The sequence below is a fragment of the Rhipicephalus microplus genome, chromosome 6, assembly GCF_043290135.1.
Source record: "Rhipicephalus microplus isolate Deutch F79 chromosome 6, USDA_Rmic, whole genome shotgun sequence".
NCBI classification, from domain to species: Eukaryota; Metazoa; Arthropoda; class Arachnida; order Ixodida; family Ixodidae; genus Rhipicephalus; species Rhipicephalus microplus.
The window spans coordinates 163,349,284-163,493,462 of record NC_134705.1 but is presented as its reverse complement, the minus strand read 5'-3'; the positions used below and the strand labels follow the sequence as shown (position 1 = coordinate 163,493,462).

Genomic DNA, 144,179 nt, shown 5'->3' with positions numbered 1-144,179 from the left:
GTATTGCTTTCTTGTTCTTTAAAATTCGACAGTATATATTAAGAAACCGTTACATTGGGCTTAAGGGTAAATGCTGGAGGACTATGCACTTGAATTCAGGTGCATTTTAGAGAAACCACAGGTGGCCAAATTTTTCAAAGCTCTTCAACACGACGTGCCTCGTAATCGTATAACCTTAGTTATACAATTACGAGGTACGTAATTGTATAACTAAGGTTATACAATTACGTACCTCGTAATTGTATAACCTTACGTACCTCGTAATTGTATAACTCACCTTAGTAATCGTATAACTAAGGTTATACGATTACTAAGGTGAGTTATTGTTATATGATGAGGCACACACCACATTCATCTGATGCCGCCAGAGATACTGGAATTGTAAAGCCTAGAACAACTTATTCATTCCAGATAACTCAAGTTTACGATCCGAGCGTTTTTTTTCCTCAAGGAAAGATAGCACACGAATTCAATAAATGCGTGTCCCTTATAAGGCTATAAAATGCAAAATACAATGAGTTCAGCAAAGTCTTATTGAACTCAATTTATTGAATGCTACAACAAACATTGGAAGTCATTTTTGTTCACGCGGTATCAAAACTACTTCACCGTGAACGTTGTGGACGCAGTCCTTCAAGATATCGTCCTCATGGAAGTGGAGGTAGCACACAGCGCAAGGTCTTGATAGTTCCTTATCCAGTCTCTCTATTGCTCGTTTCCACTGTTGAATACCCACCTCATTAGGCAAGGTTCTTTTTGGGGTTGCATAAATGGTTGCCAGACTGAAAGGGCGGTTGTTGCAAACTGCCGCTAAATTTGGCTGAACATTTTTTTTTGTAGTTGTGGCTTCTCCGTAAGAGTTTGGTGCTATCCGCGGTGCTTTTTGCGAGTGCATGAGTGACGCTGGCCCTTTTAATTAACAGAATGAACCGAGCCTAGCAGAAGTCGAGCGCGGCGCTGCCGTGTAATTAAGAGGCCGTTTTAATTAACGGAATGAACCGCGCATTAGAAAATTCATTTTATTTACGGAATGAACCGCGCCTAGCAGAAGTCGAGCGTGGGGCTGCCGTGCAATTAGGAGGCCAATTTAATTAACGGAATAAACCGCGCCTAGCAGAAGTCGAGCGCGGCACTGCTGTGCAATTAAGAGGCCGTTTTAATTAACGGAATGAACCGTCCATTACAGAAGTCGAGGCGCGTTCTCTTGCTGTGTGCGCAGCTGTGCGATTAAGATATCGCGTCTCAGTATTAGGGATGACGGGGAAAACTGAATAGAGTCGCAGGAGGTGATGCGCTGCCCCCCTCCCCCTTACTTTTCTTTTTTTTCCTCTCAGCTGATCGTGTCGCGTCGACCGCGCGCTACGACCGGGGGACGCTACGCTTCCCCTAGCTGTGTCAGCACAAGACATATCGTTCGGACTCGTATATACATGTGATGAATAAGCGTTCGAAGGCTGGTTAATTAGGGTACGTCGGATATGCTACAGCTATGCACGCCTGGACTCGCGAAATGCACCGCGGATAGCACCAAACACTTACAGAAAAGCCACAACTACAAAAAAAAAATTTCAGCCAAATTTAGCGCAGTCTGGCAACAACCACCCCAAAGTCTGGCAACACATTTATGCAACGCCAAAAGGAACCTTGCCCCTCATCAACGGGTGGCTTGAAAAAAAAAAAAAAAGCCTTTTTTCGGTCGCAGATTTCGTTGAGTCGTAGCCGCTTCGGTAACCAGTGACAAATGAGCGAGGCATGTTTTATAACATCGAGAAACCGTCACACGACGCTTGAGAGCTATGCAGCTAACAAATGGCACGATAACGGAACAGAGCTGGTAGCACGTGAGACACCACGTCAATTGTCACCATGATATCGCCGTAAACAGCAGTGGAACACAAACTGCGCGAGTGTCGTCGATCTCGCTGAGACACACAATAATAGCGATTGCCACGGAACACACTTGCACTATACGTGCACGCTTCGAAGAGGCACTTTCTGTTTTCTTCACCGGCATGGTCGGTGGCGTGCGCCTAACCGCCGTGAGCCTCGTCAGACCGTTCGATGGATGGATGGATGGATGTGGCTGTACCCTTTAGATCGGGCGGCGGCTAACGTCACCTATCCAGACAACACTCGATGTCCTGAGATTGTACCTCATATGGTACAATCGTCCTCGCACAGTTCTCATTGACCTTAGTACTTACTGAGGACGACACAAGCTGGTTTGACCCAGAAACGTCTTTTCGAGTGCTTTCTGAGGACAACAATTGGTCTGGAAAAGGTCCTGTCAAGGACCTTTTGGGGATGACAGAACATTGCACTGAGCACTTAGATATAATTCCTCAAGACCTTTGCGCACCAAATAGATGCATTTCATATGTGAAAACTTTCTTTACACGTTCGTTTCATACAGTCATAAAGTTATTGTATATTTTCACCTCGTTTGTTTCTTTTTTGGCAGAAAAATTTTAAATTAGGCGTTTCGCTTAAAGAAACACGCGTAAATAATTGGCTTAGGTATCGAACCTGGTATTGCGAAATGTCCATTTGAAACAGTGTGTTCCCAAATGTCACTGCCTTAAATTAGTCATTAAACGCCACTGTAGCACGTAATAACAAACTAGCAGCTGGCAACCACTGACTATGCGGCGCCATTTTAGATAGTCAAGTAGCCAAGCCATTCCAAGCCAACTGACGTCAAAATGGCAGCGGCGGCCCTGTCAGGGGAGGTGGAGTGTATTGGTGGAAGTTCGTGGCCTTTGTTGTTTGTGTGCATGGTTAAAAGTGAGATATGTGTGAATCGTAGGTGATGACGCCTGGTAAATTGCCGTGTTGATGGGTGCACTGGGCTGCACAACGTTTTGACTGATCATGCATGCATTGTCACCAGTCGACCGCGGCAAGGTGTGGTTCGAAGCTGCCTGGAACACCAGATATCAATTGTGCTTCGAAGCAGCATGGTCCCAACGTGGAGGGATCTACTTCTGCATCTGACACATGGCCTGACCTCGGGCAAGTCAAGTCAACGCCCGTGTCGAGTGTACTGATTGATAGGCTGTCAGAGCGGAGCCTCTAACACTAATGAGTGCATCGGGCGCGATACACGTGGTGATGAAGACACTGTGTCAAACTTTCGAGGAAGATTACAAACGTAGTTGATTGACCTGTGTTGACTGCCTTGATACTGCTTTTCTTTTTTCAGACTATACGCCGACTCGAATGCCTGACAAAACTGTCAGTTGTGATTAATTACTGTTAAATAAATTTCAATCAACAAGCTTTGTTTTGTCACCTGACTGTTGATTAATACAGTATATATACACGAGACCTCGCAGGTGTTTTTCTTTTGATGTATGGAAATATCATGAAAAGAAGTAAATCTTAAGTAGTATCACTGCCCACAGTACCGAACCGGAACACAATCGTTGTTCTGAAAAGATACTGAAAAAGTCCTGAAGTGTTGTATTGAGGATGTGCTGAGGTTGTTATGTGTACGGACAAAGGGACGGGATTAGTGCCATTCTAGTACCATAAGAGGACATTCTGAGGGCGTCATATTGTCCTCACGAAAGCATACTGAGGACGTCCTGAGGTTGTGTTTGTGTTGTCTGGGATAGCCGTAATACTTAGTGAACGAACCATTAGATTTATCTTTCTTTTTCCTTTAAATAGTGAGGTTGAGGATTTGTACTTTGCAGTGAAGGGTTTAATTTTCATTCGTGCCTTGACTTGAGCCCCCAATCAGATAACCTCCTTTTAGTTAAGTCTACCCGCTTAAAGTCTATTTTGCCCTCCCTGTCCCTAAACCCCAGTGCTTTGAAAAACTCTGCGCCATCATCCTGAACTATAGGGTGAAGCCCTTTACAGAACATTATCAAGTGTTCGGCAGTTTCTTCTTCCTCTCCACACGCACTGCATACTGTGTCTACCCCTTTGTATTTGGCCCGATTTGTCTTGGTTTGCAACACTCCCATCCTAGCCTCAACAGTAGAGAACTGACTACCCGAGTATTATCATAGATCCTTTCCTTGGCAATTTCCTGCTTAAAAGTTCGATAGATCTCTAGTGCAGACTTCTTAATCATGCCAATTCTCCACATGTCAGTCTCCATTTCCTCCACTTTCTTCTTAACCAATAGTTCTTTTTGGTTTGACCACCTGCTGTTTTCTAAGTATTTACCAGTCAATTTCCTGGTTCGATTCCTCCATTTTGTATCGACATTCTTCATGTACAAGTAGCTGAAAACCTTCCTAGCCCAACGCTCCTCCCCCATTCCTCTCAATCGCTTCTCAAATTTTATCTTGCTGCTAGCTTCCCTGCCCTCAAATGATGTCCATCCCATATCACCTTGTACTCCCTGATTTGGGGTATTCCCGTGAGCTCCTAAGGCAAGCCTACCTATTCCACGTTGCTTAATTTCTAATCTTGCTTGAACTTCTGATCTCATGCACAAGACCGCATTTTCAAACGTCAGCCCAGGAACCATGACCCCTTTCCATATTCCTCTCACAACATCATACCTATTGTAATTCCACAGTACCCTATTTTCCATCACTGCTGCATTCCTGTTACCTTTATTCGTCACGTATATTTCGTGTTCCCTTAGGTACTCGGTTCAAAAAACGACGTGCGCGCCCCCTCGTGGTGTTGCATAGAAGGGTGACACCTGCGGCGGCACAGTTTGCAAACTGAAAAAAGAATCTAGTAACGTTGATCGAAACAGCGTTCACCGAGCAATATAGGGCCTTGTTCACTTTGCAGGACGTATATTTTGAGCAACTTGAGCGCGACTTTCTGCCTTTCATTCCCCGCATCGATGACAAAAGGAAAGAGTATTTAGAGCGGGTAATAACGGAAGTCGAGGTAGAAGAAGCGATTGAAAAGTTAAATCCTGGAAAATCGCCTGGACCTGATGGGTTAACTGCTGCTTTTTATAAAGAGTTCAAGCACGAAGTGAGCCCGATATTGACAGTTGTTTTCACTGAAGCATACAAATTGAATACATTGCCTCCGTCGTACCGGTCGTCCCATACTGTATTAATACCCAAAACCGAGGACGTCGACAAACTAAGATCTGTCACAGCGTACTGCCCGATAACTCTGACTAACGTAGAATATAAGATATATGTGAAAGTATTAGCACGCAGACTACCGACTGTGATTCAGGGTATCGCCGGGCTTAATCAAGCCGGTGGTACGAAAAGGAGGTCTTTTGTCACCAATATCCATAAAGCACGGAGCATACTGGAATGGTTTGATTATTAACTTGAGCGGGTCGCCATCCTACAAATCAATGTTGAAAAGGTTTTCCACTGCGTAGACCATAGGATTTTGTTTGTGATTTTAAGTTACGTTAATCTTGGTAAAGTTATCTGCGAGGGAGTGGCTCTGGCGTAACGAAACTGCACTACGAGATTGATTGTAAATAACAGACTGGGAGTCCCCATCTGTGTGCAACGTTCAGTTCTCCAAGGCTGCCCCCTCAGCCCCCTTCTTTTTTGTATTTATATTGAAACAATGTGCATGGAAATAATTAAAGACAATAGCATCCTTGGTTTTAACTTACAAGCAGTGGAAATGAAACTGCTGGCTTACGCAGATGATATAGCTACCTTCACGCGGGACCAGCGGGGTATCACACAGGCTGTCCAAAGTGTCCTTGAGTTCAGCCAAGTTACCGGTAGTGGCGTGAACTGGGGCAAGTGTCTTGGGCTCTGGCACGAGTCATGACCAGCGAAACTTGACCACTTTGCAAACATGCCTTGGGTGATGGTTCCGGGCAAGTACTTAGGCGTTCCACTCGACTGTTATCGCGATAGCGATCACTATTGGAAAGGGCAGGCTAATGATACACAAGAGAAAATGGAGAAGTGGAAAGGAGGTGCCCTTTCTATGTTTGCCAGAGCCACAATTTGCAACTTGTATTTCATCTGCAAGCTATGGTATGTTATGCAGGTCATACATTGCTCACGGACTAATGCGTAGAAACTGCACAGAATATCTGCGAGATTTATTTGGGCTTCTGAATGGAAGTGATGCAGTCGTACAAACTTGTTTCCACGGGTGAAACACAGAGGTCTCGGACTAGGCCACCTATTCTTACGCCAACTAGATAACCGGTTTTTGTTTTTTAGAGATGCGACAGACTCGTTCCTACGCACACTATGTCAACACAGACTAGCTAGAGCACTCCCTCAATATTTTGTTTCAACCTAACATTGTGTGGGAGGGATCGGGGTTTTTATAAAGAAAAATTTGTTCAGTGTAAGATTTCTTGCTGTACGTTTTCCACGAGAGATTCTGGCTACTGTCAGCCGAAGAGAACCTTATTTTGCATTATGCTATATGGTTTTTCCAGTACCTATGTACCGATCTTCATTCAGTGGAGGCAATGGTAGCGATGTTTTGAAGAGGGTAAAAAGGATGCAAGTCGCGCCGGGAGAAAAAGATTTTTCTTTAAAATGCATAGTGGGACACTGCCTGTTAAAACGTTTTTGGAGCTTTCTGCCTTGGGGTACGCTCTGTTTTATTTGTAAGCTGTCACAAACTGTAGATCATGTTGTTTTCATAGTTGGTAGGAGGTTTATTTTTGGAAAGTTTTGCAGAGATGAGTGAAAAAAGAATTCCCATTGGACCCGCATGGCATTAGATTTATAAATGTAGACAACGAAGACGGAGCTCCTGTTGATGCAGTTATGCTCATAGGCCTTCATTGCATATGGGGAGCGAGAATTGCAGGTTGCCATTTTGATAAGGATGGACGGCCGGCATGTGTCTATTTCAGAGAAAGCATTCCGTGGTCTCTTGATATTTATAAAGCGACACCGGAGCCATCAAGATGGTTTCCGTGACTGGAGCCTTTGGTGAGCTTTCGTGATATTTAGCTTAGCGAAACTAGCACCATCCTGGGTGACTGTTCAGTCATCATAGATATATTGTACATTTCATACTTTTAGATGCGGAAGCATCTTATACTCGCGCCTTGTAGTGCGCCGTCCGCACCGCTTCTCGAACATTCGACAGCTGACGCGCGCGCATGCGCCGTTGCGCCGTCGCCCACTCTTCCACCATCTGTGCATCCCTTCCTCCTCTACACACCGCGCGCGCTTCACTCCTCCACCATCTGTGCACCCTTCCTCCTCTACACACCGCGTTCGACATCTACAATTCTCCTGATTCTCCAGTGGACGTGCATGTGGCGTCGCGCTTCGAGAACATTCAACAGCTGACAGTGCATGCGCCGTCGTGCTGTATATATACTCAAGGTCGGCGCTCGCTCGCTCAGTTGCCGCTCGTCGGTTGGTTTGTACGGCGCGTCGACGTCCAAAGTCGCGGTGAAATGAATTCCAACGAATCCACAAACACAATGATCGACGTCTCTTCGACCAGCGCCGCCCTTTCGCATACGTGTGTACGTGTTCACTCATTTAACACCCCCTCCTACAACCACGTTAACCAATTTAGCCATCGACCCAAGTAAGTCGCAATTTAACACCCCATTTCACAACCACGTTAACCAATTTAGCCATCGACCCAAGTAAGTCGCACTTTAACACCCCGTTAACCAATTATATGGTCCGCATCCTCCTCAGTGTTCCCCCGAGGGAAGCTGCGGGCAATTTTTTTTACCACTTTCGCTTGTATTATGTGCTTGGTACCAAAGTCAGGTAATAAAGAAAAAAATGTGAAGGTGGCTGAGTGGCTACGTCTTTGTTTCATAACCAGCAGGGCGGCGTTTCGAATCCAGCTGTCCTCAACATTGCCACTTATATTTCGTTAGAGATATTATTTTTCTGAAGTTTTGTAGCAATCCACCTGATGGCGACTTGGTGACTCCCCTGGGTTCCCATTTCATCAAGTCGGCACCAGGTGGAGCGTGAGAGAGCTTGCGCTCAACATGGGGCCGACTTGGCGACTTACCTGGGTCCTCACTTCGCCAAGTCGGCATGAGGTGGAGCGCGACAGAGCTTCAGAACCTAAAATTTTATTGATATAAAAAAAGCCGACAGCGCGATTCGAACTACTTACCTCCCGGTTAAAAAACAGACACGTGACCTCTCAGCTACTGCGTCATACTGAGACAGACGCTACAATCTTAGGTTGAACCTTCGCCTTGTAGATCTTTGGAAACTGATAACCACTTATGACCTTAAAAAACGGTACGATTTAGCCATTCATGTAAAGATTTTTTAAATTTGATTGAAGGTCGTTCGCGGTTATCAATTTCAGACGACCCAAAAGGGGGATCCTCAGCCTAACATTGTAGGTTGACCGCGAGCATGTGGCTGTAGCTGAGAGGCTGCGTCTTCGTTTCATAACGACAGTGTTGGTGGTTCGAATCCAGCTGACGTTCACAAAGCAACTTATATTTCGTTGTTCATTATTTTTCTCAAGTTTTGTTCAGCTCCACCTGGTGATGACTTAGTGACTCACCTATGTTCCCATTTTGCCAAGTCGGCACCAGGGGGAGCGTGAGATAGCTTATGCTTCTGGAATCATCCCTTCTGATCAATGAAAAGATTAGAAGAAAAGGAGCTCAGTGGCTAGCAGAACTACATAAAAAAGATAGAAAGACAACTGTGAAATTTCGGAACCATCTAAACTCTCTAATAAATGAGACGAGCCTAGATCAGAGGTTTATAACTACAGCTCAAGGTGCTAGGCTAGAAGGGGACGAAGCTATTGAATATATAAGAACAAGGGTGACAGAAAAAGTTCAACAACAAAGGGCTTTATGCAACACAATAGACAAGGATGAATCAAGTGGCGCAATGGCTCCACTTTCACAACGAGAGTGGGAAAGGGCTGAGAAAAGGGTTCCTAGTAGTACATCAACAGGCCCAGATGGCATTCCAATTAATATGATAAAGACATTAGGTCCGAAGTCTAAGCAGTCTTTGAGAGAGGTAGTGAGCAAAATAATAATCGATGGTGAAGTTCCCGATGGATGGAAACTTAGCAGGTTGAGCATGATCTATAAAGGAAAGAGGGACAAAGCTGACATAAACAACTACCGTCCTATAACAGTGACATCAGTGGTCTACAGGCTGGCGATGCAGATTATAAAGAAAAGACTGCAGGCATGGATAGAGGACGAGGGGGTGCTGGGGGAACTGCAGAATGTGTTTCGGAAACACAGGAGGTTGGAAGACAATCTGTTCTCACTGACGCAGTGCATCGAAATAGCAGAAAATGAACACAGGCCCCTGTGGCTATCATTTTTGGATATCAAGGGAGCGTACGATAGCGTGGTTCAAGAGGAATTGTGGGGAATGCTGGACACACTAGGCGTGGAATATGTAGTCACTAATCTTTTAAAGGATATCTATAAAGGCAACAAGGTAGTTATAAAGTGGGAAAAACAGGTATCCAAGCCTTCAGAGGTGAAACGGGGGTTTAGGCAGGGGTGTCCCCTGTCACACTTATTATTCATGATGTACCTACAAGGATTAAAAGCCAAATTAGAGGGAAGTGAACTGCACTTCAATGTCTCTTTCGTGAAACAAGGAAAACTCATTGAAAGAACCTACCTGCATTGATGTACGCAGATGATATAGTGCTAATGGCAGACAACAAGGATGATTTGCAGAGATTGGTGAACATCTGCGGTAATGATGGAGATAGGTTAGATTTCAGATTCAGTAAGGAAAAATCAGCAGTCACAATTTTTAATGACAATGAAGGTAGTGAGCTTAGAATACACGAGGTCACGCTAGAGATAACAGATAAATACAATTATCTGGGCGTATGGATAAGCAATGGGGCCGAGTACCTAAGGGAACATGAAATATACGTGATGACTAAAGGTAACAGGAATGCAGCGGTAATGAAAAACAGGACACTGTGGAATTACAATAGGTATAATGTTGTGAGGGGAATAGGGAAACGGGTGATGGTTCCTGGTCTGACGTTCGGCAATGCGGCCTTGTGCATGAGATCAGAAGTTCAAGCAAGATTAGAAATTAAGCAACGTGGAATAGGTAGGCTTGCCTTAGGAGCTCACGGGAATACACCAAATCAGGGAGTAAAAGGTGATATGGGATGGACATCATTTGAGGGCAGGGAAGCCAGCAGCAAGATACAATTTGAGAAGCGATTGAGAGAAATGGGGGAGGAGCGTTGGGCTCGGAAGGTATTCAGCTGCTTGTACATGAAGAATGTCGCTGCCAAATGGAGGAAGCGAACCAGAAAATTGAATAGTAAATACTTAGAAAACAGCAGGGGGCCAAACCAAAAAGAATTATCGGTTAAGAAGAAGGCGAAGGAAGCTGGGACCGATATTTGGAGAACTGGCATGATTAAGAAGTTCGCACTAGAGATCTATCGATCTTTTAAGCAGCAAATTGGCAAGGAAAGGATCTATGATAATAATCGGGGTAGTTCTCTACTGTTTGAGGCCAGGACGGGAGTGTTGCGAACCAAGACATATCGGGCCAAATACGAAGGGGTGGACACGGTGTGCAGTGCGTGTGAAGAGGAAGAAGAAAGTGCCGAACACTTGATAATGTTTTGTAAAGGGCTTCACCCTATAGCTCAGCAAGATGGCGCAGAGTTTTTCAAAGCACTGGGGTCTAGGGACAGGGAGGGCAAAATAGACTTCAAGCGGGTAGAATTAACTAGCAGGAGGTTATCTGATCGGTGGCTAAAGTCAAGGCACGAGTGAAAATTAAACCATTCACTGCAAAGTACGAGTCCTCAACCTCACTATATAAAGGAAAAAAATAAATCTAGCTTTTGGTTCACGAAGTATTACGGCTTGGTGGCGCTAGCCCCAGCCCGATCTGAAGGGTACAGCCATATCAATCCATCCATACACCCATCTGCACCTAGTGGCGGCTTGGCGACTCACCTGGGTTGTAATTTCGCCAAGTCGGCACGAGGGGAAGCGCGACAGCGATTCAGAACATAAAGCTACTGAAAGAAAGTCGTTAGAGAGATTCGAACCACCGACCTCCTGGTTTCGAAACAGACACTCGACCTCTCAGCTACTGCTACATTGTGAGACTGGTGGTACAATCTGAAGCTAAACCTTCGCTTTGTAGATCTTTGGAAACTGATAACCACTTATGACTTTCAAAAATGCTATGATTTACCCATTCATGTAATGATTTTTTAAATTTTATTGAAGGTCATTCACGGTTATCAGTTTCAGAAGATCTAAATGGGGAAGGCTGAGCCTAACATTGTAGGCTGACTGCCAGCATGTGGCTGTGACTGAGAGGCTACGTCTTCGTTTCATAACCCCAAGGTTGGTGGTTCGAATCCAGATGACGTCCAAAAGCAACTTATATTGCGTTATTCACTGTTCTTTTGAAGTTTTGTGGCGCTCCACCTGGGGATGACTTAGTGACTCACCTATATTCCAATTTTGCCAAGTCGGCACCAGGAGGAGCGCGAAGGAGCTTGCGATCCACCTAGTGGAGACTTGACGACTCACCTGGGTTACCATTTCACCAAGTTGGCACGAGGTGTAGCGCGTCAGAGATTCAAAACATAAAACTTCATTGATAAAAAAGCCGACAGCGAGATTCGAACCACCAACTTCACGGTTTTGAAACAAACACTTGACCTCTCAGCTGCTGCCACATACCAAGACTGTTGCTACAATCTTAGGCTGAACCTTTGTCTTGTAGATATTTGGAGACTGATAACCACTTAGGACCTTCAAATAAAAAACGCTACTATTTACCCCTTCGTGTAAAGATTTTTTGAATTTTATAGGAGGTCATTCGCAGTTATCAGTTTCAGATGATCTAAAATGGGAAGGCTCAGCCTAAACTTGTAGGTTCACTGCCAGCATGTGACTGTGGCTGAGAGGTACGTCATTGTTTCATGACCAGGGCGGTGGTTGAATCCAGGTTACGTCCACAAAGCAACTTATATTTCGTTAACCATAAATTTTCTCCAGCTTTGTAGCGCTCCCCCTTGTGAGGAATTAGTGACTCCCCTGGGTTCTCATTTTGCCAAGTCGGCACCAGGTGAGAGAGAATAAAACATTTATTTGCGACCGAGGAAGGAGTGTCGTGAGTCCGGGATCCCATTGGCACGGGCTGCTAGTATCGCTTGTCACACGAGTGCCTCTTGGGTCTTCGGATCCGAGATGGACAGAGCTGTCTCCTACCCTACAGTGTTGTGCTGTGCTCTGGGTTGTATAGGTGGATTGTGTGGGCATTCCTATGCTATGTGGTACAGGGTGGTTGTTTTTGTGACGCTGAACCTGCACTGTGGTGCGTATGTGTCAGGACCTATCTTGGACAATATGTATGGATTGGGGTAAGGCAAGGTCTGCAGGCGACGCTACGCTACCTGAGATTCTTTACTGAGCTTTCGCCCCGGGGGCGATAGTTGCCGTGTTTCGAGTCTTTGATGTTCTAGAATATCTGTGTATGTTTGGAACGGGTCCATGCGTATAGCCGAGGGTGGGTGTGATATGCCGGGGTCGGAGGTTCGAAAGAGTAATTCTCGGGCCGAGGCATAGGTGAGCTCATTGCCTCTAACTCCGCAGTGCCGGTTATCCGTATCAGCTGTTCCCATTTGCCCCCTGAGCGTGAGGACGAGAGTTGTGTAAGAAGTCGATGCGCAATGGGGCCAATGTAACCTTTGCAAAAAATTCGGTAGGCTGCTTTTGAATCGTTTAGAACGAAAGCGGACCTTGGGTTTCGTAGGGCAAGGGCGATTCCTGCTTCTTCCATACTAGTTGTGTATGTGTCCTGTGCTGATATACAATCAACCTGTTTTTCACAATGAATGACGCTTGCTGTATATTTGCCGTTCACTGGTCCAGCTGCATCGACAAAGAAGGCGCCCTCAGTATCTGAGTAGTTGTCGTGAACTTTTGTCCGTGCCCGACGTCGATGTTCGCGGAGCTGAGGATGCATGTGGCGTGGAAGTGGTTTGATGATGAAGTCCTGCCTCCTTTCATGTGGGATACGTTGTTTTCCCCTTCTCTCAATGGGGGCTTCGATGCCAAGTTCTGATAGTGTTCTCCGTCCCGTTTTAGTGATGGTGATGCGCATGACTTGATTCGTGTGGTGTGCATGGAGTAGTTCTGATACGGTATTTTCGAGGCCTATTTGAAGCAGACGTCCTGTGAGGGTCCACGGGGGAAGGTTCAGAGCCTTCTTGAGAGTCACACGTATGACTCTGTCTATTTTGTACTCATCTGCTTTCAAGACCCTCAGGTAAAGAAAGCTATATGTTATGTGGCTGATAACAAATGCCTGAATGATCTTTCATCCCTCGTCGTCGGTTAGCCACCCGACGAATCATGTGAAAGATTTGTAGGCAGGACGTTTTTAGTTTATGTAAAGCTAATGAGTTGTTGCCCTGATTATTGATGTGGGCCCCCAGAATTCGGGTGGTTTCAACCTCTTTTTGCGTTCCATTGAGTTGTACGTTGAAGGATGTATTGTCAGATGCCTTATTTATATATACTAGGATTTCTGATTTGGGGGGGGGGGGAGCACTGCAGACCACTCTTGCGTCCTATCTTTTCTACGATGGAGGTGGCCTGTTGGAAGGCTTCTCTCACCTGATTCAGGTTACCAGACCGGCTCCAGATTGTGACGTCATCAGTATATATGGCGTGGCGTACTTGCGAAATTTTATTTAGGGCCTCCGGGAGGCGCTTGAGGGCGATATTGAAGAGGAGCGGGGAAAGGACAGCCCCTTGGGGAGTACCGAAATCACCCATGGTGTTCTGTTGATATTTAAGGTCCCCTATGCGGATAGTGGCTTGTCTGTTTGTAAGGAAGTCCCGCACATATGCATATAATTTTGAACCGCACCGGAGTTCCCGTAAGTTTGCCAAGATAGTGAAGTGCCGAACATTGTCAAAGGCACCCTTGAAATCAATTGCAAGAATGGCCCTTTCCACTTGAGTGGTACCACTGGGTAGGTTGACAATCTCGTGTTTTAGTTGGAGGAGGATGTCCTGCACTGACAAATGGGGACGAAAGCTGTACATAGTGTCAGGCAAGAAGTTCTCTTCTTCTAGATATTCGTTTAGCCTTATTTGCATGGCCTTCTCCATCACCTTACCAGCGCATCACGTGAGGGATATGGGACGGAGGTTATCAATATTGAGCGCTTTGCCGGCTTTCGGGATGAAAGTGAGCTCGGCCGATTTCCACTCTAGGGGAAGCGTTCCGGCATCCCAGTACTGGTTCATTTTATCTACTAGCAACTGAGTCATGTCATCGCTTACGTTAGAGAGCAGTCATATGTATACCTGATCGGTTCCCGGGGCGGTACCTCTCCTCTTGCTTTATATTGCCACCTTAATTTCGACGACCGTAAACGCTTTTGAAAGTTCTGGATTATCAGAGCCGTCATAAAGGGGTATGGATGCGTGGTCCCGCGCAGTGTTGACATACTTCGGCTCTAGGGCACCGAGTATGTTCGCATTGTTGCCAGGGAAGCCGTGTATAACCCTCTGAAGGCTTCTTCTGTTCGCGCCTCTGGTAGAGTGTGGGTCAATGAGGTGACGCAGGTCACAGGCAGATTTCGTATGGAGAGACCCTGTAAGGAAGTCGCATTTCGAGAAGCAATTTTCTTTAGCGAGTGCTGATGCGTATTTCTCTGCCTTAGCAGCGAGGGCGGCAATGCGTGTCCTGAGTCGGCGATTAAGCCTTTGTCGTTTCCAGCGTCTTGTGAGTTGGCGCCTGGCATCCCTAAAAAATGCAAGAAATGACGGTCGACCACTGGAGCTTCAAGTGTAGGCGCAACAGTTTTGGTAACCTCGTTGTTAAGTTCCAGGAAGGTGCCGGCGCATTCCGAGTAAGATGTGGGAGTTTAATGAAAGGGAAAGTTTTCTGTTTTGCGGAAAGCTGCCTAATTTATTAGCTTGACTGTCTTTTGATGTCTCTTGTGCCTGCCATACGATAAGGAAGTGTGAATGATGAAACGATTGCTCCTGAGGTTCTCTTGTGAGTTCCACCAGCGTGTCTGAGGAAGGTTAATACCCATCGTTAGATCATGGCATGTATCCCTCGAAACACTGTTACCAGGGTGAGTCGGATAGGCTGGTTCGGTGACGAGAGTGATACACTCGAAAAATATGAGGTCGTACAATTTTCTTCCTTTGGTGTCATCTTGCGGATAACCCCAGGAGGCGTGTAGGGCGTAAAGTCGCCTACCATAAAGCGGAGCATTTAGAGCTTCTTTCCTGGCTTTGCGGTCTTGAAAGGTTTGCTTATGAGACTTAGGTCGACTGTATAGGTTAAGCACGTACACAGGCTGCTGAGAGCGCTTGATAGGCAAAAGGTGTATGAAGATGTACTCAAACTGCGTATCACGTGGGTCAAGATCTACCGTGACAGCAGTGCAGGTGTTGTGAACTAAAGCGCAGACCGATGTGTTGTGTTTGCTGGCATGTGTTGTGTACGACGAAAACCTGATATCGGGGACTACAGTATCCTGTAGCACTATGATGTCGGGTTTGTGATCGAGCGTGCCTATGTGTTTTTGCAGCGATGCCACCTTGCGGTGAAAGCTTCTGCAGTTCCACTATATTATGTTTAGGCTTCGAGGGAGCTGCGTCATTATGGGTTCGAAGATGTCTCCTCCGAATTCCCGGTTTTATGCACTGTCGCGGAGATATCATGGCGCCCCGTGAGTAACTTAACAGGTGTTCTACCGTGCCCCTGTTCTAGCTGTGAGACGCTGCACTTGTATTTGCAGGTGAGGGCATCTAATTCAAGTAGCTTGGGCTGCACGGCTTCCTTGATTGAGGCCAAGCTTTGTTCCTTAATTTGTTGTATGGAGACCAAATTTATGTTTGTATGGAATTTATGTATGGTTCCGTATTTGTTGTAGCACCTGGCTGATCTGTAGTTTTAGGAGTGGTGTGAGCACTTTGACAACTGTATTTACAATTTGTTCGATCAGGTCTTGGTGGAATTTTCCGCCTGCGTCAAGCGAGGGAGCCTGAGTATCTGTTTCCATGGGTGTCATGGTAGATTGAAGCTGGGTTGTGCTGGGTGGCGGTTTACAAGATGTTTGTGACTTCACTAGTTGTTCTAACTGCTCTATCTTTTGTTGTTTCATTAGCGTCTGTTGTTGTTTGGCTATGATCTTTTGGAGTTGTTCGATTGACTGTGAGACGTCATCGTTCTTAGATTGGGTGGAAGCAACAACCTCTGCCCAGCTTACCAGTGGTGGCAATGTCTTGTTCATCTGCGTGGGCCCTGACTGCAGCGCCGAGGTTCCTGGGTGGTTCCTTGTCGTAGAGTTCGTTTGGGTCTCGAACTGAACCAAGATTTGGACCGTGGTTTAGACCGAGACTTGGACCGAGATTTAGGTCTGGATGAAGCACGATGAGCCCCTCTAGCTGAGTGCCCTCGGGAGGTGCTGCGTCGTTCTGAGCGTGAGCGGGCCCCGTTGTTGTTTGTGGATGTTTGCTCGCATGTGTCTCCACGTGTCGATGATACTGGTCGGGATGGTGTGTCCAATGAGCTTCGGTAGCGCTTGGGACGTTCCCTTTCTCCAATGATGTGAGTGCCGTTACCGATGTCGGCCCTAATCTGACGACACCATCCGGCTGGTGCCCAACATGAGAGGAGAAAGATGTCGACCTTTCCAATCATGAGTGTCTAGCCTGCTGTCGGCACCAGGTGGAGCAGGAGAGAGCTTGCGCTCCACCTGGTGGCGACTTGGCGTCTCACCTGAGTTCTCATTTTGCCAAGTTAGCACGAGGTGGAGCGTGACAGTGATTCAAAACATAAAACTTCATTGATAAAAAAGCCGACAGCGAGATTCGAACCACCAACCTCCCTGGCTTTGAAACAGACACATGACTTCTCAGCTACTGCCCCACACTGAAACTGACGTTTTAATCTTAGGCTGAATCTTCGCCTTGTAGATCTTAGGAAACTGATAACCACTTATGACCTTCAAAAAACGCTACACTTTACCTATTCATGTAAAGATTTTAAAAATTTTATTGAAGGTCATTCGCGGTTATCAGTTTCAGAACATCTAAAAGGGGAAGGCTCAGCCTAACATTTTAGGCTGAAGGCCAGCATGTGGCTGTGGCTTCGAGGCTGCGTCTTTGTCTCACAACCACAAGGTTGGTGGTTCGAATCCAGCTGACGTCTACAAAGCATCTTATATTTCATTATGCATAATCTTTTTCAAGTTTTGTAGCACTCCGTTTGGTGAGGACTTAATGACTCACCTGGGTTCCCATTTCGCCAAGTGGGCACCAGATGGAGTGCGAGTGAGCTTGTGCTACACCTGGTGGCGAGTTGGTGAATCACCTGGGTTCAAGTTTCGCCAAGTCGGAACGAAGTGGAGTGCGACATAGCTTCAATACATAAAACTATTGATAAAAAAAGCCGATAGGGAGATTCAAACCACTGACCTCCCCGTTTGAAACAGACGCGCGACATCTCAGCTACTGCCACATTCCGAGAGTGACGCTGCACTCTGAGGCTGAACCTTCGCCTTGTAGATCTTTGGAAACTGATAACCACTTATGACCTTCAAAAAATGCTACGATTTACCCATTCATGTACATATTTTTTTATTTTAATAAAAGTCATTTGCACTTATTAGTTTTACAAGATCTAAATGGGGGAAGGATCAGCCTAACATTGTAGGTTGACTGCCAGCATGTGACAGTGGCTGAGGATTCCACGTCCGGCTACTATCGGGTGCGGACGCGGATCGTTGTGCTCCGCCAGGGTGGTTCATGTGGCCCAGCTTGGCCGCTGTATCAGGCTTACGGAAATGTCGAGCAATGATTATCAGCTAGTTTTGCTCCAGCTTCCAACAGGTACAACTGTATGCAATACTGTGTTTTTGCATGGTGATGTAAAGGCTCCCCCTACCGAGTTGGGCATTTTCGTGATGCACTCGATCATCCAAAGCTGATGCTAGATGTACGCCAAGTTACAATTGACGTGACGTCAGACAAAAGTTGAGCCTTATCAGGGGTGATAAGAGCCTCAACTTTTTTCGCTGGTTTTGACCATGCATTGCGGGAAAGCCAACTTCTGAGTGGACACTTTAGCTTGGTACAAACGTACAGTACGCCACGTGACAAGACGTGACGTGAGACAAAAGTGGATACTTATCAGTGGTGATAAAAGTCTCACCCCTTTTTTTTTGATGGTTTTGACGATCCATTGCGGGGAAAACTAACTTCTCAGGGGACAGTTTAGCTCTGTATAAAAGCACAGTATGGCCAAGTAACAAGGTGTGACGTAAGAGAAAAGTTGAACCTTATCAGGGGTGATAAGACCAACTTTTTTCGTTCGTTTTGACCATGCATTGCGGCAAAAGCTCCTTCTCAGGAGAACCTTTAGCTCGTAACAAACGTTCAGTACGCCCACTTGACAAGGCGTGATGTCAAACAAAATTTGAGCCATACCAGGGGTGACAAGGACCTCAAAACTTTTTGCTGGTTTCAACCATGCATTGCGGGGAAGTAAACTGATCAGGGAATCATTTAGCTCGAAACAAATGAACAGTGCGCCCACGTGACAAGGCGTGACGTCAGACAAAAGTGGAGCCTTATGAAGGGTGACAAGGGCCTTAAACTTTTTCAAGGGTTTTGACCATGCATTGCGGGGAAGCCAACTTCTCATGGGACACTTTAGCTCGGTAGAAACGCACAGTATATCCACGTGACAAGGTGTGACGTCAGGCAAAATTTGACCCTTACCAGGGGTGATAAGAGCCTCAACATTTTTTACTAGTTTCGATCATCTATTGCGGGAAAGCCAGCACACCAGGGGAACTCTTGCCTTATGCTTCTACCATTGTAAACATCATCACCCCGATGACCCCAAGCAATGGGGTATAGTCGTATGTTTGTTTTATCAAACGAACTGAGCGCATTGTCGCATTCTTTTGCTACGCTGGGAACCTTGTAGAGTGGCCTATCATTCTGCAGCAATGATGTGTAGGGCGTCAGCCCCCAACGCAATCAACGACTAAAATCATGTGTCTGTGCGTGTTTATGTCACCTAGAACAGATATAAACAACAAAAAACTATGTAACTTACTGTTTGTTGTTTAAGAAAAAATAAACTCTCATATAGTGTTGGGAGTCGAACCTAGTTCCTCCACTCAAAAGGCAAATGTATTAAGCGTTAAGCTATGCGCCAGCATTTGAAGAGCGTGAACGCAAGTAAGCCAGATAACTGCACTATACCGGGGTAATAATAACAGTAATATTAACAATAATAACAGTAATAGTAATAATAATGCTTCGTGCGGGGTCTTTATTGCGTCATGTGTTACTGTATGGGCGACGTGAGTGGGCCAGCTGGGATGAACCATGGTTTCTGAAACTGTTTTTTAATTGTAGTAGAAGTGCTATAGCTTAACTGTGCTACACCTTTACTCATGTTTCGAAATAGAGAGATGCTGAGGGAGAAAGTTTGTGGCCCATTCACAGCGTGGAAGTGGCCGTACACCGAAGCTGTTCATGCATGATGATCGCCTTGCGGCAATCCTTGCGGCGACCCTTGGTTCCCTCAGTATAGTAGCATGAATCCTTTCTTACCGTGTTGCCTCGGCGTCGTGAACTTGCATTTCGTAGCCTCCGCTGCACAAAACACTGCGTCTTTGACATGGTGACATCTATATGGCGTCTGGCGAGCTCTTCTTATGTCCTGAAGACGCCGGTATATATTTAATGAAGGAATAAAAATTTTATTTAATGAGTTCTCCAGTGAATGCACCGGAAGGAAGCGGTCTCCTATTAACGGGAATCCAAATGCGTTTCCCGCCTTTTCGCCTCTCGCAACAAGCAACAGCTGGTCTTTCAGGGCGGAGCTGCAAAGCAACATCTTCAACCGCTCTCTAAGGGGCTGGACAGGGTGGGGGAGCGTGTTAGGGGTGGTGTGAGAGTGGGGCAGTGGCGGGTGATTTTAGTTAAAGCTACATACTCGTTACATTTACACTTGGCTAGCACTCTCAAATCATGACAGGTAGATTGCCACTATCCCTCAAGAGGAAGGTATATAACAGCTGTATCTTGCCGGCACTTAGATACGTAGCAGAAACCTGGAGATTTACAAAGAGGGTTCAGCTTAAATTGAGGACGACGCAGCGAGCAATGGAAAGAAAAATGGTAGGTGGAACCTTAAGAGACAAGAAGAGAGCAGAGTGGATTAGGGAACAAACAGGGGTTAAGGATATAATAGTTGAAATCAAGAAGAAGAAACGCACATGGGCCGGGCATGTAGCGCGTAGACAGGATAACCGCTGGTCATTAAGGGTAACTAACTGAATTCCCAGAGAAGGCAAGCGAGTTAGGGGGAGACAGAAGGTTAGGTGGGCGGATGAGATTAAGAAGTTTGCGGGTATAAATTGGCAGTAGCAAGCACAGGACCGGGTTAACTGGCGGAACACGGGAGAGGCCTTTGTCCTGCAGTGGACGTAGTCAAGCTGATGATGATGATGACATACTCCTATCATGTGTTCTGCTTCACACGGGCCATTCCTGCCCGTTCTGGCTCGGCTGCATTATATAAAATATTCGGAAGAGCAGGATGTATTTGTTTCTATCTCTCAATGGCTGCCTCGTAAACTACGGATCTAAAGTGCACGTGCTTACACTATCTGATCGGTCACACCGAGATCGCATGCCCTGCTGGATCAGCCAGTGTACTTGCTTGGTATATTTGGCTTGGGCCGACTACTACTGCACAGGCTGGCCTCAAGTACACGTTACGAAGCTTTAGCGCGTGCAAGGCATGCACGCTTCCCATGTGCGCTCTGTCGCTTCATATATAAACGCGACGCGACGCGACGCCAAATCGCTCGCCACATACGCTAACACGTTGGAACGCGTACGTGTGATTAGGAATTAAGACCGCTAGGCTTAAAAAAAAAAGATTCGCCTGTGCCTCCAGGGCAATGGAAGAGATAATATGCGCACGTGCTAGGCTGTACCATGCTAACAACAATATTTGGATGTACCAATATTGAATTTTAGTGCAAATACTTACACTTCACGAGTTAGTGAGGTGCCAGAGCGCAGAACATATGTCCGACAAAGTGGACCACTTTTCCATCTTCTTATTTTTTCGTTGTTTACACTCAACTCCATGCAGACGGAATTTCGTTTTTGCGATTTCCTTGAGGGCGGCGTCACAGACTTGATTAGGGGGGGGGGGGGGGGTCGGCTCCACTAAGTATCATTTGCTTGGGACTACACCCAAATCGTCATGTCATGTTACGCGAAGGAACAACTACGGTTAATTGGTTACAGGAGTGACAAGAAGATACTTTTATTGGATGGTTGGGGAACTCACTTCAAGCAAGGTCATTCGAGGGGGGGGGGGGTTAGGGGGCGAGAAATGTAGTTGGGGAACTTATTCTGTTTTTTAGCATTTTCGGGGGGATGGGTGGGGGCAAGGGGAGGCAGGCAGTAATATTAGTGGTGCAGCTACCTCTTCGATGGCGGCGCCCCTGACTGGTAGCTTCCATTAAGTAGGAGAGGCGAAGCTTAACTTTGCTAGGGCTTTTCCGGGACATTCGACAATGGCCTAGAAAAATTCTGGGGCATTTCAGCCAACAGAACATTACTTACAGCACCTTAACTGCTTCTGAACTACTGTAAAACACCATTAACGTTGTATCACTGCAAACTTCAGATCTTTACGAATATATGAATCAACATTAACTCTTCACTCAAACCCAAAGAGCTAAGTTTGATAATATCACAAGGTATAGAAGAGCTGCGTGACATTAAACAAGGCCCGCAAAATCATAGTATTCAGGTACGCCCATTCCCAAAACACGTTTTTTTATACGGCTTGACAAGGAAGCATTGTTGGATACCATACCTCATCACGGCAGAGATTTGAAAAAATGGCGAGATTGCATCTGCATGTTAAGTTCTAAGCTCGCCCACAGAACATATACAACTAGTACTTTGAACAATAGGTGGAGAAATGGACATTTCCACACAAAGGGGTACATAGGACAAAAAATATTGTGCTTAAACCGACATTTTGGCAAGAAGTCTTGTCCGATTCCCCCCCCCCCCCCCCCTCCCTTCTTCATGAAGGTAAGACCATTTGTCGAAACTGCTCAGGCAACATGCAGTGTTGAATATTCATCTCTTGAATCCTTTATATTCTGCTTTATTTGAATTTTCATCTTGTGAACATGTTGCATAAGTTGTTCCAATGTTTAGCAAGCTATTTTATGAACGAGTTGCAGAGTAACGCTGTGTGCGTTATCGGGTTTACCCTACCAGTCAAGGCAGCAGAGAAGCACTCGACCGGCCGAGCACCAGCACACGCTACGTAAAAAATGGAACACACAATCTAATCTACATTTTATTTTGTTATGTACTGCAGTAACCGCAAAATTTAAAATAAAGAATGTAAATTAACACAATTAACAGCTCAAGTCTCTGGACGAAGAATCTGTTCAGGAACCTGCACGTGTAGTCTGGTATGATGTGATGTGGTATGATGTATGAACTCTCACTTTACAAGGCAAAAGCGGCATATGGGGGTACTATGAATTAGAACGAACATATTGCATACTGTTATATGCTCTCAATTGAACAAGCCATATGTAAGCAACCATATGCTTCAGCCAAAGGAAGGAAAAAGTACTGAAATGGTAGATGCTTTAAAGTATATGCACAATGTCTTCTATTGGTTCACATTTATCAAGCACAAATGCCCAGAGCAGCATGTAATAAGAAATAAACAATTCTCAATACTTTTGAAAATCGGAATGTTTCACTAATAATGGCATTAAATATATCTGTCCTCTACTAGGCTGACTGATGCAAGTCAATGGCATTTCTTCCTCAAAGGCACCAATCTGGTCCCGATTCACGAAACAGGTTACCACGCGTGGTCACGAGAATTGGTTACCCACCTTCGTTCGACGGAAACTCAAGTTCAACTCTCATAGGCTACGCCAGGGGTGGACAATCCTTCCCCTCTGGGAGGCGCGGCACAGCCTCGTCCGCAGGTGGCGCCACCGAAAACACAATCGAAAGCTCAAAATTCGCATTGGTGAGCTCACCCAACGAGCGGCTGAGTACGCGGTCCAGCTCGCCGACTCGAATTGGGTGGAACGATGCAACACGGCTGCTAGACAAATGTCCAGCCGGAACACTTGGCGTCTCTTTCGCGCCTTGATTGATCCGACCCAAACCAGAGCCAAGACACAAAAACATCTCCAACGCGCTATCCATGCCTTCGATGGAGACACTTCAAAATTAGCATGCAAACTATATACGCGATCAATATTTCTGTGTCCGACGTGACATACAAGGGCCAGCGTACTCATATGCAGGTTCCGAGAACTCGGAGACGGATCAGCTGTTCCGGCTCCTTGACGTGAAGGCAGCCCTGGCTAAAATGAGGCGAGGAACGGCACCGGGGAGAGACGAAGTAACAGTGAAATTACTTGCCAATCTCCCCGACCAGGTGTACGACGCACTGCTCGCGTACATAAACACTGTCTGGCTTGGTGTGACATCCCTCCCAATCGAATGGAAGGCCGCCTTGGTCACTTTCATTCCAAAAGCCGGCAAAGTCATGAACACGGATAACCTTCGCCCCATCTCTCTCACGTCTTGTACGGGAAAACTGATGGAGACTATGGTACGAGATCGGCTATCAGAGTTTTCAGAGAACCAACACGTATTTGCTGACACCATGTTCGGTTTCCACCCGCACTGGTCCGCACAGGATGTCTTGCTTCAGTTAGACCACGAATTTCTAAATTCCGTTGATTAACCCCTTAATGACAAGGCAGTACTCGCCCTCGACTTGAAAGGAGCTTTCGACAATGTCACACATGACATCTTTCTGACGCACCTTTCCCAACCAACTGTGAACACAACACGTTTCGATACATTAGACAATTTCTCTCTGACCGACAGTCATACATACGAGTACAAAATGAAGAACACGGCCCCCACCAATCGGGACCGAGAGGTACCCCACAGGGCGCGGTCTTCTCACCCCTACTGTTTATTCAGACTATGATGAACCTATAGATCCGCTCAGCTGGAGAGTGTTGAAGGCATTGAATACGCACTTTATGCTGACGACATTACCGTACGGGCTAAACATGGATCGGTAGGAGACATAGAAGCCAACCTGCAGCAAGCAGCGGAGATCGTGAATACCTACGCCCGCCACTGCGGCCTTCAATGCTCCCCGGCGAAATTGGAGTTTGTGCACATTTGCTCCTCGCCAAAGTGCACTACCGAAATTGAACTTTCCTTGCAAAGCGGACCCATCCCCGAACACGATGAAATCAGAGTACTGCGGGTCCGTTTATTCACAAACATCGTCGAGTCAATACAACATTCACAAACCAACAATGACAAACGTGGAGGCCAGGTGGGCCATATGGTCTGGCGGGTTTCCAACAAGCGCGGGGGGTTACGTTAGAGAGATGCCTTGCGGCTGGCGCATGGATTCGTAACCAGTCGAGTCCTCTACTAGGCTCCTTACCTCTGCCTGCGCAAGTTCGATGAGAAAGCCCTTGAGGTGATTCTCGGGAAGATGTACAAGCGTGACCAGGATCTCCCTAATAACCACGTCCAACCAGCGTCTTATGGGCCTGGGGATTGTAAAAACTTTCGCAGAGCTCCGGGAGGCACACTTGACCAATCAATACACGAGACTTTCAAAGACTCCGTCGGGTCACCGTCTATTAGCCCGACTACACATCCACCATCCAACAGAGACGGAGGAGCACGTACGCATTTCAGAAGTCTGGAGATACGCCTTGCATGTGCACCCTCTTCCGCCCAACATGACACGTGACGGTCTCAATGGCTGGTGCCTTGCGCGGGTGGAGGCACTAGCCCACCACTATGGGAACAAACACGGCATATTTTACGTGGACGCCTCTCACCCTCACCATGGGGGTGGTGCACGGCTGAAGTCGTTCACGAAATTGTCGCGGTGAATGGCCTCACATTCAAATCACAGGACATAACATATGTGGAGGAAGTCGCCATCTTACTAGCTGCCGCAGTCCTGGACTCACGTGTCATCACTTTGGTACATGGCTACCGCGTTCTGCAGATGTCCTGAAGGTAGTGGATTTGATCACGGCAGGGACGGTTGCATTACGATGCCTGAGCGCGTGATAAACTAAATTTGTGGAGCAGTAAGTACGGCAACTCATGATTACGGAGTTAGACAAGGAAAGCAGAAAGGTGGGTCTTAAAATTAATCTGCAGAAAACGATAGTAATGTACAACAATCTCGGAAAAGAGCAGCGCTTCGAGATAGGTAGTAGTGCACTTCAAGTTGTAAAAGACTATGTCTACTTAGGGCAGGTAATAACCACGGAGCTGAACCACGAGATTGAAGTAACTAGAAGAATAAGAATAGGGTGGAGCACATTTGGCAAGCACTCTCAAATTATGACAGGTATATTGTCACTATCCCTAAAGAGGAAAATATATAACAGCTGTATCTTGCCGGTACTTAGCTACGGAGCAGAAACTGGGAGACTTACAAAGAGGGTTCAGCTTAAATTGAGGACGACGCAGCGAGCAATGGAAAGAAAAATGGTAGGTGTAACCTTATAAGACAAGAGAGCAGAGTGGATTAGGGAACAAACAGGGGTTAAAGATATCATAGTTGAAATCAAGAAGAGGAAATGGACATGAGCCGGGAATGTAGCGCGTAGACAGGATAACCGCTGGTCATTAAGGGTAACTAACTGGATTTCCAGAGAAGGCAAGCGGGTTAGGGGGAGACAGAAGGTTGGGTGGGCAGATGAGATTAAGAAGTTTGCGGGTATAAATTGGCAGCAACAAGCACAGGACCGGGTTAACTGGCGGAACATGGGAGAGGCCTTTGTCCTGCAGTGGATGATGATGATGATGATGATGATGATGATGAAGTACGGTGTGCCTCAACATCATATAAGGGTTTCGGCTCGTGAAATGTAAGATATGTATGTATTGTAATGTTGACGTAGTGGGGCTCGGGCATGGGTGAGTGTGGGAGTAGAAGGAAAAGAAGAACGAAGGGAGCTAAAGAACAGCCGGTCATTATATATGTCACATTGATGATGTGTACTCCAAGGCAACACGGGCCATGGGGTGGCTACAAAAGCTTGCAAACCGTAAAGCGGGTTTAAGAAGAGATGTGCTAATAATGATATATAAACTTTAGTGCGGCCCATCATGGAATTCGTATGTGTATTATTTTCTGGCAGCGCAGCTTATAAAATGAGACCCCTAATACTGCTGGAAAGAGAAGCGTTGCGTTTGTGTCTGGGTCTACCAAAGTTTGTTGCAAATAACGTGTTGTATATAAAAGCTCGCCTACCTTCTCTGCTAAATAGGTTTAAAATTCTTACTGTGCAAGCATTCTTAAAGATATACAGTTCACACCAAAGACTCTGATTTTACGCTTTTATTCAAAAAACGACTTTATTTTTGGAAACTCATTGGTCGCGACTACACACCCCGCAAATGGTGTTTGCACAAGCGCTACTAAAGCAACTGAATGTAAAAATTAGACATATTGGTCCAATACACAACCTAAAGTCAATGCTTAGCATACAATTCGATTATATATTTCCTCATAACGCGAAACAATTGGCATATAGGTATTTAAATGACCAGTTAGCAGATTATCTAGCTCACCTAGAGATAAGCAATATCATAGCGACTGATGCATCTGTGTCAAAAGAAAAGGCTAGGGTTGACACCTTCTCTCCTTCTTTGGACTGGTCCTTTTCGATTCGACTCCCAGATTATACCCCGGTATTCATTGCAGAATTATTGGCCATTGTTCTTGCCCTACGCAAATTACCCTCAAACCAATCATTAGCAGTTATCATTACAGATTCGTTATCAGTTTGTAATGCACTTTCTGCGGCAATAAATTCAGAGCTGATGAATACGTTTCGGCATTTAGTACCGAAAAACGTAAAAAAACTGCACTTGCTATGGGTACCAGGCCACCGGGGATTATATTTGAACGAAATGGCAGACTCTTTAGCAGCAGTATCCCTGGGTGGGCCCACCATCCCAGTTTTGCCAGATACGGCTTACGTAACCGCGCTAAGGTTCCGAAATGCTTGCCTGCAATGGGGAAAGGTAATTTGGATAAATTCAAAGATTTCGAGCATTTGAGCTATTGCTGGAATAAACAGTGGTGTGTATCTCGCCAGTTAGAGGTCACTTATACCAGATTGCGCTGTGCAGTTCCACAACTAAATTATTACCGTAATAAAGCTCAATTCAAGGCGTCACCGCTATGCATTTGGTGCAACGAAATTGAAACAATTGAACATTTCTTTTTATTCTGTCATTGTTATTCTTATCAGAGAAAAAGATTTTTAGTAGCCACATTACAAAAGCTAGGAATACAAGTAAATCTACCAGTAATTTTATCACTTGGCGGAACTTCATTTCGTTACTGCCGCAGGGATGTATGCTCCGCTGTGTTTGATTACATCAACGCAACTAAAAGATTACCATGCTAGTGAAGATTTTACCTTTTCAGATTTTTAGGTTATAATTCGTAGTTATGTCTTTAAAAAAAAGATGGTTTGACCGCTCACTCAGCAAACATTTTTGCTTTTTGGTAGTATTATTTTAAGCTACTTTTTCAGAGTGGCTTCATTTTCAATTTAGTTTCATTATAGTATCCTGCCGCCCGATTCTCGGCCCATCCCCCTTTTTGGGTAAGCGCCATCCATCAGAGGTCATCAACAGCCGGTATGTTAACACAACTAAGCTTTTCGTTTATTTAAAAAAATTAAGGCAACCCCCCCCCCCCCCCCAAAATACCACCCACTGCCACGCAATTTATGGCCGATCCCCTGTGGTTAGTTGGGCCATTCCTCTTGGGTCCAACCAACGAACCAACCCGCAGAAGAGGCGTTGTCTCAGAGTCTCGTTCATTACGATGGCGCAGTCGACGAAGAAGTCTTACGTCCCGGGTTCGTCGTCCAGGACACCCGCCAACGTGCAGGCGTGGTAAGCGCACCTTGAGGACCGCGTCCAGGCCTCCTCGGCAGCAGTTTGCCTGCCGCCACTGCCACCACCGTTCGGGGACGGCGTCAAGGCCTCCTCGGCGGCCCCAGCACACAAATGACAAGGAACGCTGTCCACGCGTCCTCAGTCCCAGACCCTGCCATGAGCATTGGGACCACCACGTTCTGTGCGAACCCCACCCATGGTGCATCGGACACCTCAACCGACAGCAGCGCTGAGTATTTGCGTGCCCTCACACAATTGGGCCACCAGCTCGTCCACATAGCATAATTTAGCTTCGGATTCTGTCTGGCCGTGTCACCATATAACGCTCTCTTGGAAGTGCCGCAGTTCCGAGGCTTCCACGATGACGCTGATAAATATCAACAGCATCGGCTCTCAGCATGCCTAGCCCAAAAATTAGAAATGGCAGGTGGCCCTCGCCCGCCTTCGCGGTGGTGCCGAGGCGTGGCACAAATACGAGGGCATCAAGCTACTCACCTGGCTGGAATGGGGGGGGGGGAGGGGGGGCTCATCGTCGTTTTCGGCCGGATCCACCATGAAACATGCACGATGCACGCCGACCCAGACAGATACCTTGGATGGAGCAAAGAAGGAGCACGTCCTCGAGGCTGAACTTCAGCTTATTGACAAGTAGTTTTGGCTTTATTCGTAGCAACAACACCTGACTCTGCTGGTTCTCTTATCAAGTCCAGAGAAACGACCTCCCGCCGAGTTTCGGTAACTGGGCCGATAACGTGGCACCAACAGATGCACGACATCGAGCCACCCAATACCCAATGCAGCCTCTTTTTACGGTACAAGTCCGCGTTGACGGAATCAGTAAGCTTGCCCCGCCACGGTGGTCTAGTGACTTAAGTACTCGGCTGCTGACCCGCAGGTCACGGAATCAAATCCTGGCTGCGGCGGCTCCATTTCCGATGGAGGCGGAAATGTTGTAGGCCCGTGTGCTCAGATTTGGGTGCACGTTAACGAACCCCTGGCGGTCAAAATTTGCGGAGCCCTCCACTACGGCGTCTCTCATAATCGTATGGGGGGTTTGGGACGTTGAACCCCACATATTCATCAATCAATGGAATCAGCGAGCTTACGGCAGTTGTACAAACAGAAGCTCCACGTTCTGCGCTACATCGACTTCATGCCCCGGTCGCCCTCCAACCTTGGTCCGATGCACTCTTGTGTGGCCTCGGCAGGGGCGTGTTGCCTGACCATGCACTGGATCTGCAGTAACACCCAAGCTGGGAGCAAGTTTCTTGCTGCCGTTCCTGTCCTCGAGGACTTGCATGTGGGCGTGGTTTTGAGAGCTTATTACCTCTTGTTAAGTGAAGTTAAGCTCACCATAGGTGATGGCAGAGTGAAGCTCCGATGCTTGACACTAAGCATTTCCTCGTCTCGGAAATCCCCAGTTGAACAACCGTAGTCACAGGCGTCCAACTGGATGGAGACCGGCCTGCGTCACGGCAGTCGTTGGTCGAGCGTGCGAGTACTTTTCCCAATAAAACCATGGCTGCTGGCGACACACCGATAAATGACGTGCCTGATTTGACAGAATCTGCCCGCCGCACTTTGACCGAAGCTAGCGATGCGCCACAAGCGGGAGACGCCAGCATCACTACTTCCGGCATTCCGGCGTGTGGCTCTGCTAGCGGTGTCATAAAGTGCGTAATGACTTCCAGCGCTCCAGCTGAGTACCATGCGGATCACCATGAGGCAGTCTCAGTTAACTGGTAACCTTACGTGAAGCGCTCAGACGGCGACCAGCTCGTTCGAAGCAGCGAGATGACGCTTGGCGACTGCCGCGATGTGTACAGCCATGGTGGCTTTAATCCCTATGGACGCTGGCGTGCAAGACCATCAAACAGCACCTAGCTTCCTCGTGGCCGCGGAACACGAGATTGCGGTAATGGCAACGCAGAGGTGCCTGTGTCAAGTCTGCACTTATTTTTCTGATTTGTTGAATTTCTGCAATTATACTTTAAATTAATGTAATTGTTGTATTTTCATAGTGTATTGTTTTTATGCGTTCATACTTTACATGTTTACGTTATATATATATATATATATATATATATAAGTATACGTAATTACTGAGTGTTATGCATTATTGTGACGAGAGCAGGGGTCGGTGCTCTGTCAGGCATTCAGTTGCCTTTTCATCACCCCTTCCAATTCATCCACTTGATAAATCAATGTTTTATGTTTTCGATTGTGAATGAACTTCAAACTTCAAACAACCAAGTTTCCTGCAGCGTGGTGAGATGACCACAACATGGCTCGTGCATAGTGACGGCGTTGATATACGAAGTGAGGCTGCCGATCAACTCATTTGGATTCGAGGTCACGCAACTCTACAAGACGGTGGTGTAAGAGAACGCGGCCGCTCCAGGTACACTCTTGGCTCCAATTTTTCGTGTATAGAACACAGCCCGTAGAAGCTCCCGCCTGCTGTGGGGGCACAAGTCGCGCGCAGATCATTGCCGCGATAGCTCGGCAACCTCCACCCCCGCCCCCTTGGTCGTATATATATATATATATATATATATATATATATATATATATATATATATATATATATATATATATATATATATATATATATATATATATATACATACATATATATATATATATATGTAACGGATGAGACATGGCGTCAGTCAGAACACCAGTTTATTCTGACCCTTCGTCTTCCTCATCTTCCTTCCCCACATTCACCTGTGAAGCGTCACACGTTTCCCCCTCCCCCCGAGAGAGCGTCAACTTATTGGGACAATAGTAGCGACGCAGTTTGTTGACGTGCACAATATCAGTAGTTCTGCTTAATGGAGCTACGCATCGGTCGATCTCATAGTTCACAGGAGAGACTCTGCGAAGAATTGTGTAAGGTTCTTCCATGGCTGAACTGAGCTTTCCTTTGTTCGGGTGCCAAGGTGTTTCGTAGAGGACCAATTCACCAGGTTGGAGATCTTGTGGTAGGAATTTTTTGTCGTAGATTATCTTCTTCTTCTCATGATAGGCAAGCGTGTTCTTGATTGCACTTTTCCTTGCTTCTTGCACACTCTCCATTGGTGCGTCTAAAATTGTGTCGTATGAAGGAATTCCATACATTAGATACGATGGTGGATATCGTGTTACTTCATGTGGGGTTCTGTTGTATTCATCGACAACATCCGAAAGATGTTTGACCCAAGACTCCTGTGGCTGCTCATTCATTTTGCACTTTAGCCGGGTTACAATAGTCTGATTTGTACGTTCGTTCATGCCATTACATTGAGGGTGTTGGGAGGATCTGAACAATTGGTGGACACCATTGCGTTTTAGAAACTGCTTGAATTTTCCAGCTGTGAAAGCTGGTCCACGATCAGATAGGAACTTCTTGGGTTTTCCTGCTGCAAAGATGGCGGTGATGCACGAAATGTATGCGTCACAAGTTACGTTCTTGTGGGGAAACGCCCAGACATACCGCGTAGCGTGGTCGATCGCCAAGTGAATAAACTTCTTTGTCAAGCCATATCCTGAAAAGCCACCTATAGTGTCCATTGCTAAAAGATCGAAGGGTTGTTCTGCAGGTGGTAGTGACTCGAGAGATCCGAATCTCTTGGTTTTCGGCTTCTTGCAACGCTGACATATGTCACAGTGGCGGACGTAGGATGAAACGTCTGGGATGATTTCCGGCCAATAGTAGGATGATGACAACAAGCCCAGAGTTTTCTTTACTCCGACGTGTCCGAACTGACAGTGTGCTTTCTGCAGAAGGCCCAGTCGAAGCTTGAGAGGAACGTACACTTTGCGAATTCCTTTACGTGTCACGATAGTGACCCCTTTTTCCGTTGTGTACTTGCAGCGAGAGTGGTCATCCTGGTAAGTTTGAAGTTCTGGTAATGAAAGGAGTTGAACCATAGGGCTTCGCGAAAATACGTCCGCCTCGATGTTTTCACTGCCTTTTTGATGTCGAATGTTAACGTCATACATCGACCGCTTCAAAGACCATCGAAAGAGCCGGCCATGTGGGTTTTTTATGTTTCTGAGCCATTGTAAAGCAGCATGATCGGTGACAACAGTGAATGGTCGTCCATGTAGGTAGCAGTGCCACTTGTCAACAGCGTCAATCATAGCGAGGCATTCGAGCTCTGTAATGGCATAATTTGATTCGTGCGCGAGAAGTTCACGACGCGAGTGATAGGCAATGGGGTGTTCTTTATTATCATGATCTCTTTGTTTCAGAACTGCACCTACGCCTACGTTAGATGCGTCGCAATAAAGAATGCATGGTTTCTCACAAGAAAAAATTCGTCAAATGGGTTCTTTGGTCAGACAGTATTTCATGTTCTCAAAGGCTTGTTCACATGAGGAATCCCATTCCCATGGTGTGTCCTTCTTCAACAGCTTTGTAAGTGAGAAAACTATGTCACTGAAGCGCGGTATAAACTGGCGGTAAACGTTGGTGGTGCCTAAAAAACGCTGAAGCTCTTTCGTGGATTTCGGTCTTGGGAATCGCAATACAGCTTCTATGTTTCTTTGTATAGGCGACACTGTACCGTGCGACACTCTGTGACCCAGATATTCAATAGAATCTTGGGCAAAATGACATTTCTTCAATTTAAGTTTTATATTCTCAATTTTTAGGGCATGCAATAGAGCTTGGAGGTGCTGTAGGTGCTCAGTAAATGTTTCGGAGAAGACTACGATATCATCAAAATAATTAACGAGATTCTTTAAGTTATGTTTTCTGATAACTGATTTCACAGCTCTTTCGAATGTAGCAGGAGCATTTCTCAAACCGAAAGTCATAACAAGCCACTCATAATGGCCATTCGGCGCGACAAAAGCTGTTTTTGGGATGTCCTCTGGGTTCATTTTGACATGCCAATAGCCTGATGTGCTATCCAATGTCGAAAAATATTTCGATTTTCCCAGGTAGTCTAGAACATCGTCTATACGCGGAATAGGTTGGTAGTCAGGCACAGTGACAGAGTTAAGCTTTTGATAATCAATGCACAAACGTGTGCGTCCTTCACCTTTTTTCTCTGCAAGAATGACTTGAGCCGCGTATGAGGAAAAAGATGGACGCACTACACCTTGCTTGAGAAGTAAGTCCACTTGCTTGACAATTTCCTCTTTGTCTGCCAGGGAGCATCGATACGGTGGTCTGTGGATAGGCACGTTGTTGCTGAGGGCAATGCAGTGTCGTTCCTCCGCGATACATCCGAAGTTCATTTGAGACTTTGAGAAAATGTCTTCGTAATTGTGAAGCACCTCTCTCAAAGCAGCTTGTTGCGATGGTGGAAGGTGTGTGACATCAACGGCTTAGAGAGGGGTTGTATCGGCGCTGAAGACATACTTTTGTGTTTGAAAGGAATTCTGCAAAGCTTTCTTGTCTTGAAACAAAGTCATCGTGTTTAAGTCCAGTGATAGGTTGAAAAAGGAGGCGTTGTCCAGGCTTAGCAAGAATTCAGTCTTCATGCCTGGTAGAACGTGTGCTTGGACTGCCCGCTTTAACTTCCCTATTTCCAACTGTATGTGTACGCGGCCCAAAGTTTTTGTGGTTGAGGTGACTTGTTGGACACTAATGCATGAATCCTTGAGAAACTGCAGTTCGAGTTTTATGAACACAATTTCATTGATACAGGTAACAGTCGCACCTGTATCCAGAGTTGCGTTCACCATGTGTCCGTTCACAAGTGCACCAAAACGTATTAATGAGCCTTTGGGCCGCCCTCTTCGTTTCCCTGGTTGTCAGTTAGAGCAGACACCATTTCACGACGAGGGCACTCATTGTGCCAGTGAAACTGATTCGGCAAATCAGCAGATGCACAATGTTGGCACTCATTGTGAGGGATGCGCATCAATCCTGTAGGGAGCCATGGTCGCGTAGAATGAGGCTCTCGACGCATGAGATGCCGTTTTGACGAGTGTTGGGAAGCATCTCTGTGGTCAGAGTCTTCCGCTTGAAGCGCAGCAGCAAGCCACTTGGGTGGGGTGGTGAGCGTCAATCCAGCGAGGCGCCTTTCGATTTCTTCAGGTACACCATCAGTCAATCCTGATACTATGTGAACGTCTTTTAAGTCTGCGAGGCGACCAAGGTGTGTCTTCTCTTCGTAGTAGTGCCTGATGCGCTGTTCTCTTTTGAGCCTGCAGTGTATGAATTGGCGGAAAGGGTCGCTAACAGGTGCAGAAAATCGTGATATCATGCTTGTTTTGATGCCTTCCCACGTATCTTCTGCGTCGAAAATCTCGGTGAGGTACCAGCGGAATGCCTCACCTTCCAGGTACTCGCTGATGCAGTCGATGCGATCTCGTTCGGACCAGCTGACGTTGCTCGCCTTCGTTTCGAAGAGGTGCAACCACTTGTCAACAGGGACGTCGTCTTCAGCTCCGGTGTATTTCGGCAGGCTGATCATCTTTGGTGGGCTCATGATGTTGCTGCGGTAGATCCTGTCGACTTAGTGTAACGAATAAGACATGGCGTCAGTCAGAACACCAGTTTATTCTGACCCTTCGTCTTCCTCATCTTCCGTCCCCACATTCCCCTGTGAAACGTCACACACACACACACACACACACACACACACACACACACACACACACACACACACACACACACACACACACACACACACACACACACACACACACACACACACACACACACACACACACACACACACACACACACACACACACACACACACACACACACACACACACACACACACACACACACACATATATATATATATATATATATATATATATATATATATGTGCAGGCATGGTGGCGAAAGTGGCCATAGCGTTGTAAATAGTCAAATAGATTCCCCGTCAGAACGGTAACTACGCAAACGTTTCATTTCACAGTTTTGATCAGAATCTGGCCTTCATCAGGGATGAGGGTACATTCTGTTCGCGCTCGCATTTATGGTATTTTGAGTGAAAAATTGAGGAAAAGAGCTGCTAAGAAAAAAGAAAGAAAATAAATGACAACAAAAAAGAGAAAAAAAAGTCTAGAACGTTCCAGGGCTCACCTTGCTATGCGAGTGGCGTCGGTAGTGTGTATCTTTACAGAAGTATTGCGTTCAACCCCGTATTCTAGAACCTCCCTTCACTCAAAGCTTTGCCTTCACTTGAGAAAGCCGATGGGAGCGTCATCTCTAGGTAAGGCAAGTCACTGCATATCAGCGATAGTCTGCTGCGATTCTTCAGTAGCGCAGCGTCATTTTCAGCCGAGTGGAGGCACAGTGCTCAACTCTGTCAAGTGAAGGGTGAAAGTCGAATCGAGGAGCGTGTGTGAATACAAGACTTAGTGTAGTTGGGTGGCGGTCCCTTTATTGTAGATAGTGGCTGGCTAAGGTAAGGTGTTATGGGTCGCAGAAGTTTTTTTTTCTTTTTCATATCGTGGTTTCAGGACGTTAAACCCCGGATACTATGCAAGACTCTGTTTGCGGCTGTGATCCGGCTTGGCCGAAAAGAAGGAAAATAACTTTATTTTGGTTCTGCGGAACGCAACAGAGTGACGCACCCGGCTCAGTCTTACGTAGGGTCAATGAATTTTCACTGGCAGTGCAGGGCTTTGCAAGGAAGAAGGGCTTTCCAATTTAGCGGGACATTCCTATCAGTGATCGCTACGAACGGGTTTATGAGAGGATGAAGAAGAAGACACCACGGTGAGCGAACTCTGTTCTATATGAGGAATCACGAATTCCTTTTTTACCTGTTAGATTCGAATTATTGACAATTCAAACATTCTTAGGAGTCTATGACTTGCCGATAAGACGAGAAGAGTATATATTTGTTAATGATCCAGCTGTGTTTTTTTAATATAACATGGCCTCGCTTTCATACTCCTTAGGTAATCGTTACCCAGAAGTTGTTGGACCCATTGCAGATAAGGCTTAATGATATAGTGCCTATGAGTGGAAGGTTCAGTGAATTAGCCATATCTTATGACGATATATTTCCTAACAATTCGAAATTACTACCTAATAATCTTCTGAATTGCATTTTTAAAAATCACCTATAAATAGAATTGATTCTACGGTTGTGATAGCATCCGATGCTTCGCAGTGTGAAGAAAAGGCCGGGGTGGGAATATTTTCTACACACCTAGACTAGTCATTTTCTGTTGGGCTTCCTGATTACACCCAAATATTTCTCACCGAGTTCTTAGCTGTTTTATTAGCCCTACGTGAAAACCCTTTAACTCTAAATTATGTGGGTATAGTTACAGATTCACTGTCGTTATGTTCGGCACTAACTGCTTCAACAGATTCAGATATTCTAAGATTGTTGGAATTACTTGTTCCTCGTCATCTGCGAAACCTATGATTAATCTGTGAAACCTACGAAACCCACACAGTGGAATTGTACTTAATGAAGTTACGGGCTCTCTGGCGAAGGCTTCTCTGGCGGGTTCAGTTCTCTCTCTCCTTCTTGGTACGGCGTTTGTTGCTGTGGCAAGGTTCAGAAAGTATTCATTATCCGTGTTTACTCCAAGTGTGGATTCGTCACTGGACTTTGTGCACCTACAGTACCCTTGGAGCAAGAAATGGTGTGCAGCAAGACAGGCTGAAATTGTAATAACCAGAATGCATTGTAGAATTCGAAATCTAAATTTTGTCATGCACAGAGCGGGTTTGTCAATCTCCCCTTTTAGCTCCTATTGCAACAAAATATAAATTATCGAACACTTCTTGTTAAGATGTCGATGTTTTTCATACCACAGAAAACGTAGTATCAAAATTATATTGCGGCAATGTGGTCTACCGGTTACGTCGCCCGTTCTGTTATCATTTGGGCCCTGTGCGCTGGGACGCTCGGACAGGAATATTTTCAAAGCAGTCGACGAGTTTATATGTGACTCGAATAGATTTGGTAGGTGTATAAACTACTAACATTTCTTTATTCCGACTTCCTAGTCAAAAGACCTTCAGTCTCTTGGAGACTACACAAAATAGTGCAGCTTAAGAATACAATCGTTCATAATTAACGTTACATTTAAAAAACATTTCAAAACTATTTTACCTTTTACTAAATAATAACCGTAAATCCAGTATAAATCACCATCATCATCATCGTCGTCGTTGTCGTCGATGTCTTCTTGCTGTTCTTTTGTGAATGTGCACGTCCCATAGAGTTGATCCAGTGGCAATGTCGCTTCGGTCAGTAGAATTGGTTCGTTTACAAAGGGTTTCCGATGTGGGTGAACCCTTGAACATTTAGGTTTTTATTCGCTTATGGAACTGCAATGACATCTAGCTGGGGAAGACGTTTTAAAACATGCCTGGTATACCAGATTTCGTGAATTTACCTGTGTTTCGAAAGTGGATGCCCCAAGCACTACGTATATATTCTATGTTCAACGGTCGGCCCCCTGATCTTGACTAGCTCCGTCTTCCGTAAGCTTGATCAGCAAGAGTTGGTAAACTGTTTTAGGCCTTGTGCTGTCGTATTACATTCAAAAGTACGTGTGATAATCTTTTTACTATGCAGTAGTTGTATTAATACAAGCATAGCCTCTCAACAGATATATGGTATAGTATGCGGAGAACAAGAACGGTAACAGTAATAATAAAGGGTCCAATTCTGTGCAATGACTCTTCGGACATTCCGTAGCTAGCTTGTTTTCTCAGCATATAGTGCTCCAAGGTACTAGCTGTACTTCCATAGATTTTCAGCAATTAGGTAACACAAGTGACGTCACGCGTTTCCGTTCCCACCCCCCCCCCCCCAAAAAAAAGCGCGTCAGCATAAATTGGGGTTGTCTTCACATGCGGCAGCGTCGCACGACCCGAGTCGGACCGGTATACTCATGACGTCAAACCACCTCCGTAAAACGTGAGTGAAAGAGAAAGGGTCTGCTTGGCATCGCGTAAGTGTCGGTGTTTTGCCACTGCCAGTGGTCGGCTCTAAAGTGTCTCAATTTCCCCCGCTTTTTTTAAGTATTAACAACAGCGGAACCGCCACCGACGAATTTCATTGGCCAACGCTCATTCACGGTATAGTCTTGTTCTTTCTAATTTGTTAGAGAGGATAGGGGGCGTCGAGAGGCAAAAAATGGGAACTGAAAAAGTGCGACCCATTAGCACATTGTCTGCTGAAAAATGCGGGCATAATATACTTAGTCATACGTGGCTTCGTACATCTTCGAAGTTAGAAAGACAATGGCGGCTAACAGGCAGTTGTCGGTACTTAGGTAAAAGGGAATCTAGCGATTTTAGTCGGCCCGTGTCACCGGCGAGCCGCCATGGTAACCCCCCGTCCGCTTCGTGGTAATATTTCGCCAGCATTGATATTGTTGCGACAAGATCGACAAGAGTCGACAGCACAGGTCGGCATACTAACTGCACCTCACTGAGACTCACTAAATGATTACACATTGCTCTGAGCGCTCGCTTTTCATTTTCATCAACAGATCTCATTTCAAATTTTCATCAAATTTTCATCAACAGATCTCATTCGGACTGACACTCACCAAATATTTTTTTCACCGGAATCATTCGTATTCAAACTCACTAATACATTGCTCTGCTAGACTCACTAAGACCCAGACTCGCAGCTCGACTGGTCTCGGAGCGAGTTAACTCATGAGTTCGCTGGGGTAAAATCTTCTGTTCCCATCGCGGTGTGAATGCTCTTTAACACTAATATCTCAAATAATCGGTGCTCTACGATGTATTTTGGCCTAGCAGCTTAAAAAATGAGTTATGTGTGGTTGCGATGCAATAGGGGCATTTCTATGAAATGTGCGACTCATGCTAGATATTTTTTATCTAGAAATTCCCCGTGGGAGAGCCGGTGGTGGGAGCCCACAGATCGACACGCTAGGCACGCCGATCAGCGACATGCTTAAATGAGTACAGACACAAAATTTAAATATTGTCACACGGTTGATACGGGGACGAAGACAGCATGCAGCGTGCGCTAGCAATGTCACCTAGATATCAGGCCTGCTCACTGCCGTCGTGACGTCACGCGCCTTGACTGAGCGAGCGCGCACAGGAGGCTGTGAACTCATTGCCACCATCGTCTAACGTTAGAAGATAAAACGTTCGCGACGAGTTTTACATGTACACAACAGCTTCATTCAACCCTTTGTGTCTAGATTGGTGCTAGAGTATTGATTGTATTGCGCTTTAAATTCTTTGATGATTTATTTGCAATTCGTCTGGACGTAAGAAAATATTACGCGCTATCGAATACGCGACAGATTTATAAGAGTACAGTTTCGTGACCGAACAAAGAAGTGAAATAAGCAAGGTAAATCTGAATAATTTTGATTGACACACGCAAACACAGAGTTCAGAAGATGCACACAAAGTGTTCTTGTTCCTAGCTAAGCTTTTGCAGTTTTTTTCTGCTGAGTGAGTGTGTTTGTTCTGCTGTGCATGTTCGTGGATCGTTGTACTTGGTAGTTGTTCTCGAGTATTTGACTTGAGATGAAGGTCACACTTATGAAAAAAACATTCAACACAGCAATTCATCGCAGGCTTTCTGCTCTACATGCGCCTTATCGATAAGCTACAAAACAAAAGTTACTGAGGCGTGCAAAGGCATCTAAATTGAGTTGAGGAGCAGCAGAACGTATATCAAGGACAATAATTTAGGTGAAGGTACTAAAGAGACTGGTGCATATTTATAAAATCGCCAAGAAATGATCGGAGTAGCAGTAAGAAATACGTAGTATACATAACAGATGCACCACACCCCGCACTAGCCTTCTTCCTTCACCTAAACAAAAGGACCGGAGGTATCGTAATAAGAACAATGTGCTATGCGCAAATAGCGAAATGTTTACCGACCCTGAACGAATGACGCATGTTATGAGAATACATTGCCATGCGGTGATTATTGCTTTATTTTGAGGCGTTTGCGGTGCGAAAGGCGGAACCTAAAACGTTGCTGGTTGAGCCGTGAAGCTGCGTCTAGTCCGTTTTGTCGTTATTTTCAGCCAAGCAGACCGCGTGTCGGCGAATTCGCTCGTCAGAAACGCAAAAGCTATGCAGTTCGTAGCACTATCTCGGGACGATATACGTTATCGTGGGGTTCAGCGCCAGCACCGCTCAGCTAAATGTGTTCAAGGTCAAGGCTTCCGCTAACAGTTTAGAAGCGTACATGACACCATATTAAAGAAAGAACTTGACGTCCTAAAGGTGGTGCCGTTAAAGCAACTCAAAATCAAGTAGTATAGACTCACACATACCATCGAATCACGAGGAGAACTCTAATAAAAACCCTGGAAATTTCGGCACATTGTGAATATCGATGACAGCTGGGCCCGCATCACTGTCCCATTGCAAAAGCTTGCAGGTGTACACCACGCGAATACTCAGTGAACGAAGCACTTTACATCACCCCGCAGCACTTCAAAGACGTAGAAAAGCACGTTCATCTTCATGCAGTCGCCAAAAGAAACACCAGCACTCAAGGACAGGCTTCGTCAGGCTTAGAAATCCTGCTAACACGAACAGCTGTAGCATGCAAGCACAAGTCTACTCGGCACGAAACGAGTGTCTAAACAAAGTGACGTCAGAGGCCACGCCCGGAGTAGCGAGCAGGCCAGAATTGTTTTTCTAGGTGGCATTGGTTCAAGATGAAACTCCTTATTGGGCTGAACTTGTGGCCACGTAATTAAATGTCTGATTACAGAGGAACATACTGTACAATGATAGTGGTGAACAAAGTGTTGGCCGTCGATAATCTGATGCGTGAAAACACGCATCGGCATATTTACACGCGGCGTCGAACATTGAAGCGTTACAACTTATCAGTGGTCACCGAATTTGTTCCTGACGAAACTCAGCTGTTTGCGTTTGCGCGCTCAAGCCGAGCAGATGATCCGCAAACTATCTGGAATGATCTCGGACATTCTGGCCGGGATTGTGCAATTCAGTATCGAGTACATGCAATACGTTGGAAACATTTAACAGAGAAAGGAGCGTGTGTGGCATTGACCTCCCTCAGAAAAGTGCAACAGGCAACAAATAAAAGTACAAAATTACAATGGAAGTGCACAAATAAAGTGAGAAGTAGAGTCCTCAGATTTGCTAACGCCCGTAATACGGCTTGAGGCGCATGACATGGACGGCTTCAGGTCACGCGCAGTGCAGTGGAGAGTTCGCAATGCCATCAGCAGCAACCTCATAGTCGAGTGCCCCGAAACGTCGTCGTACCCTGCGTGGTCCGAAGTGCCACCGGAGAAGCTTCTCGCCAAGACTCCGTCGGCGTACTGGCGTCCAGTCCCATACACGGTCACCGGGTTCGTATTCCATGTGGCTTGTCGAAAGTTGTGGGGGTGGCTGTCGTTCTGTTACTGGTTCCGGGTGCGCAGACGGGCTAGTTGTCTGGCTTCTTCGGCATGCTGAAGGTATACACTGACGTCGACGTTTTCTTCATCAAAGACATTGGGCAACATGGTGTCGAGTGTCGTTGCCGGCATCCTTCCATAGACAAACATACACGGTGTCATCTGCGCCGTTTATTGCACGGCTGTGCTTTATGTGAAGGTGCCATACAAAAGGAAGGCATCCCACGTGTTTTGCTCGATGTCGGCGTACCTGGCCAGCTTATATAGGCGATGGTTTTATTTAGACGCTCGGTGAAGGCCATGGTCTGTGAGTGGTAGGTGGTGGTCCGGCAGTGTCTTCCCTGGCTGCACTCAGGGTCGCCCGAGTTAGGTCCACTGTAAAGCTAGACCATACCTCCGTCGGTAATGAGGACTTCTAGAGTGCCATGACGCAGGATGATCTTCTCGACACGACAGCTTAATTCCACGGCGGTACTGCCTTTGAGCAGGACCCTTGTCTCTGCGTAGAGGCTGAAGTAATCAGTAGCTATTATGATCTATTTGTTTCCGAATTAGACGTCGGGAATAACCTGGGTATGTCCATGGCGATTTGCAGGAATGACCAGTGACCGGCTCGATCTGACGCACGAGTCCGGCTGGCCTATTCACTGGTGTCTTCCATCGCTGAAAGTCTCGACAGGTTTTTACGTAGCGGGTGACGTTGGCAGTGATGCGAGTACATTAGTGCTGTTCTTGTATCCTCCTGAGCATTTGGGAAAATCTAGGATGCCCAGTTATCGGGTCGTCATGCAAAGCATCCAGAACTTCTGGGAATAACGCTGAAGCTACTACGACGAGGTAGTTGGCCCCAAGTTGAGAAAAGTGTTTTTCCTTAGGAGAACGGCTCTCCGCAAGAAAGACGAAAGCCGCCCTTGTCTGAATACCTTCGGAACAACGGTGGCATTGCCCTCAAGGTATTCCACAAAGTCTTTGAGTTCCGGATTGGCTCGCTCTCGTTCAGTGAAGTCATCGGTCTTTAAGGTTCTCAAGAAGTAGTCACCGGACCTCGTCGTCCTTCGGTGGTAAGTCAACGGGGGTACTGGACAGGCAGTGGGCGTCAGAGTGATTTTGTCGGGGCTTGTAAACGATGGTAATGTCGAAATCTTGAAGTCTCAGGCTCCCTCGTTCTAGACTACTTGAAGGGTCCTTCAAGTTAGTAAGCCAGCAAAAGGCATGGTGGTCGCTCAGAACATTAAAGGGTCTTTCATAGAGGTAGGGGCGAAACTTTTATTTAGCCCAGCTGGTGGCAAGACACTCCTTTTTTGTTTGTTGTGGAACAGTCGGCTTTCGCCTTGAATAGTGACTGGCTAGCATAACTGATAACAATTTTTTCGTTAGTATTCTGCACGATAGATAGATATATATGTGAAGTATAACTTCCCAAAATTACCATATGATTATGAGAGACGCCGTAGTGGAGGGCTCCAGAAATTTTGACCACCTGGGGTTCTTTAACGTGCACCCAAATCTGAGCACACGGGCCTACAACATTTCCGCCTCCATCGGAAAGGCAGCCGCCGCAACCGGGATTTCATACCGTGACCTGCGGGTCAGCAGCCGAGTACCTTAGCCACTGGACCACCACGACGGGGCAGTATTCTGCACGAGAATGGTGCCACGGATTCCAGTGTCGGCGTGTTCGTCGAAACGCGCAAGTGGCGGAGGTGTGTGCAGTCGTCGTTGCAGATCCCGAAATGCTTCACCTTGCGTCGTTTCTTACCTGAATTCGACGTCGGCCTTCGTCAGCTTCGTTAGTTGCTCGGAGATCCATGAAAAGTCCTTCATGATGCGTCTGTCTAATAGGCGCAGAAGCCGAGAAATCGGCGCAAGACCTTCCTCTTGGTGGGTGGCGGGAAAGCAGCGATGACAGCTGTTTTAGCAGGTCCTGGCGCACTCGAGTACTGCTGATCATGTGATCCCCAAAATAGCTGTCATTATTGAAATTCAGATTACAGCAGTACACTGTACAATGACATCATCAAACGAAGCACCGGCCGTTGATAATCTGGTCCGGGGTAACGCGTGTAGGCATTCATGCATGTGGCGTCGATCATTCAGGCGTTATCGCTGGTGGCCGAGTTAGCTCCAGAATAAACTCAGCTATAGCCGTTCACTCTAAATAAGAAGTATTTGGGAATGCGCTGCGCGTTTTATTACGATTACTTTAAAGAAACCATTTCGGTTTCGGTATCGAAGGGGTGGCTTCGCAGTGACGTGTCAACACATCTGGCATCACATGACGACTGCAGCTCACGAAATACTAGCACCAGCTCAGTCAGTTTGCTGTGAGTTGCACGTGGTTCACGTAAACAGCGACAGGCGTGTGTATGGTTCTCCTTCAGGGGGGGGGGGGGGGGACAAAGGTTCCTGGCAGCGCCCGCTCCCTAATACGTCAATTTACGGAACAGACTGTGCGCCCCCCATCTCTAAGTCAGTTAATGTACGAGGCACATTTTGTGCCAACCTTAGGTGACTAGGAGACGGTGGGTCCAAGGGACCCCTTTATACACAAGATAATCCCAAAGTGTGCACACTTTGTGCACCCTCTGAAATACCCTTGGGCACATTTTGTGCACAAAGGGTCCTGCCCCCGTTGTGCACAAAGATGAGTGAGTTGTCGTCCAGCGACTCGAAGAGCAATTTGTGCGATTTAGGCTGGATGCGGAAGGTGGACTTAGCAAACCCAGTGAACTATGTTGACTCGTCGCGATAATTCCCATTGCGGTGGAGCTTGCTTGCAGGTACTATAGGTGACCGACACTTCGAAGTCAAACTAAAGGAGTTTACACGTGTTGTCTGGCTGTGGTGTGAGGAGAGCGCTTGTAGTGCCCATCACGACAGCGAAAAAAGCCCCTTTAGGGGTGTATCAAGGCGGATTCAGTACTTCTTTAAGCTTGTCGCCTGCAGAAATAGAGAGTGGCTTCGCCACATAGCCGTGGTTGCAAGCCAGACTTATGAGCAACTCTGCTATCTAAAGCTACAGCATGTACAATAACTGTAAATGTATCGAGTGAGAAGAAAAATGAGGTGGCTTCCGTGAATTTTCACAGCTTAGTTATGTCGCGTAGACATGCCCTGTAGCAACGATGATTTATGTGACGGTCGTTGCCCAAACAGAACTGGAACGAGCCGTAGCTCCCGATATCCCTCAGCGTGAACCCGTTTCCAGTTAGAGAACGAAACCCCATGATGCGCCGCTATGACCTGCCCCGCTACGGGATCGACCCGGAAGGGTACATCTGCGTGGAACCACTCAGAACCGAAGACCTGCCTGAGGTACGTACGCTCGAACCCGCAAACATAAAATTAAAAGAAAGGAAATTAGTTCCATATGCGTAAACTGGGACATTTATTGAAATTGCATTTTCAGCGTGACTTTTGGTGTGCAATGTTGTCTTGACTACATTGGTGACCATTATATAGGAAAGGTGCCTACTCGTCTAAACGTGGGGCTTCTTTTAACTCGATAGCGTTAGGCATTCTGGTGTCGGTGACGTCGGCGTCTATGGCAGAGTCGTAGGGTGCAGTGCCGCGATGGGCGCCAAGGAAAAGAACGTGTCATCCCGCCGGCTCTGAGAATCTGTAGTCATTCAGTGAATGCCATATACAATGAACGTAGGGCAACATGGACTATGTCTGCCACATACGCATGCTCGTTGCATCACGCATTGGCTACCTAATTGATAACGACTTCCAGTCCAGCTAAGTGAACAAGGAACCCGTACGCGGTTCTGAAACGTCACTGATTTTATCACACTTGCTCAGTGACCATGTTCCACCTCAACTGATTCCTAGCCAGACTATACCATTCGTTGAGCTTTTGAAGACGTAGGAACTGCTCCTGCGTCAACCCGATTCTCCTCCGTGCGCAGCCTCCACCTGATAACGACGCCCGTTCGCACAACAGGCTCATGGCGGCACTCGTGTGCGCCGTGGCACTGGCGTCCGTTACGACAGCCAGCGCGGCCGTCGTCATGACGCTACGAAACAAGATCTTCGCCATCGAGTTCGGCACCGCCAAGGACGACAGCACTCAACAATATTTCGTCAAGTAAGTCTTAGGCTTCGAGAATTCCTTGAAAGAGCTTCTCAAGCACACAGAGGTCGAAATTTCGTCGTGTTGCACTTGTGCACGATGCCGCAATAGAGGAGGTATACGCATGTCATGGTCCGGCTGGAACGCTAGAGTGTGCGGCGAAGATAGACAACGGGACGGCGTGAATGTCAACTCTCAACTGGCTTCTTTATTCTTTGTCCTCGTCCTTCATTTGCCCGCGTGGTGAGAGAACCTAGTAGGTGAGGGGAGAACCGATTAGTGAAGAAGAAAAGCCCATGCTTCACTAAGCGGTGGAACACGACGTGCAAATCACGTGCTCTCCTGGAATGCTGCTTCCGACTAGTAAGTTATCCAGAAAAACTTCGCAGAAGCTGAGGCCGCGTGTAGCTCCATTCATGAACCACCGTTGACCCTACGCGATGTCTTGACTTTCTCTTTTGTATTCGTGTTCGCTCGCCCTGTCTTTCAGAACGAAAGCTTACCAACTAGACCAGCTCTCTGTTTATGCAAAGTTCTCTTCTAGGGGGGGGGGGGGAGGGGCGGGAGAATTTACAGCAACGAATCCCTCTCCCCAGCTGTCTCCCATGGAGGCCATTACGATTATTCCGAGAGAATGTCATTAGTGGGGGGGGATGAGACTGCACCCCTTTGCTTCTGTTACATCCTCGAAGCTCGCCTATGACCTTATGCAACGTCAGGCAACACGTCGCTCTTTCATTCAATCCTTGGAGGTGGTGGTATGATGTCATACGGGACCACGTGAGTCCGACTCGATTTCTACGGCAACCGGACCTTCCGCTAAAGCCCTTTCCATAGAGCACTGTTTTATAAAACTCGCTATAGACGTGTGGCAGCTTGGGCTAGTTGGTACGGCATCACGATAATTATAGCGCGAGAACAAAACGACGACACAGAGACAAGAAGGGCACGAAGGACACGAGCGCTAACTTCCAACTGAGTTTATTGCGCAGAGCACGAAAATATATAGAGGAGACAGTAACCATGTGACAAAAACCATATGGCACAAAGAGCAAAACATGAGTAAGAGAAAAACAAAAAACAATACAAAAGCACAGAAAAAGGCAAATAAAAGTAAATAAGAAAACAAAACACAAAAGTAAAGACAATATAACTACTTGCGCCTGAAACTCTGTCCGTGAAGGAACTAAGGTTCCTCGAAGGTTTCGGTGCATGTAAGTAGTTATATCATCTTTACTTTTCTGTTTCGTGTCCTTAAGTTTTGCTCTTTGTGCCATATGGTTTTTGACACATGGTTACTGTCTCCTCTATATATTTTCGCGCTCTGCGCAATAAACTCAGTTGGAAGTTAGCGCTCGTGTCTTTCGTGTCCTTCTTGTCTCCGTGTCGTCGTTTTGTTCTCGCGCTCTAACTATCGTCGCTATAGACGTCCTAACGAAACGTTGCTATGGAGTACGGAAACACGCTGTTCTCTGTTGTCCTACTTTGTTATACACGTGCGCGGCCGTCAAGCTGTCATTCTTCCTTCGGCGCAGGTCGGACACTGGCGATCCTTCAAACGCTAGTTACGACGTCACGTCGCCGATTTACAGCGTGGAGTTTAACGAGAGCTTCGCTCTATCGCAGACCATGACCGAACCTACCGACTCGGTGCGGGATGAATGACGTTTCTCCCAAAGAACAACGGATCTCCTCGCTTCCTCGAAAACAACTTATTTTCGCTACTTCCGGCGTGCCTTTGAAAGCTACGAACTCATGTTATGGTTATGTTGAACTACTTTGTAATATTACCATTTCATATGCGCCTCCTTTTCGTGTTTGGTTTTCTATATCTTTTCCTGTCTATCGGTCTATTTTTTATATTTTTGTTCCTATATGTTTCTGTTTTAATTTCATCACTTTTTCTCGCACTTCATTTTCCTCTCTCCATCTTTCACAAGTTTGACGTTAGGGCTTGGCAGAGAGACTCTGAAATTGTATTCCGGAATAGCTATCAAAATGTGGGGGTTGGAAGCCTAAAGACAAACATTTGCTTTGGACTTATTTAACGTAAAACTTATTTCAAGGATACTTTTTGAAAAGATACCCTGCAAGAACGTTTCTGATACATATGCTTTGGACAGAACAAAACATTTGAGAGACAGTTTTGCAAAGGATGAAAAATTATTTCAGAATACAGATACAGCAAGCCAATCGATAGAATATTGCAGTGAGTATTCTTCAAAATAAAAAAAAATGCAGTGTATTTATCCCAGTACCCACAGCGCCATCAAGTTATTACAGAAGCGGGGGGGGGGGGTTACAATGTTCATCGTTGGCAATCCTATTTACAAGTATCGCTTGCAATAAAATATAGGCCATGGCAGCGAGAGTAACAAGCGCTGTACAAAAAAAAAACCAGCATACTTGGTGAGGTAAATCACTCAATTGAGAAAAATTGTGCATTCATTATGCACAAGACTTATTTTACTACGGAGGTTGCCGTATTGATAGCACTCAAATGACAGGAGCTTCTCAAAGAAGCAGTCTTCTAGGAAGCATCGGTCCGACCACAGCACAATGCTTGCGAATGAGAAAACACTACCGGTGCAAACCACATATTCGCGTTATAGCGAATAAATACCGCCATCATCCGGGGTAGTCTTGCAGCAGGTCCACATCTTTCTTCAAGGCATCTAGGTTGTGACCGAGGATTTGCCTGCCCACGTAAGCTGACAGTATTTACCTACGCATAATGGAGGGTTTAGGTCCTCCCAAGTCGCTCCTGGCAGACCTCTCAAAATTGACACGCGAGCTGCAAAAGCTGCTGGGAGCGCTCGATTAGAGACTGCACCAAATACTCGTCTAGGCTGAAAGGGTCACAACAGTAAGCCGCGGCAGGAGAAGTCTGCTTTAGTTATGGTTACAGCCGGATACAAGAAATGACGCTTTCTTGGTAGACTTCTTGTGGCGTCCACCACCCCTAGGGGAACTGCTTTTGAAAGTGCCTAGAAGTGAACGGGCGCGAGGCTTTTCAAAACCTGTTTTAAGGCGACATACACGCAGAGAGTCACGAAGTAATTGCTCGACGTCCCAAAAAAAAATATTAGCCATGCTGCCAATTGCTTGAATGACAGCGACTTTCTTCGTAAGAGGCAGAGAACCTTGCCTCCAATATTCTGCTGTCAGCGCCGTCGCACGCTTCACCGCATAAGTGCAGTAGTAAGCGGGTGGAGTAGTAAGTAAGGGGACGTCAAGCAATTACCTCGCGACAATCTGCGTGGATACCACCTTGAAACAGGTTTTGCTATGCTTCTGGCCCGTTCACATCTAGGCACTTATACCTCTCTTTACAATGAAAGGAATGACTTAGCCAAGTAAAAAAAAAAGTTCTTTTTATTGCTAGCAAGACCGTCGCTACGCCAAATCCTGGCGCAACCGCTTGAACGTCCAGGTGGCTCCGTCTTTGCCACGGAACTGCGACAGGTGGCGCACCGTGCGAAGCACGAGCGCCCATTGGCTGCTCGGCTCGGTGCGTCACGCGGCAAGCGCCGCCTTGATGGCCTTCAGCCGGACGAACTTCCCTTTGCCGCAGGCGCCTTTGTGGTCATCCATTTCGACGTTGTACACTGCCAGTCCGGTGAATTTCCGGGGCATCACACTCAGGCGGTTGTTCGTCTGTGTGATAACAGAGTGAAAGCCCGAGTTACTTTCGCATAACTATTGATTGTTACCATATGTATATCATTGACGCCGTAGGGAAGGGCTCCGGAAATTTCGACCACCTGGGCATCTTTAACGGCATGTAAATCTAAACGCACGGTCCTCAAACAAATTGCGACCGCGACAGCCGGGATTCGATCCCACAACCTGTGAGTAAACAGCCGAGTGCTTTAGCCACTAGACCGCACTGGCGGGTACGAGTTACTTTCTTATTTTCCCAGCATATTCAATGGCGAATCAAGGGAAATCGCACGCAGCAGTATTTAAAACTACAAAACTTTAAACATTAAAACATTAGAACTTTAGAACTTTAAAACATTAAAACTTTAAAACTTCGAAAGAGCTCTGCGACATGCCAGCCAGATAGAAGTTGCCTGAACTTCTATTGAGAACCTTATTCAACCAAGCGGCATAACAAAAATACACAGAAGTGTATCATGCGTTCTTGGTACATCTGCATAAAAGCGAAATGGGGGATTGTGAAAAAGATGACAATCGCCACAAAGGAATATTTGAAATTTTACTATAATATAAAAATGATCATTTTTTCTGTTGGTTTCAAGATGAACTGCGTATTCATCGATTCGACCTTCTTTAACATCTTAAGAGAAAGATACCTAAATGCATTGCGTGCTGACCCAGAGCCAAAACGCTAGCTTCATGTTTAATTTCTTGTAATTGTACTGTACAGACCAGCTTAAATTTCTTAGCTAATGTCTAAGGAGGCTCTAACAGCGAGATATTTGAATTCGGTTTCTGTACGACAGGAATGGTGCATGAGGGAACTATGGGATGACGGCGATGGCAGTTCCATCATCCTGCCTTGGCAGACCTAGATGGAATTTCAGACGCATTAACACATTTTGCCATGACGTGTGTAAGTCATAGTCTTCCAATTAGATAATTCACTGCAAACTTTCAATGTCGAAGTGAAAAAAAAACAAAGCGGTCATGGCTTCATTGCACGTGCAGCTGACCTGAAAACAATATTGTTAGCCGAAGTACAGACGCTTGCAAAACGAGCAGCTTGATGAGTACGAGCTCGGGAGTGCGCCACTCGAGCCGCTCACGTGTTTATAAACACGCTCTTTACAAATTAGTTTCTAGAACGAAAAGACTCCAAAACGTCGCAAGCTTGTCTGTGAACACTCATTCCACATAACGCAGAATGTGAGCGATTTTTTAGGCTGTTTTTTGACAAGCATGCGCAATAAACCACGCATATACTCCGTCTGAACACATTTTCAAAGTGTTGAGTGTCCTGGCTTGAATCGCGTCAACTTGAATTGCGGGTGTTTAGCTATACGCTGTTACGCGTTCAAATATTTCGCAGCCCCGATGCCCAACTCACCTTCGTCCTGAAGGTGTTTTCAGAGTCGAAGAGGGCCAGGAACTTTTTGTGTTCATCCGTGGCGTACAGGGTGCCAGTGTCTTCGCTGTCCTTTTCGGTTTTCATTTTGCACACCTGGGAGCAAAGGAGTTTGAGAAAACATTTATCACGTTGTGAATCAGAATATAAACTTACGCACTACGCATTCGCCAAGCAATTCCTTTTGCCTACGTAGGGCGAACCAATGTGTGCTGGTTTGAGTTGTACGATTGATTATTTCGGTTTCTACCATAAGCTTGCGTAGGGTTCCCATTTAAGGAGGGGGGGGGGAAAGGTTCGTTCACAGCATTCCCTTTCCCGATCATGTCAATGTATGGAGCCGATTAATGTATTGAACAGAAACAAATAAAAAAGACAGTACTCGAATTTCAAATGTCGTTGCATCTCCACGCGCACGCCGTGGCATACGAAATGAAACACATGTCACTAGAGTTCTCCGAGTGTAGTTTGTGAATATAAACGAAGTCGTTGCTTCTCTAGGTTATTTCCGAAGACCAAACGGTACCGATTGTTACCTTTGAGGGATGTCACGCTTTGTTCCCTCAAATCGCGGTGAACGCTAGCTAAATCTGAAATGACCGGCAAATAGAGTGGCTTTAAAGGGCGACGACAAACACAGCACCACTTCGCACGGGACACAAAGTATGCGCTCTTTCGCTGGGCCTTCCAGTTTCCCCGGTGTCACAGAACGAGCGCTAAACAAGAGCGCGCCGCCAAATCCTTGCGACAACGGGCGGCAGAAACGCCGCGAGGTAAAAAGAAAAAAAAAAAGAAAGAAAGCAAACATCCAGGGCTCCCGGGCGCGCGCTCTCCCCGCAGAAGCACGGCTTCGCAGACGATCCTCCTCACCCCACATCGGCGGCCCAGCAAGACCGCGATTTTTATCGAACGAACGGGGCGGGGTCAGACCGAGCTGAGTCATCCGACGCGGAGGGCAGACAAACCGTCTCGCCTCTCCCCAGCCTTCGCTGCGTATCGCGCCGACGAAATGACGAGAAAGATCTGGAAAGTCGCGCGCAAGGTATTTAACCGAGCAGCCGAGACGAGAAATCAGGAGGTGACGGAAGTTAACGCCAGAGCGCGTAGGAATTCCGCCGTGGAGTCGGCGGAGGTTCTGCCCGTAGTGACAGAACAGGAGGAGACGGAAGTGAGCGCCAGAGTGCGTAGAGAGTCCGCCGTGTAGCCGGCGAAGTTTGTGGTCCGCAGGGACGGCTCGAGCTACAGGCAAGAGTGTGTGTTTACCGCTAACGAGCGAAGACCCGTGGCAACCGCTGCGAGTGTGAAGCCGACGTGTTCCGGCGAAGAAGTTGAAGTTTGAAGAGTGGCCAATTGAAGACGGGAGGTTTCCTGGGAGAGAACTTCGAGAGCTGCGGAACGACAACAACGCTGGACTTTGAGTGAGTGATTCTCGGAAGAGTATCATTCAGACTTTTGTTCCAAGGACTTTGGACTGAATAGGTTTTATATCTCTTTAGTCTTTAAGTGTCTTGGTTGTTCAATGCATGCGACTGCATTGTAGTGCGTATTGTTGTCTGTGTCCGTTGTTTCAAGTGTGGTTGATTGTACTGTGTAGTACATTGTCTGTTTGGTGACGTATCGTATGTAACTATTGTGGAGTGTGCATACGTGTGTATTGTTTTTGATCTGCCGTTAATGAGAATATAATTTTGTTTGTTTATCAACTCTCGGCTCTGACTTGTTCTTTGGGCCACAGCCGGCGTCCGCTGGCGCACCAATAAGGACCACTTCTAAATTGTCCACGCTTTCGTGGTGCGGTTCGGGGGGCCGATACTTCGGCTCTTGGAATTAGCCCGGCGATCGCCTCCCTAATTAACGGGACAGGTGTGACAATTAATCTGGCGTCCGCGAAACAGGACCTTTTGGTGCACAGTGTGTCCAAAGTAGTGAGAAAGAGCCTCGAGTTGTTGATAGTGCTATCGGAACGATTTTATGTGTTGTTCAGTGTTCTCGTTAACGAGTTCAGGGGAGTGTTCCGATAGACTGATTTAGGCAGATACTTTTTGCACGCGGCAAGGTTTTAGTTGCGAGTTGCGAGACACAATGGATCTCGAAAAGTTAGTTGCTCTTGGTGAAAAGATGGGTCTTTCTGGCGTCGAACTACGGAAGTGGGTCACCCAGAGGGAAAAAGAAGAAAAAGAGAGAGCCAAAGAAGAAAAAGCAGCCGAGCTGGAAAAAGAGAGGTTGGCGGTCGAAAGAGCCAAAGCGGAAAAAGAAGCTGAGGTGGAGAGAGAGAGGTTGGCGGCAGAGAGGGCCAAGGAAGAAAAGGCAGCTGAGTTGGAGAGAGAAAGGCTGGCCGCTGAAAGGGCGAGAGAAGAAAGAGAAGCAAAGGAGCGCCAGCTGAAAGAAGAAGGAGAAGCGGAGATGGCTGAAAGGGAACGGCAGCGGCAGCACGAAATTGAACTCGAGCGGCTCCGTTTGCAACAGCGAAACGAAACTCCCGTCCAAGCTAGAGTTGAAAGCAGCGAACGGGAAGATCACGGCTTCCGCTTGAACCCAAGCAAGCTGCTCGTAGCGTTTGATGAAAGGAAGGACGACCTAGACGCGTACCTCCACAGATTTGAGACGATTGCGAGGAGCCAGAATTGGCCGGAACAGCAATGGGCAACTGCTTTGAGTACCTGCTTGAGTGGTGAAGCGCTCAGTGTGTACGGTAGGCTGACGCCGACCGATGCAGCCAACTACGCAAAGGTGAAAGCTGCTTTGTTGAAGCGATTTAGATTTACCGTGGAAGGATTCCGGGACAGATTTCGGACAGGAAAGCCAGCTGATGGTGAGACAGCTACGCAGTATGCTGCCCGACTTTGCCATTATTTCGACAGATGGATTGAACTTTCAGGGACAGCACAGGAGTACGATGAGCTTAGAGAGCTGCTAATTAAAGAACAATTTCTTACTAGTTGCCACCCAAGCCTGTCGCTGTATTTGAAAGAGAGGAAGGCGGAGTCATTTGAAGGAATGCTTGAATTGGCTGATCAATTCTTGGAAGCGCAAGGTGGAACTAATTTGGCCAAGGTCAAGAAGGAGTGTCCCGATGATTCGAAGAAATTGGTTCCCGAAGAAAGGAAGCGTGCACCAGAGAGCATGCAGCGATGTTTTCTGTGCAACCGAGTAGGTCATCGCGCGAAAAATTGTCGAACGATCTTTACGAGCCCTACGGCAGTAAAATGTTTCAAGTGTGGTCAGACTGGGCACAAAGCAGATGCATGTCGGAACGGAGTGAGTCAAACTCACCAGGTATCCTGTGTGCAAGTGGCACCGAAATCCGATAATAATGCCGTCACCGACGGATTCGTAGAATTGAAAAATGGGGAGAAAATTCCTATTGTCGGTGCTGTAATGTCAAAACAGCCAACCGGTGTTACGAAGGGAATGCCAACGCTTCCTGGAAAGATTGCAGGCAAGAAGATTACGGTTCTAAGAGACATCGGTAGCTCCACGGTTATCGTGAGGAGAAATTTGGTACGGGAAAGAGAGTTGACAGGCAGAACGAAACCGGTTTGCCTAATTGACCGTACGGTCCGTATGCTTCCCGAAGCAGAAATTGAGGTTGAAACCCCGTACTTCAGCGGGAAGGTTACTGCGTTATGCATGACGACCCCCCTGTATGACCTTGTCATCGGAAACATCGACGGGGCGCGAGGGCCAAGTGATCCAGAATGTTTGGGAGAAGACCCGAAGATAGAGCCCTCGCCAACACAGCGGCCGCGAGATACAGTGGAGGAGCATCCCGTGACGGATCTTACTAGAGCCCAAGGTGAAGCTGCGGCGCAAGAGACAGCGAAGGAGAAGACGATCGTGTCGAATAAGTTCACGGGCCGAGCAACCGGACTTACGTCGGCACGACCTCAACCGACCGACAGTGTAAAGGAGACGGGGTTGGCCAGCCGGGCAAAATGTAGAGGCATTATCAAGCGGGTAAATAAACAGACAGGACCCGTCGAATGTAATGACGCGTTAACGGTGTCGGAAGAGACAACGATGGCTGAGACGACGCCCCAGATATCGTCGTTGGAAAGGGCTCGCCGAAAAGGAACGTGGAAGCACAAGAAGAGATCGAGCGAGCACCGCAAAAAGGGGCGCAAGCGCTGTTCGAAGTATTCAGGATAAGTGCTGAGGTCGAATCAGAATGTGTTGGGCAGTGCTGAGTGCCATATGTTGTGTTATTGTTCTTGTTATCCTGTGTCTCAAGTGTATGTCGAGCGAGTCAGTGTTCTGTGCGATGGTGTGATGTATAGTGTTGTATAATTGTTGGATAGACAGAACTTTGTACGTTTGTATTGTTTAGAATGTGTGATGAAGTGTTGTAGGCATGTACCTGTGGCTATATTTCATGTGTTGTGGAATTGAACTACAATGTACGATTGTATTGAGAGATATATTGTGAATGTGAAGTGTCATGAGCGACGGATTGTGTTACAGTCTGTGAGAATGTGTGGTGACTGTTCGCGCTCGTTTGTGTGGGTTTGAATATTATGAGATAATATTCTTAAAGTGGGGGGCAGTGTCACAGAACGAGCGCTAAACAAGAGCGCGCCGCCAAATCCTTGCGACAACGGGCGGCAGAAACGCCGCGAGGTAAAAAGAAAAAAAAAAAGAAAGAAAGCAAACATCCCGGGCGCGCGCTCTCCCCGCAGAAGCACGGCTTCGCAGACGATCCTCCTCACCCCACATCGGCGGCCCAGCAAGACCGCGATTTTTCTCGAACGAACGGGGCGGGGTCAGACCGAGCTGAGTCATCCGACGCGGAGGGCAGACAAACCGTCTCGCCTCTCCCCAGCCTTCGCTGCGTATCGCGCCGACGAAATGACGAGAAAGATCTGGAAAGTCGCGCGCAAGGTATTTAACCGAGCAGCCGAGACGAGAAATCAGTAGGTGACGGAAGTTAACGCCAGAGCGCGTAGGAATTCCGCCGTGGAGTCGGCGGAGGTTCTGCCCGTAGTGACAGAACAGGAGGAGACGGAAGTGAGCCCCAGAGTGCGTAGAGAGTCCGCCGTGTAGCCGGCGAAGTTTGTGGTCCGCAGGGACGGCTCGAGCTACAGGCAAGAGTGTGTGTTTACCGCTAACGAGCGAAGACCCGTGGCAACCGCTGCGAGTGTGAAGCCGACGTGTTCCGGCGAAGAAGTTGAAGTTTGAAGAGTGGCCAATTGAAGACGGGAGGTTTCCTGGGAGAGAACTTCGAGAGCTGCGGAACGACAACAACGCTGGACTTTGAGTGAGTGATTCTCGGAAGAGTATCATTCAGACTTTTGTTCCAAGGACTTTGGACTGAATAGGTTTTATATCTCTTTAGTCTTTAAGTGTCTTGGTTGTTCAATGCATGCGACTGCATTGTAGTGCGTATTGTTGTCTGTGTCCGTTGTTTCAAGTGTGGTTGATTGTACTGTGTAGTACATTGTCTGTTTGGTGACGTATCGTATGTAACTATTGTGGAGTGTGCATACGTGTGTATTGTTTTTGATCTGCCGTTAATGAGAATATAATTTTGTTTGTTTATCAACTCTCGGCTCTGACTTGTTCTTTGGGCCACAGCCGGCGTCCGCTGGCGCACCAATAAGGACCACTTCTAAATTGTCCACGCTTTCGTGGTGCGGTTCGGGGGGCCGATACTTCGGCTCTTGGAATTAGCCCGGCGATCGCCTCCCTAATTAACGGGACAGGTGTGACACCCGGCCTTGGTAGTGACGTCTCCAAGTTGCACAGCGACTCACCGACGAGTAATCCATGTTGAGGCTGCTCTCGGACATCTCGCGTGCCGCCGCGCCACTCCACGTCTTCTTCATGCGGTACGTCCTCGCGAACATGGCGAAGGAGAGCATCACGTACTTGCCCTGCTTCGAGATCTCCTTCAGCGGCTCCTCAAGGTCCTCCTTGATGGCAGCCTGCGGACCAAGTGAAATCTCGTTTGTCGGCACGTTAGCACGTTAAACGCTCGGCGTGTGATGACCTCGTGGTGACTACGAATTAGTGATTTTTTTGAAGTTCTGGCGGTTGATAATTACACAGTAAGTGTGATAGCACGACCGAAGCGTCTCCAATGAAGTTGTGATCAATTTTAAGCATGCTTTGTTTTTTTTTCTTGTACGCTAAATAAAGAAGCTCTAAAAAAATCAGATGTTGTTTGACTGTACAGTGTGACGTTCACAAAGTGTTGAATCAGCGTGTTTTAAATAATTCTCACTATCAAGAAGGATATTGCAGGCCAGTTTATGTTGGTTTATGACAGTGCTACCGAAGCGTAGTGTTGTCGCAAAGCGTACTTTAATTTCTTCTTTGGAACTGGAAGGAGGTAAGAATGCGCTAATACACATTATGAGTGTCGCAACTTAGTCGCCTTATTTCTGTCGAGTTATACATTACCAGTTTTTTTCAGTTTCATTAGGCAAAACTGTATTGCGAAATTCATTACTAAAGAAACGTATTGGAAGCAGATATGTTATCAAAATCACTGACCAGACATGAGTGATTTCTTTTAAATGTTCGTTGCATTAGACATCACACGTGAGCATTCGTAAAATGACACGATAGAGTTGATTTTGCGCAGTAGCTACAAGGCACCCGGTGCAGGTATCAAAAGGGCGGCACAATTATTAAGAGAAACCACAATACAAGAACAAGGACAATGAGTTAGGATAGTAATGCGCTGATATTTTTTCGTTCGCTATAAAATTAGTCTTTAATAAACAGCCCGTAACTGACCGGAGCCGAAATGGGAGATGCCCGTGTTGAATTTGGAGCCTCGTTTACATCGCGATTCTGACGCGTAAAGCACCATAAAATATTTAATCACCAAGGACAGGGCGTTGTGCTCGGAAAGGTCCACATCGTCAGGGTTCGGGGCCAGAGGCCAGTGGTCGCCCTCGGGTCCGTAGTTCTCGGTATGCAGCTTAATGATGACCATGGTCAGCTCGGGAAAGTCACTGGCGAGGAAAACGAGAAAACATCGAATTAGACATCCAGGCCACAAGCTGCGTGAAAAAGATGGAGCTAAAATGCGACGAGGTGGTGCAACAATCATGCATCGCATCAGAGGATAGGCGTGCTAGGACTGCGGAGGGGATTGGGTGCCACTTTCAAGACTGCATCCTCGCTTACTTGGCGCCTCGTTGATACGATCTTCACGGGAATAAATAAACCTGGTATCACTCGAATAGCCACACTACCGGTAAAAACGTCACCGAGGCGTATTCGGTGACACGCAATATCGAAATGATGACACTAATAATAACAACATGAATGGTTGAACGTTCCGAAACCATGATTTGATTATGAGAGATGTTGTAGTGGAGGGCTCCGGAATTTTCGACCACCTGTTGTTCTTTAACGTGCACCTAAATTTGAGCATACGGACATCGGACATTTTCACCCCCATCGAAAATGCAGCAGCCGCAGTCGATATTCGACCTTGACCCCGTTACCTTCGGGTTAGCAGTCGAGTGCCTTAACCACCAGACTACCGTGGTGGGGCAATCACGACACTCTCGGCAGAGCGAGCATTGTCACTCGACTTTGGTACGACTGCGCGAAGCTTCGCTGATACGATCTCCACGGGAACGTAGAAGAAAATATTTATCATCTGAAAAGCTACAAAATCGGTAAAACAGCCTCGTAGGCGTATTCGGTGGCACATGGTAACAAAATCTCGACATTAGGCGGGATGCCTGAGCGACTGCGTGAAGCTTCGTTGATACGATCTCCGTGGGAACCGTGAAACGGATCGTATCATCTGATTAGCCACACAATGAGTAAAACAGTCTCGAAGGCGTATTCAGTGGCACATGCTAACAAAAGAAAGACACAGGCAAAGTATGGTTTCTCGATGCCTGAACCACTGCTCTAAGCCTCCTTGATCTCTACGGGAACCAAGAAACAAATTTAATCGTCCGACATGCCAGAAAATCTAAAATTGGAGAACGCTTGAGCTTCGCCTTCAAGAGCAGATTGCGATAGCCTAATCGGACTTCGTGCCCGGCGCTTTCTGAACTGCTAGCCTGCTTCGGTTGTCGATGCATTGCTCAATTGTGCCGAAAGAAACGGCAGTGCGCGCATGAAATTTTTTTGAATGCTCATGGTAAGCCCCAGTGGTTCAGTGCTCATTATAAGATATTTCTTTGGCGCATCAGCGATGGGTCCACTAGGCGAATGTAGCCTCTTCCACTATATACGATGCCTTTAGGAGACTCCTTGCACTACATACCGTGGCTCTGCGGTAGAACGCTTGCTTTCCACATTGGGCTGGGTGCGATCCTCACTAAGAGAAGAAAATTTGTGTTTCATTTGCGTCTTTATCGGTTTTCGCTCGACACCGACGCCGGAATTTTCGCGAAATTAGCTCTTTAACGCTGTCGCCTTGAAAAATCCGCCGGGGTGGCGGAACATATTATATTAGCGAAGACATTACATTAGGTAAAACATTGTTACTCGCCACCTGAGAGCCTGCGCACGTTCACGGGTCCTTGGAATGCGATAGCACAAATGCACTTCCGCCCTCTTTGGGTAAAACTTGATCGAGAATAAAAATGCTAATCGACTCGTTATCCCGAAAAACGCATCAACTAAACGAACTCGCAATAGATATACGTGGCGAACAACTCGAATATAGTCGGTGTCAAGCTGAGAATAAAAGCTTAGTTTCTTTGATATGAAACGTTATCAAACGTCTTCCAAGTGCACCGACAACCAAAACTTTTGGTAGGCAGAAAGTGCGGCTTGGTGGTTACGCTCGATTGTCGTCTCTTTTAATTATGCAGAAAGCTATGGCACTTCGCTTACACAAAACTTGGTAGACTGGTTAGGATTTTCTTTTATCGTCAACGTGTTTATCCCGACGTATGCATGCTGCTTACTTTTTAAGAGTTAAACGGCTCGGTAGTTAGGTTAGGTTTTCCAATGTGTACTCCTTTCAATGAAGAAGACAAACATCATAGAGTTGACCTTGCTAAGATGATGCTTTTCTCAAATCCTCGAGGCGTTTAATCATACATGTATACCATTGCTCACTTTTTAAGCAGAACGGCTCAGTAAGGTTAGGTTAGGTGAACTGCTTTCATTGAAGCAGAAAATGCTGTAGGCCCGGGTGCTCAGATTTTATGTGCACGTTGAAGAACCCCATGTGGTCGAAATTTCTGGAGCCATTCACTACGCCGTCTCTCAATCATAGGGTGGTTTTGGGATGTTACACCCCACATATACAAAACAATAAAAAAATGCTTTCAATGAAGCAAAAAAAAAATCTCTGGCTGGGTTAGATTAGGTAGCGCGACGTCGAAGTAAAGTGACAAGACCCTCACCTGGAAACCTGTTTAGCGGCGTCAAGGATCTTTGGTCCCTTAGAACCATCCCGGAGCGAAAATCCCAGAGCCCTGTGGCGCGTTAGACTCGATGGCTTTTTCTGTAGGAACTCGTCGGCTACCTGCAGCGTCGACACAGAAAAAGGGCTCAACCACAATTCATCACAGTCATCGACCACATCACCAAGAAGGCGTGCGTTATGCACTACAGCACTACAGAGTAGAACGGGAACCACAGCTTCTCTGCAGAATGATGGCACGTAGAGCGGGTTCCAACACTTCTCTGCAGAATGATGGCATAGAGGGTACTTCCTTGCTTCGCAACTGAAATAATTTTCGCGGGCATAGTCATCGACCACATCATTAGGAAGGCGAGCATTATGTTCTACAGCAGTACAGCGTAGAGTGGGTAGCACCACTTCTCTGCAGAATGATGGCATACCAAATACGTCATTACTTCGCAACAGAAGCATAATTTTCGCGGGCATCTGGCTTGGCAGTTAAAGTGTAAAGATAATTGTGCATGTCTAAGCACTGGCGTAACCAGCGAGGTGTGACGCTGCATATGACCGTGCAATGGTCTACGGACGCCATACTCCGTCACGTGACTGTAGTATTCGACGTGGTCTGTATATAGCCGTTTCGATTGTTGACCCAGTAGATGGCGTAATAGAATCCACACTTCGGCGATCACATTTCGGCACGTGATGCGGACAGCGCTACAGTCACGTGCCGCTTGGAGCTATTGCCTCGATGCACGCATTGGGACACGCGGGCATCTTTTATGTCGTCTGTTTTTTTTTTCACCATTTGGTTGTGGACGTGTGAACAAGATTTGCTTTAAACGTTTTGTTTTAGAGAAGCTTCATTTACGCAGTCGTATTCGTTTTTTGAGCCGAAGCGTCACTCAACACATGCCTCGCAGACACGCATATACCGTCATTCTCAGCGCTACAACATCGCCATTTAAGAAAACCGTAGACGGTGGCGCCACACCTCGCTCTAGGCATTTGTGAGAAACTCTATGCAACCCTGAGCCCCTCGAGCGTCAGCGCACGCGCGACTGCAGCGCCGTCCGTACCACGACGTCATGCGCTCCAAGATTACACCTAAGTGTGATGAAGGACATTACTTTGGGTGCACGCTATCGTAAATTTACGGAGCCCTCTCCTATCTGGTAATCATATCGTGGTTTAGGGACGTCGCACGTTAGCAATTATTATATCACCACGGCTCTCTTTCTGGCACCACGTGCTCACCTTGATGTACTGCAAGTCGGCGTCCTTCAGTTTCTCGTAGTCCTCAATGTTCTCAACGTTCAGCATGCCAAAGTGAGTTAACTTGGAGGCGAAAAGATCTTGCATTGCAGCCATCAGCTCGGATTTCTTGTTCCTGACAGTGCGCGCAATCGCACTGGTGAAAAAAAAAACAACACTTAAGCACGTTCATTCGGTGTGCAAAAGCAAAATCGATTGAGCAATAGTTTAGCGGGGTTTTTACAAATTAGAATGTCATCTGCAAGATTCAACTAAGCCGGTAAACACTCCAAAACGAATGAAGTTGAGCATAACAACTTAGTGCAGTTTTTGTTAACCACTGTCGCCCTGCGGAAAGATAAAAAAAAAGTCCGAATGGCTTGACAGTAAGAATTATTATTCGACTATTGAGCGGTCAATCGTAAAACGCTCTGCATACTGACATGCTACGCAGGTGGCGTCACAGGGCTCAGTTTTCACTGCAGTGGTCTACGGACGCCGTACGCACAAGGTTCGTGTAGGGGCGGGGATACATTCAGGGCTCAACTTAGGCGGCGAATATTTAAACCTACTTGAGGTCCGGCTATATTAAGATTGCACGATACGTAGATACATAGACATTTGTCTATGTATCTACGCCAAACATCATTTCTCGCAACTATCAACGAGACCCTTCAGCAATTTCACCACAATATGCACGGTGAAGCACTAGCGATGACAAGGAAGGGGGTCGAAGGCGCGGTTATTTGTTGCAGCTAATCAACCAGGTCCGTCTTGGCACGGAGCAGAGGTGTTTGTCGACTTCACCACAATATACATGGTGAAGCACTAGCGAAAACCATGGCAAGCGTCGAAAGCGTGATTTTGGTTTTTAGCAGCATCATCCAGGCTCATTTTGACATGGAACGATGACATTCATCGTCTTCACGGCAATATACTCGGTGAAGCTCTAGTGACGACAAGGGCAAGCGTCGAACGTGTGGTTTTCGTTATTTGTTGAAGCTATCAACCACGCCCTAGGCACGGAACGATGGTGTTCGTGGGCATCACCCCAATATACACGGACGAAAAGGATGAACGTAGGACGTGTGGTTTTTGCTATTTGTTGCGACTATCAACCACACCTATCTTGGCACGGGACGATGGCATTCGTCGGCACTATGCTTGCGGACAACTTTTCCTGACAACTGAGGGAACGCTACGGGGGTCGAGCTTCTGCACGTGTACTACAACGTGAAGTAGTCCGGTATGTCATGCGTTCTGTACCGCCATAGGCACCATACACTGACCAGACGGAGCTTCGCAGTAACACTGGCCCAGCCCGAATTCACTGACATTAGATGTTTGGGGGACAAAGAACACAGACGTGCCCACACGTTCTTCGAGTAACCCGGCAAGAATCCACTCATTCACGCAGGGAGGGAAATGCGTACGTCGTGTTCCATTTTGATCAGCCCCGTCTCAATATTGCCGTTTTTATTCGCTAGCTAGGTAGGTAAGCTACTTTATTGATTCACGAAGGAATCATTTGAGGGGGGAGGGTGGCAGGAGAAGTGGATTCAGGATGACGACGAGCTCTCAGGCCGCTCTAGGTGGCCGGACACTGCTGTGCTTCGGCGACCCTTCTGGCCCAGCTCACTGTCCGGAGCTGGAACCCCGGTCGCGAGCTGCGCAGAGCAGCCTCCCTTCGCTCCTGGTGGTGCTCAGATTTTGTTGGTGCCCAAACAAACCCTTGCCACGGGTGCTTGGGTTTGTTTGGACAATTCAGAAATATGTGCTGGAAGTCGGCTCTGGCGCTAGGACATAAGTTGCAATGAGGCGAGGTTTCGCCATGTGTAAAAAGGGAGAGAAGAAAAGGAGTCGTCACTGTGGCCGTTTGAAGTCTGCGCCACAAAGCCTGGTCACTTCTGGGGAAAGATTTATGCGGTGGGGGTTAAGTTAGGCGGGAATTTCGGTAAAATAGCGTGATATTGAGATAGCTGAGAAATCGATCCCTGGCACCTCGAATCGAAGGCAGGTCGCTGTGAGCCCGGCTGGCGAGTGCTAGGCTTCGCTTTCCAGCGCTGCAGTCACGCTGGAAAATTTGCCTATAATACCACCATAAAAAGAAAGGGCTTTGTGAGATCAGCGGTTCATATCGATGCAAACGCTGCTTGGCGTTTTTTGTGCACGTAAAAGGCGCGCCTTTCTCACGCATCCAAAAACGTAAATTGTCAATGAATATATCAAACAAATATTCTAATGGCGTGAGCTACGTCCTGTGTCAAAGAGCTACAAGCAAAAATTGAAGGCTGAGTTTTCCATACCTCATGCTGAAAATAAAGTCCCTATTGTATATGACTCCTACGGCATTAGTGGTAAGATGCGTGCTATTTTGTCTTGTAGCCTTCAATGCTCTGCAAAGGGACAATGGCCGCGACTATGGCCACACCGCGATTGGACAGGCGGCGCTACGAACGTGGTGGTGTTCAGCGCGCGCGTCCCTGGAGGTGTCGTTCCCTCGTGGTGGTGTCTGATTGCGTTCGTCTGCAACTGCAAGCTGGTTTTCAGACTGGATAAGTTGACCTTAGCATTGCCCACGAATACCTTACTGCAACTTCTGCTATTTTTAAATGCGGAGCGTTTCATAGACGCACCTACTGGCAAATCTGGCGTCGGCGGTGTCGTCTACACCCCCGCTGCGCATGCTCGCGTCTCCTCGCATTGAGCCTTCGGGAAGCGGTAAAACTGTTAAACTGAGTCATAGCATGACCGCCAAAAAAAAGAAACAAAAGAAAAACCCAAACGTTTCGCAAAACAGCGGAAGAACGCGAAGAAGCCAGCGGGACAATGTTGCCGGCCGTGGTGTCCGACAGCTTCTATCCCCTATTTGGACGCAAATGAGCGGTGTTTGTTGCTTGTTGCAGCTATCAACCAGGCCTGTCTTCGCACGGAACGAAGGAAGGCGTTCACCGACTATGCGGCGAAGCATTAGTGATGACAAAGACTAGCGTCTAACGCGTGGTTTTATTTGTTGCAGCCATCAAACACGTCTATCTTGTGGTTGGGAACGATGGTGTTTGCCGACTTCACCGCATTATACATGTTTAAGTATTGGCGACGACAAGAGCGAGTGTCGAACGTGCGGTGTTTGCAAGTTGAAGGGTCGAAATTAAAAACATAAAAAGCAAGGCAGTTTTGCTCAAAGGTGCTCAAAGAACCAGGCCTTTTTCGTGTGACCGCGCGTTCATTATGCTACAGTTGGATATTCTGTATGTAGCTTTATCGGCGTTTATAAAATATGCTATAGCTGTCGGCAATATGTTACGGCGTTAACAGTGTATTCTATATTAATCGCACGCGTAGCGTAAATGGGCATGACTGGCAAAGCAATGGGAGACCCTTAAGTCTCGCTTTTAAGAGTTTAAAACTGCTAATATTCTGTTCCTCGTGCGTGCTTCAAGCAGTGTGCGATATCTTTTCGAGCTTGCTACGCACCCACTTCGTGACCTCAAGGGTGCAGTAGCGCGCACGCCTTTCGTAGTGGGGGACTGACTTTATAAGCTACGAAGTACAATCCCATGTTCTGAAGCACGATGGGAATGTACGCTTGCACCACGCATCCTTGCGGCAATATTTCATGTCGTATTGTGAAGCATGTATACAGAACGTGCTTGTAAAGCATGAAAAGTTACTTTCCCTGCATTTACAAGCAATATTCACAAGCAAGAGGCGTGGCTGTGTGCTGTAAAACCCTATTGCCACGCAAACTACCCTTGTTCGATCCCCATTCAGACCATTCAAACGCCAACGTCCGAATTGCTGCGAAACGAGCTTTCAAACGCTATCGCGTTAAAAGGGGTCGTGTATACATATACAGGTCAGGGAGGACCTGGGATAACTATCATGGTTAGCCGGTTCCACCTAAACCACATAACCACACCGAGAATCGCTGCCGCCTACATATCTGGCCCATAATGCAGCTGGTTAACAGTGCGTTAACCAGCTATACCTGGTACCAGTTAACCAAGTATACAGTGCGTGCTCACCCGGTAGCCATGGAAGTACCGAACGACGTCCTCGTGTACTGCTTGGCGACAGACTTGAGCACGTCGAAGGCCGGGCCCCCGTCCCGAGAAACGATGGCCTCCGCGTCGTTGTCGTATGTGACGTCAGTGTAGAAGATGACATCGCACAAGCCGTCAGAGGGCACCATACTTCTCACCACTCCAGATTCTCCGTAGGAGCACACGAGAAGTTTAGGCTTGCCTGTGCGCATAATAAATGCAGGTTAGAAGAGTTATCGTATTAAGGGCTCGAAATATCTAAGTGTTTACGTCGTTCACGTTCGGCTGCGTGAATAGGTGCTTCTGACCAAGTATTGACGGAAAACCAAGCCCCGAGAACATCTACATACGATTTTAAAGTAGCCCCACCAGCTTATTCGAGCTGACAGCCCCCGTGCAACATCGTCATTGCATGAAGCTCTTAACAGCAGTTCAAGCATCTTTTAGTAAAGGCAACTTGAACCGTATAATGACAATTTAATCCCAGCCAACTCAAAAAGCGGTGCAAGAGCTTCTTGAGATGCTGAGCGATTGTGATGATGTCACCTTTGGTACGCGCCAACATCACCTTAATTCGACAGCAGCACCACTTAAGCGCAAGCTCTGCGATTAGTCCCGGCAACGGTATACCCAGTCTGAGGCCACAGCTAAGATTTCGTAATTCAGTCGTAGAACTTTCAGCTTCTTTCCACCGGCTTGAGCCTCCGTTGTACGTAAACAGCGCTGCCGCAGTTCAGAGCAGCGAGCGGATTAGCAACCTCCCGTCGGAGTGCAGCGCGATTCCGCGTAAAGAGCCGATGATGACGTAGGTTTCCACACGCACACTTTTGACCCGCTCGCGTGAGAAAACTTTTCTTCCACTCATTCAAAAGTTGGTGCTGCAATGATTACGGGACAAATTAAAGGGTGCTAAAGTCCCCCCTTCCCCCGAAAACCACTAAAGATACGAATAACGATCGCGAGATTCTGTCCAGTCTTAGAGGCACAATTCGTGACGCCAGCTGTTGGTCACGGCGCGAAGCCTTTCGATTACTACTTGTAGAAGCATTAGAGGGCCTCCCCAATGTCATTACGGCCTCAAGCCCTTTTATTTCTTCGAGGTGTCAAATGACAGCAGCGCACAACTCGCTAACGGCACATCAACGTAGACACTCGGTAACGAAACGAAAACTGCCGTTTCTTCGATGAGCATTGCTTCTATGATCTGCACTGCAATCGACGTCATAAGTGCGGCATTCCAGCGGAGCTGGGAGCCAAAACTCAGAAGAGGCCTGACCGAAGTCTTGTGTGCATCTCCTCACTGTCTCACAGGAGAGGACACCTCAGCAGCGGTGCACAGGGAAGGAGCACGGGAAAATGGAGAGGGGATCATAGGTCACGTGCGTAAAAATATTGAGTGCACCCTCACAGCCCGCTGCCGTCAAGGAAGTCCAGCGGCTGTTAAAGGCTGCTTTCGCAGTCGTTTCAAGGACTTCCACTCGGCTGTGCAAGTTCGTGATTAATTGCAAAACTGTCCTTAATTTTTTTATTTCAAGCAGGATGTTCCGTCGTCACCCTGCACTCTCACAATATAGCTAACTTGGTTAAAATTGAGGCGACAAGAAGCTGGTCGGACAGTAGCCAAGTAGCCGATAGTTTTTTTTTCTGGCTCCGCGTACCTTAAAAAATACCTAAACCTGACGACACTGCTACGGAGCTGTATGAAAATAAAATAAACAATCTCCAGCAAAATGAGAATAATAAAAAAACAGCAGTGAAAAGGTTGAGCAAGGTGAGTTGATGTAGTTAGCCTTACTTGGGGCAACCTTTACAGCCGACATTCCAGCGGTGCGGCGCCCCTTAGAGCGATGGCGACGAGATTTGCCTTTCTTGGTGGGGTGGACGGGAATCACCATGTATTCAGGATTGGGGAGCATGATTGTGGCCTCGACCTTTTTGGTTTTGGCATCGAAGAACGCGATCCACTTCAGATCGGGCCAAGCAAGATCGTCGTCGGTCAGGGTGAGTGTGGCAGTCTTTGCACCCGGCGGAATCATGGAAGGACTGGGCGGGAAATGAAAAAAAAAATGCTTTTGTTCTTGTGGAAACGCAATCATGACATGAAGCAGTTTCGGAACACATGCGCTTTCACACATCACATGTATAGACAGGTCCACTGTTAAAGGAAACACCTACGTGAGCAGCATGTTTAGATTTCGTTATCAAACGGAATCATAGCGGCTTAGATATGCATAACTGGGGGTTGAAAGTTCAGACTCCCCTGACAAACTGCTGACTTGCATGAAGAATGTTTCTTAACCCACTTGCTCTTAAAGGACCAGGAATATTGATGGTGTGCATTCGAGTGTTCCCCTTAACAGTGTACTATACTGTACATGGGTGGTACGAAAAAAAAATGTGCCAGATATATAGAAAAAAATTACAGAATGGTATCCGCTTGCCAACTTCCGCGTTTCCTTGACTGTGGCAAGAGGCACCTTCAGATGCGCACAAAAATCGTGGCAGTAGCAATAGAAATAAACTTCTTAGCCAGTGGAAATGGGCGGTCGAGTTCAATGGGCGCAACTGAGTATACAGTTCGCTCTGAAGAACGCCCTCATCGACGACACTGTTTCCCTCGTTGTTATCAACCTCACTTCGTTTCGTGGAAGCGCTTTCTTGTCGAGTGACCAAGCGATCAACGACCGCTTATCCTCTATCCCCGATGCGAGGGAAAACGCAATAAGTACAAAGTGCTCGAACGGCGAGATAAGCGCGCGCGCACGAGCGCCCACACCATGCGTAGGCGCGCGCATCGCAACGCGTGGGGCGCCAACTTTTTGAGCGCGCTTAACGCACGCCCTTCGCGCCATCTCGTCACTGACCACGTAAACACGCTTCTGCATTATTATGGCTACACTACCTTTTTACTTGCTGTGTTGTATTACAATTACAATAAAACTCGGAGTACCTCCAACTGCATATGGTGTATATAAATTGGTCATAGGTTCGAAGTCCGGAGACAAACTTCTCGTTTATTTGCTATCTTGGTATTGTATGAGTGAGTAACCACACGTCGCCTGTCCGCTCCTTCATATGACGTGAATTAGGGGATAAATTGACAAAGAGATTGCCAATTGCAAAAGCTTTTTCGGCTGTAGCAACGATTTTCTGTAACCTCTACAGGCGCGACTCGCTTTCGCCACTTTCTCGGACTGATGAGAAAGCAAAGACAAGAAATGTGCAGCTGCTAATTTTAGTTAAAGTGCTTCGTTCGACGGGTAGCTCGATGTGCCATGTTCCAGCACTAACTTTATAGGTGTAGCGTTTCTTTGCTGAAAAAGAAGACTGCCAAAAACGAACTGCACAGATTATACGCGCTTTGATTCCGCGGTGTTGCGAGGGTTGACACTGCTTACCTTGAAAACAAAAAAAGCCTCCCTTTTGCTCAATATTCTGTCAATAAATCTTTAAGCGATTGCGTTTACCATCAACGCAAGTTTTGTAAATGACGCTCCTCGAAAGAAAAAAAGAAGCAGATGTCAAAGAGAGGAAAATAATTGACCCCAGATTCTGTTACTCGATTCCTCACTAAAACCTGCTAAAAGTAGTGGAACCGTTGATGAAATGAATATGGAGCCATAAGCTCACATAATGACGCATTTACATCTAGTAGCTATTTTTAGAGCTTGTACTTATTCATCTCGTGTCAACTTTTAGTAAATGGTATGACGCTGTTTATCTACAGAAAACGGGGGTGATTTTCGCGGTATCGAATCCCGGCTGTGGTGGCTGCATTTTCGATGGAGGTGAGGAAGCTGTAGGCCCGTGTGCTCAGATTTCGGTGCACGTTACAAAAAACCCTAGGTGGTTTCCAATTCCGGACCCTTTACAACGGCGTCTCTCATAATCATATGATGGGTATGGGACGTTAAACCCCACAAATCGGTGAGTCAAGCTTATGACCACCATATTTTTCTTTACGAAGTTTAGATCCACAGTGAGTATGCTAGTAGGCCTTTCTGAGGTTGTGGTTGGCCTGCAAGTTTGCCTGTGTTGCCGCTTCGCGCGAACATTGGGCAGCTCGGAGTGCCTTTAGCCGTCAGGGTATATGATATGTATCAAATTGTACACTCGCATACAAGCGAAGTTCGTTGAATAAACTAAATATTTTGTGGCACGCGCGCGCCAGTGTGGGTTTAGATGTTAGCAGAACTTGCGAAAGTTCTATGTAAATGTTACTCTCTGGCTTGACTATAGCTTGGCACACGTACGAAAAGTCACGCTGTTATATGCCTGAATGTGGCCACCAGGCCTTAAAACTGCGTGTGACTTTCAGCATTAAAACGAATCTCTTCCTAGTGAAAATTATCGTAGTGATCGACGCCGGCGAGATCTGTTCCAGCGGCTACACCTGTGGCCACCACTGCTGCATTAATCCCGTCACCGAGCCAACTTACAACGCTCATGGCCGACATTCCTGGCGCCCAAGAATGATATTTGCGATAGTAGCACCTCTTATTTTCTAAATCGGCAATCTACTGTCTCCCTATGCGGCCACATTGATGTATGTTGAGGTAAGGGTATTAAAAAATATCTATGATGCGTTCCAAGGCACCACATCACTTTTTTAGGGCTCTCGACACCACTTCCTCCATTCAGATCAACTGATTAAAAAATACACACCGCATTTCGACATGAGGTGTTACATAGTACGACTTACCTAGACCGTGGCAAAAAAACAACAACAGTAGGGCTACAGCAGCTGGCTAAGAAAAAAAAGTATTCTTGAAGGCCCTGCAACAGCCTCGATAGCGTTGTCTGACCATGCTGGATAAGTTTCGTGGGGCTTCATGAAAAGATATTTCTCAACTTACCTAATGTCAATGGCATCCTGATCGTCTACGGGATGGTCAGACTTGCCAGCCCTGATGACGTAATCTGGAGCGTTGAAAAGTGAACAGCGCAAGTAAAAATGATCGCGAACTTTCAAGCATTGGAAAAGTAAAGTGATCTCAATGCAAGGCTAGCAACCTTGATACTGGGACACACGCTCTGTCGAAAGCCCTTGTCTTCACGTCAGAAGAAATGCGGTCCGGGTTAGACGTTCTCGAATAAAAGGAAGTTAAATGGAGCGTTTTGCAAACACAGCTTGACGATCTACATTAGCGGCGGAATGGATTGTTCGGCAGCAATATACCGTGAATGATAATCGTGAAGATACGGTGAAGGATAATCCGACCAGATCTGGGGAGCAGGAGCTACAATCGTGGTCCCGGAGCAAAATTCATGACGACGGCGGGAGAGCAGTTAGAAATCTATTGAAAATGATCATCCATCTACGCACAAAGCGCAGGCTTTCAACTGAATTTCACTTCTTGAAGGTACAGCACCGGTAAGGCTTGAACAGAAACAATCGCACCGATAATCTTTGTCAATATTTTTTCTTGATAATTCATTTTCTTCATAATGTCAATGAACGTGATCTGACACAAGTGTCACATTGAAGCAGCCACCGATTTGACTATAGAATACGACCGGCCCCATGACAACGCAGCATTACATACACATTCACTGTACTCAGAACGCAAACGTATTATTATTATTATTATTATTATTATTATTATTATTATTACTTTAATTAATAACGTACAGGAAGTGCAAATACTTTCTGCAACATGCCTCGCGAAAAAGCATCGCGTCGCAATTTCGAAGTGACTTTGGGTTCAAAAGTCGTCACTGAATGACGCGTTTTTTTTTTCGACCCAAACAGTAATGCTTGCAGCAGTCGAGAATTGTATTGCCAGGCTTTTGTAAACGTCACTGCCAGCATGCTTTCAGGCGTGATTTGGCGCAAAATCGTGCAAGTAGATGTAGTCGCCGGGGGCACTTGACCCTGCCAAGATTTTGCTGTCTCTGTCCCCGTGCAACACCGTGTAATGGAGTAGTACTGCAAAAATGAAGTTTAACGGAGTTCAGTGATGTAACAGGGGCATTCTCGAAGTTCGTAGGATGAGAGATGAAGATGCGTCGTGAAATGGGCACGTAGACACCAAGTCGATTTGAAATGGATGTATGTGCTGGGTGCTGCGTTGTGCACTCATTTCACTCTGCTTGATTAGCCGAGATTAATTCCTTAACCAACGGGTACACAATTTTATACATGATGTTGTAGTGGGCCGCCAGACTTGTGCCCCCGACCCCCCTATAGCACCAGACTTGTACCCCCCCCCCCCCCCCCCTGCAACACTAAACAAGTGCCCCCCCTTCCCGACAACACCACTTCCTTTGCGAAACTTTTCCGTACAGCTTACCGGTAAACTTTTCGTCCACGTGGGCTCCTTTAATTTTCACTGTGATTGTGTCTACAAGCGTGACCGCGATCGCATCGACCATGTGATCAGGAGATTGCAGATTATTTATGTCCAGGTCCATTGCCTTGGGAATCTCGACATTCGCTGGTATTTCCACATGTCCGAAGCTCGTCTGCGAGTAGAAAATCACACTTTCAGCCGAGAACAACGCGGCATGCGAGTAAAACGCCAATTCAAATGCAGGCCACATGGATGGTGCATTGCCAAACTCGAACGCTTGGCGCGCTCGGCCTGAATTGACATGTCGCCGAGGCAGCGGTACATATCGGCAGCGGAAATCTGGTGCCTCCGCCTGTTCGGGAGGGTGCAGAAACCATATCACGAGATTTATTTTGCCCAAGTGCAAAGAGGGAGTTGGCAAAAAAAACACTATCAAAACAAGAAATTGAAGCATGCATGAAACGCTGTGGTACAAACAGAGGAATGCAAGTATGCCTGCAAGAATACTGATGCTAGGTACAGTAAACGTTTGGGTAATGTGCTTTAAGTGTTCATGGCTGTCGGGAAATACCTGAATGTGTCGTTCGAAGTTCCTATTTCTGGATCATTTTGCCATTGTGAAAACGCGTGCTGTGTGCGGTCGGTACTACGACCGAGTATCAATTAAAGCTAGGCATTAGTGCAGGTTACTGCCCTTAATGGTTGCTTGATTAGCTAAGATTGATAAACTTCTGAAGCTACGGGCAAAAATTATTTCATTTGTGATAGCAAATATATGGACACTCTTGGTTGAATTTTGCCACCGGCGTCCGCGTCGCCGTCACTCACCGTATATGCATACGTTATCTATATATATTATGACGGGGCGAGATCTAGGCTTACAGTATATATAGCGTCCACAGAGAACCGAACAAGATGGCTGAGTTGCCTCTCGCGCAAGCGTTAAACGCACAAGCGTCTTCGTCCTCTTCGCAAAAGTGCTACGCTTGCTCCTGTCAATGATGCACCGTAACATCACTCCCCAGCGGCGGATGTTACGGCGCTTGGTACGGCGGCAGCGAACTAGCAGGGTGATACGGTCCGAGTCTGGAAACGTGGACAACGTCCGTCTGGAGTGAGGGGGTCGAAGAGGCATTGTTTAGGGACGTGATCTCGTAGCTCACGTCACTGAGTTGTCGTAACACTTTGTAGGGGCCATGGTAGTGTGGTAGTAGCTTCCCTGATAAGCCGACTTGGCGGTTTGGCGTCCAGAAAAGTACCAGAGACCCCGTAGGCAAGTGCACGCTTTGGTGGCGACTGTCATAACGGTTTTTTTTTGTACTCTTGCGACAAGTGCAGCCGATCATGGGCAAGCTGACGGGCTGCATGGGCTCGAGAAACGACATCGCTGGCGTACTCAGTTGACAGGGGGCAGTCGAAGGGAGGAGAGTGTCAAATGGTAACGCTAGATGTCGGCCAAATGGCAAATAAAACGGAGAATAACTATATAGCTGTGTCGTGCCGTGAAGGGTTGTACGCAAAGGTGACAAAGGGGAGTGCTTTGTCCCAATCGCGGTGATCTGGTGAAACGTACATAGACAGCATCTGCGTCAGCGTTTGGTTCAGACGCTCGGTCAATCCATTTGTGTGTGGATGATAAGCGGTGGTAAGCTTGTGCTCACAACCTTACCACCGCTTATCAATATGCTTAACAATATGTAAACGCAAGAAAGAAAAAAAAGTTGGCAGATCCCACGTACAGTGGGAATCGATGATATGCGAAGCGCGAATAAGGAAGGCTGATATGTTACTTTAAAATCACCACAACGTACGAGGTGGAGGTAAATTATATTGTACATGACTTCAGTGTCATGATCATCATGTTTGGATGTGTCGTTTACCTTCATCATCTGTTCACGTCATGTGATGCCAAATACAGTATATGTAAAGCTAGCAAAACAACCACGAGCACTCTATGAACGTGTTATATGCTCACACGCGTGTCATGATTGTCATCTTTGCACCAGTCATATACCTTCATCATCTATTGACGTCACGTAACAGCAATTTTGGTATATGTGGAGCTAGCGAAACGGCCGCGAGTGAATCATGAAGGGCCCGATAGACTTCAACGTAACCTTGATGCGCGCGCACGCTGGACACAGCGACGCTATAAGTTAGTGAAATCTTAGAACTGTATAGTCTGCGCCAGGCGCGACCAGCGTCCGTTAGCGTTCGTCGGCAAAGCCCGACGCCAACGGCGCAAAACGTGACATGCTGCATTTCACGCCCACTAGGTTACCCACACAGCACTGCGTCAACCTCTTTACGTGACGGAGGGATGCCGCACGCACTGAAACGCGCATGCGTCAAAGCAACGCAACGCTGCGCCCACCTGCGAGTATATGGCAAGACCGGCGACTGGCGCGGCAACGCGGGCGTGACGCTACGAAATGAACGCCAGTGAGCACGTGCGCTGTGTCAAGTGGAAGTGTATTGGCACCTTGACTGTAGCATGTAGTCATGTTGTCACATTACACGCATCTACGCATCTCATGATTTTCATGTTTGCATCAGTCACATACCTTCGTCATCCATTGACGTCACGTAGTACCAAATTTGACATATGTGAAGCAAGGAAAACGGCTGCGATCGCATCATGAGTCTGGCATGTAGCCATGTTGTTACATGACACGCATGTCCTCACTATCATGTTTGGAGGTGGCATTTACCCATGTCGTCCATTTACGTAACCTAATACCAAATTTGGTATATGTGACGCTAACGAAATGGCATGAAAATCAAGACATCCATGTCATGATTTTCATATGACTAGTCAAATATGCTCGTCATACAGTCATGTTTTGCCATACCAAGTTTGGTAATGATACCATTATCCAAACAGCTAGGAGAGCTAAAATATAGATAGATAAGATAGATAGATAGAGGAGCAACGTCAAACGTGGCAATAATTAACAGCGAAAATGCCGCATATACGAAGTCACGCACTGCGCCCCTCGCAAAAGAGGTGCTACAGTCGCCGCGGCGGCAACAATATCTATCTATCTATCTATCTATCTATCTATCTATCTATCTATCTATCTATCTATCTATCTATCTATCTATCTATCTATCTATCTATCTATCTATCTATCTATCTATCTATCTATCTATCTATCTATCTATCTATCTATCTATCTATCTATCTATCTATCTATCTATCTATCTATCTATCTATCTATCTATCTATCTATCTATCTATCTATCTATCTATCTATCTGATCTCATGATGAGCTGGCGGCCGTTTGGCTAGCTTCGCATATACAAAATTAGGTACTACGGAACGTGAATGCATTACAAACGTATGTGACTGATACAAACATGATAATGATGAAATACGTGTCATGTAAGAACATGACTACATTACACACCCAAGGCGCCAATACACTTCCACGTTACCAGGAGCGCGTATGCGCCGGCGTTCGTTTCTTCGTGTCACGCCAGTGATGCCTCGCCAGGCGCGTGCCGCGATGCGTTGCTTTGACGCATACGCATTTGAGTGCGTTCAGCGTCCTTCCATCACGAAGAGAGGCAGACGCAGCGCTGTCTGGGTAACGTCATCGGCGCCAAATGCAGCGTGTCGGATTTCGCGCTGGTCGCCACCGGTCACGGGAGAAGCGCCTTGCCAGCGGAGGGGACGGACGTGCGTCGCATGAGCTCCATACATCTTGGCCCGTTTCACCGCAACTCTTCGCCCTTTCTTCGTGAAACTTCCCCAGTGCATCTGTGAAGGTGAGCGGATAATTTTAACACCTTCGGAGCGGAATCACTCCCGTTTTTGACACTTCTAAACCACTTTTGTGCTTTGCCACGCCGTCGACGCGACGATGGGTGTATCCCCATTGATGGACGCACGGACGTGTAAAGTGGCTATGTGCCACAGGGTATGCGAGATGGCGGAAATTTGAGTGTTCTCTAGATGGACGCACGGACGGACAGACAGACAGGCTGGCAGACAGACGTGTAAAGTGGCTATGTGCCACAGGGTATGCGAGATGGCGGTACTTTGAGTGTTCTCTAGATGGACGCATGAACGGATGCACGGACGGACAGACAGACAGACTGGCAAACAGATGGACAGGTAGACGGACGTGTAAAGTGGCTATGTGCCACAGGGTATGCGAGATGGCGGTACTTTGAGTGTTCTCTACATGGACGCACAGACGGACGCACGGACGGACAGACAGACAGACTGGCAGACAGACGGACAGGTAGATGGACGTGTAAAGCGGCTATGTGCCACAGGGTATGCGAGATGGCGGTATTTAGAGTGTTCTCTAGATGGACGCACGGACGCACGCACGGACGGACAGACAGACTGGCAGACAGACGGACAGGTAGACGGACGTGTAGAGTGGCTTTTTCCCACAGGGTATGCGAGATGGCGGTACTTTGAGTGTTCTCTAGATGGACGCACGGACGGACAGACAGACAGACTGGCAGACAGACGGACAGGTAGACGGACGCGTAAAGCGGGTATGTGACACAGGGTATACGACGCGCGAGATGGCTTGTAATGCGTGACCACGACCTCCACCACCTGGTTCAGGCCTTTGTTCTCAGCCGCTTTGTTTATTCTCTACCGTATCTCTTCCTTTCTCGCACCGAGGAAGACAAAGTCAACTGCCTTATTCGTCAGGCGCATAAGTCAGCCCTGTCACTTCCCACATCTACCTCAACTGATCGGCGACTTCGATGGGTGTCCACAACTCCCTCACGGAGCTGACGGAGGCCCATCGCACGGCCCAGCTCCTCCGTCTCTCTCGCACACGGTCATGTCGCGCACTTCTCTCCACCCTTACTCTCTTTCCTCTATTGCCTCTTTCCATCTCACTGCCTATCCCTTCCCACGTCTCGTCCCTTCTAGCCATGGATCCCCTCCCAAAGAATATTAATCCCGAACACCACCCCTCCCGCAGAGCAGCGCGAGCCTCCGCGCGCTCTGGCGTAAGTTCGGAAGGCAATTCGACGTGGCCTATGTGGACGCCTCCACGTATCGCCATTACGCAGCCCATGCCCTCGCAGTCACCGACAACTCCCTCCGACCTATCGTTACTGCCTCCGTCTGTACTTCCACCTCTGTTGAGGCTGAAGAGGCAGCTATTTCCCTCGCCATTACACAAACCTCAGCAGAATACATTTCATTTCATTTCAGACTTAGGTAGGACGGGTGGCAATCCCAGACGCACACATCCTGCTGTCTAGCACCATTTCCTCTCGCCCCATTCATATCATCTGGGTACCTGCTCACGCGGATCATCCAGGCAATGAGGTGGCCAATTCTATCGCTCGCGATTTGACCGACCGAGCAAGCCCGCCCCCTCCCGGGATGAATACACGAGACGTGCTTCTCACTTACCACGGCATCACGTTGCACTACCGCCTGTCCCACCTCACCTTCCCCCCACCACACCAATCCCTTTCCCAGCACCAACAACACCTGTGGCGCCAACTTCGGGCCCGCACCTTCCTTACTCCTGCACGTCTTGCCCTATCCCCCCCCCCCCCCTGGACCGTACTCGCCGGCCTGCCGCTGTGGCAGCTCAATCGCCTACTATGAGCACATACTTTACTCCTGTCCGCCACATTTGCCCCCTGCCTCTTGGTACCTCAGAAGTCCACAGCAGTGGGAGGCTACTTTGTCCAGCACCAGACCGGACCTGCAACTTCGGCTGGTGACTTGGGCGGAGGACGTCGCGGCTAGGCACTGCCTGGACGCCACAACCGGCAGCCTGAAGGCCGCCTACTACGCCGCTTTTTATTTTCTTTAAATATTATTTTACTTTCTTGGCCTTCTGACGAATAAAGTTTTTCACCTACGCCGGCCACGGTGACGGACGCTGGTCGCGCCTGGCGTCAGACTATTGTGTGTTCGCGTTTTCCTAGCGTAGCGTCGCTGCGCCGAGCGCGCGCACGCGTCAACGTTACATCGGAGTATATGCACGAAAAGGCTAGCGTTTCCAACGCTTTGCTAAGACGGGGCGGTGGTGGTTCCTACCCGTAGCCTTGCGTTCCACACCTCATCACCTTTTAGACGGGCGCGTACAGACGTCTCAGAGCCACGCGCTTCGTTTTTCAAGATAACTGTCAGGTAGCGCTCATGTCTCACGTTTGACGTTACTTGATGCGCTCGTTCGTCTCCCCTGCGCGCTCGGTCCAGAATACCATTCACCGATTTTTTTGCGCAGAACATCAAATAAATGTTTTGTTCGCTTTCTCCACACGCAAGACTATCCTCTTTCGATGACATTTGCCGACTAACATGCAGATACGGGGCCAATTTTTTAACATCTCGTTCTTTCTAGCACCTTTAGCCATCATTGATTATGCGATAACTCTTCGGTTATTTCGAACACGCGCTATTGCGATTCGAGCGCACATAGAATCGAATAGAACGTTGGTCGATTCGTTATTGTAAAGCTTGCCGAAGCACAACCCAATTTTAGTGGAGTATACCTAATTAGTGTTTAAACCGACACAGAAATAAATGAGGGAAGCTTGCACTACTTTGCGCAAAGCTTGGTGCTATGTAGCAGATTAGCTTCGGCTAGTCGGGCTGTGGATAAGGAACCGCAACGCCCGTGGTGATCGGCGTTGTTGGTCGAAGAAGTGTCAGCCAGGACACGGCTCGGTTGTGGCCTGGCTGCTTTTTATCACAAGTTGGTGCGCAGCTGTGGTGCCTGCTATGGCAACGGTGCAGCAGAGATTTATTGTTAACAGACGTGTGACTGCCAGTAGTGAGCAACGTGAATTCTAGGGAAGGATGGGAAGGGAAGATAAGCGGGGGCGTTATTTCGGAGGCCCCATTGTTGGTTAGCCTCCAGCCGGACGTAGTACCGAAGCACCAGGACGCACGTCCGAGTCCCAAACATATCCATGCATGTCCGATTCCGGTTGCTCTAAAGAATTTCTATACGCATCGCCGTAAGCAAGCTGGAGTTAAATGAGGCAGCCTGTATACTTTCAGGACGTTAGCGTGACACGCTGGTGCGCGGACAGGGCTCGATGGACAAAGCCTTGGTGCTCCTCCTAAAGATACTCCAAAACAAGCGCCCATCGTGTCAGTACAATTGATCACAATGTCACCACGTCATTGTCACCACGTCATTGGTGTTCGGAAATATTATGCGGTACATCAAGTAACAAATGATGTCGTTCACTCATGAGTAGTGGTGGGTAGAGAGCAGCGGTAATCGGAATCCCAGAGGATACTACTAATAATGCGCACGCAGAAACTGAACGCCAAAGAACATTCCATAACGGGTACGCTCCATCCCACAGATTAATACTTACTGTGGCCTGAACGCAGTAAATGTAGAAGTACTTGAACTCTGAAACCTTTTTCCCGTCTTCTAGTTTGATCATGATATCTGCATTGTTGTATGCTTTTAGTTCCTCGGTGCTGAAAATAGAGGGGAAAGAATGGCTTGCATTAAAAATAAAAACATTGAAAAGGTTTCATAATTTGGTTCTGGAGCAGTGGTAATAGAAGATATTTTCAAAGACAGAATCAGGTTGTTCGGAGCTAAAATTATTCAGTGTATTTTTCAAGTCCAATTTTTTAACAAACGCAGCGATCTCGTAAAGGTACACCCACATTTTCTGCGAACGAGTCTCGAAAAAAAAAATGGTTAGGAGATATTTTTGAAACCATGAGTTTGCAAGCAGCATGGAAAAAAAAGTATTGGCAGCGCGCAAGAATGACTCCGCTTGGCCTTTGAGGAACGAGTTTTTTGTATTCGAAATCACAGCATGACCACGAGTGAAGTAAAGCAAGAATGGTGGGAAGCAACGGCAGGCTGCCGCACGCGATCGCTTCATCCTCATTTACCACACCAGCTTCGTCTTCTTTGAAGAAAACGGCACACCACACAGAAACACGTCTACGTCACCTTAAGCAGGTGCACCACCATTCAGGACATTTAACCGACTAACACTGCCAGTGGCCATCGCTTGATACTGGTGACCGCGCTGCCGGTGACCATGACTATAGCACAGATAAACAACTGGTGCCTCAATGCTCACGCGGCCCCGCCGCGGTGGTCTAGTGGCTAAGGTACTCGGCTGCTGACCCGCAGGGCGCGGGTTCGAATCCCGGCTGCGGCGGCTGCATTTCCGATGGAGGCGGAAATGTTGTAGGCCCGTGTGCTCAGATTTGGGTGCACGTTAAAGAACCCCAGGTGGTCTAAATTTCCGGAGCCCTCCACTACGGCGTCTCTCATAATCATATAGTGGTTTTGGGACGTTAAACCCCACATATCAATCAATCAATCAATGCTCACGCGAGAGACATAGAACGTGATCCCGTTCTAACCAAAGCAGACGCACCGAGTCTGACGGAAACGTGCAAGCCCACAGGTTCAGACACTGTTTCATCATGGCACCAAGATCAAAGACGCCGAGGACTGGTTGGTTGACTTCTAGTGCGTAGCTGCCTTGAACGAATGGAACATGAAACGACACGGCCAAACTAGTGTGCCATTGTGAGCAATAAGAGCTCTAACACGCGAGTGCGAGGCAAGTAGCATCAAAACAGATATAACGTGATACGTGGATGGCACTGTTGAAACCAGCCGGGAAATAACGGGTGCTCGATCACTGTCCTTTGGCACTCCCGCTTCGCTATAGCGCAGCGGTCAAACGACAGATGATTCTGTGCGATCTGCCTCTAGCGAAGATAACACGAAGAACATTTCACGAAAAACGAAGTGCAAGACGTACACTAAAATGCGCATATCATATTGCTCACGATAGTACTTCTACTTGGAGGACAGATCAGGTACATGATACCTGAACCAGAGGACGAGATGACGTCGCGGCGCCAATTCTACTGCCAGCTGCTGGATACTTACACCACTGCTGATCGCCAAGAAAGAGCGGAACGAGTAATCCAGGCCCGTATCGGGATGCCAAATGAAGCTGCGACTATTCCTACGGGCTGATCAGAGAATGATAAGACAACTTCTCCTAGGAAAATACGTTGCGTCACCTGATGCAGGGAGCTGAGGAGCAGCTTCTTGCTGGCCTTGTACGGAGCCCTCTGACGATAGCCACCGAATTCGTGTCCGAGACCCTCACGATGAAAAAGATGCTTCAGCCTCGATACACCCATTGCAAGCATCATCAAGGACGAGCTGCACCAGGCCCTTCGTGGCCCTGTGAGTCTCGATAACACCACACCCGCCCCGGCTGACTACCACCATGCGACACACATGCGGAAGCCTTGAAACGCCCTGCTCCCTCTTCCCCGCTAGTTCAGGCACCACCGACGGTTTCGCTTCAGTCGGCGCAGCCGCTCCTGTACTACAAGAATACACGCATACCGCCACCTTTCATTTACACCGATCCTGCACATCTTGCCGAGATACCAGCATGTTTACTCGACGACAGAAGCGCGTCGCCTCGGAAATGTGATGTTTGGCACACTCATGATCACCGACCTCTCTTTCTACCGCGGTGAAGCGGACCATTCGTACCGCCATTGCCCATACCGGCATTTCGGGCAGCGGGGCTTCTAAGCATTATTCAGTGCCTCCTCGGTATTTCCAACGACCTCGGGACATTGACGACTACCTGGCTCTAGCAGCGCATGCCACCGCCTTTCTCGTGTATTCGAAATCACAGGATGACCACGAGTGAAGTAAAACTGCCGCACGCCATCGCTTCATCCTCATTTACCACACCAGCTTCGTCTTTGAAAAAAGCAGCGGGCAGACTGTGAACGGCACGCTCACCGTCGCCGAGGTGCTTTCCAGCTCCACCCTAGTCACATGCTGGCACGCAGTCCTGCAGTGCCCGCCGGGAAGTCTAACGAAAGCAACCTTTGGAGGCGAGGTCGCTGGCAGTCTACGAGCTGAAGACCTCCGATGGGCGGCTTTCTCTGGATATACCGGCGCTGAGAGAAGGCCACGCCGGCAGTCCTTTACTGGATACCGGGGCTGACTAATCGACACTAAACGGGAAAATGACCACACTACGAAAGCAGGTAATCACGCCCTGGCATTGCTCCGTGACAGCTGGTGACCACATCGTCTCTCCGCTTGGAACCTGCACGAGTAGAGTTCGGGTCTGCGGTTGTGTTTTCGTAGCAAATTTTCTTGTGTTGTGTCAGTGTTTCCGTGACGTCCTTCTTCGTGTTGACTTCCTGCAGGAGTATGGAGCTGGTATTGATCTCCAAGAGCATCGCATCAGCTTCTCAGCCGACCGAGCGATCGACGAGCAGCACGACTAACAACGTGTCGACGTTTTTCGTGCTTCTGCTGACGCTCCCTCCAAGAGCCGGTGTTATAGTAGACCGACGTTACATGCTGTGGATTGCGAAATGGTGAAGCAATTGCAGAAAGTAGCTTTGGACACCCACTGGCTCAAGGTGTTTGTGTGGATCGGAGTATCATACATCTCCGGGGTGACCGATCTCCACTGCTGGTTACCAATATCAGTAACGAACCCTTTCCGTGGCACATCGTTAGCGTTCGCAGACGAATTGGGAAACGTTCCCACCTGCTTCACATCGGAAGCAGTGAGGGGCGCGGATGCGTCTCTTGACAATATTAATATTTCTGGCCTACCATGGAATAAATGAACATAACTGCGCAAACCCTTGCTTGGATTCAAGTCGTGCTTCACCACTTCCTCAAAAGTGCGCAAGACTTCAATCGGTAGGCACAGAATCATCACTTACGATGACGCCCGCCCAGTACATCAGCACCCCTACCACGTGTCAACGAAGGAACGCGAAGCCATTCGCACGCAAGTACGAGAAATGCGTCGTCTTCAGTCGTCCTAACTGAAAAATAAAGACGGAACGCTACGCTTTAGCATCGATTACCGGAAGCTAAACAGAGTGATTAAAAAGGACGTGTACCCACTGCCACGCATCGATGACTCAGACAGATTACGCCACGCCCAGTACTGGCCGATTTCAGTTTATGAGCGAGACCACGAGAAAACTGCCTTTGTGACCCCCCAATGGTCTCTATGAAATATGAGTATTTCATATTGGTTTGTGTTCAGTGCCCGCAACTTTCCAGCGAATGATGGACACTATGCTTACTGGTCTGAAGCGGCAGACTTGTCCTGTACAACTTGACACATTCTCTTTTTTTCTGAAACATTCGAGCAGCATCTTCACAGCCTCAGCGGTGTACTAGAGCCTATTCTATTGATAGTGTCACTTTGGCTATGAAGAGCTCAAATTCCTCGGCCATGTAGTGAGCGGAGTCCCACCCGATTCCGAGAAGCTTGCCGCTGTAGCCGCTTCCCGCCTCCTACCAATAAGAAGGCTGTTGGGCGATTTCTGGGCTTGTGCTCCTGTTATTGATGATTTCTTAGAGGGTTTTTGAAGACAGCGGAACCCTAGACCCGCATTACACGAGACGACACACTGTTTGTATGGGCTACCGAGCAACAGGCTGCTTTTGCCGAACTACGACTGCGGATGCAGTCAGCACCCGTTCTTGCTCATTTCGACGAAGATGCCGACATCAACATGGCTAAGAACGAGTAATAGCCTATGCCAGCTGCTCAATGTCCCGTACCAATGTAAATTACACGACTCCAGAAGAAGGGCGTCTCGCAGTAGCATGGGCGATCACCAAGTTTCGCGCGCACCTATATGATCATCCGTTAGAAATGGTGAGGGACCACCATGCCCTCTGCTGGTTGGTGAACATACGTGATCCGTCAGGGCGATTGGCCCCGTTGGAGCTTGCGTCCACTGGGATTTGAGGTGAACATCGTTTATAAATCTGGATGGAAGCACGAAAACGCTGATACACTATCGCGTGCAGTCGTGCATTTAATCAGTCAGGAAGAAGAGAACTATTATGGTTTACTAGGCGTCCTTAGCTCATCGGACTTGAGCAGACGGCAGCGAGAGGATGAAGAGATTCGACAGCTCATCGACTATTTGAAGGGTCATAGTGCCGTTATTCTGCACCATCCATATCGCGTCGTGACGTTTTTCTGCTTCCGGGATAGTGTCCTGTACAAGAAAAACACCCGTTCTACGAGCTACGCTTACCTCCTTGTCGTTCCGAAGGACACGCGGGACGACGTCCTCTTCGCGTGTCATGACGAGCCCACATTTGGTCATCTAGGCTACTCGAGAACACTCGGCAAGCGTGAAGCAGCACGTTAAAGCTGTCGTGAATGCCAGCGTCGAAATTCGGCTCAAGCAAGCCGGCTGGATTACTTCAACCAATGGACCCATATCACAAGTCATTTGACCAAGCCGGCATGGATATTCTCGGCTCATTTCCTTTATCGACCGAAGGCAACAAATGGGTGATTGTAGCAGCTTACTATCTGACAAGCTATGCCGAGACAGAGGCGATACCCCTAGCCACGGCTTCTGAGGTAGCGCAGTTCTTCATGTGACACATTCTCCTGTGTACTAATTGGTAACATACCCCTTGCTCATTGTATTGCCTACCCTCTCCTTAAAGCGCACCAGTGGGGGCGACGAACGCGGTGCTAGCAGAGATCAAATAAGCCGGCCCAACTCTGTCGCTTGATGGGCGCATAGAACGGTATCACTGGGTTCGAGTTCTTTCGTCGATTGCTGCTCAAGCAGAGAGGAAATGCCCCAGACGTTTTAAAAGAGCATCACGAATGAAGGATCCCGTAGTGACGTCACTAAAACTGCGATGTTGGTAAACCGCATGGCACGCGCACTGTCACGTTTCGCTTTAATGTTAATAAGTCACTCGCTAGTTATTTTGTTGCTGACGGGCAAAGACCAATAACATTCTGGACGCATCGCAATCATACTGAAGCATGTCCAACGCGATGTGATCACGGTGCCTCCACGTCCTTTAGGGCACTGCAGGTGTTGATGAACCAGTGCACTGTGGATCTGCGACGATCTGGTACATTGAATAAACGCCGGAGAAGGGAAACGGCTCTTACTCGAGCAGCAATTGTGAAGTGATTCCCAAAAACGTGGTCGCGATCAATGGCGCGCGTGCTATCTCGGCAGGTAGGAGTGGACAGCCTGTGTATCCCTCTACGTGCGTTCGAAATCATTTTTCCTTAAAGCGGCCGTATTCTTTTACACAGGCGTTTCGTAGAGATTGAACCGTACTTCACTTTGTATTACACACCATTGTTGCTATCACATTCATTGCTTCGCCCTCGCACTGAAAATTCAAGTCATTCGGTAAGAAAGTAAAAGCACTCACTTGCCATTCTCGTCTTTAAGCCGAACGCCATTTTCATCAATCTTATCATTCGAGACGTAGAAGAAGGTCTCTATAACGAAATAAACAACAGTTTTGTGAGCAACAAAGAAATGTCAGCCGCGTCACAAAATTGACAATATGCTCTCATGCGCGCATGTACCAACAATTTCGTACATGAATGAGCCCGACATCTGCAGTATACTCGTGTGCAAAAGTACACGGACCACGGGAGCGCGTACCTAAATCACTGTCTGCGCCATCTAGTGGCAAACTGTTCGCTCTCGGATAAGTGTTCTGCATGACGAGACCGCTGCCCAGAGCATAGCTATGACGCAATTCGTCAGAGAAACGCTCTCGACAACCGAAGACTCGCCACAGACGGCGCAGATTGTAAAAGTACACGGATGGCATTGATTGATGAACTTTTGCTCACGAGTGCACATGCATGACGTGGCAGACGTTCAAACCAGTGCCCTCACTTGAGGTTTGCTGTGTGTCGTACATATATCGCAAACCAGCCCCTCATCTTTATCTTTTCTTTTGTTGACCTCATCAGCTTTGCAATGAAAACTCCTATACTGCTGCAGGATTTCCACCGGCTATCCAGTGAAATTCGTCAAACGGCGAGTGAAAAGTCGCCAAAACTAACCATATTTCTTAAAATTCTACCAAACCGCTCAACATATGTGTGGCCTGACTGGTAATAAAAATTCCTAATTACGCACAGCCGCCCAAATATTTAGCTGTCTTGCGCAAGCGCCTACATTTTTCTGCATCAGCGCCGTACGACGGAGCCAAGTAGTGAACAGAGAGAGATAGTAAGAGCATGGCCTCAAAGCGCGCTCAGCTGGGCCCATCGTCGGCTTGGCTGTGCCTTCGTGAGAATCTCGCCTCGCATTAACTCACCTCAGAAGGAAAAACAACTATTGCCCGTATTTTATGTACCGAAGATCAGCAACTAAACAAGAAAATGAAATCAGCGGATATGTCACGCGCCCCCACGCATGAGAAGCTAACAAAGGTGGTAAGAGGGCCGATAGCTACGCCAAACGTGCTGCAATGCTTCAAACATATCGAAATGCCATCGCTAAGGGAAGCTGGCAAACAAAAAACGTTGGCTCAATTCACACGCGAATTCTCACTCATAAGAAATAATCTTCGTTAACTTCGTAAATTGTAGAGAAATTTCGTTGCATCTGAATAAAACGAAACGTAATGCATTCGCGATGAATTTTATGCATGATGTTCGTTCCAAAGTGCGGAAACTTCCACACTTCGGGAGTACGAGTGCTATAACAAGATAAGTTGCCAGATAGCTTCGCAAGTTCTTCCAGTAAGAAAGTGTAGTGTTTAGCACTAAAATAATATTCCCGCAAGAGTAATTTTGTAAACGCCCAGTGGGATCCTTCCAAGACGACCGACAGCCAGCAGAGTGCGCGGTGGTTGCGGCGGTGAAAACTATATTTTAGTGCGTGGTGGTCTGTTATGATGGTGAAATGACATGTGAATAGGGCCACAATTTTCCTACGGATCAAACGAGAGCGAGGCATTTTGTTTCGGTGATTGAGTAGTTCCCTTCGGCGGCGGATAGGAGATGGCTCGATAAAATGGGCGCACCCGATGGTTGAACGGTGGGCCATAACTGCACCGGTTTCGTGGCCACTGGCGTCGATGCGGACTTTGCAGGGGCGACAATGCCCAAATTGGCCACAATAGGTGGTATTAGCAACGGGATCAGTGTAGAGGATACTGTAACCGCATGCACGCAATTTCTTCGCGACAGCGACAAACGACAGCGACGAGGGACAAGATTTGCTATCGCAGAGGCCCATTCGTCGCCGGTGCTTGTTGCGTCGTGCTTTTATGGAAAACTAGAAAATGTCGCTTGTCGCCCGGAAGCCAGCGTGGCGATTTCCGAAAACATGGCTGCGCCTTGGTCCCTCGCTTCAGTTGCGATTCGCTCTCGATGTTTGTTATCCGCGGGTACTTCAAGAAAATCAAGGTGTCGGCTACCTATTTTACATTCTCACCTCAGGCGGGGAGTGATAGAGCGGCCGTATTTTGTCCTAAATCTTCTTATTGAAGATTTGTTTTGATGTCTTGACGCTTTGTAGCAAGCGGCAATCGGGTTGCTTGCTACAATGCGAAATCATCGTGCGAAGGGCGTCGTTGCCGTCGTGGCGTACGCTTCTGGGCAGCCTGTCGTGGTTAAACGCGAGATTGCAAAATAAGACGGCCGTGAAGAGCTTTTCACTGCCGTCTTACAAGACGGCCGTGAAGACAAGACAGTAATAACACAAGACAGTAATAAATTTGGCATTTGAACATGTGGTTGCAGCCATCGCGCCGCGACGGAGCAAGTTTGTCGCGGCCGCTTTTCTCTGTCGCTAGGAAATCGCATGCAATGGGTTAGGACTTAAGGTTGTCAAGGTAAGACAGACATATTGGCCACCCACGCAAGGAAGTACCACACCCGCTCGGAAGAGGCCGGAGCAGTGCATAACCGTAAGGGCGTGACCTTAAACTGGAAACAATCGTCTGGAGTCACAAAAGCGATCTTTTCGTTCTCCATTTCGTTGACAGCAATTTCCCAGTAATTCAGAGCATTGTCAATACACGGTAGTGGATAAAGGTCTGTTTTAGCTTTTTTTTAGTGATCTTGTTCAGATGTCGGTAAAGAACACCGAATTGCCACTTTGTTGACAAGAACTACGGGATAAGCCAGTATGACCGTCGATGCACCGGAGAGGCATCGCTGGTGTTAATGCGGTGCTTTGCAGCATACGTTTGCCCTAGAGGATGAGTAGAGAGGGAAGGGTAACATAGGGAGGGAAGGCAGGCGTGATACGGCAAAACGTCTAGTTCATTCATTTGTTTCACATTAAGAGAGCGGCTTGCTAGTGAAGACTGGAAAAGTCAATGTTGTGGTAAAGCCAAGTGACTCTACTGGGTCGGGGTTGTAGTGGGCTGATGAGTGGACTTTAAAATATGGCTGGACATGTGTGCGAGTTGAAGGCCACGTGCTTTAGCAGTGACCCAACATGTGTCGAATTCGTTCGCATTGAAAGCAAGTCAGGCTGGGCATGTCCGCGAGTTGAAGGCCACGTGCTTTAGCAGTGACCCAACATGGGTCGAACTCGTTCGCATTGAAAGCAAATCAGCCTTTAGTCGGGTGTCTTCACACATGGTGGTTCTTCGTGCAGAATGGTTTGTATGAGCGATATGGTTGACAGAGGATCACTCTGCGCCAGTGCCTTCAAGGGTGCCGGTGATATGGATTCAATTTCGTGGCGAAGGATTTTTTATAATGTCGTCAAAGTATGGAGTGTGCTGGGTGTGAACATGTGCGCAGCACAAGTCCTCCCAAGTTAACGTCACAGCAGTGTGGTGAAGACTGGTGAAGTGGTGGGCAACGTGACGGCTTTAGGCTTCCTCAGAGAGTTTACACCGCGAGATAGCATCTTGAACCGTTGAACAGCTTTTGAAAATGAAGTAAATGCCGTTGTCTCAAAGCGCCTGAGCACGTGCACTGCCTTGTTGGCTTTGAACAGGGGGATGTCAAGTTTGCGAGAAAGGGTCAAGACATCTTGTATATACGCACCAGTGGCGACTCCATCGATGTCTGAACACTTATGTCAAGTTCTTAGCGGCTGGCTTGCAGCCGGCAGATTGGCCCAACAACTCGCGTATGTTGTATGCGCTGCAGCTGGTTATCGTTTTCGTATTGTGGAACCACGCCTGTCATTTTCATTACCGGAGTGGTGCTGCCGGTGTCAGTGCAGTGCTTTAATGAACTGGTTTGCCCTAGCGGACGGGTTTGGTAGGGGTAGGAGACGGGCAGATTGGGCATGTAATGTAGCTGGAGCGACCAACATCAAGGGGAGATGACGCTGCCGAGGGTAATTCTCCTAGCGTTCGTTTTGTGTACAAGTATCTGCCCTTTTGATTGAAGCTAATTAATAACTCTCGTGTTAAGGATGATAGTTCACCGAGCGCAAATTAGAATCAGCTCTTCTGCAGGTGCGCGATCACCATATTTAGGTGGCCTTTCATGTAGGTTTCAACAGTTGCAAACATAGAAACAACATCCGTGGAGAGCGCTTAAATTAAGTAGGCATACGGACTACTTGATAGGCGCATAGGCATTTACATATGCAGTGAGCGAAACAGGAGTCTGCTTAGCGGGAAAGCATATTGGCTGAGGTGGCAACAGGGTAAGCGTCGGTATTTTAGATGCGAAGCATCTTAGAGCGAAGCACGGTGTAAGATACAAATATCTTACACCGAGGAGTGGGGTGAAATCCTATGTGCGGTGGCGTGACCACCCCTCCTCGCTCTCTCGCCTGGCAACGCTGACGAAGGCAGCGTCTGCTGACCAACGCTCGCTCCACTAGGCATTGTAGCTCAACCGTCTATTCTCTAGGCATCCCTCCCTGTGTCGCCGGTGTTGTTTACACCATAGAGTTTTCCAAAATCAACTACAGGAGACTACGTCGCTGCGATCGTTCAGCGACCATGAGAATGATGGGTACTACACACATTTCCCTAGTCTTCGTACTTGCGGGCAGCGAATCGGCTTCGTTTATTGCTGTGTTTCGGTTTTGTTTTGAAAGAAAGATTCAACCCTTTTGAACTTTGTGACCAGATTTGGAAAGGTAAGTCTAAAAGAATAAGGTGGTGAAGCGCAACCGCTGAACATTTGCTGATTTTTGTTTCATGAGAAAACAACTCCAAGTCGCACGAAACTACACGGAGCGAAAAGCAGGCCAGAATTACGAATATTAGACAAACGTGTGTACTACCCATCATTCCCATGCTCGCTGAAGCGCCGTGCGTTGCAGCTCCCATAGACACTAGCGCCAGAGTTCCCTCTAGTGTATATTAGGAAACTCTACGGTGTACACCTTCACTGCGCATGCACGTCCCCTCTCCTCTCCTACTCTCTCTCGCTCTCTCGCCTGGCAATGCCCAATGCAGGTAGTGTCTGCTAGCGAGTTTTGCAATGCAAAAAATGCCGCCGCCATTTTTCCATGGAGAAAACTTGAGTATGGTGGGGGTATCGGGTCAATGTTGCGTAATTATGTATGGTTTGAGAATGCTTACTTGTTATTTCATCTTTATTATTCTTATTCATTGAATGAAGAAGTGTTGCCTTCAACGAGTGGTGGGACGCTGGTGTGCAATCCAGAGCAAGTTTCATCGCCTATAGGGGGCTCACGGGGTGGTTCAATATGGCGTCCACTGAGAGTATTGTAGTTAGGGTTGAAGTCGCTGAGCACATATGCGGCCTGAACTGCAGTGTTTCTTTTTCGCTTCGCGATGACTCTACCTTTTGCAGTTGCATATTATGCACCACTTAGACGCTTCAGAAACTCGGATACGATGCCTCGTTGAAGGCGAAGAGGTCCTGAATGCCAAACACATCACTTGTTGTGGCGTGAAGGTCTGCAGCCGATATTTTCGACGCATCTTTGAAAAGGGGTGCGCTGCAATTGCTGGAGTGAGCGGATGCATATCACGTCGGCTCCGCAGTTTTCGCTTGTTTTCGTGGCGAAAATCATCAAGCGTCATCACATATTCTACATCAGCAGAACGAGCTCATCACCAGGAACCAGGGGACACGCAGCTCCAGGCAAGGAGGCGTTGCTCCAGGTGAGCATTTCAATTGTCACGAAGATACGGCCGTTTTTGTGCCAGGAACGCGTAGCAAGAAGCCCAGCCCCACGCCCGTAGGCACGTCACCAGCGTTCCCACTGATGGTGCGTCGGCAGCCCAGCCTCGCGTCTGGTGAACAGCGAAGCACTTTTCCTGCAACCTTCTGGCCGCGGCTGGCGTTCCGTAGAGCCAAGTTTCTTTACATTTGCTGACCATTCTCACAATTCTCACAATAATGGAAGTCACCGTAGAGGAGCACAGTGTCACAGAGGAAGAAGTAGATAAGAGCAAGGGATGGAAAGAAGTCAGGAACAGAAGGTCAAGCCGGCAAGACTCCCAACATAACGGGAGCAACTCGTCGCCGACGCGGTCTGTTGAGCGCAACGATGCACCCAGGAAAGGAACACTAGTCCAGATACGCAAAGCATGCAGGATGCCACATTTTTCAAGAGGGCGTTACAAGATTGCCATCAGACCAACTGGAGGAATCCAAATATCTGGGCACGGCGTGGTCAACCTAACAGCGGTGGTGCAAGATACGGCGGCATCCCTTAAGAGGAACGGGAGGAGGATATCATCTGCCCGAACAACTATCAAAATATTCTGATCGCCAGTACACCTGATCAGGAGCATACCAATAAATATCAAACTATAGAACGTATCAAAGTTCAAGACAAGTTTTCCGAGACAAATGCTTACGAGACAGCGCCGGACATGACGGCCAAAGGAGTCTTCAAAGGAATCCCACTCAAAGAGGGCCCAAGAGACATCACAGCAGCTATAGTTACTACCGAAAATCCAACGTTGATTGGCACCGCAGAGACTCAGTAACACTATCACAGTGATTGTGTTCTTTGACGGACACATTTTCCGATACAGGGCAGCTCTGCACCGATGCTCACTATACTGGAAACAAGTGGATTTCTGTCGCAAATGCAACAGACTTGGACGCAGGGGAGACGTGTGTCCCAATCCTGACAACAAGCTTTGTGCTGGTCGTGGAACACCAAATCCAGAATAAGGTCATCGATGGGAACACAAATGCCAGCTATGCGGTGCGGACCATGCCACCGCAGACAAAACATGCAAGGCCAAATTAAAAAAAAAACATTGTGAAGCAGAGACTATGGCAAAGACTATGACAAGATTATGAAGACTACATCAAGAGAAGAGAAGGCTGCTTTTCGCGGAAAATCTGGTCTCCCAGAAGCAAAGGAACTGCGCTCAAGGTCCAGAACAAGGTTGAGCACGAGATCAAGATCTCCATCGACCCGTCGATCTTCATCCCATTTTGACTCCAGAAAACCGGGGACACGACGCCAATCTCGATCCAGGTGTCGGTCCACAACAAGGTCACCCACTACAGGAGATCCGAAATTTAAGGTGAGCTGGGCAGACGTGGTCGAGGGCGCGCGTCCGAGGGTTGACGGGGAGACTGCCATTACCAATGAGTTAAGGGATTTAAGGGACAATAACGCGCAGCTGAGGATAATGCTAGCACGTATGAGTGGTGAAATAAAAATCTTCAAAGAGAAAAAATGCCCAGTAGGCCAGGTAACTCCCGCTCCACATGCGAGCACAAAAGAAATAACTGACATCCGAGAGAACAAGATGGACCAAGGGGATGATTCCCCTCCTCTCAAACTCAAGGCTGAAGCGAGAAGTGTTAAACAAGATGACGCAATGGTAGATAGAACATTAGCTGATATAAAAAAGACCCTTGAGGAGATAAAAAATCTAATAAAAACGGGATGAAATGAACCAAATGGCTAAGGCAATAGCGATGATTATGAATAGCTTAGAAGTTCTAGAAACAAAGCAGTTACGAGGCAATGAACTCTCCTCCAGCACAGCAAAGCGCCACAATTCATATCACATCCTCAACCACAGAAATACATAAGATCACCCTCTCGCCAACCTCCCACTTCCATTCCAAGGTCACAACCGCAATGACGCGGCCAAAGAAAGCTTTCCGAATGTGGCAATGGAACTGTCGAAGATTAGGTCGTGAGGGCAATTTTCAAGCACCGTAAATAAAACGGGGACATGCTAACACGAGCGGTACACCTTCCAGTGATGGCCACGGTTCCACCAACAGCTACGTGGAGGGCTTTAGTCGATGCAGGCGTGAGGACGTTTTTGAGTAGGCGACACAGGTGAGCACTCATTATGGACACTTGAGCTCCAGTATCAACTAACGCCGTCAAAGAAATGCCGTCCACATACATCTCAATCAAGTTCGTATTAGTGGGGAGTGTCAACGGAAGATTTGGATCAGTGGATATTGATGCAGCACAACCTACCGGAGCTGCATGGTCTAGTTTTTCGTCCGAGAGGATCCATAGTTGACCGGCGACGGCTAGCGGCGTGGTTGGGGCGATGGGGAACGGCGGCGTTGAGGTGCCGGCGAGCGAGCGGTGGAGCGGCTGTTAGGGACGTCGGAAGAAGGGTACACACGACTGGGCGAATACCGACGGGAGTCCTCGTAAGGCCGAGAAGAGGAAAATGGGCTCCAGTTTGAGGGCGTCAGAGTGCTGTGGCAGTAGTGGGAGATATGGCCAACTCGGTGGCAGTGGAAGCAGATAGGTTTGTCGTCTGCAGTTCTCCATTCCCTCGGATTGCGGGATCGCGGAAGAAAATGTGAGTCATGGCGTGATGCATTTATTGTCATTGGTCTGGAGGTGGGTCGGGAGACAGAGCAGGCCACAGGAAAACCGAGCTTTGCAATTTGCTGCCTCACGACGGCTGGAATAATGGAGACCGCCAGAGGCGTTTGTGCGGCGCCGTCGTCGAGCGGATGTGGAAAAAATGGTGCCGGACTTGACGCTTCAAGCTCCCGTCGAACTATTCGTGTCACGCTGTCTTGCATGGGTGGTGCGGCACCGAGATTGGTGCAGGTTGATGTCACAGCCGTGTTGGGTGGCCGCGTAAATTGAGGCAGAACACGGTGGCTTTTAGCCATTTCGAAGCGGCGGAATTCCTTGATAATCATATCTGCGGTCGTGACGTTGGTGCACACGAGCAAGTTGAAGGCGTCGTCCGCGATGCCCTTGAGTATGTGGCCCACCTTGTCACTCTCTGTCATTTTCTCGTCCACTTTTTGGCTCAAGGCGAGCGTGCCCTATATGTACGAGACATACGACTCATTTGAGGACTGCACACAAGTGGCGAGTTACTTTCGCGCCCGCACGGGTCCCCAAAGATGTCGCGTAGTCTCTTTTTGAATGTATCCCAGCTGGTGAGCTTGGTCTTATGGGCGTCAAACCAGACACGTGGGGTGCCGTCCAAGTAAAATATTACATTGGCGAGCATATTGTAGGGTCCCATCGGTGTGTCTGGCTAACACGCTCGTACATACGGAGCTAGTAGTCAACGTCAAGCCCAGGTTGTGCAGATAATGTACCGGGATTGCGGGGGGTGGGCATCGTCAGGTAGGCAGTGGAGACTGACGGGTTGTTGTCATTGGTAGCCATGGCCGGAGACTGAATGGTGCGGCCACTGCGGAGCTTCATGGGGAAGACGGGGAATGTTCCACCTCCACCAAATATAATACGAAAAAAAAAGGGACACCGTATCGACGAGGCTGGGGACTGGATGTATTCAAAACCAGCAATAATGGCGTGACCAGTTCACCAGCGATTGAGCGGAGACAACCCTTCGTCTTCCTCGTCAGGCACACACGCGCGTCGCCCCCTAGAATATCAATATACATGCATGTAGCACTATTTTGGGTTTCCAGCCCATGTTTAAAACGATAGATAATTAAAGGCTTAATTATTTACTGTAGGAAGGAATTTAAAATAGCCTCCATTAAAAGTGCCTTTTATTTTCGAATTCTTCGCTCAAGTTATGTGGGACACCCTGCATATAGGCACTGCACCTTGACATCCAAGGTAGTGCCGGAACGAGATTGCTCCTGTGCGTTGTTGAACAGTAAAAAATACGGAGCGTTAATAGGGAGCGTTAATAGGGAGCTTTAATACGGAGCGTTAACGGAGCGTTAATTAAAAGTCGACTGCGGGTCTCTGGGTCCAACCGAATCTATCATTACTCATTAGAAGCGATTGGCGTGTTCCAGCATAGGAAACACCGGTTTATCACTGCGTGCTTGGCGTCTCCCCAGCAGAAAAAAATTGCGCTAAAATAGAAAACGATACCACCAAAGGAAGATTACTAAACAGATCGAGCACAAACCAGCAACTGTTTTTATTGACTGTAGAGCGTTGGTTAAAAAAGGAAATAGAGCATAGCTGCGCAAATGTGCTGAGAAACATCACGCGCTAACGCACGTTATGCATGAAAATCACAGCATATGCCCGGAGTGAATGATGATGAGTGGGGCGAAGCGTCCTTCCGTCCGTTCATCCATCCATCCATCCGTCCGTCCGTCCCACTGTCCGTCCGTCCGTCCGTCTGTCTGTCTGTCTGTCTGTCTGTCTGTCTGTCTGTCCGTCTGCCCTTGTCCGTCTGTCCTTGTCCGTCTGTCCGCCCACCCACCCGTTCATTCGTTCGTCCGTTCGCCCGCCCGTCCGCCCGTCCGTCCGTCCGCCTGTCCGTCTGTCCGTCTGTCCTTGTCAGTCTGTCTGTCCGTCTGTACTTGTCAGTCTGTCTGTCCGTCTGTCCTTGTCAGTCTGTCTGTCCGTCTGTCCTTGTCTGTCCTTGTCTGTCCTTGTCTGTCTGTCTGTCCTTGTCTGTCCTTGTCTGTCTGTCTGTCTGTCTGTCTGTCTGTCTGTCTGTCTGTCTGTCTGTCTGTCTGTTTGTCTGTCTGTCTATGTTCAGTCCGCACGTCTGTCCGTTAGTCCATTCGCTCATCTACAGTACTGCTATTTCACATTTCGCATCTTTCCATCATATATTCACCATATACATTACCGCTATTCAGCGGACATAATGACTAAACGAGCGATGGCACAGCCGCTCTAAACTGCATCGCCACGCGATTTTTTTTTGTGGCTTTATCACTCGTCGCGAATACAATGGGAGAGTTTCCGAGTATGTTACGGCACCCGTCAGCGGTAGAAGCGCCGCGACCCCGACATTGCATCTTCTGCGCAGCGCACACGGCACGAGGGAGTTTGTCGATGTGAAACCTTTGAATAAAGGTTCTCGATGAAGAGGGGGAGGGGATTATTAAAAAAATTGAGGATAGAGGAAAGATCGACTACTAAAAGGAAACTAATTTACCAGATGGCTTGCCGCTTAATGTAAGTTTGTATGTGGTCGTGGATAATACAAGCTGAAACTCTGTGAGCGCGGAAGAATCGGCTAATGAGAGGCATAATTCAGAAGGCATAAAACACTGGCAACGATCAGAGAGATAAAAGAACAATGCTGCACCTGCTCTGTAATCAGAGAGCACTGAGCAACTTTGGCGCTTGGATTCGTCGGACAACGACGTCGCAATTAAGAGAGGTCGCTTACGAAGTGACGAGCATGCCTTCCCTTTTCTAGCTATTTTCTATTTTTCTTGATTTTTCTAAATACATTTGGAGTGTTTTAAGGGCTAATAGCTGCTGTAAGGAGCCCGACAACTCTTTCAAACACGAACAAAACTGCGTATAAGGAGAAAGAAAGTAAAATAAACGACAGGGGCCTTGCTGCTGAATAACAACTTCGCACGGCACACACAGAGTGGTGGTGTGCATTGTCAAGGTGTTAACACCACTTGGAAACATTGATTCCGGAGGCTCAAAGCCCTTTGCATTCCCACGTCCATGAAGAATGCGAACGAAGTACGCAGCTGCTTACGCTTGCAAGCCACTTGCACCGGAACTAAAATGGAACAGCAATGTTTAGAAATAAAAATTGACAACATTACAACTTTTCAGCAAAGAAGCAGCTGTTTTTCTGAAGAATCTGTATGAATTCTCTTCTTTCTCATTGCTACAAACAAGAAGGTTGTTGTGAATTACCTTTTCTGCTGTTTACCCACCACGGCTGCATTTCATTCGGTGCTTTGTCAGTGTTCAGTCTACAGTAATCTTTTGAGTAAAGAAGGCAGTCGCACAACCTTCAGTTCGCGCATTACGCACATGGATATAAATTAGCTGCTTGAAGGTGTATTGCTGTGTTCCGTCATGGCCGCTCGATCACCATGGTTCCGTATTGCAAGTCCCGTTCGGGGAGAACACCCGGTGTTCCTTCTCACCGATTCCCAAACAATACTCAGCTGTGCGGTGTGAGACAAAAGAATATGGCGACAGACAACGTCATCACGAACGACAAGTCCGCATCGACAGTCGTATGCAGCAGAAACTTGTGTGATGAACACTATGTGCCAGCGTTCCACATCAGAAAACTAATTCCTAACGGCGCGCGCTCTTTACTCTTTTCGAGAACTATCCTTACTACATAATTTCAAGTGCATAGAAGCCTCGCAAAGAACTTGCTTCACGAGTTTGGACCCTACGTTCAAAATTCGAGGAAGTGCAGGGATTGCTGAGGGAATAAAAAAAAAGCGTCCCAATATTATCGCGAATGTGATGGAAGAAAGCATTCAGCGTACCCAGACGATTTTGTGAGGGGTGTGTGGTACGCGGCTTTCCGTTACAAAGAGGCCACGATCATGCGGGCACTTCGGGGCTTGCGACACTGCCATCAAAGCGCCCTCTTCAGTGGTGTATAGGTTCAAGCCCAGCATCATCAGGTATCAGCAACGCCATAAACGAATTGTGCGTCTTCAATGATAAAGCAACTTGTTTTTCAACGCGCGGTGAGTGGAGAAGCGTGCCCGAACTCATGCGTTCGCGCACTGTACGAAGTGGCGGCAGATGGCAGGGTCGCAGCGCCCCCCTCAAAGGAGTGGCGAGAGGCATGTACTACACCCATCGCGAAGGCCGTAAAAAGGGAGCGTGCAGGTGCAGAGTTCGGCCGTGAAAGGGGCTACCTGCTACTACTGCTACTAGTACGCACGACCTACGGCTCATGGAGTTTCACCTATAAGAGAACATTTCTGTATAATAAAGCGATACCGAGTCCTCCCTTACACAGCTGTCACTTTATGTTGATAAAAAAAAACGCTTCCAAAACCTCGCAAGCACACGTGCTTTTTTGCTGTGCCTCGGTATCTTGGTCTGTTCAAATCGTGCTTCACCTTCACAGGCTGCGATGTGAGCAGGCAAATCGTGCATGGAACGATCTGTACTGAGCGACCACTTTTGTTGGAATCGAAGCGAAGGCTGCAGAACCTAATTGTTTGCATCCTACCGCCGGTGATTGTAGTTTCGAAACGGCGCTTAAATTTTCAGAGTGAAATGTGCCTATACGTTGTACGTGCAGCGATTTCAGACAGGACGCTGATCACAGTGGTAGTATATTTGTAGTTCTTTTAATTTATCCTTTGTGACTGTGCTTTTGAACGCGCGAGAACGTCCCGCCCTTTTGCGTGTACCTAGAACGCTCAGTGGTGTTTGCGTAACTTTTAATAGCATTACGAGACGTGCACCAAAATGGCGCCAAAGTGGGGAGGTTTAGAGAAATGTTCACAGGCGCTGCGGGCTTTGAGGGCGTAGCAAGTACCATGCAGGTTTCAGAATAACGTTTGCCTCTCATAGGGAGAAATACAGGAACTTTAGTGGCCCCACAAACCCAAATGCGCAGAAATTACACATAGCCTCGACAATAGCGCTTTGCGGGCCTCGCGGGCCGCACGCGCCGAACGCTATTTCAGATTTTATGCGGACGGACTGCAAACACGAACGGCGGCTCACGTTACGGCGCATGCGCAGTGGCAGCGACCGCACCGCGCAAGGGCTCACGGTGCGGTTGCTACGCTAGCAGCACCTGTGAACTTTGGCACTATAGGGAGGTTTAGAATAGCGCACCGCAAAGGCTTCCGGTGCGCTATTAAAAAAAAGTTTCACAATCAACGTCAACGTAAACATGGAACATTTATAAGAGATCGCTCTTTGCAGCGAAAATAAATTGCGGATGAAGAGTATTGAGTTTTTTCTTTACTGAGTTATGCCTACATGTTGATGCTTCTGAAGGAAACTTGTGACACAAAGGCATACGTCTGTCACTATATGTTCCAACGAATTAGTAGTATACCCCGGTTAAAATTATATCTGGCCACCGGTAAGATGGCAGGTTCTCGCAATCACTTTCGAGGCATATCATTACCTCCAGCAGTTTTGAACATCATCGAATTGCCTAAGCTTTGGAAGGTGAAAGACATTCAGATTTCTTCATACACTTCATGTCTTGATTCACATTATATGGGGCGACGTGAAGTTACCTACTCTACCCGAAGCATCGCACACTCGCCATGATTCGCGGAGATTGGTTCAGTTTGTGCTAACAGGGAGGTTTAGAATAACGTTCGCAGGCGTGGCGGGCGTTGCTTCAGTTGCGGGCGCCATATGAGCTTTAGAATAGCGTTTGCTCCCCCCTTCCCCAGGGAATAGTCTGGGGACTTTCCCTTGGGGAGGGGGGGGAAGTCCCCAGACTTTCCCCGCCCAAGGGAAAGCCCAAATGACAGAAAGCTACACACAGCACTTGGCAGGCCTCGTGGGCCGTGATCGCCGCACGCTATTCCGGAATTTCTGCGGGCGGGCCGCAAGCGCGAATGGTGGATCGAGTAACGACGCATGCGCAGTAGCAGCGACCGCACCGCAAGGGCTTGCGGTGCGCTAGTCTATACCTCCCTAGGATCTTGCTTTCCATACGCCACAGCGTTTAGACATTCATACATAGACTGGCACTCACGTGGGCCCTGTCCATCGTAGCTGAACTGCCTTATGCGGAACGTGTCCTCGTTCGCAACGTAAACGTATCCGAACACGCCGTGGAAAACATTTTCGAAGGGGCCCAGGCGGACACCATGGTAGCCCGGATCTGCAGGCAACAAGTAATACGTCAATTATACTCTGCGCGAAAATCGGTAATGTTTCACAGCAACGTTTGTGCAACGATATGTGTGGTAGAAACTCAGCTGGATTGTAACACTTATAGTATCATTGATTGGCAGATTCGGAGTGGCCGACAAATTCTGCGCCAGAGCACTCCACTCTGCCGGAGGGCGACATAAGGGAATCTACCAATGAAACACACGTGCTTCCTCTGGAGGTTAATATAGCAGACTCACAGTGGAACGCGATACGTGCGTCTCTTCTTGCTTGAGTCGGCACGCTGCACACAGCGACGCTACGCTAGCAAAACGCGAGCTCCAGCGCGAGGCGCAACCGACGCGAGCAGCGTTCGTTGTCGCGCCCAAAGTTTGCACTGTTTCAAGTCCTGGTGCGCTTGTGACTTCCAGTCGAATCCGCCGATTTGCACGGAGCAGTTGCTCCACGGAGTGATCTCGCGGCGTAGCTGCTTCAGATCTGCCAATGGAGCCCTCAGAGAGCACTCTAAATCTGCCAATGGAATAGACATGCTCTGTATGGGGCAGATAAATTATTACTGGAAGTGCTCCGAATCTGCCAATTGATGACACCAGTAGTGAGATAATTCCGGAGCATGAGGAACACAAAGACAGAAAAGGAAAGTGTGCTATGCTGTCATCTTGTAATGTTGCTCACGTGTTGAACGATTCAGTACATTTCGCTTTACAGCAAATATATAACTCAATTTGGGGCAGCGAAGTTCGTGTAGCTGAGCTAGCGCTACGCGGATCAGTAGGGCTCTAGTTGGGTCTATATCTGGTGGCAGAGAATCTTCTGCTGCCCAATTCCAATTTCTTTGCTGCTTTTTGTTCATAAAGCTTCAGTATTATTCGCGAGTTTTTCACCTATGTATAAAAATTCAGTTGTATTGGCCCAGCTCAGTTATCAGTTAATAAAGAAATGACCCACAGCACTCGGCTTCACCCTATATGGCAGAGATCTGACAACGCGCGTTTGCCATTAGTTTTATTCCATTCACTGAACTTTTTTTCATTCGCTAGACCTTTTTACCAGAGGAACGTTCATAGGGGTACTGAGAAAACAATTCTGGCCTACTGTTTTTTCGCAGCCATGTGTTCCCGCGTGGCATTCAGTCAAAATACGACACACATTGTTTTCGAACAGTGAACGTGGCGGCAATGTCGCCCGACACAAAAGGAAGTAAGGGGGTCACGAATGGTCCCCCTTGAGGGTCTCATTAGGGTGAGGAAGTCTATCACTCACGCAAAATTCAAATATAATGTAAAGTAGCCTCCAAGCAATGTTCGCTGTTGATAATTTGGAGATAAACGCATCCCAACGCTCCTCCCCCATTTCTCTCAATCGCTGCTCAAATTTTATCTTGCTGCTAGCTTCCCTGCCCTGAAGCCTCCAAGTAATGTTCGCTGTTGATAATTTGGAGATAAACGCATGTTCACGGAATCAATACCGCAGGCTATCTCTGCCGCGAAACCTTGTTTCAGTACCTCTTTAACTAATAATTCTATCTATCTATCTATCTATCTATCTATCTATCTATCTATCTATCTATCTATCTATCTATCTATCTATCTATCTATCTATCTATCTATCTATCTATCTGTCTATCTGTCTATCTATCTGTCTGTCTGTCTGTCTGTCTATCTATCTATCTGTCTGTCTGTCTGTCTGTCTGTCTGTCTGTCTGTCTGTCTGTCTGTCTGTCTGTCTATCTATCTATCTATCTATCTATCTATCTATCTATCTATCTATCTATCTATCTATCTATCTATCTATCTATCTATCTATCTATCTATCTATCTATCTATCTATCTATCTATCTATCTATCTATCTATCTATCTATGTGTCTGTCTGTCTGTCTGTCTGTCTGTCTGTCTGTCTATCTATCTATCTATCTATCTATCTATCTATCCATCTATCTATCTATCTATCTATCTATCTATCTACCTATCTATCTATCTATCTATCTATCTATCTATCTATCTATCTATCTATCTATCTATCTATCTATCTATCTATCTATCTATCTATCGACGTAGAAACATGTGTAGCTGGTACAGTCGAACTCGCAAACACTGGACACAAAAGAACAAAGAAAAAAAGAGATTCATGCGTAACATCAAATATTTCGATGTACGAAGTTCCTATATTTTGTTGCAGTTAGAATACGCGGTAATACGTAGGATATTTAACTGTTAATTGGCACATTGCCGCAGTTTGTAGCTGGGCGGGACAATACGACAGGTGTAAATTATGCACATTCGGCCAGCCGGCCAGCCGGCCGGCCGGTGAGTTTTCAAGAAGGTCTCTAGACCACGTGCTGTGAAAAAGTGAAAGCGATGTTCGGAACTTGGAGGTAGGATTGGAGCGAAAGGCTTTTTTCCTGTATCATTAAACATTCTCGTAGATTACCTTCTGATGGTGTGGAATGCTCTTTGGGTTCGTCCGGCTCCGGCTCCGGGACCGGTACGGTAGTGGCTGCTAGAGAGAGAGAGAAAAAAAAAACGTACGAGTTCTTAGACAAAAAGTCCCCATTGGAAGAGCATGGCAGGCATCGGCAGTAAAGAACGGAATGCTACGCCTCGGCACGAACGCCTATCGAGCTGTACCAGGCATGTATAACTCCAGCATTGTAAGCAGTCCGGGAGCGCTAAACGAGCGATGTTTCCATCGTCCTTTAAGGATGCGGCTGCAGCTGTTGATATCTATGGAGCACTCATTATGCTGGTGAACTAGAAATGACCAGCCAAGGGACCCATTTTCATAACTCGATAGAGCGCTTCTCTGCATGCGCTGCATATTTGCCCTATACTAATGGCGGCCCCGGTCGTGCTTCAGGCGGAGATGCAGTCCTAGTTGAACGTGCCACGGCTTGTCTACTATGCGCACTTATATCGACATCATCACCGTGCTTGCAGCACAGGCTGTTTGCAGAAATTGACTGTAGCCGCCATGAGTTGCTTAAGCTACATAGCAGGAAAGCTGAATTTTGAAAGGGGTCTCGAACTTGAAACGAAAAATCGATGACAGAGGGATATATATATATATATATATATATATATATATATATATATATATATATATATATATATATATATATATATATATATATATATATATATATATATATATATATATATATATAACCGGATTCTGCCCAGGGAAAGTTATCTTTTTATCCACTTTTCTTTCTTCTCATTTACATTACAATGGGCCTAATAACTTCCCCTATACCTTCCTTGGCATTATTGTCTGTTAGATCTCATTAATATTGTGTAAAACACGGAAAAAACGAGCCATTTAGTATACACTTCTTTCCCTTATATATATATATATATATATATATATATATATATATATATATATATATATATATATATATATATATATATATATATATATATATATATATATATATATATATATATATATATATATATATGTATAACAAAACTGGATTAAATTTAGTGTTTATTTTCCGCACACAGGTCAGAAGGTTCCAAGCAAACGTAACGTAGGTAATGAGCGCAAATACCAGTTTAGGTCACTGTCACTTCAGACGGGAAAGAATAAAGGAAGAAAGGGAATGCGGTAGTTGCTGGGGCGGTACAATACCACCCGGCGCGCTGAATGTTGACTATTCTCGATCACTCGCAATCCACGTTTCTCGATTTTCAGTGACATTGTGCGAAGTGCCTGAGGGCTGCCCGAGTGAAAAAAAAGAAGAGAAGGATAAGAGCGAGTGTGAGCTCGAAACATTCACCATCGATGTATAAGAAGAAAGTCGAAGAACACCCTTTTTTCATTGGAGTTGAAGATGCCCTCTAAACGTGCCTCCCTAAGAGGCACGTTACAGATGTGAGCAAAGAGATGAATGACATCTTTCTGCTTGGACTTAAATGACACCCTTCTCCCTAATGTCTAAAAGTGCATCTCCAAAGAGCGTGCGACAGGTGCAGCTCTTATATGTATAATAAAAGAAATGTCAAAAGACACATTTTCGCTCGGAGTTCAGGCGACAGTTCACATGCATAAAAGAGTCAGAAGATATCTTTTTGCTAGGAGTTAAGAAGAGTCAACGAGCCTATGAAGAGCGTGCTATGTTAGTCGTGTTTCTTTGAGGAGAACATTATGAATGTATGAAAGGAGAGTGAAAGGACACCTTTTTCAAAGTCTTCTCTAAAGAGCATGCTACAGATGGTACTCTGTACCATCTGCATAAAGCATAAAGCAGTGTAGATGCATAAAGCAGTGTAGAAATACACCATGTTCTTGAAAATAAAGAGGGAGTGAAGGAGGATATATGAAATGGGAGTCAGAGGACACCTTTACAATTGGAGTTAAGGAGAGTCAATGTGCAAAACAAGAGTCAGAGGATATCTTTTTTCTTGGAGCTTAAGAGACCCAACGTGCTTCGTAAAGAGCGTGCTATACAGATGTGACCAACAAGTATTCTTTTAAAAGTCGAAGGACACTCTTTTCCTTGGAGCTAAAGAGAGTAAATGTGCCTCTGAAAAATGCGCTACGCATGTCTGAAAGAGGAGTCAAAGGTCACCTTTTCACTGGAGCCTCACATGTATGAAGAAAAAGAAAAATGAAAGCTTTCTGCTTGGAGTGCGCCATTTTAGGTCGAAGTAAGGAGGTGGTTGAAGAATAAATGCGAGAAGCATGCCTTATCCCGGAGAAAAACAAACGTTATCTGTATTAGCGATGCTTCGGTGGCAGTTTTCTGAACTAGAACTTGCATTGAGAGTGTCCGATGGTGCGATGTGACGTGCGGCGTGTTTTTGCGCAAGTGTGCCATGATGAATGTATTGCGGTTGTTTTGCGAGAATAAAACTAGTCGCAAGTTGCGAGTGGTTTGCGTCGTTCGCGTTCCTAAAATCATTGCCATTACTTCCGGAATTTTAATATATGAACAACTTGCTATTGACGTGTTTCGGATAAGATATACAGGGTTCTAAATAATTCGAGCGACATGCATGTGAAACCCCGGTGCACCAAATCTACCTAGTCATAACGGTGAATATCACAGCCAGCGAAAATCGCTATACTACGCTAAAAATTCCTTTCGTTGTATGAAAATTTCGGTTCATAGCTGCCACATTCAGAGCCGCCAACTCTCCCTTCAATAAAAGTAAAACGACATGTCTTATTTACTGGATTTTAATGGGACCTCGACTGTGGTCCCAACACACGAACTACAATCGCAAAGACAGTCGATCAAATCTCATTTTCAACATGGCATCACGGCTACATGATCAGTGAGAAACAAACAATATTCGTAACTGGTACGTGTTCACAACTCTGATATATATTTTTTTGAAGTTGAATGTAAGTTTGCCCGAACAGAACAGTTCCTGTATAATGTTACACGAACAGCGAAAAAAAACTATTAACACTTTTTTATAACGTGGAGACGTGTGCAACTAGTTAACTACGTCATTACTTTTCGCGATACACGTGAAATATAGCCCTAGTACGTCACACCTTTAATGTTTACTATGTTCGTGCAGACATGCGAAAATATATTTCATGAGATATTTTTTATACGTAATGGAGGTTTACTTACCATGTTCTGGATATTCGGACGTTTGCGTATAGAAAGAAAAAAAAACGAGAATAACTTGACGCACACAGCCAGCAATGACAACAAACAGTTTATGAAACGTTACGACCATTATTTGATTTACCTTGAATATACTACGTTCTGCTAAGTCCAAGTGTTCGGTCCGACTCGGAAGTGCAGCCGCACTGGGCTCAGTGTTTAATATGAAAACGATATTTTTATGCACCTTCAAATTGTGCTCTTGTAACCAGATGTTTAGGTATCAACCCGTCTGAGCAATGTATTCTAAACCGCAGGTAAACAACCCTACAGACGATTTTGTGGCACATTACACTGTGGCTTTTATTTAATTGAACTTGCGCAGTGCCTGCTTCATCAAACACGTCCTGCATATTGTGCTGCGACAGAAACACCCGAACGAAGGCTCTTGTACTGGAAGTGTGCCTGCAACACAAACAAGGAAGCGTACGCATTTGGGCTGGTTGGTTCATGTTCACAGAAGTTAAAAAACAGCGCTAAAAAGTTAAAAAACAGCGCCCTGTCCTGTTGTCCTTTCTTTTCTTGTCCCGTCTTTTTAGCGCTGTTTTTTAACTTCTGTGAACAAACAAGGATGCTCAGAGAACGTTGCTGATTGGTAGTCGAGGTTCCTGACGTAAGCGCAGCACGTTTCTTGGAACTTGACTCAAAACAGCTTTCTGTTACGTCTACAAATCATGCTGTTGTTGTCTGTGCCGCATATTCTAATTCACAGCTATCAGCCAGCGAGCATTCGTTCCGTGTACGAATACAACCAATGAGCGAAGCACTTTAGGAAAGAGACGCAAGTGACTATGCTATTTTGGAACCCGATTTCGCTGCTGGCTTTCATGAAGGTGCTAGGGTAGTGAGCGGATGGGGTGAGCGTGTGCACGCTCGGTGGCGACAACGACCAAGCGAGTGAGCGGGCAACTCCATCAATCTTCCGCCATGCTCGCGCCTGTTTCGCTTGGCACGCTTGCTCGGCGCAGGGAGCTTCGACGGCGGTAGTGGAGAACGGGCTTAAGAAGCTTCGCTCCTAGAGAATCTTCGGTCGCCACGTGGGCGGGATTTCACGTCTTTCCCCGAACGTGACATGTGTAGTAGAGCGCTCTGCGGCACCCAAAAAGGGCCAGTCGAAGATCAGTCTCTCGCTTGCAACAGAAGTGAAACCAGGTCTTGCCCTTCTAAACTCTCGGAAACGGAGATCAAGGCGCACACGTAAATGTTACGTTACTTGTAAAAAAATTGTTGCCGATGAAAGTAATGCACTGAAATGACTATTGTTGACTGTAATAAACTTTGCCCTGGACTTCAAGGCTTTTACGAAACGTGGTTCTATCAAACTGAAAGCCCGCTTCGTACGAGCGTTCAATTTTAAAGCGAATTCAATGAAAGCTCGGCGGCATTAAATTGACTATGGCGTGTATTTTTCAATTTAAAAAAATTCATTAACTTACGGCATGCGAGGAAAATGTTCAGTTTCCTTCGTGGAACTCTTAGGATTCATTGTGCCCCTACTATAGTGAACTAGCTGGAGACCGCAGCCGCCGTCATAGAGAGGGCGTGGAGGCATGATTTCACTGATTTTTTGCTCCAGCGCTGCGCAGGCATATTAAAAGCTAGGGCATTAGGAAATAAATTCGGCCAGTAGTAAAGTTAAAATAATATACTTTTTTCTCGCTCGTAACTCATGAATTGAGGCAGGTGTTTCAAATATTCAAGTCATTCATGTGAAGTTCATGCAGCTTTGAGATATAAAAAAAATGGCATTCAGCAATACTTGCGAAGTAACGAACTTCAACAAGTTTTGCTCTGGCGCAGCGACCAAGCCAGCCTCTGTGGAAACTCGTGCAGGTGCCAGTGTTGGCCGAGCCTTGAAGAAATAACTCAGCTGATATTTCGACTTTGCTGCTTTCTACCTGCGTGCCCTGATCTGGCCGAACGCTAGCCCTGAGCATTCTATGTGAAACCATGCTTTTTTTTTAAACGTTACATGTATCGACCTCGGTTTTCATGGATGTACGACAACATTTGTTAATTAGCAAACATTTGCCGCCCTTAGACTACCTCTAAGATGAAGGTAAATGTATTTATCGCGAACAATGTGCATAATAGGGAAGTTTGCTTACCAGTCGAGCTGGCATTCTGGCTGGCGGTGGTGGAGCCGCCGCCGTTATTTCCACCAGGGCCTTTATCAGCAGCTTCCGGGGTGGTAGTCCCACCTGCGATGGTGAAAACGACAAGAAGAGATCGAGTCGACGTGGCAACATCAATTCGCGGAGACGGTTATTTGTCAGACAAGCGCAGGGAGAGACGGAAAGTTTTGGCGCCTCTGAAGAAGGTTCATTACGTTACAGCGCTGACTGATAACTAAACTTACGTGTTTGTATTAATAGATGAACGAAATTCCACCATCAACGATTACCAGCCATTCTTTTCAGTTAGCGCTTCACTTGTTTTTCGCACATGTAGCCCGTTATCTGCTTCTCAACACTTTTGTAGGGGGGAGGAGGGGGAGGAGCCCTTGGTTTGCCGAGATCACTCCCTCGAAAACTTTGCGCGTGAAAACGGACAGTAATCCACTTGCTGAGCGGCGCAACACTTCAGGTACTAATTTACTCACAATACCCTACAAGCTCCTTACCAGAGCATTGTGTAAGATGAAATGTCCACTATTCATTCTGAAGGGAGCAATCACATATTGCGATGTAATCGAGTGGCAGAAAAGAAAAATTTACACCGAGGTAGAAAAAAATAAAGGAGCATGCACGAAGCGTAAAAAAATTCCGAACCTAATTAACATTCATAGTGCTACATGCTAGTATATAGTGCATAGAGAAGAGGACAATACAGACTGGCGCGAGCTAATCTTTGTGGCTGGCGCTGCTCGCTTAACCGGCTGAAAATTTATCTGTCTACTCTTCCGTGGCGGTCTCCTTCTCGTAACATATTTGGTGCAGTGGTGCGACACATAATTCACCAGATACCTGTGACAACTTGACGCAATTCGTTAGGCGGGAACTTGAAGCGGCTGCTCTAGCTAAGGTGGGACCAACGTCCCCTGACCCCTCTCTTTCTATTACGTTACCCCTCATTCAAGTATAGTCGTCCGGCAGGAAATTGCCAGCTTGGGAATTCGCTCTATTTCAGCGCCTCCCCGCACCGACTTCCAGCCCTGATACACGTCTGCACGTACCTTCCCGACCGGCTCTCTCTCAACGTTCCGTAAACAGTCCACATGGCGAACACACAATCACAAGCCAATCTGCTTCTAGTGCCACCGAATTGTGCACATTTCTCGCAATCGCAAAAGTCGCTGGGGTCCTCCTGCACAAGCTTTCCCTCGTACCACCTATCTGCATGAGACCAGCCACGACCATTTTGCCCAGGAACCTGCTACATAACACCGCTACTCTCGCTCTCCATCGCCCCAACGTCGCCAGTCTCGTTCTCCACTGCCCCGCCGACCATCTTCCCATGACTTCCCACGAGGTTCCCTGACGGAAAACTGGACTGATAGAAAATTCTCTGTTGACAATACAGACGAAGCAGAACCTTATAGAAGTAGACGGCGTACATATCACTGCTCTTGTCGACACCGGTGCTCAACTTTCCGTGATGACGAGTGATTTTCGCCGCAAGGTTCTCACACCTGTAACCACTCAGTTCGTCCGTGTTGCGGATGGCGGAATAGCATATATCAGTGGAATGTGCTCTGCTCGCATAAGCATTGCGGATCGACACATAGTTGTTTTCTTCCCCGTCCTTGATAAATGCCCCCAAGACGTAATATTAGGCCTCGACTTCCTATCCGCGCATACTGCCCTCATAGACTGTTCGATCAGTACGCTCCGTCTACCCTTGCTTGCAACAGAACCTCTTACAAAAGGCCGAGTCAACTCTGCACAACGGGACATGCACGCCTCTCTCCACAGACACTGACCTACGTAGAGCTCGCCGGTGATTGTGTTCTGACCTTTATCACCGATGTCCTCCTCAATCGCGGCATTACATTACCGCACACTATTCTGTCCATCGCAGGGAGACTCCATGTGCCTCCCAGTTGTCAACTTTAGCTTGACACGTCAACTGCTGCCACAAGGGATCTCTTTGGTGTTGCTCTGCACCTTAGAAGACAACGCGGTAGATGTTTTCATGGTGGCCGCTCCTTCTGACCCCCTGGCTCAACATCAATCTGACACTTGCTCTGCTTGACAATTATCAGTGTTTACACTGGTAACGAGCATCTTATACATAGGCGTGCATATCGGGTGTCCGCGGCCGAGCGTCACAATATTAAAAGTGACGTAGACAAAATGCTCGCCAACGACATCATTGAGCCTTCCTGTAGTCTTTGGGCTTCTCCTGCAGTGCTAGTCTTCAAGAAAGACAGCGCATGGCGCTTCTGCGTTGATTATCGACACCTAAACAATATTACCGAAAAAAAAAGACGTGTACCCTCTGCCACGAATAGATGATGCCATTGAATGTCTCTATGGGTCCCACTATTTTTCCTCCGTAGACCTTCGTTCCTGCTATGGCAGATTGAGAAAGATAAAATTGACCGTGAAAAGACGGCATTCATCACCTCCGATGGCCTATATCTGTTCAAGGCCATGTCTTTTGTTCTTTGTAACACTCCAGCTACCTTCGAAGGTATGATGAACTCCCTGCTCAGGGGATTCAAATAATCCACCTGTTTGTGCTACTTGGACGACGTCGTCGTCTTTTCATCAACATTTGAAACTCACTTAGAGCGCCTCTCAGCCATCTTAGGCATCTTCCGTCGCGATGGCCTGCAGGTCAACTCGTCCAAATGCCACTTTAGACGCCACCAAATCAAAGTACTTAGCTATTTAGTAGACGCCAGCGGTGTACAACCAGACCCGGCAAAAATCAGCGCCGTCAAGAACTTTCCTGTACCACGACCTGCGAAGGATGTACGCAGCTTTATCGGAGTATGTTCCTACTTCCAACGCTCTGTGAAAAATTTTGCGCACATAGCGAGGCTGCTTACGAAGCTTCTCAAGAATGACGTCCCGTTTTGATGGGGCTCCGAAGAGGCTTCTGCATTCCCGACTCTCATCGATGTTCTCACTACTCCTTCGATTCAGGCACACTTCAACCCTGATGCTCCTACGGGAATCCGCACAGATGCAAGTGGACATGCTATTTTTGAAGTTCTGGCTCAGAAACAACGTGGCCATGATTGCGTTATCACATACCCCAGCCGCCTCTTATTCGTCCCCGAGCGTAACTACTCTATCACAGAGCACGAGTGCTTGGCTCTCATATTGGCGGGGGCAAAATTTCGGCCTTATTTATACGGACGCCCATTTTCAGTAGGTACCGACCACCACGCGCTCTGCTGGCCGAATTTTCTGAAAGATCCATCAGGCTGTCTTGGTCGCAGTGCTTTGCTCCTGCAACAGTTTTGCTATTCGATGGTCTACAAATCGGGCCGCCTACCCCATGATGCCGATCGCCTCTCCCGGTACCCTGTCCTGAGGACGATCCTGAGGACACTGACGCACCCACGGAGCACTCTATCTTGTCATTGTCCAACTTCCTTGAAATTGAGGAAGAAAAAAAGCGCGATCCAGTGCTGCTTACATGATCAGCCGTAAGGAAATCCTCCCCAAATGACGCTTTCGTATTCTACTTTGTGCTATATACCGCCGCAATTTTCGACCGGGCCTGACCTTCTCATTGCTGTGCCTAAGCACTTGTGGTGCTGTGTTCTCACTGAACATCACGACGCTCCTACGGCTGGATACCTTGGCGTATCTCGCACGTGTGAGCACGTCCGGCACCATTTCTTCTGTGCAGGCCTTGCTCACTCTGTATGCCGATACGTTGCCACGTGTGAGTTATGCTAACATCGTAAAACACCGTCGCTGCTACCCGCTAGCCATCTTCAACCAATCGACATACCCGCGGAACTATTTTACTGTGTTGGGTTAGACCTGCTTGGTCTTTTTCCCACATCAACATAGGGAAACAACTGGTTAGCCGTAATTACAGACTACGCTACACGCTGCGCTATTACGCGAGCTCTACTGACCAGATGTGCAACCGACGTCGCTGACTTTTTGTTACGGGACGTTATATTAATTCACGGTGCTCCGAGACAACTCCTCACAGACCATGGCCGTACATTCCTATCCTAAGTCATCGCCGACATTCCACGTTCTTGTTCCACGCAACACACACTGACAACCACTTACCACCCTCAAGCAAACGGCCTCACAGAACGATTTAACTGAACTCTCACAAATATGCTCGCTATGTACGTGTCGCCCGACCACCGAGACTGGGACCTTGCTTTACCCTACGCAACTTTCGCGTATAATTGATCTCGTCACGACACAGCGGGCTTTTCGCCATTCTACCTATTGTACGGAAGAGAGCAGACTTTACCACTGGACAAATTCATATCAGCTCTTACCTCGTCCTCCAGCGAGTATGTCCGCGACGCGATAGCTTGAGCCGATCAAGCCCGTCAGCTCGCCCGCACTCGGCTGATGGCGTCGCAGAAAAACCAATGCCGTCGGTACGATGCGAAACATCAAGACGTACATTTCGCTCCCGGTACCCTCGTATTACTCTGGTCCCCTCATCGTCAGCTGGGCCTATGAGAAAAGCCTTTGCCTCATTACACGGGACCCTACCGTATATTGCGTCAAGTAACACCTGTCACCTACGAGATCAGCCCCATCTGCCCATCATCATCTACCATGCGGTCCAGTAATATTGTTAACGTCTCGCGGATCAATCCCTACAAGAGTGCGTCAGATAACAGCCTTTAAAGCACCGGGATGGTGCCTTCGCCGCCAGGGGTCATGCTATGTGCCAGTGCATGGAGATGAAGAGGACAGAGCAGATATATTGGCGTGAGCTAATCTGTGTGGCTGGCGCTGCGTTACACAATAATAAAACGAAAATGTAACAGGTAACAGATGTACAAAGATTTGAATGAGCACTAATAATGTAAGCATGAAATTTTCACATAGGTGATAATGAAAGGCTTAGGGATTAGTGATCGAAGTAAAATTGCCAGGGAGATCGTTCCAAAGTTGAACGCGTCTTGTGGCAGTGCAGAAGAACTAAACGCCCTTGTCTTGCCAAGGATGCGCTGCTCAAAACTGTCCCGATTATGAAGCCGCCTAGACATGCACAGTGGGATTCTCAGAGGGAATGTGGCCTGGTGTTATGAATATATCCGTGAAGCAGACACAAAAGAGAAACGCTTCGGCGAACCTGAAGAGGATGCAGCGAATATTAGTTTTATTTTCGTAATACTGCGCTTGTGCTCGTTATATCCAGCAACAAAACGGGCGGCGTGGTTGACGAGGCGACCTAATTGATGACGCGAATTCTAACTGCGGGCGAACGAACGTTATGTACGCTAACTTGCGAATGTTAGGTGGTGATTCACGCAGATTGCGGTGAGTGTACGCAAGTTTTTGCGATGAACAGACAGCACAACACAAGTGTAATCGATTACGTATTTGTCATCGACTTTTTTGGCGCTGCGATTAACTACTGTAGTTGTAATCGGTTACTTTCTTTCTGTAATGTGTTAAACACCACAGTTATAATCGGCGCTAGTCCGACGACTCTTGGGCTTTAAGTTAACGAGGTCCTAGGTTCACTTTCGTTACTTCGTCAGTCTCCAGGTTTCTGATCTGTAGTTACACGTTGCCGCTGAGGAATACACGTACACTATCATTAATGGCCGAAAAAGAAGGACTGAATGCACTTTGTCCCGCTTGTAGCTCAAGGTTTGGATCCAAGGTCATAATTAGCCCACTTATAGTACTTCCATAACCTCGCTATCTATTGCGAACAAGTATTTGGCTGCGAGGCTGTTCGATCTGTTCACGCGACAATTTCAAATCGCCCATGATAAACTTGTGCTAGCACTCACCGCTGCTTTTTCCCGACAGGACCACGAACACACCAGCGGCGCCGAGAATGAGCAGCACTACGACGCCACCAATGATGAGCATCGAGGACCCTCCACCACCACCTGCCGCGTCTCCTCCTCTGTAAAGACATTTAGTTATCCATACACCCATCTCTATCTACCTATCTGCATCTGTATCTATTTATATACAACTACACTTTTATTTCTGTACATCTGTCTATCTATATCTATCAATCTATATCCCTTTTCCTTACCACGAATCCATTTATTCATTCATCGATATATTTATTAATATATTCATTTGTGATAGCGTACTGGAATTTGACAGCGAAAGCACCTCGGCTGGACTTTGTAACAAAGTTTTATGAACTGGATATAATAAACGATAACTATAGTGAAACATTTTTATTTGACAGTTCACCTTCTCGCAGATGACTGTGTTTAGAGAGAAATGACTGGTTTTAACGACTTCACAGCTCTAGAATCTGACCTTCGTTAGCTAAAACAGATAAAACAAAACAATTGATTTGCCTATTCAAACAGCTATCTGCGTGTCAGATCTCCTTACTAATATCTAATAAAATAGTACAACAAATGACAATGCCGAGTCCTTGCGAACGCTGACAAGCATTGTAAAAACGATGATGTACTTACTCAGCAGTAGCTGTAAAACAGCGGAACACATGTCATTTAGAATATTGCTCTCCGCTATGGTGCCGGTGACTTGCGATATCTTATTAGTCACGAGCCAACTTGCAGCGTATCAATATAAGCCTCGATGGTAATTAAGCAAATTGCAATACCCCACTCACACATCATACTTGCCAGTTATTCTTTTCGCACCTTTTTTTTATTTGAAGAGGACAGTAACCAAACATTAACTAAGAGGAGGTTATACAATATAAATGTATGGAGAGTACCTAGAACTATTTTTAAACGCGAGTGAACGTCGACCATTTTTCTTTTGGGTTGTAGTAAACGATTCATAAGATGAGGCGATGAAAGAGCGAAGCGTTTGTGTGCGCATCCCCACGCTTTTTTTTTTAGGGGCGAAGCTCCTTATGGCGTTACTTGTGCGTCCCTCGTAGTACGTAACCACCAGTGATACATACCCGAAATAGGTATAAAATTTGACCTCCAAGGTGGTGCCGGTGAGAGATTTCTTCTGTGCATTGTTTAACAATAAAAAATAGTGCTCAACGTACATGCCAATGGCTGCTAATGGGGAATGAGAGACAGGAGCATTCGGCTTTTAGTCAACGCACACGCTGCGATCCCCATTAGCAGCCATTGGAATGTACATTGAGCACTATCGGACAAAAAAGGGTTGCTACATTATACTCGCTGGGTGTAACCTCCTTAGTTTTAGAAAGGTTTAGCGAGCGTTGAGCCACAGGGCCATGAATACAATGAACTAGTATATACCATGAATGAATTCGAGGTGGTTAAAGGGGGGAAGCAGATACGAAGCGCAAGCCGTAAGAAATTAAAAGCTGAATCCTCCTGTCTCTCATTTCACATTAGCAGCCACTGGCATGTACATTGAGCACTATCTGACAGGAAAAAGTTGCTAAGTTATACTCGCTGGGCGTAACCTCCTTGGTTTTAGAAAGGTTTAGCGAGAATTGGGCCGCAGTGCCATGAATACAGTGAGCTAGTATATACCATGAACTCAAGGTGGTTGAAGGTGGGAAGTAGACCCGAAGCGCAAGCCGTAAGAAAGTGTGCGTGTGCCACCCCTCATTTAGTCCTTGGAATGTCCACTGAATGGCGGTGCTTCTATATGGCGATTATATGATATAAAGATGTGAGATGGTGGGACTTGGAGTGTTGAATAGATGGACGAACGGACACACAGACAGATGCATGGATGGACGCATGAACAGACGCAGGGGCGGATGCATGAGCGGACGCAGGGACGGGCGCACGAACAGACGCATGGACGGTCACACAGACGGACGCATAGACGGACTAATGATTCGCCCCACTCTCCATCATTCACTCCGTGGATATGCTGCCATTTTTTTCATCTTCGCAACGTTATCTGCTGCAAAAGTAATCCCTCGTATATTTTTAGAAGAAAAGGGTAGTGAAGTTGGCAGTATGAGGAATGGAGTGAAGTCTTATTTTGAATAGAGTTACCACACTTCTAGTCAATGCTGAGGCTGCGTGTTGGTTAGGTTAGAAGGGCCATACGAGGAACGCCCTCCTCGCTTGAGACAGTCGTGCAAGACGACATAAGATTTTATTTCACTGAAGTGTGGGGGAGATCTCTGACATGTGCTGTTAAATTGTACCATTACACTATCAATCATTTGGCATTCCCACATCACGTTTACTAGTATACTGGAAGCCGAGTATAATGCAGTGAAAGCAGTTTGGATGAGTGAAGTGGTAGGTTAAGAGCACTTCCCGATTTTAATAGTGTAGACTGCAAGCACGATTATAGAAAGAAACTAGTGCTCCCACCCTTCCCCCACGGGTCGAGTAATAAAGAACAAGCTTCACAGTACACTCAAAATGAAATGTCTGGGGAGCAAAATCTCAAAACCGTGATATGATTCCATAGGGTGACATAGTGTAGGGCTACGAAAAGTATGACCATCTCGTGTTCATTGACGAGCACTGATTTCGATCGCAAAGCACACGGACCTCTTAGCATCTCACCCCAGTCGGTTATCACCACTAGGATGAGATTGATCTCGCTGGTAGCAAAAATGAAGGAAGCCATGAAGTGTGTCTTGCGATAGTCTCACCTGGTCTTTCACTCTTGAGGGCCGAAGGTGGCAAGTGAACTGTTATTTTATTGCAACATCAGTGGTCCTCTGTTACCATTACCGAAAAATTTGCGTGGCAAGAACGCTTAAAGCGTTGACGGTACAGAACGAATGGGCCAGACTGCACACCCCGTCTCCCCCTGAAATTATTTAGGGGTGCCATGTGCGCAAGTTTGTGGTCGAAGTGACGCATAGACAAAGAAACACCGTAACCGACAACTACGAGGATTCAATGGCTACTGCGCTGCTTCGCAATGTGAACAAAACAATGGTGATCGAGGAGGCTTGATCGAATGCATGCCTAGAACAGCTATCTGAACGACTGGGTTGGGAACGAGTGGGTTGGCCTGTCTCAAACGAGGGGATGTACCTCGTACGACCTTTCTCACCTAACCAACACGGAACTCGAGCATTCACTAGAGGTGTGTTGACTCCATTCAAAGTAAGACTCCACTGCGTTCCTCATTATGCCAACTACACTGCCCCCTTCTAAAAATGGTCTACTGCGCTGCTTCGCAATGTGAACTAAACAATGATGATTGAGAAAGGTTTATCGAAGGCATGCTTTGAACAGCTATCTGAACGGCTTCGTTCGGAACAAAAGGAATAAAGATTGATGGAGGATACCCCGATAACTTAAGTTGTCTTAAGCAAAAATGCCATTCGCTAGATGCTTGCGGATCATTCGAGCTTCCGAACTAAAAAGTTATTCTTATGAACTGAATATCGGGTGGAACGTGTTATCCTCACCCTCTCATTTTCAACTTTTCTCCTAAACGTTTGCAGGTGATGGCACTCAACAGTAATTGAAGGTCTACATACAGCGAGGTCTTTTTTACAAGAACTACAACCGTTCTTGATCTAGGGGTGAAGAAGGCGTTGTGTTGGTATCTGTAATGCGACGCGTGAAAGGCATCACCTGAATAGATATCTGCCTTTAACAAGTATTCAATGTCATGACCATGTCCGAATATAAACTGGTAAAAGATGTTTCAGTGGCCATATTGGGGCGTACAGGCTTCAATATGGCTAAAACAACCTTACACAATATAGCGCAATGTGACACGCTAAAACAACCTTACGCAATAATCCACAACACTCGACAAACATAAGACAAAAAAGGTAGCGTCAAGGTGGCGCCGCCTACGCTCGACTCACCACGAGGACCCAGGGCAGACAATCCACGGTGCCCTCCACCGCGAATCCACCGAAAGAGACAATTATTTGTTCGCGCCAGCCGCCGCACACCAAAAAGACTCGCCAACGGGTCATGTGCTGCCAGCCAGCATTGGCGCCAGGCGTCATTGCTGGCGCTGCCGCGCTAATCATGATGATGAGAAACGCTCGTGAGTACAACGCCCCCTACCTCTCGATGGTTGTGAACTTTAACTGCAGCTTATGCGCGAAACACGCGTGTGTCACGAGGTGCAAACGACTTTACAGGGTGTGTTAGCCCCCGCACGGTGTCGAAGGCAACATTCGCTATAGCGAATGTTGAAGTTTCTAATATATAGGAAAGAAACCATGGTTTTCCATTACAAAAAAAACCTCTACATAGGAATACATGTTACATGTGACGTTGGTGGCGAACATACGATTCCTCGTGTCAACTCCCTTTGACTTTAACCTTTAATCGTTGAAGGGACTCGAAGGTGAGAGGCATCCAGTATGGCATGGTATATCGCTAAATGGCCTTAACTAATTGCTCTTGCGCAGAAAAAATTGACTCGAAACTATATTTAATGCCGCGCACTCTCCGGTCTGGTCCAGCACTTGGCATTTGCGTTATTGAAACTGTAAGCCCGGGTTAACTACAAAGATGACTAACAATTGCTGACTTACAGCTTGGCGCCGCGGAGGACTCTGTAGAGGCAAAAAACAAGAGAAATCAAAACAGTTAACTTTGGCCATTCAAAACTAGTAAGACCAAACAAACAAACGAGATAATGGCTAAACGTAAGGCCAGTGCAGCACAAAAAAGTCACTGCATGTGAGACGTAGGCGAGTCGGCCGATCAGACAAACCTCGCGAGATCCTCATGGATACTCTAAACTTGTTGGGTACCTGTAAGCATTTTAGGTGGTTGATGGTAACGAATTCCAAACTACTCACTAACTACTTTCATCTTTTTGACTGTCTCTCACTCAACGCTCCTGCCTAATCACACTGGCTTGAACAATCCTTGAAACGACTCGAAGATGAAAGGTGTTTGGTATGGCATGCATTACTAATTAACTGCAATTGCAACTGTACTTAACTCAATGCAAGAATCTGACGGACTTGAAACCTACTGCGGTGAGCCTGTTCAACAAGGAGCCAGTGGTTACGCTTTAATACCCACAAACGACTCGAAGATGAAAGGCGTTTGGTATGGCATCCATTACTAATTAACTGCAATCACAACTGTACTTAACTCAATGCAAGAATCTGACGGACTTGAAACCTACTGTGGTGAGCCTGTTCAACAAGGAGCCAGTGGTTACGCTTTATTACCCACAATGACGCAAAAAAGGGAGTGAAACCACGCGAGTTACGTCGAACGCGACCACGTTAAGTTTGTTTAGACTGCTGAATCATACTCTGAAATTTTAGTGCCGCTAATTTCACCACATTCAGTTCGTCAATAAATGAGAAACTAGTATGTTAAGACTCTGGGTACTGGAATTCATAAGTTCATTTTTTTTTCATAATGTAGGCCCTAGTAAGCGGAATCGAAATCTATGACGTTATTTGCAGAGACACCACCCGCAATTTCGTTTCGGGCGTTTTTTTCGAATACGAAGCGCGCTCTTCTGCATCAAAGCTGATTTAGTGTTCACTCTAAAAGAACTGGGTGTGCATGTACAATCCCAAGACGGAATCCTTTAAGAATGATACTTTTAAAAGTGATACCTTTTGATTAGCTGAGCTATATCATTTTTATTTTTTACTGTCCCTTTCATGCAGTGCCACTTCAAGCAATTGTCCCTTTCACGACGATGTTCATGACATCCCTTATTCCGTATTACGAAAGATCATCCCGTAGTCCACGTTACGAAATAACATTTCGCATATACGTGTTACGGAAGATCACTTGGTAATTTGCGTTTTGAATCCCGGGTTCCTTCTTGCGGAATATGAGTGGCACCTTCCATAGTTGTGGTTCGCGCTCTGTATTGTGCGTACTGACTAGTGATTGTGTAGTTGAATTGAAGTTGAAATTGGCCTACTGTACGGAAATAAATGCGCTGGTTGGTGTGTACGAACGCACCTATGGGCAGTACGCACACTGCAACTTTGTCTTGAAGAGCTCTAAGAACATGATCAGCTTTTGTTAACTTGCTTTATCCCTCAGTACGTCGGAGAGAAAGTTAAAAACAGATTGCTCGACCTACAAAAGTGATGAAAATTTTCGCTACATTATATACAGGCTGATGCGGTTTTGGAATACTGGCGTTTTGTCGTCCCACGATGGTTTCATTAAAATTCCGCAACTTTAATCATATAAGCCATTAGTGGCTTACGCAACTGCGATGTTTCATATGTTTTGCGGAATACTGAAAGAGATAAAAAGCAACCTCATGAGGGGCCGCACATTTATTTGAAAACCAGTCTTTGTATATGAGCTTTTTGTATATGAGGCGTACGCAAAGTCTTTGCATATGAGCTTTTTGTATATGAGGCATATTGCCGCAAAGCAATACGACATGGTTACGGTAAAAGAAAAAAAAAACACTTACCCTGGGCTGTAGACGGGGCGTCAGCTGTAAACAAACACAAAGAAATTGTTAAGTTATTGCGTTGTTTTATTACATAGCTTTTAAAAATATGATGATTTGTGGGGTTTTAACGTCCCAAAACCACCATATGATTATGAGACGCCGTAGTGGAGGGCTCCGGAAATTTAGACCATAGCTTAAAAAAAAATAATCGCAGGGCAAATGCAACACACACTTCGCGAATGCTGACCTACGGGTGACGAGAGAGGCGCTGTGTTCCTTGTATCAGTCTTCGTGCTTGCCTTGTGATAAACAAGCTAGCATGAAATCGGCTAAAAGTCGTGTCGACAAATAGGCTACCAGATATAAGATATACCTTTAAAATGATCGCGACTCTGCAGTGCTTAAGTTACCGGAAGTTTTTTTCGAAGATGTATTTTATTTTTCTGAATAAAATGGTAATGGCGTTAGTAGAATCCTTCATTTTGTTAATTTATTATGAAACAGATCAAAGACTGCTCCACGACATGGCCATAAAATGACAGAAGTGAACCCAACAAAAGCTTCTACACACGAGGGACAAGTTTCGCCATGTAGCGTCGTTATCGGTAGGCAAGGCGTTGAGGAGACCTTTGACGAGGAGTCGCGACCTACCAGAAAGAGAAAGATTTGAGTGCGTTAGTTATATCGCTTTTTTTTCAAAATCCGAAGCCTGTGTTTCAACAAGGTAGTTTATCCATTTGACACCGCCAGCTTTGGTAGAGATCATTCAAATAAGTTTGCAGACGAGCGAGATTTTTTTTTTTATGACAGCCAACTGAAAACGAGACAAGAGGACAAAGAAGGTGCGCGCTGCGTTGTGCACTGCCATCTGCCTTTGTTTTGTTCGCGATGGCCGTCAGGAGTGTATTTTAGCCAGCCTATCTTGGTACATCGCCCTTTTTTTACAGTTGTCGACCATGCTTGATGACGCTGTGCTTAACAGAAAAAAACTTGAAGCCATGAATGCGATAGCAACAAATCGAATATTTACAAATGGCAAGCAGCTCGATACTTGAATCGCGCTGCTTAAGCACAAAAAATGCACTAAAAGCACCCACAGGACCAGTGCCAACTTTCACAGCTGAACTACAGCGCGCTGCTTGAATAAAAGGGCCAGAAAGAACTATCAACTGTCAATCTTGCTACTTAGCTGTGCTTGAGCAGCGCACTGCTTTCCAAGGGGGGCCGTTGCAACGAGCAAAGTGGCCTTCGTACGCTCTGCAACTTTACAGCGAAACTGCCGGTTGAGGTTCGACACGTACAAACCTCAAACGAGAAATTAGCGCGAGCGCACAGGCGACCACGCCTTGTGAGCCAAAGAATAAGTGTTAGACGAGCGCGCGCGTCCCAATGAGCGGATCACCGACTTATAAAGCGCGCCCTTCACGTCATATTGCTGAAAATGCAGAGAACACGCCGAAAATGACTCAGCGTTAGTAGGCTAAACGACGTACGTTTTTGTGGCCGAGCCGTTCAGCGCTACGCCCTGCGGAGCGAGAGGTCACCTGTTCGAATGCACGCTTCGAAATACTTTCATTCCATCGCCATGCGGTGAAGCCGCATGGCGATGGAATGAAAGTGGGCCATAAAATGAAAGGCGAGACACAAATATTACAATACGGACTAGTGTTGCTATACCACCAAACACGATTGGGATCGAGGTAGTTCGCATTGGCTTTACGCGAGACAACTCTTTGCGGTAGCAATTATATGGACTCTTTCGGCTGGCTTTTTCCGTAGCCGTTGCTGTTATGTTCCGTATATGATGCGTCCCGCGACAAAACGTTGCCGTCATGTACACGGACATAACGGCAACGGCAGGAGTGAAAACCATGTCTTACATGTCAGGTTCGACGACGGCTACCTCGCCACATGCTCTGAAGTCTGCCACAATTCTAGACATCGTCTCGCCCGCTATTTACTCGATCGCGGAGCTTTCACCGTCATTGATATCAAGCCAACGCGGCCTCTTATCGACTTTGACACTCCGAGCCCTGCCAGCATGGACCATCATCACCCTCAATGTGTTACGCAGCAAAAGTTCACACCCTTAATAAACAGAGGGCAAACTTGAGGCACACGGTAACTATGGCCGACTCACGGATGACGATCCTGGTATATGAAAGCATACCACACATTCCCCGCCTGACATAGAGGCAGCCATCGACCAACGCCCATGCCGACCTGCGTACAAGCGCTCATGAGCCGACCGCCGAAGGTAGTTCTATGAGTCCGGGTGCACCGACTTATCCTTCTGTCCGCGCTTGCAGCATTTCATGAAATGCCTCCTGCCGAGTTCTCGACGGGCGACGCGAACGAGCAGGCATATACCTCGTATACAGGCAGGTCCTTTGACACGCCTCAAGCCTGCCTATTTCGAAGCAACGTTGTCATCGGCCCCACCACCGTGTGATGCAACCGACGCAACGCTACTGCATTCTGAATCGCTGCCTTCTTACGCCACACCCCGGACATACCGTGTGTCCTGGGTTACAATCGTTCGTCGGACTTTCCTCTTCTCTCTAGGGGTAGCTCTCTGTAGTGGCAGCCGCATCGGCGTCGCAAAGAAGAGAACGAGCTCTTGCGCCTGGTGGTTCGGACGCTGGCAGCCGCCGCTGCTCCGCTTCAGTCCTCGGAATAACGTGGTGAAATCTACACAGCCACGTCAGCCGCTGTCACATCCCTATTTGCTCTCGCTACAATGTTATGGACTTGAATTCTAAGTCAAATAATGACTGCACCACGAAGGCATGAGAAGTCTGTATCAAGGATCATATCTCATGAGAAGAGCTGCAGTCCTAGGAAGCTTGCGGGATAAAGTCGGTGGTTCATAGATAATCTGGCTATGCAGATTCCCTCCGGTGTTACTAGGTGACCTCCAGTTGTCCAGATTTTTGGGTGTTTCCAGATGACTAACTTTCCTCAACTTCACCATGAACAGCCCATGCACTGATGAGAATAGTCGGCTCTGGTGTTTACAAGAGCTTTAGCGCTGTAGCGATCGATGAGAACGTTGAGGTCACTAGTTCCTCGTCTAGTATTGCAGTTGTGTCGCGGCAACGATGGTTTGTTTCACCGCTTTGACGTTGCATCGGGGCTCCTTTGTACTGCAATCTTTCGACGTCAAAGCACCATTCAGGTGGCAGCAGGTTCATCAGGTCTCGTGGCGGTGTCGTCGTCATCACCAGATGATCTTAGTTGTTTTGTCGTATAGCAACCACACCTCCATCGGTTGCTGCCCTTAGTTTTCCAGGGGCGGACTAGGTGAACGGCCCTGGGATGGGTTGGTGTATTGCTGGCGGTGCGGAGAGCTGTAGGGGCCACGATACAATGAGCGCGAAAGTCGTAAGGAACTCAAGTGTGCTTGTGCGAGGTAGTCTGCGATATCTTGAGGTCGTTCACTCTGCTGTGAAGACGGCGCATTTACGTACGTTCGAACTACGTAACCCCATATGCCGGTACTGGCAGCGGCAGTAGGTGTGGCTGGCTTCTCCGCTGTGCTAATCAGAGCGGGTGGTTCTGGAAAGCGCCAAACGTTATCTTCCTCGGTACGTAGTGCTGCCCGGCAGGTGGCCGGTAAGTCGCTATTGGTGGTGTTGGCACAACTGCAGTGGTGCAGCGTCCTGATGCTGCCTAAATGAGTGTTGAGGCGAACTGTGGGGCGTAAATAATAGCTTCCAGCTCAGACTGCGGTGCTTCCAAGCGATTGCCTTACTTACTCATGGACAATGTCAGCAATCACATCACCTGGAGGCTGTGGCACAGGTAAGAGCAGGCCATACTTGTTGCCGCGAAACGAAAACTCGAACTACAGCAAGCAATGCGCGCAGTGCACTAATATCGGCAAACAGAGCATTGACTGTCGATAAACTGATCATTGCTGGCTCGCGTTGTCTTTTATACATGCTGCATTGAAGTTTCCAGCCTGGTGGGCGCATAAGCTCTGGAATAAGTAAGACTGATTCCTGCACGCTATCTTATCTTTTCGTACGCAAAGACGTGATCTGCGCCGATCGGTGCTGGCACTCTGTGGGTTAACACCAAGCACATCGAAATGATACGCGTGACACGTGTGTTATGTCTTGATTTGATGTGCTCGATTTCGTTATTGAGAGTGCTTACTCCTAATATCGGTAGTCAATACCCATGACCGTTGAAATGGGGAATATTGAACAACCTCTGAAAGCAGGGTCATCGACATCGATGGGAATGTGATCACTAACATCACTCCCATTATAGGGTAGTGTCAGCGTCGGGGAGCATCTAAATGAGAAACAGGGCCATCAAAATAATGACCTCTGAAAGCAGGGTTATTGACGTTGACGGCCCTTTATGTGATCACTGAGATCACTCCCATTGGTAGTCTGTATAGACGACCATTTAAACAGGGAATATTCAACGAGCCCATCGCTAGGAACGACGTCTGAAAGTCTCATGAACGTCGACAGCTTTTCCTATAACTTTTTGAGCATGGTTGTCGACGCGGTTGATCACTGATTACACTCGCACTTTACGGTTGCACCGCATTGACAACAGTTCAAAATGGGGCAATGGTTATCGCGGCTATCGATATCAATGACCACCGAAAGCAGGATCAAGCTTTGACATCAATACTGACTGGAGCACTGAAGGGACCACTGGAGAGGCGTCCGTCAGCAGCGAAAATACCATTAATCGGGCTAAATTAAGAGGCGGCAACATCAATGACAACCAAAATGACTCTTGGTGCGGTTATCTACTGCGATGACACTGAATATATTACACTCGACAGGAGTGAATTGACAGCTTTTATGTGAAATTCAGCTTAACTGTTATTTGTCTAAGTTGCACGATGTTAAAACTAAATAAAAGATAATGGCATGAAAATAATGAACGTGGTTGCTCGTATGCTGGCGACGTTCACGTGGTTCAACCAAGCAATTTTTTAAACCTACTTAGGTCCAATGACCATTGCATCACATGACATCCGTTGTTACGGTCTCACTCGAGAATCAAGTAAAACAGACAACTCTGGTTTCAAGACATATTCTAGAACACGTTTCAAGAACAGCGCATTTACCGCGACATTTTCGCCTGTGACTGGTCCCGCCCGATGCGGCATTTTCGGATCCCGTGCGACTCCGAAGTGGCCGCGCGCAATAGGGTAATCGGAGGGAGCCCTACGCGAACGAAAATCTCGGTTCTGAAAGGAATGGAGATTGACAGTTACCGCGGCGACTACCGTATTACGCCGGCCAAAGCACTAGGCCTTGGCCGGTTTCCCATGGGTGAAGGGCGGGTCGGCAAGGCCTAGGAGATGGCCGAAGCCCCGAAGAACTGAAATCGGGGTCCACGTCAACCGTACTTGGGCCCGCGTCGCATAAGTCGTCAATGCTACATTATCTAAGCTAAGAAGGGCTAAGAAAAAAGCAGAGAGGACTCACTCATGGCGAAGGTCTGCGCTTTGCGACGCCGTCCAAGCCGCTACTGCCGAGGAACGGGTGGCGAGCGCGAGAGCCGACCGCGTGGCACGGGTCGACCTGCTCGTTCTGGCACGGGGCTGCAACTGGCTGCCCTTGTCCTCGGCACGTGAAGCGCGGGCTCGTGAACATCGACGGTGGCGACACCCATGGCATAAACCTCAACGCGAGGGCAGCGGAAGAAGAAAATGTATCGAGAGGCCCATTTTCTGCGACAAGATACAGAAAACTTGCGCTTAGTGCAGACGCTATGGAAGCAATATTGTCAACACCAGAATTTTCTCATTTAAGATTTCCATGGAAAATTCATTGGTGTCCTACAAAACAGTTGGAAACCATAATAACTAGATTTTGATGTCGTGTCACTCCGTTAAATTTCTATTCACATAGGGCTGGTCTGGCGATATCACCACTATGCAGCTTTTGTTCAGAATTGGAAACAATAGAGCACTATTTTTCGTCATGTCGCCGATACAAATTGCTCAGGAAAAAACTCTTAGTCCTCCCATTCACTAGCCTAGGGCTGAATTTCACTATAGAAAACATACTTTCCTTCGGTGCTTACGATCTGGGCTTCAGCCACGAGAACGTTTTCTATGCAGTTTGCAAGTACCTAAACGAAAGTAAAAGAATTAAGCTTTTATTGCGTGATTATTATTTGTGCAAAAAAAAATTCCAACATACACAAGAGCATTGTTTAACCATGCTGATTCCTATTCAATGTAATGAATAATTGTCTTATCTGAACGAGCGACAAACAACTATTGCACTCCTTTCATTCTGCCTAGGGTGTCTGTTCTTTTTTCTTGCTTTTTTCTGGTGGGTGGTTTCGATATTGAAAAAAAAATCTTACTGAAATAAGTCATCGATTCTTGGCCGATCCCCCTGAGTGGGTACGAGCCACGGCTGTGGAATCATCATCATCATCATCGCCATTTTCTTGATCGTTACATGATAGGAACAGATGATGAAGGAGGGAAAAGTGTAGCGTGTATCATTAGTAGTTCCAATTGGACAGCAATCATTACGACATTGTGGCAGACGGTGACAGCGTGGATGAAGACACAACTCACCCACGTACTGGAGCGCAACCTTCGCTTGGGGAAGGTAGCTTAATGTGGAGAAAGAAGTAGTGGAATGAAGTTTTTTTTATTATTCGTATATTATTTTTTAAGCACACGTGTAGTTATCATCGAAAGGTTACAATACACTTTGCTTGACAATTCACTACAATGGGTATGTGCCAAAGTATAGATGATACAAGCAAACAAAACGAACAAGCAAACAAACCAAGAAAAATCTTAACCGTCGGGGCATGACATGACACGTCATGGGCCGCTTGCACGTCGGGACAAACAGGCGTAGCCTCTGCGCCACGTCGTGGGCCCGTTGGCATCCCGTTCCACTGCCCATAGTCTTGTTTTCAAATTAAAGCGTGGTAGAGTTTGACGTCTGATTTTCACGATAGATCTTCAGCAAAAGCGTGGCATTAGGACATGTCTTGACTGCTAGAGTCTCAGCGTCAATACCTTAGACCTGTTAAGTTTACCATGAGTCGTGTGGCTGCGCCGGACGGCAATGGTGCTTCGCGGAGCAAAGCCACGCTGAGCGGGTCACTCTAAAAGTGGACAGCACTGTACCATTTCGTTCCTTATGAGAGGGAATACATGAGTACGTGGTCTGCGCTCTGTGCTGGCTGCCTACAGCACCACCAACCGCAACTGCAAAAGAAAACGCGTTCGCTTTCGGCGTAATCTATCAACAAACAAGGAAAGCGCGGCTAAATTACATTCCCACCCTGCTCGCTCAAAGGGTTATGCTCCAGTTTGTGGTCTGCTGCTAACAAATCGAACATGATGCACGAACACGCCGCAAGCTGCAGACATCGCTCAACATTGCTCGTTGCGTAATCAGAGAGTGAACTCAATCTAGCAGCGCTTGTCTACCTGCCGTAGCTCGTTCTCTTGTTTGGCCTTATATGAGGCCGAAAGTGAACGGGCTTGCTTTCACTGTCAGTTGATGGCGCTGTAAGCCGTCACAGAGCGCAGGCCACGTCGTCGCGTGGTCCTTGTAGTAAAGGACTACAGCGTACGGGCCTATCAATGGTGATGACTGTATGGCGAGTACTATAAGATTGCCAACGCTTGCCGCTGTCCGCATTTCATTTGACGCCAATAGGGCATCCCAAGTTGTACAAGCCTGGTGTAGGGTGCACTTGCACCGGCGTTCGCTGTAGTTGTCGCGCACCTATTCCTTCTTCCACCACTCCCCCACGTGAACACACGCTCCTGCTTACGTGGTACCGTGAACAAGAAGTCCTGTTGTGGGTCCAGTGGCATCGAACGCGAGACTGTTTCCACGGGAGGCGCCAAAGTCCCACTGAATATTTCTGCACGTAACGAGGTTCTCCATTGCCATCGGGATGGGTCAGCTTTTGACCAAGCGACGATGTGACGTGGCGACACCATGTAAGCTCGCAAACTTCTGTGATGTGACGGGACGTCAATGGTGACGCAGATCACGTGGATTCTTCCACAACTTTTTTTGCCTGACGCGTATCACCATGCAAGACCCCTTTTAAGTGATACTGAAGATAAATATGTATTTCTCGTATATTAGAACATTACTCTTGGAAAGCACAAAAATCACCGCGCTAACTGCTGATCACCCCGCCGCGGTGGTCTAGTGGCTAAGGTGCTCGGCTGCTGACCCGCAGGTCGCGGGATCGAATCCCGGCTGCGGCTGCTGCATTTCCGATGGAGGCGGAAATGTTGTAGGGCCGTGTGCTCAGATTTGGGCGCACGTTAAAGAACCCCAGGTGGTCAAAATTTCCGGAGCCCTCCACTACGGCGTCTCTCATAATCATATGGTGGTTTTGGGACGTTAAACCCCACAAATCAATCAATCAACTGCTGATCACCATGCTTGCTTGAGAAGACGGTTCGTAAGCGAGAAAACGCGGAAAGTAATAAGCCATGATGGGATAGGTATTAACGGTGTCTACCAAGGCCTATGCAGTACCTAACCGGCAAGTGGTGATAAAAATAGTCGTCTGAGGGGTTATAGACTTAGCGTAACAAGCTTCATAAAATCTGATTGAGGCCACGTCGTCTAAGTACGAAAAAGACGCTTTGGGATCCGTAATGACCCACCTGAAGTTTCCAATGCGAAATTTAAAAACGGCCCTTTGGCTTTGATTTCGTTTTAACATTAAAGCAACGATAATGAATTTAACGACGTTTGTGTTTCAAAGTGAGGTTTATCAATTTAAATTCATTCCTTGTTTCAATTTATTGTTTCTTCAAGGCATTCATTCTTAAATAATAATCAGATTTTGCAAGAAAGAGGTGCAGTCAGGAACAAAACTTAAGACCCAGAGTGACAGTCCGTATACATTGCCTTGAAGGTGCGATGAAAAAGATTGAAACGAAGCTCCGTTATCCATGTTTTTCCGACCTTTCTCCACGTTTCTCGGTTTTACATGCATTTATATACAGGCGCACATAAAGACAGATGCACGAGTGTATAAAAAAGGTGATTGAGCTCCCCTGCCCCACGTGCCCCCCGCCCCCCCTCCCCCAAAAAATTGTTACGTCACGTTGAGAGGTGCGATGCTTGATACAACTTGCCTAGCTAACTACAACAAAACTCTAACTTAATTCCTAACAAAAGTGTCTGAATAATAGTACCACCTTCAGTAACCACCACAATTTTCAACGCTGTTGTTGGTTAAACATTGCCAGCGCCTGCTGTCGTCACACGTGCACGCCTTCGAGCGTCGTGGCGTCTGAGATTGGCCTTCGTGTTCCTAGCTAAGTTGTACGTCTTCAATCGTACTACTCCTTCGACAGGATAGAATTCCACCACTTTGCTCGCACGTCATAGAAAGAGCGCCAATGTCAATAATTTGCAATTATAATACCCTTCCCCCCACCCACCTACCCGAGCACAAACACAGACCCCATGCAGGCATCCTTTACATCCACACTATTCACACCTACTCTTTGCTTTGTTCCCCACGTCAAGATGAGCGATCACCTAAGACACCGGTTGAGGAGCCCTCACAAACCTTCCAACGTTAATGTAATAAAGCACGACTAGTAGGCAACGTGATAGGTGCCCCGACTTGGGTGAACGGGTTTCCGAACCGTATTGTGGTGTCACCGGCGGTGGTCGCTTTCGTGAAAGAGGTCAGAAAGAGAGTCGACAGCTGCCGTCTGTCTCCAGTGCTTATTGACGTAAAATACGGCCCTTCGCACTAACGAACTTAGGAGGGGGCTCGCGTATGCGTTAAGGGGAGCATATGAAAGCGACCGGACGAAGTGTAGGACGTGGTCAGATATCGGCAAAGCCAGGGCGGAAATGTTGAGCTCGTCTGCCGTCGGGTTCGGATTAGTGGTCGCTCTTGTAGTCATCCTGGAATACGCGAGTGGTAAGTGAAGATTTTGCTTCTTAGGGCTGGAAGAATTAACTGTTATATAATAGGAAGAGAGAGAGAAATGGAGAGGAAAGGCAGGGAGGTTCACTAATCTTGGCTCGGTTGGCTACCCTACACTCGGAGGGGGGATAAAGAGGAATAATAGAAAGGAAAGACATAGAAATAAAAAAAAGTAAGAAGAGTAAGAAAGAGATGGATAAATAGTCAGCTCGAGACTACACAGCACGGCCTCGCGCTGTTATTTCACAAGCGTTCATGATGTCGGGTGCACAAGAAAGCTTTCGTGGCTTTACGCCTATGCGAGACCGTCGGCCAAGGTCCCTGAATTTTCCTTTCTAAAAGGGGTCGTTTATCCAGGTGACGGAACTTGGCTTCCGTAACACGTCGTTGAGATCGGCATAATGGGCAGTGGCATAGTGTGTGCTCGAGCGTCTCCTCGCAGGCCCAAAAGTCGCATGCCGCACTGCTTGCTGGCCATTCCGATGAGACACGAATACGCATTCGTAAATGCCACGCCCAACCACATGCGACACAGCAAAGCTTCATTGCATCGTAATAGCCCGGATTGCAAGCGAAGCTGCAAATTTAGGTCGAACGTATACAGGCGCGCGTTGGAGAAACCCTGCGTATACACCGTACGATTGGAGAAGCGTCATACGGCACACACGTGATTGTAGTGATTACGAAGCATCCGTTCTCAAGAGAGGTATGGGCGTCCGCAGGTCTTGGCCATGAGCTGATCGGGCAGCTTCTTCCGCGCGGTCGCTTTCAACAATTCCGCAATGAGTCGGCAACCACTGAAATACAATATTGTGTCCTTCCTCGAGCACTTGGTGGTAGTCGTGTCTAATGTGATAAACTAATTGTTCGTGTAGTTCATGCTGTTAAGCAAACTGTAGTGTCTGTAAAGCCGACCTTGAGTCGCAAAAGATGGCCCATTGATTAGGTTACTCCTGAAGAATGTACATTACCACACCTTGAAGCGCTGCGATCTCTGCTGCTGTCGACATCGTGGTGTGAGAGAACTTGTATTGTAGCAGTAAATTACCAGGTGGAATAATCACTGCTCCTACAGAGCTGCTGGAATTAATGGAGCCATCGGTGTAAACCTGTATGCGGTCGAAGTAGATTTAGTCCAACACACGCCAAGTCAACTGCTTCAGGGCTAGCGGGAACATGCGTGCCTTCTTAACAATGGCGAGTTTTTGATTCGAAAAGGGGTGGCGATCGTTTCGCGCCCCGGAGAAATAGCGTCGAAGCCACTGCGCATGCGCCCTACGCGAACAGGTTTTGGGTTATGCGTTGGGAACGTTATTTCTCGAATTTAGCGGTAGCCGCCCGAAAAAGTTTGCGTTTGACCAACGGAACGGCACCCACTGAAGTGACTGCTTTCGGCCAAGACTAGAGTGACGTAGAATAGAAGGAGTGTCCAAAGTGTCACAGAACCTATTCGAAAGTTCTTCGCACATGCATACGTAAAGGACTTAGGAGCCCCAAACTTTCAGGGCAGCTATTCGAAAACTCCCTAATAACGGTGCGGGTTTACGTCGTGAACATACAGTATGATTATGACAGACACCGCAGTGGAGGGCTGAGGAAATTTCGAACTCCCGAGGTTCTTTAAAGTGCACCTAAATGCTTACACAGTGGCCTTTGGCCACCATCGAAGTTCATGGCCAAGATTTGATTCCACGAACTTCGGTTCAGCCCACAAGCATGCACCACAGCCGCCAGACCACTGCGGCGGGGGGGGGGGGGGGGAGCATTGCGTTCAGTTAACTTGGTCATGAGTTGGAAGGGGGGGGGGGACGATGATAATTGCAACACGAATTCAAGCGAGTACAGTAAAAAAAAAAACAGACCAGCGCAAAATACCAGACACAGAAACCCACAGGATGGAGAGCTTTGTTCTCTGCGTTTCACACTCACGTATTTTGCAATGTTCTTTTGCTACAATTTGAATGGACCGACTAGCCCACCTAAAAGCCTCAGAATGAAAAACAAAATGCTTCTTTTTACCTACAGTTCCAGGAGGCTGATGTGACGGGTCGCAACGACAACGAGAAACAAAATTCTCTATCACTCCTTCAGAAGAGCTCTTAGGCGTAGAAAGAGAAGCTTCACTGCAATCCGTTTGTAGTGCCATTACTACAATGTGTTATTTATTATTGTTACGATAGCCATAATGTCCCATTGTTTATGGTGTTGGACTGCTGAGTCATAGGACGTGGGTTACATACCAGCCGTGGCGGTCGCATATCGGTAAAGACCTGTGTTCTGTGTCATTTTAGTGGACGTTATAGAACATTGCATGCAATCTAAGTATCCCAAGCTCTCCCCTACAGCGTTCCTCATAATCATATTGTGGTTCTGGGTTAAAAAAGTAAACAATTACTACCTAATATAATGAATCTACCCCATCTTTTGCCGCAGCGTCAAGGATGGAGCCACCTCAACACGTTACCAGATGTTGCAGCTTTCAGCGCATAATACTTCCCTTTCAATATAACGAGAAACATGAACAACTTGATTAGAATGGGCTGAATAATACTTGCTCAAATTTAATGATTCCTATATTTAGCACCATGTGGCGCTTCCGCTGTTGGCCCAGTTGTCCACCAAGAAATGAAGCAGCAGCCACAAACCTTCACTAAGAAACTTCGAAATATAGGCTACAATATTTTGGCTTAAAAAGTAATTACAGAATTAAGTTCTTGCTGTTAGTCAACATGCGCCTTCCATATTTGATTTCCAAGTCCTTTTAATCCTACTTTGCAAACAACCAGGCAAGAAACAGATGGCATTACCAGGCCGTAATTGCACACGAGAACGCAAGTGATTTTTTCTGACAATTCAAAATATGTAAACCTCTGATCATATTGTTACGTGAGTAACGAGACAAAGTATTGCGACAGGTAGCAATATTGTAGGAAACTGTTTGAATTAATTTCGATCTTCTCACAGGTTTATAATATATACTTGTGTACCGATAAAAGCAACAAGTTGCAAGCCAATAAGGGTCAAGGCAGAACATCAGTGAATGCATACGTGTGTAGTCATTTCTTCGTTTTTGCTTTCTTTCTTTTAACTGATACGTGTAGTCATGCACAATATGAGTTAAAACCTGGTGGCTGTTAGGTTATCTCCGGCAACTGAAACTATGCCTACTTCACAAATGCTTTGCATGAAGTCGGCGCCTCTTTGCAGTGTTGGTGTCAGTTTCCGCATGAACATATTGAAACACTTACTGGGCGCACCTGCACTGATTGTTTGCCTGTTGTGTTGCGCTAGCCACTAGCCATTGTAGCCTCTCGGTCTAAATGATCGTTGTATACATAATTTTTTGTCCTTTTAGAAAAGTTACACTAATAGATAGATAGATAGATAGATAGATAGATAGATAGATAGATAGATAGATAGATAGATAGATAGATAGATAGATAGATAGATAGATAGATAGATAGATAGATAGATAGATAGATAGATAGATAGATAGATAGATAGATAGATAGATAGATAGACATACATACAGACAGACAGACAGACAGACAGACAGACAGACAGACAGACAGACAGACAGACAGACAGACAGACAGACAGACAGACAGACAGACAGACAGACTAGGCCTAAATCTGGCGTTCCATTGGTCACATATCCCACGAAATTGCTTGTATATTCCTCATCGCGAGCGGCCGCTGTTTTTTTATAAAAAGCTAAAAGAACTGACTGATGACGGGCACTAAGACACTCTGTCTCTACTGTCTCTCTTTCAAAGCTGACGACAGCAAGGAATGTCCAAAACTCGACTGCAAGAAACAAAGCGCCAGCTGCGTCGTCGTGAAAGACGATGGCAGCAAGTGCGGACGCTGCTCCTGCAACGACACCGAAAGCAACAATTCGGATTTGAAACCTAAAGCCGAGCCGGGTAGCAAACCTTCCGACGAGGATACTAACAAAACGACCACAAAGGGCACAGTGACTGAGAACGCGACCGTCAATAAAACGTCACCCGATTCAAGGACCGAAGACAAAGCACAATTCAAAGCCGAAGCAGCTACTGAAACCAAGGAAGGCGCAGCCGGTGACGCTAGCGTAGACCACAGTACTTGCTTACCATGTCCGGAGCACTGTATGGTAACAATGTTTAGGGGCAAATGCACCGGATGCGTTCGGGTGGATGACACTGACGCGGAGTGCCATTAGTGCTGGTTTGGTGTTTCGATTCACGCTGTTGTAAGTTCGCATTGTGGGACTGGTGATGCACGTTTCTGTGTAATTCTGTAAAGCGTAGTGGCCATTGGGACAAATAAACATGATTTAAAAGATTCACGTGGTCTCTTAAGCTATCACCCGAGATGACTGGAAGACAAAGGCCTTCCTTTTGCTCCTCAGTCGATCTATATTCAACTTATTTCGCCCCCCTCTGACATAGTTCTGCTCCTAACATAGTTTTCCTAATGCCTCAAGAATCAGAGGTACGACCAAGCTCTTTACACCTCTACAAGTCATGCAACGCTTCTGTGATCGGTCCACCATTGACCTAGTGAGGATGCCTTATGATGACACCATCGCTTGAGGCCATGTTATGTGACGTCCAGATGACATCACATGCTTTGTCAATTTGTGTCGTCATGGTGATGTCATACAGTGGCGTCATCACGAGGTCTCTTTTTTTTGCACCACTGAGTCGGAGCAGGCGGTGCGCTTCCTGTTTCTGATCGTGTCTCAGAAGGAGGGAGTCTCTCTACGCAATACAGTTGATCATGTCGTGTCGATCACGCGCGGAGATGGGGATGCTACGGCGCTTCCGCTCGCTGTGTCGGCACAATAGATATCGTTCGAGCTGGTGTACTAATAAGGGCTAAAAGTGTCAAAGGTGCATGCGCGAATTGCGTTTCGCTCCAGCAGCGGCGATAAAACAACCTGCCTGGCGTATTCCGTGCTTCGGCGACACGAGTCCAATGTATTGAAACGCGGCGCACAGATTCAGTTTTCATCGAGCATGTAATCCTATGTACGCGTAGTTGCGTGTTGATGCCCTAATTCTGAGACACGATCGAGTACGATCTCTTGATTGCAGAGCCGTGCACACGTCCAGACTTCTGCAACGCGTCGTTTCGTTCATGAAGGCGGTTGACGTTCGCACAGGCACCCGCGAGATGCACCGCGGACGACACAGTGCTCTCACAGAAAAGGCACAGCTGCAGGAGGAAATTTATTCGCCAAATCTGGGGCCAGTTTGACAACACTAACCACTAATTCTGGCAGCGATCTAATGAAGATGGATATCATTAACAGATTTATGCAACGCCAAACAGTACGTGGTCCTCGCAACAGTCATTTGTCAAGGCGCGTTGTCAACAAGGCAGGTGTTATTTTCCGGTGTAACGAAGTTGGTCTTCGGAATGACTCAGAGCTGGGGAGCAGACAGTACAGTGTCTTAAGTTCGGAAGCCGGTCTATTTTGCGACCTGAACGGAATTGAGACAGCTTGCGGCGTCTGGTGAACGCTAGCGACACGCGAATACTATCGATCTACAGGCTCCAACATTGTGGCGTGCCTCGTTTGTGCGGGATGGCGCACTCTTGGAGGCCAGGATTGTTTGAAAATCACTGCTTACAGTCCTCTGCACCAGGCGCCTCTACATCCCCGTGTCTGCTACGTAAGCCTCGTGCTTGCATTTCACTGTTTTTTTTTTCGAGTGGTCATCATAATTTTCTGGCGGAAGTTAGCTTCAAACTGAAAAATAGAAAAAAAAAACTGAGTATGCTGCATCATAACTGCATTTGCTGTTGCTTCTTCGCCATGGACAGCCAATGACTAAAAAATGAAATAAAAATACGAACTCTTCTTGTATATGGAGTCATAAAAGCTGCGAACGCGCGTGAAATGGTCGGTTGGCTCGGAAGCGCCTCAGTAACTATGGAAACACATTTCGGAGAAGAGTACATAAATCGGACGGCATAATAGTGTGGGAGAAAAAAACAATAAATAAATACAAACATGATTTACGAAATCGGAATGAAATAGTAAATGTCACGAGATAAATGTCGGTAGCGGCGGTTCGTAATAGTAGGTGAGAAAAAGTATTTCCTTTTAAACACCAGCATGAGAAAAATTACCACGTTCTATTGTTACAATGTGAAATATTCTTTTCTCCTGCCTTAAGGTCAAGGTTAAGGAGGTCGTAGGTAGCTGGCGGATCTAGCCTTGCATAATTTGCAGGCAGTTGCCCCACCCAGTTTCCTCTTTGCTAAATGAAGCTGTGTCCTTTGTTTGTTTTTTAACTAATCACGAGCAGGCTCTTAAAACAAAAATCGTTCATAGCGCGACGTAAGCCTGCATAATACAGCGGCCTTTGTGCTATTCCACGTGCAGTACTGTGCCGGTAGTCTATCTCGCTGAACTATACACCTGCCTTTGTTTCTCCTGCCTTTGCTTGCTTAACGTTTACATTTACATAAACCACCGGCTTCTTCACCAATATTAGATAGTAAGTAGGAACCAGTATTAGGGTGCAATCATGCAACTACCATCGCCCTCTTTTTCAAAGTTAAGCCACAGCTTTTTTTCTTGTTCTTTCATAGCTTGATATCGATATGTGGGGTTTAACGTCCCAAAACCACCATATGTATATGAGAGACGCCGTAGTGGAGGGCTCCGGAAATTTCGACCACCTGGGGATAGCTTGATATCGCCTTCTTGTATGAGTTGTCTTAATATATGCGTCGATTGTACGCCACTCCAGATGAGCTAAGAGTTTCTTCGCACAAATATCTCTTTATGCTTTTTTCTGGCCATTCCCATCATCAGCAGCAACTCCTTTCTTCTCGGCAGCACTCTGAGAAGTGACGTACCGAAATAATTCATTCAACAACGTGAGCACATTTCTTTGTTTGGTGTTTGTTGTAGGTTTTTTTCTGCTATTTCCTTTTTTTTCCTTTTAGACTATTGTTCTGCCTCAGCCACGCATTGAACACTAATTCAATGCGTATAACCAGATCACCATCGACATCGCCACCCCTCCCCCATTTTATTTCCTCCTCGACCGGTGCGGCGGGCCGCGAACACGATGGCTACGAACGACGCGAGCATCGATTACGCGCCGTTGCCGCCGCCGCCGCTCCCGTGCAAGCCGCGGGAGCCGCCACTTAAGCTGAGGCGATTCGAAGATGCACCGGCTTTCCTGCGCCACAACCCGTTCATCCGCCGTGGCTACCGGGTCCTCTACACCCCGCGCCAGTGCCTGCGAAGCGTGTTCCAGTGGAACAACGAGACGCTCAACATCTGGACCCACCTGGTCGGGATCCTCTTCTTCGGCGGCGTGCTCGTGCGAGACGTACGGTACCGGCTCCCCGACGTCAAGGCGACGTTCGCCGACTCGGTCATCGTGGTGTCCGTCGTGTGCGCGTACATGACCACCCTGACGCTGTCCGTGATGTACCACACGTTCAACTGCCACTCCAAGGAGGCCTACAGCAGGCTGCTGCGCTACGACCTGGCGGGCGTCGGGCTCGGTCTAAGCTCGACAGTCACGTCGGGTGTCCTGATGGCTTTCCGGGAGCACGCCTTCTTCATGTGCCTGTACGTGAGCGTGGAGGCTCTTCTCCTGGCCGTCGTCGTCGCCAGGAAGGACCGCGACAACGCCCTGGTCCTCTGCAGCCTGGCCGCTTTCGGCCTGGTACCAACGTTCCACTGGCTCTACCTGGCCCCGCCCTGGATGTGGTCGGTGCTGCCGCGAGTGGCGCTCATCTTCGTGTGCGCGGCCGTCGCGTACCTCGTCCTGGCGGGACGCTTCCCGGAGCGGCTCCTGCCGGGCCGCTGCGACTACGTCGGGGCGAGCCACCAGATATGGCACGTTTTCGTGCTCTTCATGACCTACTGGTGGCACGAGACGGCGTTCGAGCTCATACGATGCCGGAACGGCATGTGCCGTACATGAGGCACCGTGCGCCTATGGTGTGTTTTTTTTTCACTTCCTTTTTTCCAGTTCAAACGTGCATCGACACTTCCATAATATGAAAGCTAGGAAGAAATAGTGGTGCATATACGTACGGCCTGCATTTTGCACGTCTCCGCGCTGTATGAAATTACCTGCCGGAGCGTTTATCAAACTCTGCGCGAATTGTCACATCACGTCACCACGGCATTCGCCGTGTCTTGTTCGCCGTCCAAAGCGTTTTCTAGCACGTTAGATGTCGCTGGCTCCGGTGAATGTGTATTTCACAAAATTTGTGGGCTTTAAAGAATGGTGCTGTATATTTAATAAATCACTACAGTTATATAGAAAAATAAAAGAGGGATTGTCCATCCCTTGCTCCGGTAACCTAATTTCGTAGCGGAGTTCGAATGGGTGTTCACGGCGTTCGTTTGCGTGGCCCACGCGTGTAATTTTTATACAGGTACTAAATGTTTTCTCGTGAAATACAAAATAAAGGGCAATAAACGCGTTGAAGACGTATACAGATGTTATACACGACACATATGTTTCCTACAATGAATAGACCTGTCATTTTAGTTGCAAGAAATGCCTGAACTGGGCGTAAAACATGCATACCTTCATAGCAGGAGAAGGAGATACATAAGAACCGCATTGAAAGTGTAGTGAGCCGATCAGATTGTTCTGGCTGAATGAAATGAAAACGAAGCAAAAAAAAAAGGCAAATTTGAGTGCTCTGAAAAGAGCTATATCTTAAAGTTGCTAGAGCTAGCGCGACACAGCTGTCGCAAAACCTCTGTGTGTGTGCACATGTGCGTGGCTGGCAGTACCCATATTCGACGATACAATCGAAACTGTTCAGTCGGCGACAGAAAAGAATAGAAAAAAAGGACAAACAATTGTGCTTTGCAACCCTTTCGACGAAAGAACGATGTCTTCGCTTGTGAGCAGAGTATGCAACGGAAAATGTTGAGCAATGGCCCGTCTACAGTGCAGTCTGCTGCCCTCAGGATGGGTTTCTTAAAAACTGTTCGCTGGCCTGGTTGATACTTACTTAAAAACATAATTTAGCCGCGAACTAAAAGACACACAAAAGGGAGGAACACCAACTCGGAGAGGAAGAGCAGCCACTCCTGTCTTGGTGTTTCTCCCTTATGTGTGTTTGGATTCACGGCAAAATTATGTCCTTAAGGATTAGGGTCATTGCCCACCTCTCCCTTTAGTTGCTAGAAGTTTACACACTGGTTCTATTATCTGCTGATTTACTCAGTCTTCGCAGTGACATAAGGCATTGCTGTGGAAAAAGAGGGACACACATAAAATAAAGGCTACCACTTTTCCTTTTTTGTGTGTGACAACCATATTTTAGTGGCTGTAGACTGTAATGTTGACAATTATGTGACTGCGGACTGTATGTATTGGTTACTTTTCAGTTTGTTAACATGAACGCATATGCACATATAGGATCTTGTTGAATACATTGTTTTGAAATCTCGTGTGCTGACTGGTATATCTTGCATATTGTGTTATTACAATTGTATATTGTATGTGCTGTGAGCTTCTTACGCTTGTAGACTTTAACACTACGTGCTCAATGTTAGGTATACCCCTGAAGGGTAAGGAGTAACCGGCGCCTAATTTGTGCGCCAACATCTCCTTACACAACGTTAATAAAAAAATAAAGGCTAACATAAGGCGATGAGACAAAAAGTGAACGGTAATTTCCCTCCGTAAGAATAAGAATACACACCCTTTGACTTGACACCGGCGATGTGAAAAGTCAATCAAATTCTACTGTTCAACGAAAGACTCCTCCTCCCAGACGCCTTTTTCTTGCCGTACAAAACCCTGCGCATTCAAGGAATCCACAACAACCGATGACAGTTCAATATACTTACGTTGTTTGTACATCAATCCCTTCTCCAGATATTCTGAAACTGCGTTCGAGGGGGGTCATTTTCCATGACAATGAAAAATATTCAATTCATTCATACGTTGATTCTTCCATGAATGTTTTTGAAATCGCGGTCGGCCTGTTCGGGACTTTAATGAGGATTCAATGCTTATTTCTCTCTCTCTTTACCAACCATGTGATGGTGTATGAAATGGAGTATCCAACGCCATCACAGCTGCCCTATAATCGGCTGGATGAGACACGAAGCATACAATCTTCATTGGAATCCAGTAGCGTGTAGACATTCTCTCTAAACGTCGTAACCGACATTCCGTGAGTTGTGTATCAAGGTGAAAGCGTCATATACGTCTGGGAAGACAAGAGGCTTTGCAAGATTCGGCAATACTCGACGACACTTCATTAGACAATGCAGGTGATGGGTTCAACACGAGTGCCGAAAGAAAGAAAGGGAGAGAAAAAGAAATAAAAGTTGCTTGCAAGAGACGTGACGTTCAAGTCACCGAAAGCGTATTCATCGGCATATACCGAACATCTTACGAGCGCAATGTGGCATGGAGTCTCGAATCACCAAAATTTGTGACGTCATTACGTCATCATGTAATGACGTAAACATGACACCATAGCTTGGTCGATTACGGGCCGATGCCAGACGCAGCTCGACACCGCGAGTGGGGAGAAAAGCTTTTGACGGAGGAATAATACACTCGAATGAGAGGAAAAGTTGATGGTGGTCACCTGCGAGTCATCTTCGGCGGATCTATAAGAGTTTTCATCGCGTAATAGAAATGCTGATTAGCACTGGCTAACCAGCGGCTATTGTTGGCTGACTACACGGTCAAATGTTGGCTAGCGAACCAGCCCTACCATGAAGCAATTCATTTACAGCAATAAAAAAAACATTTTCAATCTTTGATGGAATGCCAAGGTGTTATGAGGGGGGGGGGGGACAAGCATCAAGATAATCTGAAGGGGCCAAGTATATATGCCAAGTATATCGTGCTCAGTGATGGCCCTTGAATGGAAATGATGGCTAAATAATTGCAAATGCTGGCGAATGTGTAATGTTCCTCAAGCAGACAATGCTAACACGTGAGCATTACATCACTTGCCAAAGACATCTTATTCTTCGACACGAAAACTTATACGCTAGATTTCTAATTAACCCTTTGTAGGGCAGGATATGTTTTTTTTTAAAAACCAGAAAAAGGTTGTCTTATTTTACTAACCAAGCCAACAGAAGTAGTTTGAAAGAAATTTCAAGGATGTACAACAAGTACTTTATTAAAAAAAACTGGGACACATTCGCCCCACTGGCGCTAAATTAAAATTCAAAAAATGGGACGCATTTGTGCCAATGCTCTTTGAGGGCTCCGGGGTTACGTTCGGGCGGCGTGAAAAAGTCCAAAACACATTGAACCAATGCTCCTTGAGGGCTCCTTGGTTACATTCGGCCGGCATGAAAAGGTCCAAAACACGTTGAACAAAGGGGCACATTGCACACAGAACACAGAAGGTTGGTGCGCGCTTCTTTCTTGGCAGTCGAGCACCAACGACACCACCTCCTTTTTGCAATCTTCTGAGGGTGATGTCCAGCTCCCAGAAATCGGACTTCATCAGCAACGCCTACCATTTTCTGGCCATGTTTGGCACCTTTTTTGTTGACTCGATACGGGCGATTGCTGGACCCTTTGAATGTTTGCCCGTTTATCAGCTGGCGACCAAGGACAAGCCGGAACCAAAGGTAGCTCATTTCACTGACTGCTTTCATTTGAAGAAAAGCATTTACTATTGCTGCGTCCAGCAGAACGTAAAAAATTCGGTACCACGACTTCGTCGATCGTCGATCCACCGGGTATGCGTTCCTTCTTTGGTCAAACATGTCGACTCCGCTTATCCAGGTATTGTAGTCGGAGACTGCTTTTGGGCACTGGACGGATATATATGAGCCATTAGAAAGCTTTCGAACAACGTCCTCAGTGTCGCTGGGGTGATGAAAGTTGGACAGCACGTGTACGTTTTTCGTGTCCCGCCACTGATAAGCTGTGATGCTCCCTTTCGCACGCCAGATATACTGTCCCTTCTGTAGCTAGTTATCCCGTTTGATTTCGTCAGGTAAGTCCTTGCGGTTTGGGCGAACCGTTCCTGCGGCCAAAATGTTCTTTTCTTTCAAGGCCTCCATTACGCGTGTGGACGTGAAAAAGATATCGAAATATAGCTGCGTGCCAGCCTCTACTCCGTCAATGAGGGAGAGCACAACATGCTCACTGAGACCTACGTTCGCAGGTCGGTCTGCACCTTTACCTTCGTAGACCTGAAATTCAATCAGGTAACGTGTCTGAGAGTCGGCTCTGCACCACACCTTGTATCCCCGCTTGATAGGTTTCATTGGAAGGAACTGCTTCAGTGAGGACCGGCCTTTGGATCGTATCATACTCTCATCAATGGCTTGGTGCGCTGATGGAGTGTATTGTCTCTTGAAACTTTCATTCAGTGCAAGAATGAGAAGACGCACTCTTGCTAATCTGTCGTACCCTTCTTCACCTTTCTTTTTTTCCTTGGTTAGGTCGGTGAGGTGCAAACAGTTCATAATGGCTTGAAAACGACGGAACGACATAACCTTTGATATTTCAGGACAATTGAAAAAACTGTCACTGCTCCAGTACAGGTACATTTGATGTCTGGGGTTTGTGCTCATCAGCAGAAGTATGCCAAAGTATGCACGGAGTTCATCAATTGTAAGCTCTTTCCAAAGCTGTCGGCCTTTCTGTTTGGCAAAGCGGTTTGTCTCAGTCACCAGTGTGTTCATGATACCTTCGTCAAAATAAAGAGCAAAAGCTTCAGAAGGTGTCGTCGGGAGATTTGCACTGTATTGTGGGTCCCAAATTTTTGGAACACGAATGACCGCATCCGGTTCGCTGCTATTCCATGCCCCAACCTCCTCCTCTTCGACTTCTGCTTCGTCGCAAATTCTAGGCACTTTCTTCTGCCTCCTTTTCTTTCTTGAATAGGTAGCCTTTCGCTTTTGTGGTTTCCTTGTTGATTCCGCCGCTTCGGCTTCACTGCTTTGCTCATCTGAATCGGGCGGAGCGAGCTCGGGTGCGAAGTCTTCATCTCTATCTCTGTCGGAATCACTCGACGTAGGGTCGTCAGGAAGGCTAAAATATAATTCCAGCGCTTCCGCTCGCGTCAGCAATCGTTTACCTGCGTTTTTACAAGCAAACCAAAAACAAAAGAGTTGGTGAAATGTTTCACTACACATCGAATGCAGGCAGCGGTGGCAGTAGGCTTATCCCATCGTCATGCAGTTTTTGCCCTGGCACCATTCGAGAAAGCTTTTAGGAGTAAGTATTGCTTCTATTGTCGAAAACACCCGATTATTACATGCTGGAACTATTTCTTTCGAAGCACAGAAAAGGGTACACTCACTTGTCATCTTGAATTATTCTTTTCCGGAGACTCACATTGCGGAAGTTTGTGCCGCCGGTGAAACAAAAAACACAATTTTGAGAATAATGTACACCTAACGCCACCTATTGTACAGCTTCCAAACGAGATTCAACAGAAGTGTAAAAACCTCAATGTAGATGACAGCACAGAAAAAAATAAACTTGATGCGTCCCATTGTTTTTCACGAGCAATTCTGTGGGGAACAAAAAATGGGACATATATTTCCCGTTGCCCTACAAGAGGTTAACACAAATTTAGTACGCATAAAAATTGCTTTCGATGTTATTCTTTTGTGGCAGTCTAGGAATTATGACTTCTATAAAACACTAAACACGGATTGCAAAAAAAAACCAAAAAAAAAACAAGAACTTGATTGCAGGTTTATGCGTGTAAATACCATTGAAAAAAACTTCGTCATTGTTGCCGTGCATATTCTTGCACCTGACGAGGTATCACCTGCTGGATTAAATAACCTGAAACAATTGTTACGTTTGGAAATGAGGCCAGTAGGTATCGGTTCATCCTTTTGCCAACGTCATTCTTTAGTGGGAATATCAAGAAGATTTTATGCTTTTTCATTCTGATTCAGATTACTTACAATGAAGCTATAGCGCTCATAAGACGTGGACCAAAGAAAGAGGACAGAACGTGCGCGCTTTGGTTCGTGTCTTGTCAGCGCTACGACTTCACTGAAAGTAACAAACCAACTATCAAAGAAATCAGTTCTCTCAGACTTATTAGGCATGCGGAAAACACGGGTAGCATCCGGATACAGGTCATAACATGCCACTTTAAATTCGCATGAGTGCGACCTGCCTATAGGCCAGAGTGTGAAAGGAAGCTTACTCACTTATCATTTTTTTTTTTACATTCTGAAAAGCAAAACGTTCACACCTGTGTTACATGTCGTGCTGCTTCAAATACCGAAATACAATTTAAGATCGGTTAAAATATGCAGCATTCAAGTTGCTAACTATTGGTAATTCGCTTTCTTTTTCTAATTGGTAATTGTTATTGTAATTTTGAAATCCAGATTGCAAAATGTGGCACGCGTTCTTTATTCCCAACTTTTCATGAAAGATCTTGATCTGGCACTTATTTATTACTTTATTTATTTATTTATTTATCTGTTTACGAGCCTTTTTACTCTTTCAATCACCGTGTACAGCGTTGAACATACCTAAGGTGAACACTACAATTGTAATCAAGTCCGTAACAACTTGAAAGCTTATCCTGGTACGTGACGGAAATGTCCGTTGCCTGACATCTAATATTAGAATGGCGGTGCACAAAGGAACTTTGCCAGAAGAGGAAGGAAAAAGGACACGAAGCAACGAATGTTCCGCTTGTATTACTGCACCTTTCTGTGAAGAATAATCGTCGCCCAGCAGTCCGTGCTTCTGGCGTCCAATCGTCGTGTCCATAAGCTATTAACCTTTAGAAGTATATACTAAACAGCCGCCTCTGTGCGATATTCAATACAAATGAGGCGTGGCGTTCACCTAAGATGCGGATGACGCTGTACACAACGTTAAATTAATTGCGCATTCGGTTGGCCGTTCCGGTCCTCCGGCTCGGAGTCACCAGATCCCGACGCAGTTCACAATCGGAACGCGAGAGGCGCCGATCGACAAATGGCGCCGATCAGTTGAGTCGACTTCTTCTACGTAGCTGGGCGAAGCGACCGACTTGTGAGCTCAGCACATAAACCTGGTCATCGTTATCGTCCGAGGTGCTATCTTCGGGACAAATCACGTCGCTGTCTATGAGCTACAGTAACGACAACATGGTCGTTTCCTCCGCCTATACGCAAGCCGCCTTCTTATTGACATGGTGCATTTATGCCTCCATGGATGTGAATTC

General features: G+C 47.0%; 2 protein-coding genes across 2 annotated transcripts; one reads left to right on the top strand and one right to left on the bottom strand.

The window, feature by feature from the left end:
- Positions 1-48,705: 48,705 nt before the first annotated feature.
- LOC119168363 (uncharacterized) lies at positions 48,706-124,643 on the bottom strand. The gene is made up of 19 exons (XM_075866924.1): positions 124,541-124,643; positions 119,097-119,120; positions 117,220-117,240; positions 112,601-112,719; positions 106,800-106,892; positions 101,496-101,564; positions 98,925-99,053; positions 84,564-84,633; positions 78,676-78,784; positions 71,344-71,515; positions 69,907-69,970; positions 66,846-67,093; positions 65,033-65,252; positions 61,008-61,161; positions 59,749-59,870; positions 57,249-57,378; positions 56,170-56,340; positions 50,402-50,515; positions 48,706-49,005 (listed from the first exon to the last, which is right to left on the bottom strand). Exons 4-19 carry the CDS (start codon positions 112,680-112,682, stop codon positions 48,865-48,867), a joined length of 2,088 nt encoding a protein of 695 aa, XP_075723039.1. The 5' UTR covers positions 112,683-112,719; positions 117,220-117,240; positions 119,097-119,120; positions 124,541-124,643; the 3' UTR covers positions 48,706-48,864.
- Positions 124,644-136,087: 11,444 nt separating this feature from the next.
- LOC119167941 (progestin and adipoQ receptor family member 3-like) lies at positions 136,088-138,464 on the top strand. Its single transcript, XM_037419407.2, has one exon. It carries the CDS (start codon positions 136,088-136,090, stop codon positions 136,955-136,957), a length of 870 nt encoding a protein of 289 aa, XP_037275304.2. The 3' UTR covers positions 136,958-138,464.
- The last annotated feature ends 5,715 nt before the right edge of the window (positions 138,465-144,179 follow it).

Excerpts from the sequence above, each read along its gene's own strand:
- LOC119168363 (XM_075866924.1), bottom strand. The coding sequence starts at position 112,682 with ATGCTCATCATTGGTGGCGTCGTAGTGCTGCTCATTCTCGGCGCCGCT. Across the intron at positions 61,162-65,032 it reads GGTACTTCCATGGCTACCGG|TGCGATTGCGCGCACTGTCA; the intron begins GTGAGCACGCAC and ends TTTTTTCACCAG. Across the intron at positions 59,871-61,007 it reads CCGACTTGCAGTACATCAAG|GTAGCCGACGAGTTCCTACA; the intron begins GTGAGCACGTGG and ends TCGACGCTGCAG.
- LOC119167941 (XM_037419407.2), top strand. The coding sequence starts at position 136,088 with ATGGCTACGAACGACGCGAGCATCGATTACGCGCCGTTGCCGCCGCCG.